Here is a 132,286-nt window from a genome sequence, read left to right on the forward strand (position 1 = left end):
GCCGCCTTCTGGGGGCTGGAGAGAGGGTTCGCTCCTCCCGGTTGCTCTTCACTTTTAGTCCTTGTTCATCTTCCTCCTGAGTGTGGACAGGTTTGTGAAACAGGCTTCATTTTGCTCGTGCCATTAAAAAAAAAATCTCTGGATTTGGGTACGATCCCCTGTGCATGAGTTAAAGAGGTGGGACTTTGAGAAAAGAGAGGGAGGGGGTTTGGCATCTCCAAGTGCCCGTTTGCCAAACACCGAGGGGCGACACCCGCCTGCCAGCTGCTGTGCTCTGTAGGAGAAAGGTTGCCCCGGCGGCCTCAGCACGCTGGGTGCTTCTGTGTTTTGGGATTCTCTCGGCCGTGGAAAGCATGAAGATAATGCTGGGAGAAGAAAACTCTCTTTAAGAAGGTTAAGCCCTGGCTGGCATAGCTCAGTGGATCGAGCACGGGCCTATGAACCAGGGGGTCACCGGTTCGATTCCCAGTCGGGGCACATGCCTAGGTTGCAGCCAGGTCCCCAGTAGGGGGCATGCGAGAGGCAACCACGCATTGATGTTTGTCTCCCACTCTTTCTTCTTCCAGTCTCCTCACTCTAAAAATAAATAAATAAAATATTTTTTTTAAAGGGAAGCACTGTCAGGGAAGGGGCAGGGGGCGGGAACATGGGGCCCGTGAGCAGGGCTGTGCTAATGGCGCCTCCTCTCCTGTCAGGGAGACTGAGCTGAGGGGTTGTTGACACCGGGCTCTTCCAGGTCGCAGGGCTGAGCCCCCACTTCCCAGTGGCAAGGCCCGAGTCCCGACCTGTCAGGGCAAGGGCACCAGGTCCCCAGGTCAGGGAGAGTCCTGTGAGCGCTTCTGGCCTGGTGACGCACCCGAGCTGCACACCCCACAAGGTTCTGAGGCCCACCTGTCTCTTGTCTCAAAGCGTGCCACCAGGAGAGTCCTTTGTCCTTTGGTTTTTTGTACCTGGGGAAGGAGTCCCTACTTGCGCACATCCCCCAACAGGGGCGTCCAAAGCAAACCTTCCAAACTACGTAGTTCCTTATTTTGGATTTTCACCCTGGAGACGGTTTTCTTGTTGATTTCGCGGAGCCTCTCCGAGGGATTACTCATCCCTACCAGCGGGAGGGACTGCCCCCCAAATACCTTTTGACTCACTTGGGGTTTCTATCGCCTTGCACAAACTTGGAATTACTGCTTTTGTCAAGCAGCTTATTATTAGGAAACACCTCTGCAAGCCGTCCGTACACGCCACCACGTCGAAGCAGCTGTGGTCCCAGGTGCGCGCCTGAAAGAGCGCGGTTTGGGCAGGTTCAGGGAGAAGGTGGCCCCTCTCGGGGCTCTCCCTCCAGCCTGGCCCGGCCACCTGGCCGCGCAGTTCCCAGGTGGGTCTGCTTGACACGCGGGCAAGTCAGGAAAATGGGCCAACTCTGCTGGGCCCTCGCTTTGGTGGGTGGGGGTGTTCGCTAACCCCACCCCCAACCTTCTTGCCTCCGCTGGAAGCTGCTGTTCACGCTTTGCTGAAAACTGTCCTCTAAGGATGGAATGAAGATACTTGCCCCAGACAGGAAAAACAAACCCAGCCAAATCAAACCCGACATACTCTTTCTAAAAATTATGAACAGCCCTTTTTTCCATAGCTAGTGTATTTGGTAGGATTTCTCAACCCATTAGGAATAGAATCGGGGGTATGGGTGGGAGGGGATGGGAATGGTAAAAGTTCTGATGCCAGGGCCCCACCCCTGACCCACAGAACCAGAATTTCTGGCCATTTTAATTTTTTTGCTTTTGCATCACCTTCCAGGTAAGTTTAAATGTGCATCTGGGAACCACCAATTTAAAGCAAGGAGGCTCTAAGGCAAGAAGAGAAAATTCAAAATTCAAAATGCCAAAAGGAACAAAGAGTCAGCAGGTATGTTTCTCAGAATTCCAAATCTCCCCCTAAATCCAGGGTGTCCCAGGCGGCCGAGAGCAGGAAGAGCCAGGTCCAAACCAGAGTGGGACCCAGTGCAGGGGATTTGGCGTTCGCGGGGCCCCCTCTGCTGGCCACGAGGACCAAGCCATGCTCTTCCATTAAAGACAGAGCAAAGGAACCCGTCTCCCTGGTGGAACCACACAGCAGGAGAGTTTCCAAGGCCAACACTGAAAATGTTGGGGGTGCAGCGGGGCGGGGCCCACCTTTCATTGTACCAATGCCCACTGTTTCAGGAAAGACCTGGCATTTCCCAGCGAAAGTGGGAACAGGAAGCAACAGCAGAAGAGAAGTATTTTGGCTTTAAGAATAACTGTAGCCTTCAGAAAAACCTTGCGGCATCGTCCCTAGTTTCTCCTGTTTTGCTTCAGGCCAGCAAGCCGTCTACTGGGACTTGAGCCTGAGGGGCACTGGCGGGAGTAGGAACTTTGAGTTCAGATATTACTCCTTCTGGTTGCTGCAAAGCGGGTATTGCAGTCTGAACTGGCTTCCGGGGCCCTGCGCTCAGAAGGACCCTGAACTTGGTGTCACACTCAGCTGTTGTCGTCCTGAGATTCTCGATGCTTTTTGAAAAGGGGCTTCTGCGTGTTCATCTTGCACGGGCCTTGCAAGTGAGGTAGCTGAGGCTGGTGTGAGCAGGTGAATCGGTGCGAAAACGTGGCTTTCGGTTATTCCGTAACTAATGTTGACCCTGTGGATAAAGACAAGCTGGGTGAGCAGAAAGATCAGAGCCTCCTGAATCCACCAGCCCCGCAGCTCCGCCTCCCCCTTGGGCTTCTTGTTAGTGGACTAGTAATTCTTGTATTATCGGAAATGACCCTTCTGTGACTTCCGGACAGCCAGGCCCCATGCCACAGGGGCCCTGAGGCCAGGTTTTGCCAAGAAATACACAGAACCCTTTGAGGCATCAAGGAGTCAGGCAGAGGGTATATAATTCAGAATAAATCCCTAGATGGCAGATACCTGGCTCTTCAGCCTCACACCCTGGGTGCACCCCGTGAGCTCTGTGGACGCCTGTCCTGCCACCTCTCCTGCCTCCCCGCTGCCCTCTGCTGAGAGTCAGCTGTCTGTGACCCCTCCCGTTTCTGCCTGTCTTGTGAACAGAGGCACTGACAGCTTTTCTCCCAGACGATCTTTTCAAGGATGTTTGCAGGTGGACCATCTCGGAAGGCAGAGCAACTGTCTCCCTCCAGGGCAGAGGGCAGGTTTGCACAAAGACCGACGTTGAGGGCTGGATTTCATAAGCTTGAGATTCCTTTGCAGTGACACACAGCCCTGCTCGTGCTGCATCCCCCTGGGCCACCCCGCCCTGCTTTGCCCCCATGGACCTTGGGGTCTCAGGGGCATGGAGGCAAACACAAAGTGCATGCCACCTGCTGTGCTGTAGCAAAGTCCTTTGTCTCTCTCTGACCCAGGAGTTCCCTGTCTTCTGCCAGCATCCATGGAACTGTGAGGGGCTCACTGGTTAGCTTGTATATAGGTAAGGGGTAAGTAAGAGGGGGAAGTTACGGTTATCGCTGGAATAACACAGTGTGTGGAGTTTGTATGCAGGCTAATGGAGAGGTACGTAAGTTCTGCACCACAGGGCTTGGCACAGAGGAGGCATTCAAGAGAGAGGAGTGATTTGTCTGTGGCACGTGTGGTAGTTGCAATGCTTCTTCCAGTTAAATAACAGAAGCAAAATCAAACTGGCTTAGCCAAAAATTATATTTACTGGTTCACCTAGTTGAAAAGCCCCCAGGGTGGACTTCAGGCACAGCTGAATCCAGGCGTTTGAACAATGCTGTCAGAAAAATGACTCACTCCATCCCTGCTTTTCTTTCTTTAGCTGAATTCATTTCCAGGCAACTTCCCACTGTTCCGGGCTTACCTCCCTCACCTACCCCAGTCTCTCAACCTCAGGGAAAGGAGAACAGCTCTTTTTCAGTATTTCTTCAAAGCCCCGGGGTAGGCAGAAATCTTCACCCTGGCTGGGGTAACATGCCCTTTTCTGAACCTCACCCAACCTCCACGGACTTGGGGAAAGGGGCAGAGGGTGGCACCTGTAACAAAAGGAAGGGACGAGGACGGCGAACACCCAGCATGCTCACCGTGGCCTGCCAAGTGAGACTTAGCACAGCTGAGGTCGGTGGGTGGGCGTGGTTACGGCAACCATGCCAAGGCCTGCCCTCCAATCAGCTTTTCCAAGATTGGCAAGCGTTTCTTCAGATGCTTGCACTGCCTGGGCACCCAGAGCTGGAGGCAAGGGTGGTGTCAGAAGCAGGGATACACAGCGGGGACCCCAGTGAAGTTCCATGCAGGCTGGGGGAAGGGGTGGCGGTGTGGCCAAAGAGAATTCCTTTTTTTTTTTTTTTTCAGCTGAGCTAACCTCTCCATCTCTCTCTCTCTCTCTTTAAAGATATTTATTTATTTATTTATTTTTAGAGAGAGGGGGAAAGAGAGGAAGAGAAACATCAATGTGTGGTTGCCTCTTGCATGTCCCCCCACTGGGGACCTGGCCTGCAACCCAGGCACGTGCCCTGACTGGGAATCAAATCAGAGACCCTTTGGTTCACAGGCTGGCACTCAGTCCACTGAGCCATACCAGCCAGGGGCCATCTCTCTTTTTTCAGCCCACAGCTGGAGGTGCTGATTGTCCTCTTAGGCAGACACAAAAGTCACAGGTCTAGAGACCTTGGAGGGCAGCAGCAACTGCCCAGGCCTCTCCTATCCCTCTGATTACGGAATCACAGCATCTAGCCAAGGACAGCACTTGGATGGACACCTGGAGGGTCTCATGCTCCCCCTGGGCCCTCCCCCCAGTACTTTGGAGTCCCCTGGGCAGCCTGCCTGCCTCGTCACAGAGCCCCTAGCACGCTTGTTCTCCCTGCTCAAGTTCAGCCCGTCCAGTACACAAGGCTAGTAAAGAACTGAGAAGCGCAACCAGGCACCTTCGGGCTTTGATGACCAAGCAGAGGAGGGCTGGGCACATTCCCCCCAGGTGTTTTGGGGAACCACTCCATCTCTTGGTGAGGAAACGCAAAGGCAGGTTGCTAAAGGCAAATGCACCTGCCGGTGACAGCCACTGCGGGGGTACGCCTTTATGTCTGACGTGACATCGCAGCTGCCAGCTGACACCCTGTCCCCACCTGGCGGAAGAGGCATTTGTCAGTCCAGTCCAGCCCTCTGTTTGACCCTGGCCCTCCAGGAGAGAGAGACCTGGCCTCTGCCCAGCCCTCAGGTGCGTGGCCATGGCCGTGGGTGCGGAACCAGGGAGGGTGGCCAGGCCGCCCCCAAGGGCCTTCAGGTTGTTTTGTGGGTTTATCTCCATCTTCGCGGGGTGCACATTGGGGCCCACGGGCCATCGATTCACATTTAGTGACCATAGATAGTTGTTTAGGGGTGTTGTCTATGAAAAGCTGGTCAAGCCTTTTCTCACTTGGGGCCAGTGTTTATTCAACACGTAGTCTTCCGTTTGGAAACATTTTTGTGGAATCTCCATTCGTTTCTCTGGTTTTGAAGGTTTTCTTTAAAAATAAGGAATTGCTGTTGAATTTATGAAATTCCTCTTTGGCATCCATCGAGGGGATGACACAGTTACTCCTTCGCCGCCCTGTGGGAATTGCATCGACATGTTTCTGGCTATTGAAGCGTTCTTGCGCTCCTGGAGTGAGTTCCCCCCCCCGCCCCCCCTGCATCCCCAACCCCCGCATTCTGCAGTGCTTTTTGCAATTCGGAGGCCCGTCCTCATTCTTCTCCAACTCATTAATGTTTTCTTGGGTTTATTGGCAGTGAAAAAATTGTGAAAAAGTCTACCCTTGTTCTTTATCTCTGTTAAATAATTCAAAACCATTGTTACACAGGAAGTAGGGCTGTTCCGGAACATGGTTCTATATTTATTGGATTTTTTTTCATTCGGTCCAAACACCGACATGTTCCCAGGCAGGACATAGTGCTTGACGTCACCCCGTTTCTCTGGTTGTTCTTTGGGGGGATCTTCCTCTTCCCTGCAGCCCCCTCAAGGCAGGCCTCCCCCAGCATCTGTCCTGGGACACCTCCTGTCATTGGGCCCAGCCCTCTCTGGCTTCCACTCTGAGCAACCTGTATACCCAGCCTCAGCTCCTCTCTGAGCTGCCGGGCCCTCCAGGGGGAGGCCGGTGACCCTGGTCCAAGGCCTCAGGCCAGGGTCACAGGCCAGGCCAGGTGGCCCAGTGAGCTGGCCCTTGGGAAGTGCGCTCCAAAGGTGCCTCTCCTGTGGTCCCCTGACCAGACGCCATCAGTTCACGGAGGACAGGTTTCGTTTAGCCTTTTCTGAGCTCAGCCTGCCTGGTGTCTGATAAACCCAAGAGCCAGCCCGGGGGGCTATGGCTCCTCTGGGCTCCAGGCAGCCCCTCCCAGCAGGTGGGGTCCTGACCCCCCCACTGCCTGTGGGAAGATGGGAGATTTCTTCCCAGCCCCCCCCCTCCTTGCTGCTACCTTTTCCATCAGACGAAGAGAAGCGTGGCCTCTGAGGGGTCTGTCCCTGCAACTCCAACTCTGGGCGGGGTGGGGAGCAGCTTCTCCAGTTTAAAGGACTGAATCTGCTCCAGGGCTGACCCCTTAGGAATTTGGGGTGACCTTTGACCTCTGGTTAGCCCAAGCCAGGGTTCCAATCAAGCCCCAGTTGGGGTTTTGTTGCCCCAGGGAGCCATTTGCAGCCAGAGAATTGGCAGTGGAGATAGTGGCTCACTTTAAGGTTAATGGAGAGCCTTGACTGGTGTGGCTCAGTGGATTGAGTACCAGCCTGGGAACCAAAGGTTTGCCAGTTCAATTCTCAGTCAGGACACATGCCTGGGTTGCGGGCCAGGGCCCCAGTAGGGGGCACACAAGAGGCAACCACACATTGATGTTTCTCCCTTCCTTCCTTCCCCTCTCTCTAAAAAGAAATAAATACTCTTTAAAAACAAAAAAGATAGATGGAGAGATTTTAGGGACCATCCCCCAGTGTGGCTCATCTGTGGCGCAGGCCTCGAGGCCCTGGGGTGCAGAGGTACCCCTGTTGGCCTCTGGGCATCCTGACAGGCAATCCACTCACTTGTGCCACCTCAGCAGGAACCGGAGCAAATGGACCACTTCCCCTTGGAGCCCCGCCCCCACCCTGCAAAGCAGGCTTCCAGGAGCCAAAGCACCAAGGGAAGGAGTCTGGGTGGTAGAGAGGACTCTAGCCAGCAGAACGCCCCAGGGTGACGGGCCACTGGCTGAACCCTTGTTCCCTAATGGCCTCTCTCAGCGCCGACAGGTCAGGGCACATGGCTCAGTGGAAAATGGTGCTTTTTTACATGAATTATTACACATGTAGAGAATGTTCCCAAAAAGCGCAGAGAAGGAAATGGCAATCACCCCAAGATCAGTCACGGAGACACAGCCCTGCTCTGAGACGGGGTGACTGTGTCCCTCCACGCTGGTCCAAGGGCGGGCCTGCAGCCCTGCAGGGGACCAACTTGGCCTTGAAGGACCTGGTTCATCCGCCCTGAGCGCTGCTCCAGGCCTTCACACCCAGCTCTCCACCCGGGTTGCAAATGCCACCTGAAGGGTCCAGGGTGTGGCTCCCCACATCAACCACTCCCCCGTGATGCTGGTGGATGTCGAAATGAATGAACAAACAAGTGAGAAAGCAGGTGAATTCATGAAGGAAGGGAGGGAGGACATCCAGTAATTTAAAAAAGGAGCAAATGAATAAAATATGAAAACATGCTCATAAAACAGCCCTTCTCTGCACTCGACACGCCCCCCACCGCCAGCACTCACTTGGTCCCCACAATGTGACCCCAATGTCCTGGTGTCCCTTGCTTGGTCCAGAAGTGAGCCCGGGAGCCAATCAGAGTCCTTCCCTGGGAAATGCTCCCTGGGTGTCTGAGAGGTAAGGCGTGAACCTTGGGGGTTGCCAGAGGCTGAGTTTCCATCCAAGTGGTCCCAGAAGCCCAGGAAGCCAATGCTTCTGAAAGAAAAGAAAGAGGCAGTGAGCAGCTCCGTGCCCCGCACGCAGCCTCCCACCCGCGGGCCTGGCGTCCGGAGCTGATTCGGGTTGGCAGTCTGTGTCCGCCCACGAGCTGGGTGTGCGGCAGCCCTGGGAGCTGGAGGCAGGGCCAGGCTGGCCCCGGGGACTTTGGGTTCCGCTGACGTGCTGACCCCCTGCCTCATGGCCCTGTGGTCTGGACTTGGGGTCCACGAAGCCCTTTCGGGCACATCATCCCCACTCCTCAGACAGCCCTGTGAGACGGGCTCACCGCCCCGTGGGATGGAGACCGGCTTCCAACAGCCCTCTCCTGATGCCTCCCTGTGCCGGATTCTGCGCCAGATTCCAGGATCAGACCAAGGCTCTACATGCTGATTCACCAACCGCCGGCTGGGCCCAGGTTGCCTCACAGGGAGCAGATGAGCCCGGCTTTGGGGACCCCTCCCAGACCCACCTCACTAATCAGCAGTGGGGGGCACGCCTTTCACCACACCCCAGGGATTACAGGGAGCTGTCCGTCTCGCCCCGGCTCCAGCTCCTCTGGGTTCCCACGACCCAGGCCCTAACCATGAACCCGGGGACCTGCATCTGGAAGCACGCTCCATGCGGCATACCTGCCCGGTGGTTAGTGTCCAGCGGCTGGTGTCTCTGAAATGCACGAGATGGTGCTTCTCCCTGGTCCGTGAAAGCAAAGGTGGCCCCAGGGGGCTGGCTGTGTGGGGGTTGTCTGCCCGGTGAGAACCCTGGGGTCAGCTAAGCATCGTGTCCATCTGCACTCACAGTTTCACCCCACTGGGCATCACCACCAAACTCTGATCCCGTGGAGCTTCCTGGCGCTGGGGGAAGCCACACACAGGACAACCATACACTTCAGTAAGGGCTCCGAAGACAGCAGAGCAAAGGAATTCAGGGAAGAATGGCTGGGGAGGAGGGGGGCAGTCAGGGAAGGCTTCCTGGAGGCAATCACTCAGCTTGTGAGATCCAAAGAGCAAGGAGACAGGCAGCCTGCATCTGAAAGAAAAGTGTTGCAGGCAGAGGGGGTACGAGGGCAACGGCCCTGTGAGGGGAGGGAGCTGGGGACCCAAGGCCTGGGCACGTCCGTGCGGCTGGGGTGGGGGACCCCGGGGACCAGCAGGTGCTACAGGGAGACAGTGACTGGGGGCTTGGAGGCCTGGGGAAGGAGTTGGGTTTTGTCCTAAGACAATGAGAGGCTATTGGAGGACTTTGGGCAGGGGGTGATCGTGGCCACCTGACCCCCGTGTGAAGACGAGAAAGGAAGGTCCACAGAGGGACTGCGTGAGGCAGCCATTGTCCGGCGCAGACATGCTGCTTCCGTAGAAATTCTTTTCCATCCCAGATCTGACCCAGGCTCAGGCGAGGCCTCCAGTTGTCCTGAGTCTGGGCCTCCTTTAACCCATCACTCTTCAGCCTTTGTCTTTGGTGGCACTGATGTTTTCAAAGAGGACAGGCAGGGGATTCAATGGCTGAGTGACATCCGGCTCCCACGTGCCTCAGTCATAATTATTCTGACGGTGCACCAGCCTCCGTCCAGGCAGTTCTGTCTGCATCTGTAAGGAGAGTGGATGGTGCCCCTCAAAGATACGTCCACGCCCTGACCCCTGGAGCCTGTGACCATGAACTTATGTGGGAAAAGTCTTCACAGATGTGATGAAGGGTCTGGAGATGAGATCATCCTGGGTTATGCAGGTGGACCCTCGACCCAATGGCAAGTGTCCTCATAGGTGACACACAGGAGGAGGAGGCCGTGGGAAGATGGAGGCAGAGATGGAGCGATGTGGTCACAAGCCCAGGAACACCTGGAACCACCAGCAGGTGGAGAAGCCTCAGGAAGGTTCTGCCCTGGAGCCTTGGGAGGAAGCCCAGCCCTTCCCCCTGCCCACTGCACCTCGGCTTAGGGCTTGACCTTGAGAACTGTGAGCGAACACGGCTGTGGTTTCAAGCCGCCCAGTTTGGGAATCGGCTACGCCAGCCCCAGGAGACCAGCGCACCGCCCCCTCTCCACCAGAAAATCAGTCTGTGGTCAGCCTCCCCATGAGGCCTTCCACATCCATGGAATGTTTGTTGATTGACAGGTACATGATACCCCCCCTCCCCACAGTCTGGGGACCATCCACTGGGAAGATGGGGATCTTTAAAGGGAAGGACGAGGTCCTCCTCATTCAGGGGCAGCAGCCCCAGCTCAGGAAGGCCTCTCAGAACACCCAGTGTTTCTGGCATTGGCCAAGGGGGACAAGAGAAGCCACTGGCATCTGGGTGGCCCTTGGTGGGGGGGGGAAGCTTCCCCACCACTAGGAACATGTGCTGGGTGTTAACCAGGCCCCCCAGGCCTCAGAACTGGGGGGAGGGCTAAACCACCCCAGGTCAGGCACATCCAGCCGCCACCCCCCAGACCACGAGGGGTCCCGCTTGCCAGGAGGCAATGACGGGGGACACATGCTGAGGCCTCGTGACAGGCTGGTCCGTTGCATCAGAAGGAAGCAGGTCGGGGTGGGAGGTTGGGGGTTGGCAGGCTGTGGGCCCTGGGGCGGCCCGCAGTGGCCCGGGAGGGGCGCTCCTGGACGCTTTCCTCACCCCACAAAGCCTGGATTCACTTTGCACCCCGGGCGCCCCCACCCAGGCACAAACCCTGCCTCCGGGGCCCTCAGCAGCTCCAGGGAGGGGCTCTTTCCTGTTTTTAGTCCTCTTTGATGTATTTTGTTTTTAATTTTAATAAAAAGGGGACATAAAAACCTTAATGAACTGTGGGAAGTGCTTCTTTTCTACCACGAGGAAGAACTGGCAATGTCCCTGGGGCAGCCTGGCGGGTCTGCCCCCCCCCCCCTTTCCGGGGGAGCCCTGAGGGGCACTGTTAGCACCCCTCCCCTGCCGGGCCTCTCCCCGGGGCTGTCCAGCTCCCAACCTCACCTCCAGCCCGAAGCCAGCAGAGGGCGCCAACAGGGCCCAGGCTGAGCAAGGCTGGTCTAGCTCAAGGGTTTGTGGTACAAGGTTGTGAACACAAATCTATGGATGTTTCTATGTGGGGGCACTTGTGGAGATTTTCAAGAATTGTGTTAACAGAATGCAAATCTGGGTGTCAGGACATAGTTTCCAGAAGAAGTCTCGGGCTGTCTCGGCTGCACATATGGCCTTTGCCCAAGCCACTCTCTCTATGTGCAAAGCCCTCTCCCCACTATTGCCTTCTAACAGCCTCTGCCTGGCAGGGCTTGACTGGGATGCCTCTTCCTCCAGGAAGGACGCCCTGACCTCCTAGGGCTGCCTGTACTTACACCCTGGTTCCGCATCTGCAGTGGAAGCGCGGAGCAGGGGACACCAGGCCCCAGCCTCACTGCTGGCCCCTTCCACAAACAGCCACAGGCGCGCCAGGCTGCCCTGTGAGGTCGCTGCCACCCACCTACTTGCCTGCCCGGTGATTTGGGAGGGCGGCCGGCCACTCCTCCCTGTAACCAGAAACACACCTGCCCTGTGAGACTCAGCTGCATCTGAACTGGCCTAATAAGGCCAAAATGGCCTCAAGGAACATTCCAACTGGGAAGCCATCCATTCCTGAGCACGTCAGCACCTATGGTTTGGTGCATACTGGGCCGGCTCCCAGGCTCGACTGACTTTTCTCTGGCATGAACAGACTGGCATTTTTTCTCCTCAGCGCCGTATAAAATAAACCCAGTGAAGCCAGGAAATCCACATTGGTAAGTAGGGAGAGAAGGAAGCTTGGACAACATATTCGTTAGGAGGCTTGTAGCTATAAAGCAACAGACGCCTGTCAGAGATGCTTTAAAACACATCTTTACAGCTTCACATCGCGAATCCCCTGGAGAGCTCGCAACGCCACATCGCTTGCTCACTCAGGGGCTCGTTAACTTCATCGAAGACCCAGGATTCTTCCACCCTCCATAGGTCAGCTTTGGGCCTCGGGTTCATCTCAAGGCACAAAAAGGCTGCACCTGTTCCAACCATCACCTTCTCACCAGCTGTATTCGAATGAAGAGAAGAAAACTTTCCATCCAGTGTCTCTTTTTCAGACTAAGGAAACCCTTTCCTGGAATCCCTTCAATGACATCCAATACTTGGCAAGGAGAATTTCATGCCCCGATTGGCTAAAACAAGGGATTAGCAAACTGTGGCCTGGAGGCCAAGTCCATTCATCACCCGCTTTTGTGAATAGCCACTTCAGTGTGGCTGGTGGTCCCTTTCACATTACTGGCACAGATCGTATGCCTAAAACCTACCCTAGGTGGTCCTTTGGAGAGGAAGTGTGCGCCCTCTGGTTCCAGTGCATAGAGGTTGATATCGGACAGAAGGGGCCACCCCTGAGCACGTAGGCTTGTCCAGGGAGGGAGAGGCGGAGAGGAGGGCGCGATGATTCGGGCAGGGTCTCCCGGTGGTGTCTGCTTCAAACCCAGTGCTGCCTCAGACCAGCTGTGGATCTTTGGGGAGCCCCTCTTTCAGAGGCTCAGCTCCCATCCATAACAAGGTGAAACCTTTCGCTGCTGTTGCTCGGATTAAATGAGGTGAGAGACCAAAAGCACCTGGAACAAAATAGGGCCTAAAGTGTTCCATTCCCTTCAAGAATTTCCTACTGAATTTTATGCCTTTAGACTCCCCCACCCCCAGAAGAGAGGCTGCCAACGGGATATGTGGTTTTTACTAACGAGAATCATAACATTGCTTCTGCTCTTTAAAAAGGCAAATGGCCCGAAGTAGAGGGATTTCAGGAGCTTTCCGAAAGTCAGAAAGAGCTGGCCGTAAAACTCCACGGGGGCGCTGTACAGCCTGGTGGTGCGGCGGGGTGGGCATCCCTGAGGGGCCTCTTTTCGGGGCTTCAGGGTCCAGGGGTGTCTCGCTGTCCTGGATCTTTGCTGTGGGTTGAAGTCGAGGCTGGACAAGATGGAAGGCCGAGAGTGCCCTCGGCGACAACCGTCAAAGGTGGGGGTCCCAAGTCTGTGCCCCCAAGAACCTTTGTCGCTATCGCAGCCATGTTTTGAAAGAAAAGGACCGCCAAACAAAATGTTTTCATTAACACATTTATTTCCTTTTTTTGTTGGAAAACAGTCAGGATCGCAGGCGCCGGCCAGTCTGGACTTCCGCCGGAACCAGAGACCCAGAGACGTGAAGCAGAAAGAACAGGCTGTGGGTTTAGACAGACCCCGACCTGCACCCTGGTTCTCCCCTTTGGCTGCGCCCACCTGGGGTGGGGCCCTAGCATCTCTGAGACTCAGTGTCTTCCTCTGTAAAATGGATGTCACAACAGTGGTTCCTGCTTCAGACTCTTGAGAAGACTCGGTAAGGCTGGTTAGGGTTTAATACGGTGATAAAGTGTCCAATCCAGGGTCTGGCATGTAGTATATGCTCAACAAAAGTTAAATGTTAGGTTGTGGTATTTAATATGCATGACCCCAGCTCTGCAAGAGCGATCGATCCCCTTTTTCAGAAGGGGAGACTGAGACTCAGAGAGGTTCAGCGATGTGTCCAAGGGCACACAGCCAGGAAGTGGCAGAGCCAGGGCTGGTGCATGGGCCTTGGTGGCGCTAGAATGCCAGCGAGGAAAGAGCAGGCTGACCCCAGGCTGGGGTCCCCTCCGGACAGGGACAGGGACCAGGACTCCACCAAGCAGAGATTGTTCTGGCCAAAGCGAGGAGCTACCGGGGTTTGCATCATCCTAGGGGCCGCCTCATCCTAGGAAACGGCCTTCTGTTCTTTACAATGCTGGCAGCAGCTTGTGCGGGCACATGCCTGAGCCCACCCCAAGGTGGGGGTACCCAGAGAGGGGGATCCCCTCAGCCAACCAGGAGAGCCTGGGAGAGGCAGCCTCCAGGGTACCCGGCAGACCTCCCTATGGCCACCAGAGGGCAGCAAATGCATCGGTAAGGGAGCAGTTGGGGAGCAGAGGGATCTCAGACACCTGGGTGGTGCCCGCCCCCACCTCACACACCTGTGCACACACACGGTGAGTGGTGAAGCAGGGACTTGAACCTGGGCCACTGGCTCTGCATCCTGTGGGGGCCTCTGCCCGGCTTGATAAAAGACTGGGCCCTGGTCAATCGCCCCTGGCCCTTGGCCAGGTGGGACAAAGGAAGTCACCAGTCTTGTCCTTATTGTCCCTTCCCTGTTGGTCAAAGTTCTTAACCCTTCCCTCAGCAGTTTCCTCCTCCCCACACCTAGGAAGCCTCCATTCACCCACACATTCTGCGCACCTACTACGTGCCAAGCAATACAGTAGTGAATGAGACAGGCTGGCGGGGGAGGGAGGCCTGGGCAGTTTGATGGGACAGCACAGGAGCCAGGGAGCTTCGAAAGCCTGGGACAGGAGGAACATCCAGGAGAGCTTCCTGGAGGAGGGGGAGTTTTACGGACTGGAGGTTCGGCAGCCAGTCAAAGGGGAACAGGGAGATTTTTTTTCTCAACCAGTCATTTAAGAACCACATATAAAGCAGCGGGATGGGAGCTGGGGGCAAAGTGATGCCCTGAGACTCACGGGCCAGCAGGGGAGGCAGGCAGGGTGTGAGCATGTGCAGTGGGCTTGGTCCACGCCCTGATGGTGGGACCCCAGGGGAGCAAAGGGCAGGGGACAGGGCCCAGAGGCTTACGGGGGGCACCTGCAGAGCAGCATGGCGAGAGCACAGGCTCAGGGGTAGCAGCCCGGGTGTGAGCCTAGCTCAGACGGACGCCCACCAGGGCAGCGGGGAGGAGCCAGGTTCCTCACCTGGAAAAGGTGAGTGGTCCTTGTTACCTTGCAGGTATTGTGGCGCCTACACAGTAGGTACTTGGGGCATAACTGCCGGGGGAGTGAGGGAGCAGTCTGCAGGCCTGCTCTGAGGGCCGTCTCCGAGCGGCTGTGGTCTCATCATCATTTTCTGTGCGCGGGAAATCCGGGGACGAGGTAAAACCAAAGACCAAGTGGGCGTTTCCTGGCATATTCCTGTCACTGGTGCAGGAGACTCTACCCGCCCACCAGGGGGCGCCTGTGCTTGCTGGGCTATCTCTCACATGCAGGCATGCCCACGCTCACACACACACACACACACACACACACTCACAGCCATGCACTCACACTTGCTCACACTCATGCACACATTCTCACACATTCGCTCTCACACAGTTCACACACAGTGCTTGCAGGCTCACACAGTCACACCGGTGCATTCATACAGTCACACAAAGCACTGTCACAACAACACAGCACAGCTCAGTCACATGCCACAATGGCTCCGAGTCACAGCAGCCACACAGGGTGGCGGGGGAGGGTCTGTTGTCCGTCTGGCCCCGGTGCTGAGGGAAGGGCCGGTGTCGTCACCCAGACACCTGTGTCCGTGGGAGCCGCTCCGCTGTTCGAATAAGTCCCCAGCCCCGGGCCTTCCAGCGGCGCACCCGGGGGGGCTGGCTGGGCCCCAGAGGCGCTGCCTCTCTGTGCCCTGCGCCCCTGCTTCTCGGCCTCACTCCCCGCCGTGTCCACCTCTCTCTCTGCTCTCCCTCCACCTCTGTTACCTTCATGTGTCCCGTCTCTGCCATCTGACCCTGTCTCTGTCCCCTGCACTGTCTCCCTGTGGGTACTTCTCTGCCCCTTCATCCCTCTCTCTTCCTCCGTGCGCGTGGCTGTGAGTCTGTGTGTCTTTATCGCTGAGTCTGTCTGTCTGTCTGCATCTCCCTGTGCAGGAGCAGGCAGAGTCTGGGGGACAGATTCTGAAGTCCCTACAGGAAAATTCAGTGTCCCTGGGCCTCTCAGGCTTCCGTTCAATGTGGACCGAGTCCAGGGTCTCAGCAGAGGACAAAGGGGGTCCAGGGGTGTCCCTGAGGACACTGCCTGGAGTCGCCTGACAAGATACTCCACTGTAGGGCTCAGACCTGATCTGGGAAGCAGCCCCCGCCCAGCTTCCCTGCCCCCGATGCTTCTCGAAGGCCACCCCAACCTGTGACATTGTGCCACTGCCCTCTGTGGAAGCCCATGTCCTCCCTTATGATTCTGAGTAGCGATTGTAAAATCGTGCCCTGGAATTTTCCTGAAACAGAAAGTCCCCCCTAAAAGTCCCCCGGTCCCTCATGTCTGATTTCATGAGCCAGTCGTCCGGTTGACGGCCGGGAGCAGCCCCCACGCCCCCGGGGAGCCGCATCCAAAGACCTCCACGCGGCCAACACACATGTGGAAAGATGCTCAACATCGATAGGGAGATGCAACTCAAGGCCACAAAATCCCCCCCGCTAGCGTGGCTATAATTTTTAAAAACGGAAAATAACAAGTGTTGACGGGGATGTGGAGAACTTAGAACATTTGTGCGTTGTTAGTGGGAACAGGAAATGGTGTGGCTGAAAGGCAGCCTGGCGGGGGGTCCTCCAAAAGTTAAACATAGAATTACCAGTGACCCAGCAGTTACCCATGTAACCCACCCAGTCCTCCCAAAGAACTGGAAACATGCACTCACGCAAATGCACATACATGCAAGTTCATAGCAGCTCTTTTCACAGCAGCCAAAAGTGGATGCAGCCAAATGTCTGTCAGCTGGTGAGTGGGCGAACAACTCCTGGTATGTAAACACAGTGGAATATTACTCAGTCATGAACAGGACTGTGGTAGCGACACCTGCTGCTACATGGATGAATCTCCAAAACATTCTGCTTCGTGCAAGAACCCTGACACAGAAGCCACATATTATATAATTCCAGTGACATGAAATGTCCAGAATAGGTAAATCCGTGGAGAGAGAAAGCAGATTGGTGGTTGCCTGGGGCTGGGGGGAGGGGGCGATTGGGGGGCACCTGCTTTCTGGGTATGGGGCTTCCTTTCGGGAAAATGAAAACGTTTGAGATGGAGGCAGCTGTTGCACAGCATGGTGGATACATGAGGTGTCACTGAAATGTTCACTTTACAATGGTTCATTTTATGTGATGTGAATTTCACCTCAATACAAAAATATTATGTGCATCTTGTGGCCTCGAGGAGGAGGCCAAGGGCGTCGCAGAGACATCGGCCTTGGTGTCTCTGTCTCTCGCGGGGCTGCTGACGCGATGGCCGCCGCCTCCCCTGAGCCTTCTTGTCCTGTGAGCAGAGGAAGCCGCCCTGAACTGGGGCCGCTGACCCTTGGCACCCACTGCGGGCGGCCCCGCAGGCGTGTAAGCTGCCCCTCAGCTCTCCCACCACTGTGATGACCAGTGTGCCCATCAGGGTCCTTCTGACTGCAAGGGATGGGGACCCAACTTCAGCAAGGAAGGAGGCTGGCCACCAGGAGTTAACAGTGACCTGAGGCTGGCAGTGGCAAGGAAGCGTGACTCGAGTCGCAGGGCCAGGGACAAACTCTGCCGCACCACACTGCTCAGAGGAGAACCACGAGCTCCAGTGGGGAGCACAGACCTCGGCCTTGGGCATAGGACATGGTCCCACTGGGCCTGAACTTCCGTCCTACGTAAGTGAGCAAGAACAGACAGGGCTTGTTTTAAGCCACAAAGTTTGTGGCAATTTGTTACGCAGCATTGCACACTAATATGAAAGGGGGTCCTTTGGGTAGCCATAGAGCTGGGAGGGAGCTCACTGAAAACCCAGAGCCCCCCACTTTCCCCAGAAATCCGCCCCTACCTCATATCCCCCACCCCTCCCTGCACACCGAGAAACCTCTCCCCCCACTGCCCTGCCTGGATTCCTGGCCGCTGCCCTGATTCCCCTGTTCTCCCTTCTGTACCTGCCCAACAAATGTGCCCTGTGACGGAGAGCTCCCCTTGCAAGAGGTGGAAAAACAACAACAAAAAATCACACCGAGGCTCTCGGATGAAGGCCCCGGTCAGGGCTGGGAACGGCGGGCCGGGCTGGCACGGGGAATGCCAACCCCTTGCCAGCGCCCTTGAATGAGGTTTTTTAGTCCGGAACAAAGCTCCCCCTTTGAGGATTAGCTGCCAACAGGGAGCTCTTTGTTTGGGGTAGAATTTAAGATGATTGCTGGGACAGGAGAGGGGAGAAAGGTGACACCATCGGGACCGCACTGTGTAAATCTGGGATCAGACGGAACATCGGTTTTTTACCTTGTTGGCAAATATGGACGGCGTATCGCGCTGACACCGAAACGCCCACCTGATTGGGGGCCCGTCCCCGGTCTCACGTTTCCCGGCAGGTGATCCCTCCACAGATATGCCCAGGCCTGGGTGGGTCCGGCCGGGGGAAAGGCCGGTTCTCGCTTGTCAGCGTTTCATGTGGCTGGAAGAAAGGAAAACAGATACTGCAGATACGGCCCCGGTTGTTTCCCAAGATCGAGAGCTGGGGGGCGGGAAGGAGGCGAAGGTGCCCCGCATGGGGCCGGGGCCTTGCCGAGAAACAAGCCAGCCTGGCACTCACGGTGGGACACCACGCATCTCTGTGCCGGTCGCTCTCAGAATGGGGGTGGGGAGCCCTGCCTCCCCATGCTGCCTCTTTCAGGCTCGGTCCTCCATCTAACCCTGAAAAAACTCCCATGTCCTACTCTTGGGCCAACGTCGTCCGTGCCGGCCTCCCTGCTGCGTCCCTGCCCCAGGGCCTTTGCATGGCCGTCCTCTCACCTGGGATTCTGTTCCCCCCAATATCCACCTGACCGACACTGCTTGTCCTTCTCACTTGTGCTCAAGAAGGTCACCTCCTCAGAGAGGTACCTCCTCTCTCTTTTCTCTTTACTGGCTTCGTTTCACAGATTTGGTCTTTGATTCTCCCTCTCCTCCCCGCGGGAGTCACGGCTCCGCACTTTGATTTCCATCAGCCCCGGCCTCATCAGCAGATTCAGACCAGCAGAGGGACATTTATAGCTCAGGGCAGCCACAGCCGTGGCCCCTGCCCTGCCGGGGCTCCTGCTCGGGGCACAGCCGGACACGGGGCTGTGAGACGGGCTGTGAGGGTCAGCAGGAGGGCCTGGGGAGCCGGCCACTCCCTGTCCACAGCCTGTGTTTGCCAGGTGGCCCCAGGTCACAGGGAGGCTGGTGGGGGTTGCTGGCAGGTGGCCCCGTGGCCGACCTCCCGGCAGTTAACGATTTCAGGGCTGCTCCATCTGTCAGCTCGGCGGTTCAAAGCTCTCGGGCGTGGGCTCCGAGCTGCGGCCCCTCCTCTGTGATCTCAGTGGGGGAAGGGAGTCCCGCCACAGATGACCCCAAACAGCTGAAACCCCGTGGGACTGCTGATAACCATGGTCAGTGTGGACTGTACTCGGTCCGACTGTACAGCTGGGGTGGAGCAGAGGACACCTGCTTTCTCTTCTTTTCTTTTCTCTCTCTTTCTTGTTTTTTGCCTTTTCCTCTTTTCTAAGCCCACATTTTCATTATAATGAGTCTCTAGTGCACACAAAGCTGTTCTTGACTTGCACGATCAGCCGGACTACCGCAGCAGCGGGGGTCTACACCGTGAGCAGGTTCTGTGAACTGGGCCGCCCGCCCGCCCGCCTGCAGCCGGGCCTCTGCCCTCACGGGTGGGAAGCGGAGTTCCACCCCAGACGCCCTTGGCCGTGCTCGGCCCCACTGAACTCTCACACCAGCCCTGGGAGGCCCCTGGGCTGTCAGCTCCTGCCAAGGGTCTGGTCCCCTTCCGAGCCCTGAGTCTTCTCCGCCCAGTACAGTGCCTGGCACATAGTAGCAGCCCAGCACCTGTTGGCTTTAGCGAATGACGTGGGGATTATTGTTGAGACCAGCGTACAAACAAGGGAGGCGGGCTTGGGGGGCACAGGCACCATGGCTGATGAAAAGCAGACCCGGGTCCGTTACTCACATCTGCAGTCTGGCCCCGGTCTGAGGCTCTCAGACCCAGGATTCCGGTACGCGGGCCCCCAAGGCCTGCTTGGGGCCTCAGGTCTCTGCATAGCCTCATGCAAATCTGGCCTAACACTTTGAAACCCTGACCTCTGTCTGCTACTGCTTCTTGGGTACATGGACGTTAGTGTAAAGGATGCTGGGGGGGTTGAACAAGGCCGACTGACCCTCCTCAGCCCAGGGTAAAGGACAGAGCCTGAGCTGGGGCTCTGCATCCCCAGGGCCCATCCAGACTTGGGCGCAATGCCCTCTGTGACCTCATGCAGGAGCTGTGGCCTCGCTGGGCTTTTGTTGCTCCAACTACAGGAGGGGCCCACCCCTGACGGGGTCAGAGAGTCCTTGTGGCGCTGCTATTATGGTTCCATATCAGGGAGGACCTTTTTGGCCACAAGTGACAGAAAACCCCTCTGACACTGGTTAGAGAAAGCCTAGGAAGGACTTTCCCAGCTGAAGGAGTTGAGAAGTTTACGGATTCAGGTAGGGCTCGATCCAGGGGCTCTGATAATGTCATCCTCTCTCTCTAGGGTTTTCCCTCCACCACTCAGTTTTGCTTTCCTGTGTGTCAGCTCCATCCTCAGGCAGACTCTCCCTTTGGGATGGTGGGGTGGCTGCCAGCAGTGCCAGGCTTCCTCCTGTGCCCCCCAGAGCCCTCAACTGTAACAGCAACTCCCCTGCACCCCAGAGCTAATGCAGAAGGCCCTTGTTGGCTCTGATTGTACAAACCTGGACCCCAGGCTCATCCCTGCACCAATCCCTGTATCTGAAGCAGTGGATGGAACTCACTGATGGGCTGAGCCTGTGTCATGGGACCACACTGGATGGGGGTGGGTAGGTGATGTGAGCCCACTGTATGTGGACTGAAGCTGGGGGAAGAGCGGCTTCCCAAAGAAAATTCTAGCTTTGTTCGCAGACTGAGGGAACAGGTGTTGGACAGGGAAACATTTTGAATCCGTTACAGAGTCTGAATTATACTTTGTGGAATCAGCCATCATGGGGGATTCCCTTCTATAAATGCATGTTTCTCTCCGAGCCCAGAGAAGCCCCCTGGGCAGCAGAGCCAGCAGGGATCGCCTGCAGGGACGACCCACATGCCTGGGTTTCTTTCCTCTCTCTACTGCAATATTTTCATCTCCAAAACCACCTTCCTGTACCGCCCCAGCCCCCAGGGAAGCATTCCTGTTCACTTCCTCAGACACAGGTGGTGTACGAGGCCTTCTACGTGGTCCTCAAAGGCTGTACTCACCCCCAGAAGAACGTGGGGGACACCTAAGTGACTTTGACCAAAGAGGATGGTCACAGGTTACAGGCCCTTCCTCTGGCTGCTGTAACAAATCACCGCAAACCTAGTGGCTTTGAAAAACACAACTCACCCTCTGTGGCTCTGAAGATCAGACCATGGGGTCTCTTCAGGTGAAATTCAAGGTCGTTTGCAGCCTATTTCTTTCTGGAGGCTTCTGAGAGCATCGGTTTCCTGCCTCTCCCAACCTCTCAGGGGTGGCCTGCACTCCTGGGCTCATGGCCACGAAGCATCTTCAAATTTCTACCCTGCCTCTGCCCCTCCCACCAGCCTCCCTGAAGGACCCCTGTGATCACCTGGAGCCCACCTGGATAATTCAGGACAGTCTTGCCCTCTCAAGATCCTTAGTGACGTCCACAAAGTCCACCACCGGTCCTCTCGCTCCCCAGCATTGGGCCTTCACCCTGGCTGTGCCAGCGAGGGTTTGCTGTGTATCACAGATGGGGGGGCTGCAGCATGTTGGAACATGCTAACACATGCACACGCATGCACACACACACACACACTCCTTGCCTTCTCTAGGTTGCCCGCAATATGTGGTACATGCATAACTTTGTTCATTCACTCGGTGAATGTTTATGAAGCCCCTACTATGTGCTAGCCACTGAACTAAACACAGAGGGTGTGATGGAGAGGAAGAAAGTCAGGGACCCTCTCATGGAGCTTACTCTCCAGCATGGGACATAAACAGCGAACCAAACAAGGGCTAACCAGTGCGTTAGTTAATCCGTTCAACCAGTACTTATTAAAGGCCCGGGGTACGCCAGCCCTGCGCTGAGCACCCGTGACCGGAACCGGCCAGACCCTGTCCCCGCGGAGGGTGGGCTCTAAGGTGGGAGACAGACGGTGAAACATGAGATGACAAGAGGAGTGGATGGGAAGAGGGACCGGCGCAGAATGGGGGTGGTGACCGAAGGACAAGGGGAGGTGGTATCTATCAGCCACCCACTGCGGCATAGCACAGCACCCCCAAACCCAGAGACTCCAGACAGCCTCCACTCACTATTCCTCAGGAGTGTGTGGGTCCCCCCAAAAGTTCTGTGACTTAGGATGGTCTCCACTGATCAAGGCTGAGCTTTGCCCTTGTGTCGGTGGTCAGCTGGAGAGTTAGCCAGTCTACAGGGACCTTGCTCACATGAAAGGCGTTGGCTGGGCCCCATGTCCCTCATCCTCCGGCCGGCCAGCAGTGGCTTGTTTGCCCAGCAGGGGTGGGGGCCCAAGAAGAGGGGTGCAAGGCCTCACACGGCCTCCGGTTGGAACTGGGACACCACCTCTTCTGCCTCACGCCATTGCCCCAGGCTGGCCCAGATTCTGGGAGGGCGGGACAGACGCCACCTGGTGTTGGAAGGTGTGACATGGTCACAGGGCAGGCAGAGGCTGGACGGAGGGCGGGGATAGTGGCCATTTACAGAATCTGCCACAGGGAGGGTACCCTGGAGACCCTGCCCAGGGCCCTGCAGTGTGCAGGAAGGCCTCCGGCGCCCCTCATCCGGGTCTGACCATGCAGGGACACTTGTCCTCTGGCAAGGCCTCCCTGCTACAGCATCTGGGTCACCCTCTCTCCTTCCAGCCCAGCTCACCTTTGCTGGGCCAACCTGCCTCCAGGAGCTGAGAGAGCCCTGTACCGCCCAGCTAGGGTCTTGTGCCCCCGGTGCTGGAGGGTTCTGGTTCCAGGGCCAGCTCACCGCCTGCTCAAGGGCACCCAGAGGATTCCTCGCCTCGGCTGCTAGTTTTCCACCTGCTGAGCCCTAAAGCTTCTGTGGGAATGGCCAGGAAAGCCCCCAGAGTCCCCTCCCAGGTCCGGGTTCTCAGTCGGCCTGACCAGTGAGGATTTTTCTAGATTTGCAGTAAAATCTGACCTCTGGTTCAACCCGGCTTAATGAGCACGTGAGCTGACAACGTCCCGGGGCTGCTTTGGGGCGAGGCCTCCCGCCGTGGGGCCAGCCCTTCCCCGTGATCTCAGTGTCCACTCCCAGCCCCCGCAGAGACACGGGGGCAGCCGGGGGGCAGCCGGGGGGCGTTCACTTGGGAAACGGACTGAAGCTCTCCTGGAAGGCAGAAGTGGAAATGCTGAGAGCTGGGAGCTGGGAGCAAACCCCTCCGGGCTGGGTGGGCCGTGGGGGGCCCACGGGTGCCGTGGAGGCTTGTGGGGCCATTTCAACGGGTGCCTCCCCTACTCCATGGCTCTTCAGTGTCAGACCTCCGGGGCTCCCCACCTGCCACTCCCCAGCTCTGGGATTTGAATGCCCATCGGTCATCTGCAAAGAGGGGTTAGGAGGAGGGAGGGGCCATACGGGAGGGCTGGATAAATATGCGCCCTGATTGGTGCTGCAGGTTCGGGGCACACCTCAGTGGCTGGGGAGAACCACGCCCACCCGAGGGGACAAAGCTTGTGTTCTAGTCCCAGTTCTGGTGTGAGAGACTCGGGGACACGCCCTGGGGAAAAGGACTTCTCCTCTGTCAACGGGAGACCAGCCCAGGCCACCCAGGATGGGGCAGTACTGAGCTTCACGGCCCGAACGGCGCCCCCTGAAGCCCACCAAGTTCGGGGCACAGGGCGGGGCTGGCCACCTGAGTCATCCTATTTTCTTGTCACCTCAGCCTCCATGTTCTGCAGATGAGGACACAAGGCGCGACCGCCTGCCTGGCCGCTGAGCCTTGGGCAAGGGTGCGACTGGGGAGTGGACTTTGAGGGTCGGGGATGCTTTGCACCCTCAAGCAGCCCCTCCCCTAGTCTAGGGAAAAACCTTCAGAAAATGGCAGCTTTAACTGAGGTGACTGGTGGGACCACGGCTGGTGCCAGAAAGAACAGAGTGGCTCCTGAACACAGCTTCCAAATGGCCACCATCCGGCGGGCCATCTGAGCGGGCCTCCCCCCCCCCCCCGCCACAGCGGGAAGAGCAGACAGTGGCTGTGGTCTGTTGAGATCCAGCCATTGTAGCTGCCGGGCTGTAAGTTTTCCAGCTGCCACCTCCCACGCTCCCTCCACTCGACCATGGCGGCGGAGCCCTGTGTTAACTCCCATTTTACAGGAGGGGAAACTGAGGCCAAGGGAGGCTCGGGTCCTTGGGGCAGCAGGCAGCGGAGCCTGACTGCAGCCCAGACCCACTCGCCCTGGGCCCCCTTCCCAGGCGCAGCCCCGCAGCTCCCCTGGGGCCCCGCACTCCGGAGCTGCAGGCGGGGCGTCTCGGGTGGGCTCCGAGGCAGGGTGGTGCAGGGGCCGGGGGCTCGGAGCCTGGAGCCTGGTGACTCAGGTCCCTCCCGTCAGTCCTTCCACTTGGAAACCACTTGAACCCGCAGTTTTCTGAAATACACCAGGGAGAGGACAGAGGCACGGTGAGGATTTGATGGGACAGCTGGGCTGCCTGCTGAACCAGCGACGGTTATCTGGTCTGGTCACTGCAGGGGGACAGTGTGTGGGGAACCCTGGAGGCCACACGGAACACAACCTCCTCCTGGAAGCGTGAGCCGCAGGGAGCAGGGGAAGGAGGGGAAGGCTGGACAGGGTGGGCCGGGCTACCCACACCCTGGGGCCACGTGGTGGTCGTTTGTCTCAGGGGCAAGGAGGAGCCCCTGCAGGGCATCTGCCCACCCGGAGAGGCTGGAGGCAGGGAGACCGGAGGGAGCCTGCTGGGGTCGCCCAGGACAGAGAGGATGGTGACCAGAAGCAACTTGGAGATGGGCGGCCAGGTCCAAGACGTCTCTCAGGCGGAGCCAGGAGCCCCAGCTGACCCCGGAGTGAAGAGGGAAACACGGGGTCAGACGGTTCAGAGTCTTTGGCCACAGGCACCGGGAGGGGCCCTGCAACCCTGCCTGCTCGTGCCGCCCACGACCGCCTCCACCAGTGTGTGGAGGGGAAGCCGGTCAGGGGGAAGCCACAGGTGTCTGGCCCACGGCCCCCCAGAGGAGAGCTCATCCATCAGGGTTCCTGCCGTGTTGCATGGGCTCTGCTTCCTGAAGAAAGGGAGGGGTGGGGGGGCGCCTCCCAGCTGCACCAGGGCCAGCAAAATGGGCTGGGGCAGGCCACCCATCCCTGTGGCGCTTCAGGGTCCTGTCTGCAACATGGGGAGGATTGAATGAGTTTGGATGAGAAGCACTTAGTATGTGGGACGCAGTAAGTGCCCTGTGCACTTGAACTCATGTCGTTGCTGTTGTTGGTGGTGGCAGTGGTGGTGGCTGTCCCACAACCCCCAAATTGTGGTTGAAAGCCACCACCTGACAACCTCTTCCCAGTCCCAAGTTCAAATTCTCAGGGAAGTGACTCTGATTGGCCCAGCTTGCGTCAGTGCCCATTCTTGACCAATCAGCAGTCGCCAGGGGTGGGAGGAAGTCTGTGGTGTGAGCACAGCTCCGGAGCCACCTGTGAGCACTGGGCAGTGGGGGGAGGGGACGCCCCACCCAGGCACAGGTGCACAGACACGTCTCTGCTACATCTTTGTTCTTACATACAAAGGGTTACGTTCTGATTGTAAGAGCTGCACATCTACACTGTAAAAAGAGGTAAATCCAACGCTGAAAGGTATAAAAGCAATTTTAAATAGCTTCTACTTGCCAACCAATTGGTATGGCTGCCTGCCCGCCTATCGTTTTTACGTTCTGTCCAGCAGGCACCCATGGGAGTGCATTTGTTGTACAGACCAAACCTGCGGTCACCAGCACATCCTGGGCCTCCGAGCAAGTACAAATCTGACACTGAACACGGTGACGTCACAAAAACAGCGTCACCCCATCCGGCCAGACTCATCACTAGATTTCAGTGACCGGCTGCTGTTCCAGGTCAGGACGGTGCCGCCTGCTCGAATGTCCCCTTCGCTGGACACCGGTGGTGTTTCCACTCTGGGTTTGCTCCGAGCCCCGTCACGGCGAGTGTCTTTCTTCCACTTTTGCGCGCAGGATGCATTGTTCCCGGAACTGTCGCCGCCTGCCTCTGCCGGGCCTGCTGAAGGCAGAGGCGGGCCGGGCCTGGGAACCGATTCCAGCCTTTGACAAGGCCGCCCGCTCCTGGCGACGGGAGAGTCCGGGGTTTCTGACCCCTTCCCTCCCAGCCAGGAACCCCACGCAGCCGGCGGCGGCTCACCTGAGTCACGCCTGCCTGACCTGGGAGCTCTGGGAAGCAGAATTTTCGTCCCTTCCCCAGGAAGGGGCCGTGGGAGGGAAAAGCAGGCGTTAGATCTGAGTTCCCAGGGTTTATGGCTTTATCTCAGACTTCCTCCCACCTCCGAGTGTAAACAGGCTCTCCCAGGCAGGACCTTGACCTTGTGGGGCCTCCGCTCCTACATGCCCCCTCCCTGCCTGGCTCCTCGGAACGCTCAGCACCTGCAAGGACAATGTAAGTGGGACCCGAAGTGCCTCCCTTCCAGCTGGGCTCCATCACCGCCTGGGGGACAGGTTCCCACGCCTGGGAGCGCACACCTTTCACCCTGACCTGTGGGGTGGCCAGGAAGGCCAGGGGGAAGGGAACTGAGTGGGGGGAGGGCAGGGCATGGGCCCAGTGGTGCGGGGGGGTGGGGGGCTGTGAAGCCAACTGCCACTGAGCCCCTGCCGTGGGCACCCTCGCCACCTCAGGTACAGTCTTTGTCATCCTGCTGGTTTCGGGGTTGGGGGGGGGCCCTGGTCAAATGGGGGGGCTGCGGGTTCTAGTGCTTTCGGAGCTTCGAGAAAGATGGCTAAAAAAAAAGGGCCTCGCAGAACTTGGGGAGAAGAATGCAGAGCTAGGAGTTGGGGGGCAGTCCCAGCAGAAGGGGTAGAGGCCAAGGTGGGCAGGGCGGGCAGGGTGAGGCAGGCTCTGACCCTCAAACCACGGCATCAATGCCTGTTCCATCCTCGTCCAAGGGCAGGCCCCCACCCTGGCATCACTGGACAACACCTGGCAGGAGGGGGCATCTGGGTGACCTAGAAGGGTCTTTAATTAGTGATATGTATATATGCTCAAAATGACGTTCTCACTTAAGACTCACACACACGCCTCTTAACAGTGCTGGACTGGCCCCAGGTGGATCAGTGACAACTGTCACTCCCTAGAAGGGAACCGGTGCTCATTTTCTGCGACCCCACCCAGGGCCTCCCAGAGCGCCACACGCCACCCAGGACAGGCCCTGCTGCCTTCCCTGGAGGCTCCCACAGAGGCCCGGGTGACGGCCTGACCTCCTCAGCCACCCAGGAGCCACCGTCTCCCAGGCCCCAGTTCCAGGGCGCCCCAAGTCTGCGCCCATCCCCGCGGCTGCCTGCACAGCGCCCACTGGGGACACAGAGGAAGACGGGCTTTCCTCTCCCTGCTCCCGGCTGGGGCCCCTTCCCCTGCGAGGCTGAGCTGGCCGCTTCTGGACTGTTCCGCGCGCCCTGGCACGGGGACTCGCCCAAGTTCCACCTGGAAAACGGGAATCGGGGCTCCTCTGCCCTTGAACCCTACCCACCCAACCCCAGGCCTGTGATTTTCTGTTTCTCCGGTGGGGGACTTCCATGGGGCTCGTCTGGGGAGGCGACACCCAGCCCCTCTGGGGACTTCCCACAGCCCCTGTCCCAGAATCGCTTTAACTGGGACTGTCCCAAACAAGGGACTATGTGGAGGGTGCAGTGGGAGTGGGGGTGGGGCAGGGCAGCTAGAAATCTGGAAGGAGGGAAGTGGGTGTCCTCAGGGCTGAGCGAACAGTAAGTGGGCTCTGTGGGTTTAAGAAATACAACTCAACACCACCCTGCAATGCCTCTGAGCGCCAGGACCCCAGGGCAATGGCCTTGGGAATGAGAAAGGGCTCCAAGAGAAATATCATTTGTATCCGTGGTTGTAAAAGTGAATGGCCCTCCCCCACCCCGAACCAGAGGAAGGGAAACTTGAAACCCGTCATTTGGAAGCTGGTCTCCAAGTGGGAGGGCCCGACTCCCGAAGACCCAGGCCGGGCCTTCTTCAGGCCGGTCTGGAAGCTGAGGCTCTCTCTCGGGGGTGGGACAAACGGGCTGCAGTCCCGCCACCCAGGGCCTTCTCCTGCAGGGATGACGCACCTCACGCAACGGTGGCCTCATCGAAGGCAAAAAATAACGGGTTAAATGAGATGATGTGCTCCAAAATAAAAAGGTTTTTCAGAATTTCTTAGCCTGAGAGCCTCCTCAGAGTGGCCCTGAGAAAGCCCAGAGACCTGGGTGCATCCCTCCAGGACCTGGATTCTGCAGCTGGGGTGTCACAGCTGCATTCAGGGGGAAGTGTTGGGGATGAAACACCTGCTCCCCCGAAAAGACCCAGCACCTGCCATGTAAGACACCGCGTCGCCACCCTGGGAGCATTTACATTGGCTGCTGTGATGGAGCCAGGCACGAACGTCCCAGAGCAAGGGACCCCATTCACGTGGAATGCCCAGGGTCGGCAGGTCCACAGGGACAGGGAAGAGGTCAGTGGTTTTTGGGGTGGCCAGGGCGGACAGAAGTGGGGGCTGGACTGCTTTGTGGGTGCAGGGCGTCCTTTTTGATGAAAATGTTTGGACCTTGATAGACGTGATGTTTGCACAACCTTGTTAATCTACTGAATGCCAGTGAATCACACACTTTAAAAGGGCTTGGTTACGAGAATTATACCTCCATGTTTAAAATGTATCTTATGTCCCAGAGCAGACACTTCAGGGCACAACCTGAGGCCAGCATGGCCCCCCCACCCTATCGCCCTGACAGGAAAGGGAGTGTCCCCGCTGCTCCGCCTTCCTGTGCTAACCTGAGGGTCACTGTTGGGTGCCAGTGCTCACCCCAGTCCCCTCCATCCCCCCAGCGGCTGCAGGAATGGGTGGCCTCAGCTCTGAGCACCGTCTTGGGTGAAGATGGCCACATCCCCAACATCCAGCCCCAGCCCAGGACGGCAGCCACGTGTCCACTGGACAGGTTAGTGGGGGCTTAGAGGCCAGGCCCCTGGCTCAAGGAAGGAAGGAAGGAAGAAAGGGAGGGTCGCCCTGCTGGGTGCTCATTGGCTTTTTGGTGATGAGAGTGTGGGTAGATGAACTTCCAGGGGGCTCAGGCCTTCCCCCTCTGGAGCTGACCTTCGGAACCGTGTGTTACTCAGCATTATTGCGTCAGTAGCTGACAGACATGACGATGAACCTGTGCGTGGTCTACACTCCCCATTTTCCCCGGGGCTCCGGAAGTCAGGTGGAGGGGGGTGATAGAGCCTCCTGCACTGGGGGGTCCGAGAGCACAGAGAGCTGTCACCAGCCATTTGTGGAAGAGGAGGCAGAGAGCTAGCCCCTGCCAGCACTCTCCCGGGACACAGAGACTGTCTGGCATGTCTGGGAGCTTCCCAGCGTTTGCTCAGTGCAGGGAACTTCCCGCAGGCCCTCGGGCTGCTCTGCCAGGTGCGGCGAGAGGCCCAGCGCCCAGGACAGGCCTTGCTCCCGGCACACAGAGGGCACAGGTGTGGCTGCTGAGAACCGAGGGCCAGGGCAGAGGGGAAGGAGCCTGGCTGGGCGCATGCCCAGGGACAGCCCAGCCGAGATACCACCAGCCCACTTGGGGCTCTATGGGTCCCCCTAAGAAACGCTCCAGGGGAAGAGCGAACCCAGGCCCCTTCAAGTAGGTTGCTGCCACGTGGCTCAGAGGGCATGAAAGAGAAGCTGACTTCAGTTAGGGGTGCAGGGCCCGGGACAGCAGACCAAACACAGTTCGTGCCCATGACAGGCAGGCGCTGTCCTCAGTCCCTGGGCGGGGCAGCCAGCTCGCTGCAGATTTCTGCGGCTCGGTTCCCAGGGTGCCGACCCAGGATTGGCACTCGCAGGCCCAGGGGCCCCGTCCGACCCACCGCCTGTTTGTGTAAATAAAGTTTTATTGAGACAGCAGTGCCTGTTGGTTCACATGTCATCCGTGGCTACAAAGGCAGGATGGAGTGGAGTCGGGGAGGTAGTCCAGCCCGAAAGGTGACAACATTTCTAACCTGGCCCTTTGTAGAAAAGGCTTAGTCCCCTGGACCACACCGTCCCTGACTTTCTTACAGGCTCCAGATCCTAACTCCCCACCTACCGGACTCGGCCGCCACTAGTGTAACCATGCACACCCATTACCAGGAATAAAACGGGCTTTACGGGAGGAAAGCAACCCCATGAGTGGGCCGGGGGGTGTCCCCCACTACCACACCATTCTTCAGACGTCCCCTCCAGTGAGTGAGCCCAGGGGCACTCCTGGCTCACACTCCCGTGCGCCCATTCATTCCTGCCCCAGATCAACAACTTCTCCTCTTCCTCCTGCAGGCCCTGCCTGAGCACTTCTTACAAGACCCCGCACCCCGGTGTCTTGCGGAGAGGCCGCCCTGAGAAGGGAAACGTCCAGCCTTAGGTTCTTCCACAAGGAAATCCGCCCCGGCCAGACCGCACCCAGCACCAAGGCCGCGGAGACGTTCGTCTCTATTAATCACAGGGGGAGGCTGCAACTTGAGCCCTGTGCACCAGAAATGAGTGGAAAAAGCGCAACCTGACCACAAAAGTATTATTTTATAAATAAAGCCCTTCAATAGTGGTTAATTGGATGCACATTTTGCAAGGTTTGGGGAACATTAAAACTGTCACACTCCAATCCACTGGCTGGCTCCGCGTCACCGCCCTGGCCATTTTCTGCGCAATGTCAAGCCCCAGGTTGCAAATTCAAGCGCGGAGACTTTATTTTTCCCCAAAGGATGTCACTTCTCCACCCCTACCCTTTAAAAAAAAGGGCAAGATTGATTTAGGGTATATTTAACAGCTTCATAAATCACTCAACATCCTTGAATCTCATCAAAATTCTGCCAGAAATGATTTCACTGAAGCAGATGGCCTGTTTGGGGAGCTAATTTGGCATGCTTTTATTTTCACCAAACTTCGATGAGCGCCTACTGTGTGTCAGCCTACACCTAGCCCTGGAAGGAACCGAGGGGAGCCGGGGCCAGGACGTGTCTCTGCTCCCCAGAGGAAGCCAAAATCGGAAGAGATGGAAGCAGAAGATGTTCAGAGACACAGGAGATGAGCCACGGAGATCGCAGGGCACAGGGTTCGCTCCTGGTTGTTCTGAGGCAGTTTAAATTCACAACTTTCTCAGGGAGACAGAAAACTGAACCCAGCACAAGCTCTCCTGTGCTAGTGTGGGACAGTATGCGGACAGTGAAGAAACCGAGTGGTCCCTTCAGGGGGAGGCCTGGAAGGAAGGGTGGCAGGTTGGGAGGGCCAGAAACCTCACCCTCATTATCTCGTTGGTTCTTCAAAATGACCCCACAAGGTAGGTGCAGTTGTTATACCCAATTCACAGATGAGAAAACCAAGTCTCTACCTTTTCTATCAAAAGGTTCCTGATCACAGAATAGGAGTATATGAACCAGGGACTTGAGGGAAGAGGGCTTCTCAATTCCACCTGCTGCAAAAGCAAAATGCCTTTGAAGTTCTGGGTTTTTTAAATGTTGATTTGGTTTTTATACTCTGCCCTCTGTCTCAGTTGGTATAAATATAAAAACAAGATTTTTAACAGTCTATCAGTAAAATCCCACAAACTCTCCCCCCCAAAAAAATCTTCTAATATAAGTATCATTCCTCAAGGATACACCTTGTTTCTTCTGGGGCTTTTTTGTCTCTTTCACCCACTAATTTGTTCTACAGGCTACACAGGCTCTGGTTTAGCGCTCAGCCAGAGAAGAGGGCTTGTAAACTGGGGGGTTTGGCCTTCTATTTCCACCCGGCCTGTGTAGTATTTCTAAGTTCTCTCTCTCCCTCTCACACACACACTCACACACACACACACACACACACACACACACACACACACACACACACACATTTCCAGGTTCTCTTGAACATGGTCCCCAAATACCTATTGTGTGGCTCTGAGTAGTGGCGGCCCCTGCAGGCCAGGCATGGGTTCTGCAGTTTGCCACAGTCCCCACCACTCCTTAGTGTCCTATACCTGAGCATGTCGCTGGCTTCTATTTTCATCTGGACCCTGGAAGCATTGAGAATGTGGTTCTTGCCATGGGACTACTGATATTTGGTCTATGAAGTGCTGAAAAGCCATGGGCTCCTCCCTGAGAAGACAGAGGGGGCAGGAGAGAGAGAGAAAGGAAAGAAGAAAGAAAGAGAGAAAGAAAGGCCCATTCATGGAACAGCGCCGCAGAGTCCTGGCAGCACAGAGGGTGGGGTGGGGGAGCTCAAGGATGCTCAGGGAAGCCTTTTCATTTTCCACTCCTCCTCTGATGCCGCCCAAAGTGATGGCTTAGAGAGGCTCATTTCCTTTGGTTGAGGGAAAAAAAAAAACCCACCAGAACGCAGAAGAAAAAGGCAGTGTTCCATGAAACGGATGACGCAGTGATCTTGGACCCCTCGGCGTGGGGCTGTTAATTGCTTCCTTTCCCGGGATGCTGGCTGGCCCCTCTCTCACGGACTTGGATGTGTTTGTCAAAAAAAGTAGCAACCGCCCATAAGTCTCCAGAATGGTACAATACATCACTTGAAAGCAAGCTAGGATCAACACGTTGTTAACTGTTTGATCTCACGAGTCAGAATTAATGATAGGCATTTTGCACAAAGAGAAAAAAATGAACGTTAAAAGCCTATTGACGTTAACGAAAGACATCCCCACGGCATCGGGGGGTGAGCCGGGGGCAATTTCCGGCGGCACAGCTGTTCCACGTTTGCTAGACTGTGGGTGGGTGGCAGCCACCCGTAATCACAGCCAGATTGAGGGTGCAGAGCCGAGCGGTGGGGGGACAGGAGCCTTCTGATAGAGCACCCCAATGACGCACTGGAGGAAGGGGCTCCAGGTTAGAGTTCGGAGTGAGCTCATTCAGAGCTCCAGGGAGAGTTGGGGACCAGTTTCTTTGTCTGAAAAGTGGACTTCATTCATTCTGAAAATACTTCATGAACCCGGGCCGGGCACAGGTGGTCCGGTCGGGGAGCAGACCAGGTCCCTACCCTTGAGGGTCTTACATCCTGAACAAAAGCACTTTAACTGATAAAGGAACAAATGGATTGACAAGCAGGAAAACCCAGGTCACAAGGATACTATAACGAGAGCAAGCAGGGTAGAATGTGTCCACAGGGACCGAGATGGGTGGTCAGGGAAGGGCTCTCTGAGGAAGTAGCATTGGATTAAGTGCTGAAGAAAGTGAGGCTGGAGTGAGCCAGGCAGTGCTCTGGGGCATAATGATTCTGCCGAGACCAAAGCTGGGCAAAGGCCCTGAGGCAGGAGTAGGCTTACGGGTGTTCAAGCTAGAGCAGTGGTCAGCATGGGAACCAAGGGAGGGAGCAGAGTGGATGGGGGCCGGCGGGGGGATGGGAGAAGACGCTGTAGAAATGGGGACGATGATATGTAACACTTTGGAAGCCCAGGGTCCCCCTCTCCCCAGCCCGCCCAGGCCGCCCGAGGTGGGAGTGAATGGAAGCTTTTAAGGCCATTGTAGTTATTTCTTTCCTGGGCACAGCAGAACCCTCTCACACCGAATCAGGTGGAGGCAAGATCTGGGATGGAAGCAAAGGCACCTGGGCAACTCTTTAGGTATTCAGATGCTCAGGCCACAGCCCAGAGCAATCAGCGAGGCACTCTGGCAGCGGGCCTGGGGCCCCACGCTAATTTGAACTCCCAGCCAGGTGGCGAACCCCGAGTCTGAGCTCCCAGGACTCGGTGAAGTTGCCTATGGGCCTCCACTCACCTGCTTCCAAAGATGCAGGGGCACTTCTGGGGTCCCAGGGCCTGCACAAGGCTCCAGGGCCACAACCGGGGGGAGACAGACACAGAGGGGCAGCCACCGGGGAGGTGGTCCCCCACGAGCTCCCTTCCCTGCCTCAGTTCAAAGTCCACGAGAGAGCAGGCGACTGGCCCAGCCTGGGTCACGTCTGCCCGATCCCATCAGCTAAAGCGGCCCAGGCAGGGTGTGCAGCCAAACGCAGTGGCCAAGGGGGCCACCCTCCTGGGGGGATGGTCCCTTGGGCTGGGGCAGAGGGCGGAGGGCGGAGGGCGTACTCCAAGTGTCTGTTTTCAGGGAAGTTGGAGGTCGGGGTTTGGAAAAGGGTAGGGGAGTGTAGAAAAAGCCCGTACCTGTGGGCAGGATGGGGAGGCTGGAGAGGCCCTGAGCAACCGGGAGCAACACGCCCCCTCGAGAGTCACCTTCCCAGACAACCAAGTCCTGTCCTCTGACCCTCTGACCACGAGGGGCGCTTGCTTGGAGCACCCTTGAATGTCTCAGATGCATCAAACTTGCTGCACCGGTCTACACAAAGGACAGGCTTTCTGGGGAGAATCAGGGACTGCCCCATGTGGGGGCAATTCTCGTCCACCAGAGAGCCCCTGGCGGCTAAGGCTGGGGCACATCACCAGTGTCCGAGGGCAAGACAGAAGCCACGTCCGGGAGGCAGCGATGCGGGTGTGAGGGACCATGGCTAAGCAGAACAGGAAGCAGCGGTCTTGCTTCAAAGGTTCCAGACCAACTCCGTCACGGTCTGAAGTCACCCAAGTCATATCTTGCACGTGTAACAAGATTTAAAAAAATATTGCAAAGGATTTTCACCTGTATGCGTTTATTTTGCTCTTTCATCCAGACTGTTCCGAACAGCCCCGGCGACAGGCAAGATGGATTTGGGTAGGACACGGACACCTTTTTTTATTTCATGTATTTACATCTGACAGCTTTAGGGAAAAAAACATAGCAAGCACACCCAACACACGACTGAGAAGTAACTGCCTGAGTTGAGGCTGACGTGGGCATTGAAGAGAGAAAAGGGAGGGAGAAGAGTTGATTTACACAAAATGTTGAATAATAACACAGCTATTTTATGGCTGCAGTTTGGGGAACGCTCACTCAGGCGATGGCCACGGGTTCTGGAGAAACCCTGTGATGTGCACGGTTGTCCCTGGGTGACAAGATGAAATGGGACACTGAGGAATATGTGTCTCAGGTCACGCACAGGGTGGCAAAGAGCCAGGTCCCAAACACAGGGTTTTCAGCTCTAGGTTCAGAAGTCTTGTCACCTCCACCAAGCTGAGAAGTCGTCCGTCATCCTGAAATGTGATTTTGGCAAACTCATCCAATATAGTGTTTCTCAAGACTTCTCTAGAAGCAGAGGAAAAAACAAAACGATAAAATGCGATGATTATCACTTTGTTCTCATTTTTCCTTCTGCAGCACTGGTCCTCAACCAGGGGGGCTTGTCTTCTTGAGGGACATTTGGCAAATGTCCGGGGACATTTTGGGTTGTGGTGAATGGGGGTGGCCATGGGGTGGGCAGCTGGTGGGTGCAGGCCAGCGATGCTGCTGACCATCCTGCAGTCCACGGGGCAGCCCCCCAACAGAGAAGGATCCTCCCCAAATGCCCACAGTGCCTCGGCTGGGAAACTCTGGTTTATTGAACTTGTGACCCATCTCACTTCCCAAAGCCAAATTTCAGACGGAAGGGTTAGAAAGACCTCTCTCCCTGTGCATCCCTGAGGTTTGCCCAGAAGCCGACATCCTGTTGGCTAAAGGTTAGGGCGGGTTTTCTGGTGAATGGTCGGCGTCATTTAAGGAGACCTAGCCAGCACTTGGCGTCCTGGCGCTGTGCCAGACTTGGCGTGGAACCCTCACAGCCTCCTCATCAGGGTGGTGCAGAAGAGGAAACTGAGGCCCAGGGAGGGGAAGCTGCTTGCCTGAGGCTGGGTTCCAAGCCCAAGGCTCTCCAACGGTTTGTCATCTACGTTGTAGGATTCTACGTTTTCTATGGGACGCACTTTCACGGTTTCATCATTAAATGGGGAAAACGCACCCCACGTGGCTTTTATTCCCCCTCCCCCCCCGTTGGTCTTCATGCAGAACATGGGCGCATGCGGCTGTTCCGGGCTGTCCCCCTGCATTGCAGGCGCTTCCCCTGCCCTTTTCCTGTTTGGCCGTCATTTGCTCTTAGTCCTTGTGTGCGTGTGAACCAGGCTGGGGGAGTTCACGCAGAGGGCTTGCGTCCAGCTTCGTGGCCCAGGACGCAGCACCGGCTGGCTTGCTCCCACCGGAAGCTCAGGCTCGGGGGCGGGCTGGCCGTTCTAGGAGCCTGCCAGCCTCGGAAGGTGCTTCCAGTTCTTGTTCCACGCCAGGCCCCGCTCCCTGGGGGTCGATATTGTTTGTGCTTTTTATTAAGATAAAATCCGTAAAACAAAACTCAGCACTTAAATCACTTTAATGTGTGCAACTCGATGGCTTTTAATGCATTCCCGATTTTGTGTAACTGTCACCTCTAATTCCAGAATATTTTTGTCCCTTAAAAAGAAAACACCTTACACCCATTACTAGTCACTCCCCACACCCCACACCCCTGCCCCTCAGCCTCTGGCCACCACAGATTTATTGTGTGTCTCTGGATTTGCCAGTTCTGGACATTTCCTACAAATGAAATCACGTGCTAGTTCTAGACTTCAGGGACTGGCTCCTTTCAAGGCTCAGCCACGTGGTAGCAAGTGTCAAACTGCATTTGTCTTTCTGGCTGAATAATATTCCATGCGTGGGTGGGGCACATCCGTTTACCTGTGTGTGTGGGGTTCAGGCTGCTTCCACTCTGTGGTTGTGAACACTCCTGTTACAAGTTTGTGTTTGAACGCCTTCCGTTCTCCCAGTATACAAGGGGGGGACCCCCAAAACTGGAATTTATTTATAAAAATGTGTATTCTCGCATGTTTAACCTTCAGTCACCTTCAACGTACTCTCCATTGGATGCGATACACCTGTCCAGGTGTTTTTTTCCACAGCTCACAACAGGGTTTGAATGTGTTGATGTTGATGCCTTTTAGTGCTTCTGCCATTTTTTTGTTCTACCTCTTCCACATCGGCAAAATGTTTCCCTTTAAGGACTTTTTTCATCCAGGGAAACAAAAAAAGTCGCTCAGGGTGAGATCGGGTGAGTAGGGAGGGTGGGACATGGGGGTCGTGCTCTTTTTGGTCAAAAACTGCTGAACACTCAGCGTGGTGTGGCAGGTGTGTTTGTAAATCACCCATCATTGAACGGGCAAACACACTGAAAGAGTCTTCAACAAATTTACTGAAGTCGAACACAGCCTCTCACAACAACGCCAGTTGGTACACTGTTACAACTGGGTCCCTAGAACACTCACCTAGTGGAGGAAGCCTGTGCTACAAGGGACCTGCCCTCCAGAAGATAATGTTGGTTTTTTGGGTCCCCCCCCACCACGTAATAGCCAGAAGGGCAATCTCCAGGTCACCGGGTAACTCCATCAGAGTTTCAAGCCCGCTTGACAGATGAGAGAAATGAGTTGCTGTATAAACTTGCCCACAATCACATTTCTTTTATACATATTTTTCTCGGCTTCGTTTGATTTCATTATGAAAGTAACGTGTGCTCATTGAAGCAGGCCAAAGAATTTTTTTAAACAAGTATAAATATTAAAAATAACAACCAAGGTTAATGGTTCACATGCTTTAAGTGGCTCTTACTTCCAGATCTGTTTTTATCATCAGTCTATGCTGTGGGGGTGCAACGCACCAACTGAGCCACACTTGGTTCTGCCGCCGTCACTGTGGGGAGGAGAGCCTGACCCTTGGCAGCCCAGGGCTCCCCGGTGCCCATGGACAGCGGCAATGGGGCCCCCAAAGCCCAGGCTGAGCCACCCTGGGCAGGTTCTGTGCCCTCTGCAGGTGCTGAGGCCACTTTGATGGTGATGGCGGCCCTGAGCCAGACACCAGCCCCCTGGCAAGGATGATGCCACCTGACCTAGGTTTAAGTCTCAGGAAAACCGCTTTCCTCTCCCATTCTTTACATGGGGAAACTGAGGCTCAGATGGGTGAACTGACTCGCCAATCAGTCAGGTTCTGGGCATCCACACCAGCCCTTTCTGACCTTGAGGCCAGAGAGGTTCATTCATCAAGTACTCTGTGCTTTTACATCCATATCGCAATGGACTCGCAACGGCCCTATGAGTAGAGACGTTCATGACCTGCGCTTTGCAGAAAGGGAAACTGAGGCTTGGAGACAGGGAGAGATTTCACTGAGATCGTTTGGCCACAGGTGGAGCCGGGCTGGAGCTCAGGTGCCAGGCCCGAGGCTCTCCTCACCACCAGGGAGCGTTCTCCACAACGTCAGGTGTCTTTGGAGTGCGTTTCTCTTTGGCATTTCGTCCCGATCCCCAAACTTCCGGGCTCCCACCTTGATTTGCAGGCTGGGCTTTGGTGCCATACAGACAGGCCTTGGCTTCAAATCCCAGCTCTGGGCAAGCTGCTTCATGAAAACTGAACTAAATAAATCACATATTTGCTCTACTGGGAAATAAAGAAAATACCCAACTCGTCCAAAGAGCGTACTTGGTGCCAGAAACTGGGCAAAGCACGTTCGGTGTATTAACTAATTTAATTTTCACAATGCCCCTTTAGCTATAGGTACTGTGTTTATTCCCATTTCACAGACCTGGCGACTGAGGCACAGAGAGGCTACCTCACTAGCCCGTGGACACACAGCTCCCAATGGCCAAGGCTGGAATTTGCAACCCAAGCCGCTTGGAAAACTTGACGAGTTCTGTTTAAAAAGGAGGCCCCTATGTTAAACATAGTTTAAATGAAACACTACGTTTTTTGAGTACCATGTCTAGATGTTAAGGCAGGCACTTGGAATACATGTTGAACTTAACCTTCAAGCAGTCCTGTGGGGCTGCCTCTGCCTTGAACGCAGTCAGAGGGAAGACTCAGTGGGTCGATCACATACCCTGAGAGTGGGGGCCGGATTCGAACCAGATGCTCAGGCATCCAGAAGGCACCCATGTGGAGCGCTCACTGACCAGCAGGCATCCGGCCCACTGGCGGAAGCTCAGCATCTCAGCCATCAACCCCATGAAAAGGTGAGAGGCCCGGGCTGGTGGCTGTAATCTCTGGGTGCCCAGCTGAGAGCCTGAGTTGTCCCTGGAGACTCACACCCGCCATCCTGCCCCCACAGGTGCAAGGTGCTTTCTGAAACATGTAACAACACACAGCTGGGGCAAGGTGCTGGCGGTCCCTGCTGTGTGACGCTGCCCTGTTAGAGGCTGGACTCAGGGGCAGTGAGGGAGCAGCTGGGGCACGGGGCGGGGCGCTCAGAGGGCTTGAAGCAACACCAGTTGCCCGCAGGCAGCGTTTTGCTGCACCACAGTGAGCGAGGTGTTCTTTCCCCTGCAGAGCATGTGGGGCGGGCCCTTCCCCAGGAGCTGCCTGAAGGCCCTGACTCCCAGCCCCTCTGAAGGCAGAGCCCGGAGCGGGGACACAGAGTCTGGAAGATGTTGGGATGGCAGCAGCCGTGGAGACTGGCAGAGGGGACCTGGGGCGGGGGGTGGGCAGGCTCAGATGCCCGTCCCTCTAACGTGCCGGCCAGATGCAGGACCAGAAGCAGGAACCACATCCAAGTGGCAGGAGCCCAGGCCGGAGCAGGAGGGACTGAGGACAGGCCCAGCACCGTGACAGAAACCCCGGCCCCACGGAGCCACCACCGTCTACAGGCACAGATCCTGGGCCAGGGAGGGGCAGCTGTGGTAGTGGCCCGAGCAGGCCCAGGTCCCGGATACATTATGGAGCAGAGACATGGGCCATTGGCCAGCGGGGCCACCGTGGAGCTGCGTCTCCAGTGCCAAGCCCTGCGGTGAGAAGCACAGGCTCTGGACCTGAGCCTGGGTTCAAATCCCAGCTCAACCAGTCACGAGGGTTATAACCTTACACAAGTTTTCTTTTTAATTTATTTTTTAAAGAGTGTATGTATTCATATTTTAGAGTGTGGGGAAAGGGAGGCAGAAAGAGAGGGAGAGAAACATCGGTCGTTTGCCTCTTGCACATGCCCCAGCGGAGGACCTGGCCTGCAACCCAGGCATGCGCCCTGGCTGGGAATGGAACTGGTGACCTCTCTGTGTTCGGCACGACGCCCAACCCACCGAGCCACACCAGCCAGGGCTATGCAAGTTCTTAAGCCTCTCCTGGCCTGTGTTCCCTCATCTGTAATTAGAGTGATGGCACCTGCCTTCAGGGCTGGGAGGGTCGGGTGTGTTCATCACCACGCAGGGCGCACACCGGGCGTTTGGGGAGTTGACGCCCGGGAAGCTCTCCCCTCTGGGAGGGGCGGAGTTGGTGGATAAACTTCCTTGCCTCTCCGAGTCCCAGCTCCACACTGTCCCCCAGGGTCCCCGCCGAGACTGAGGCACAGAGCTGTCCCTCTGTTGGCTGCCTCCCTTCCCTGCCCCCCACCCCCGCCCCATCCCAAGCTCTCCATTCAGGGTCCCTGTGTCTCCACTTCTGCCCTGTAAAGGACAGCGATGGCAGCCGCCCTCGAGTTAGTTGTCCATCTCGGTACATTCTGCAGGTGGAGGGTGCAGCGTGGGCCCTGCCCATGGGAACAGGGACCAGGTGTTAGCTACTGTCACCACAGCCAAAAGACTGGGGTAGCTTTCCGGTGACAGAGCTGTGCAGTCACCCAGGTTCCCTCCCCTGGTTTGTGCTCTGCTGTCTCTGCTTGACATCCTTTCTTTTTTATAAAGATTTTACTTATTTATTTTTAAACAGAAGGGAAGGGAAGGAGAAAGAGAGGGAAAGAAACATTAATGTGTGGCTTCCTCTCATGTGCCCCCTACTGGGGACCTGGCCCAAAACCCAGGCGTGTGCCCTGACTGGGAATTGAACCAGAGACCCTTTGGTTCTCAGGCTGGCACTCGCTCCACTGAGCTATGCCAGCCAGGGCTGTCTTGACATTCCTCATGCTTTTTGAACAAAGAGCCACGTGTCCATGGTGCACGGTGAGCTCCACCTGGGCCTCGCTGTCTGGTCTGGAGGATGGGCGCCGCCAGCCCGGGATGGCCCCACCTGGCTGCCTGCGGCAGTGATGCAAGGCAGCAGGACGTGAGCCCACAGAAATGCGGTACTAATGAAAACACAACAAACCCAAATGAAAACACAGGCAAAGGCTCTGAGGAGAGCTTTCCCCAAAAAGAGATGTACAAATGGCCAATAAGCACATGAAAAGGTGCTCAACATCCTTAGTCATCAGGCAAATGCAAAATCAAGACCACAGTCAGATTGCACCTCATACCCATGGTCAAGGCCAGGACTGAAAAGGCAGAGCATAACAGGTGTTGGCGAGGTTGTGGGGAAATCACACCCTGACAGGCCACTGGGCGGCATGTGAAATGTCGCCCCCACCCTGGAAAAGCCTGGCCAGTCCTTGAGCGTGAAAGTGTGGAATTGTTATTGGACCCAGGAAAGCATTCAGGGAAACAGAAAGGTGTGTTCACACAGAACCTTCCCACGAATATTTAGAGAGGCATTATGCACAGTAGCCTGAAATGGGAGTAACTGGAATGCCCATCTACGGTTAATGGGCAAAAAAACATGGCCTATCTGCACAGGGGAATATTACTCAGCCGTGAAAAGGAAGGAAGTTCTAACTCACGCCACCACCTGGGTTAACCTGCAACACCCTGTGCTGAGTGGAAGGACCCAGACATGGAGCTCAGACAGTCGGGTTCTGCTTAGGTAGAGGGTCCGGAACGGGCAAGTCCATGGACACAGAGTGTAGACCGGAAGTCGCCAGCAGCAGCAGGTGGTGGGGCAGTGGCTGCTGATGAGTGTGGGGTTTCTCTAGGGAGGGTTGGACAGGTCCTCAAAGCGACTGTGGTGACAGTTGCACAGCTCTGGGGACACACCCAAAACACTGGATTGTGTCCTTCAAGTGGGTGAGTTGTGTGGATGTTGTGTTTTTGAAAAGGTGCTTTGCGAGTTCCAAAGTGCTGTGGGGATTGATGACCACGGCCCGGCCCGGCACCCCTGGCACACACGTGGGTGTGCACACTCACATGCACACTCACACTCTAGTGCTCACACACAGAGACAGGCACACCCATGCACACAGACACACTCACGTGAGTACATTCATGCACACACTGGCACGTGCACTTTCACCGACACACATGTGCATGCTCACAGGCACATTCATGCACACACACTCACAGGCACATGCACCCTCATGGGCACACCCATGCACACCCAGCCCTGGCTGCCGTGTGCAAGACCTGCACATCTGCCCTGCTGGGTTCTTCCTATTTGTTCTCCATCTGTGGAAAAACGGGCTCTGCCGAGACCTCTGGGGAGGGGCCGTCCTTCCTGCTGCTCGCTCTGTCTGCATTTCAAACAGAAACGGAGGTCAGAGATGGACCCTCCCTAGGGCAGGGACGGCTTTCTGACCTGCCCAGGCGGCACCAAGAGCCTCTTCTCCTTGGTTCAGGCACCAATGGCAGAGGGCCCAGGACAGTGGTGCCCAGGGGGGAGCTTCCCGGAGCAGCCAACCTCCAGATAAAGTTGTGAGACACCCCTCTTCTCCTCATCCTTCCCTTACCTCTCCCTCCTCCTCCATATTGTGTGCTGACCCTCTCCCACCCTCCGGTTCTCTCTCCATCTCTCCCCGGTCCTCCTCATTCTCATGGTTATCACTGCGTGGCTGCAGGATGGCGGCTGCCCCTCCAGACACCGCGCCCACATTCCAGACACGAAGACAAGGCAGGAGGAACTCATCGATGCCTCAAAGCATTTCCCCAGGTACTTGTGACGAGACACAAACTGATGTTTGTCTGAACGCTCCTCCTTTTACCTAAGGACCCCAGAACCAATGCCAGTGAAGAGATCCCTGTGCTCTGAAACCGCCAGGCTGTTCCTGGGATTTGGTGAAAGAGAAGAGGGAGGATAATCAGGGAAGCAGAGGGGTCAGTGAGCGGGAGAGGCAGGGGGAAGAGGGAGGGAGGGACCGGCAGCCCTGTGCGCGTCCGCTAAAGCTGGGTGTACACTGCTGCAGTGGCGTTTCCTTCGCTGGGCTGGTCACTCACTCTTCTGCTCCCCGTGGACCCCCGTCCTCATTTCAGTGAGAACTAAAGGGCTCATCAGACTGCGGTGTGACTGTCTCGGACTTGTCAGCCCCCATGAGGCTGTGAGCTAGCTCCTGGGGTCCCTTTGAAGACCAGGGTCCTGCAGGGGTCGCATGGCCATGCGTCCTGGAGAAGAGCCGCTGCCTAGAAGAGGTCAGCTGACCCGAGTCTCTGGGCTGGAGGAGACGGAGATAAGGAGCAATCTGGGTGGCCTTGCCCATGACCCCTTGATGTTGAACCCCTGCCGTGGTCCCCTGGTCAGGCTCCCCTCCACGGCCAAAACCTGTGGTACCTGTGTTCTTACAGTGCTTGGGAGTGTCACCTTGAGTGACAGGGGCAGTCCGGGAAGCTGCTGGGGGGCTGGCCACCCTGCCTCCCTGGGGCCTGCTGGGCAAGTCCTCGTTTGGTCCCCGCTCGTGGGTGTGAAGGCGTCAGACCCAGAAAAGCAGAATAGGGTTGCATGGGCAGCAGGGTAGCTCGGTTCCAACAAACCGCGGCCTCCCTTCACTGATGGTTGGCCACACGCCCGCTCCTTCCGGTGCTGCCAGTGCCACCCGACTTGGGAGGCGGCCACCTGCACAGGCAGGTGGGGATCATTGCCACCGTCAGTCAGGTGGTTCCCTTGAAAAATGGCAAAACAAGCCCGATGATTCTAATAACAGTGATCATAACAAGTCCTCGTGTACTTTTGTTCCTTATTATCATAATGAGCTACACACGTGATATTCCTTTTTACTCTTCACAACAGCCCCATGAGGTAGGGGTGGTAATTATATCCATTGCGCTGATAAGGAGACAGGTTCAGGGAGGCCAAAGGTTGCGGCCAGTGAGTGGAGCCGGGACTCGGCCCGAGGGGGCAGCGTCCAGCCCACACATCTGTCCCTCGGCCAACACGCTCCCACCTGCCTCCGGCGACTGTCCTGGGTTTCTCTCCCTCTGGGTGTAAATTTATTCTAACATGGGAGTGACCACTGAGCTCAGGTCGTCCTAAAAATATTTACCTTTTTTTAAAAGTGCTAGTTCATCCACACACACAGACTTCATTGGTGGGGGCACAGAGAGATGTCGACCAAATCAGGGGGCCTCCCTCATGCCCATCCCCGTGGGGTGCTGAGGGGGACCCGCTGACTTCCCTTCCGTCTACAAACCCCTGTTGCAATGGAGACGGTGAGAGTATCCGCCGCAGCCCGGCTCTTGGACGTGAGTAAGTCCTTCCGGGCTCTTCCACGGTGGCTGTTCATCCCCAGCTCCAACAACCGGCCTGCCCCCTGCACGTCTGGGCCTTGTTTGGGCTGGAAGCATTTAAAACACTTTCTTATAATTACAGAGGCGGCGCAGGCGGAGGCGGGGGCCCCCGGCGGGAGGCCACTGGACACGCACGTCTCTGCGGCAGCCAGCAATTTCAGTAATGATAGCCATGCATGCCATTTATCTTTGGGGTTTCCAGAAATACAGGGACTTTTCCAGACACTGTGAGTGTCCGTGAGGGGAGTCGGGCTGCGTCATTTGCCGAGGCTACGAGGACTCGCTCCTGGGACCAGGTGGGTCCTGACAGCGGATGCGGCAAAGGAGACTCAGAAGTGACAGCTGGAGGAAGAGGGTCACCAGGATGGAGGGGTTTCCTGGGATGTAGCGCTTCCGGTTTCAGAACCAAGAGAGTCCTGGACAAGCCAGGGCATGTGGGTCACCCTACTCCCAGTGAAGGTGTTTGGAAGGCGTGCCTTTTTTTTTTTGCTCCATCCCGAGACCCTTGGAAAAAGGGGACAAAGAAACTTGTCAATAAGGAAATAAACCCAAAGAGCAAGAGGAATAGAAAAGGGACACCAGCAAGTGACGAGACCCACGGACGGGGGAAGGAAATGAACTGGATTCAGACAATCCCCGGACCCCAGCAGAAAGAGGGCCTGTAAGGAGCACGGGGCGGGGGAGGTAGGGGGCACAGGCTCCCAAACTCCATCGCCTCCCGGGCTGGAACGTGGGAGGTCAGAGAGATGAAACCCAAGCCACTCCAGAGGCAGGGATGGCAGCAGACAGGGACAGACAGACGAACAGTCGGGGCAACCCCATTGTAGAAACTGGACTTGCGCGTCCAGGTCAGTAAGGGCGGTGGGGAGGCCTCACCCTTGGGCCATCGCAAGGACCCACCCCCACGGCCAGGCCAGGAGCAGAAATGCCAGGCCAGGAGCAGAAATGCCAGGCCGAAAACCACAGGACCAGGGAAACAAAGACAGAGCAGGGAGGAACACACACCAGAGCAAAAGACAAAAGCACAGTTAGCAGCCTCACAGAGACAGAAGATTGAATTTGCGAAACAAAAAGAAAATGCTATCTTAAAAAAAAAAAAGAGGAACCTTCAAGAAGCAAGAACAAACTCTTATAAAACAGCAACGAGTCAGTAGAATAATCGAGATAAAGGTGAAGAGAGGCCCCCACACTTGTCATAAAAACCCAGAGATGGAAAAACAGGAAGAGGTACCTCCTGAAGTCCTCGTTCCAGCCACACCCCAGGGTCGGCCTCCAGAGAGGAAGGCTCAGGCTGCAGGAACTGGGACCCCTCCCAGTAGGGAGGTGGGGGCCGCTTCCAGGGGGGTGCGAGGGGGCTGCCCACGTGCAGCCGGCCTGGAAGCCACTGAGAAGGGACCAGGAGCAGTAACTGCAACCCCAAACCGAAACCGCACCAAAGCGTCACCCGCTAGATGGCCCACTGTGTTTGTGCTGTAGGACTTTCTGGGAGAATCAGACAAAGACAGCGATGGATGCGGAGAAAACCAAGCAGGTTATTTTCCAAAAGCAATCATGAACTTAGCGGGGGCGGGGGTTACAAGAAAGGAAACAAGGCCATAGTTGACGGTGCAGGACGGAGAGGTAGCCGGTATTTCCGTGGCCACTATTACGTAAACACCGAATAACACCTTCACCAATAATTCGGGTCAGCAGTAGATCGAGAGGTCGCGGTGGAGGGGGCAGAAGGGTTTCGGCCCCCATTTTCCGTAGGAGAGGCTGATGCGTAGTGAGGGCCTAAAAGGAAATCGAGAAAGAACAATGTGAGCACATCATTTAGAAGTAGAAGAAAGGGCTCAAAGGCTAAGACGGAAACGTGGTTTCTTCTAGAAGGCACTCATGTCCAGATTTAACGGCCGGGGACAATGAGTTTAAGGATGACGGCAGCCCTGTGGCACCCCGACCAGGAGTAGGAGCTCGAGCTTGACCGGGGGGCCCAGCATGGCTGCTTTATGTTATATGGCCTGCATCACAGTTTCGCTGTGCAAATAGAATTAAATGTAAAAGGTAAGAAAAGGACCGTTTCCATGGAGAAACAGAAAGGAGCAAGAGGGATTCGGTGGCTCACGTGTCTGCGATGCCACAGGGTGGCCTGACCTCAGACACAGCGGCTTTCAGCGGCCCGAGGGCCTCGCCAAGGGTGGGAGTGGCCGCCTCGCCCCATGCGGCCGGGGGCTTTCTCACTGGTAGTGCAGCAGTGTCCACACTCCAAGGAGCCCAGTCGGTCAGTCCCGGGCGAACCCGGTCACCCTAGCAAGGGGCCAGCTTTGCTGTCTCGCTGGCCTCCTCCCGCGGGGTCGGCCCCTGGAGCCGTGTGTTCGTCCCAGCCCAGGCACCTGGCACTGACTTCCCTGATCCCCTTTGCTTTTGATTTAGTTATTTTTAGAGAGAGGGGAAGGGAGAGAGAAAGAGAGGGAGAGAAACATTGATGTGTGGTTGCTTCTCATGTACGCCCCCACTGGGGACCTGGCCCGCAACCCAGGCATGTGCCCTGACTGGGAATCAAACCTCGGTCATTTGGTTTGCAGGCCCGCACTCAATCCACTGAGCTACACCAGCCGGGGTCCTGATTCCTTTTGAAAAGCTCTCACTCCAATTTTATTTGTGAGCTTTCTGTTTTTCATGTGTTTGAAGGGAGTTTTCTGTGAAGCCCCCCACAGAACATTTTGTGGTGCAAGCCATCCATCTATAAATCCTAAATAAATGCACCGCTGTCCTCCCCACAGCGGTCCTGGCATTGGCGGCCAGCCCACCCCCACCCCCCACTCCCGAGGAGTCGGGATAGTGGGGCAAAGGGACTTCTTTAGCCTGAACAGTGGGGCTCGGGCTTGCTCGTCCAGAAGTGCCTGTGGGCAGAGCCATTGCTGGTCCTCTCCCAGGCTGTGTTCGGTGGGCAAGCAATGAGCTCACTTGTTTTTGTTTTCCTTCATCCACATACAGGTTTGGGCAAGAAGCCGTTTGCCTGGGTGCCAGTTTGAGTTCGCAGATGATGGGCACCCACGATGGTGAGATTCAAGGTCTGGGGCAGAGGCCAAGGAACAAGAGGTAACTGTTGGTCTGTGGCAGTAGAGTCAGCTTGATCTCCCTGAACCTGGGCAGCGGGGGGCACCCTCATGGGCAAAATAGCGCCAGGAATAGAAGAAAAGTGGGTGTGGGAGGGGCCCTGGGTTCAAATCCTTGCTCCTTGCAAGTTGCTCTTTCTGGGCCTCCGTGTGAGTGGGGAAGAGGTGGCCTTCTGGGTACACGGGGCTCTCTTAGAGCTTGGGTGACAACCACAGCACCCATTACAGATAAACCGGGTCATTAATGGAAATGCCCAGACCAGCACCCCGGCGCACGGGGGGATTGCTGTGCACGGACCAGCAACGTGGGGAGAGCTCTCCTCTGTTCTGTCTCTGGCCCTGACCTTGTCCCAAAGTCCCGTTGTGTGGTGGTAGATCCGCCTCAGTAAAATGACATTAAATTACAGAATTCAAACTTTAGCTGAGTAACTCGCCAGAGCATGGGGAAGCAAAGAGACAGACAGTACCAAGTTCCGGCGAGGAGGAGGGGCCGGTGGGGCCCCCGTACGGTGAGGGTCTGGGGTCCAGCCACCTCGAAAGCCAGTTTGGCAGCGTTGACTTGAGAGGACAGCTCACAGGTCCCATGAGGTGGCCATGCCGTTCCGTCCCCAGGAAGGGACCCCACGGAGGCGCCCCCGTGTATTCACCAGGACACGTGCAAAAGTGTGCACAACACGAGCCCCCGTGAGACAGGAACCGGAAACTACCAAACGCCCATCAGTGGAGCGCAGGGCAGCCTGTGTGTGATGTCTGCTGAACAGAATGATCTACGGCAGCCGAAACAAGCGGGGTGCAGCCGAAACCCACACGACGGTGAGATCTCACAAACGTAGCTTGAGGAAAGGGGGCCAGATGCCCACGAGCATGAATCTCCCTGCTTGGCAGCGCAGCTTCTGAAACAGGAAAAGCCACCCACTGGGGGGCAGCTGGGAGGGGGCACAGGGGTCCTCCGGGGGCTGCGATGCTGCTTCTCCATTTATTCCGGGTGCAGAGACCGTTGCTCCAGATTTACTCAGCGAACGTTCACTCTTACAAATTCGTGCCTGTTCTGCACGGGTATTGTTGCTCGGTAGAAAACTAAAAGTAGCCCTGGCTGGTGTGGCTCGGTGGATAGAGCGCTGGCCTGCAAACCAAAGGGTCGCCGGTTCGATTCCTAGTCAGGGCACATGCCCTGGTTGCAGGCCAGGTCCCCAGGTGGGGGCACCCAAGAGATAACCACACACTGATGTTTCTCTTCCTCTCTTTCTCCCTCCCTTTCCCTCTCTCTAAAAATAAATAAAATCATTAAAAAAAAAGTAAATGGTCACACAGTCTTGACCAGAGGAGCTGCCCGTGGGAACCCGTCCTGAAGCAGCCATGGGCACTGCCACTCCTTCGGTGACTCTGCTGTCCCTGTCACCTGCTGTCTTCTGTCTCTCCCGACTGCCATTCTCCCCACCTGACGGGTGTCGCGTGCTCGCTGGGTTCCTTTGGTTGACTGTGTCTCTCTGCGAGGGTGTGGGAGAGCCGTCAGTCTCTCTCCCTGCTGCGCACCCTGTTTCTGGAACAGGCTGGGTGCCGTCAGAGCTGAAGTCCGTGAGCACTGAAAGGCCTGGTCGTGTGCGTGGCATTTGCCACCCGGTGAGGGAACGAGGTTGAATTCTGGGGAGCGCTTTACCTACCCCCGTGTGCTGTCCCCATTTCTAAATCTGGGCTCAGGAGTAATCGGTGCTCGTCAGGGGAGCGTTCGGATGACAAGCCAGACGAGCGCTGGGGACTTGACAGTGAAGGTGCACCCCATAGCCGATGGCAGGCGCAAGAGGTCACAGCTGGGCAAAGCCCAAAGAGGAATGTTGAGGCCAGTCCACCGGCCTCCCTGCTGCTCACAAGGCCCCTCTGGCTGAGGACAGGCGGCAGAAGCGGTGGCAGGTCCCTGCGCCACGAGAGTGTCTTCCGGCGGTGCAGGACAAGGCCTGCTCGGCCCCATCACCAATGTCACACCTGCACACTCAGGCTTCGAGCCCGGGGACCACTTAAGCCCCCGGAACGTCACCGGGCCCCTTGCACGGGGCAAGCGCCCGGCCGCCTGTCTCTGCAGGGCTTCGGCGGGGCCCTGCTCAGTGTCATCAGCGGGCCGACCCCGAAGATAAGGAGTCTCCGCTTGGCCCCACTAATGGTGTTATTTTAGGGACCACTCAGAAGGACCGGCGCGGACGGGGGTTCGGGGCACCTGTCACCCTTCCCTTCATCAGCACACTCAGTGAGGGCCGAACAAAGACCCTCGTTCGGAAGGCCGGGGGGGCCCTGTCCAGCCAGAAGGCCATTCTCCCGGACAGTGGCTGGGGGGTTATGTGCTCAGAGCGACTGTCCCCCACCCCGAGGCCCCCCCACCTCAGCTGACCTACCACCCACAGGCCGAGGTGTGGGGTCAGGTGAAGGGTCAGAGCCGTTGCTGTCCAGCTCTGCCCTCAGCGAGGGGGTAAGACGAGGTCTGCTAAAACCTCCTAAAATAGAGAGACCCTGGGTCTGGATTCACTTACAAAGGGTCAGAGCTCAAATATGTCATTTCTCTGCTGGCACTAGCGACTGCAACCATTTTTATTCGGCATTTCTATAACTTAATTAAGTTGGATATGCACCATCGAGGGTCAAGTACAAGGGCGTAGGCCCCTGAGCAAAGGGTGGCCCAGGTCTGCAGCCCCCGCCCCCTGCCACTGCCACCCGCCACTCGTCCCTCACTGCTCACACCAACACACACGAGCTTTCTTTGTGGCATTAAGTAAGGACACGTGTCGGGGAGGACATGGATCAATGTCAGCCTCATTGCCCCCAGTGTCCCCCAGCTGCATCCCTTCCTGGATCAGGAAATGAAATGTGGAGGAGACAGCCACCGGTCCAGGGCGGAGTCAGCAGTCAGCACCCTGCTGCGTTCTCCACTGGGAAGACATGTCCCTGGGGACCTGGAGGGAGCCAGCCGAGAGCCCCTGGCTTGCCTGTGACATGGGAGGGGGAGCAAAGGCCCCTCCAAGGACGGTCAGCCCCGCAGGCAGGGCCCAAGTCTCCCGATTCTGGGCCTGTTAGTAACAGGAAAACACCCAGCAGACTCGTCTCAGGGGCACTGCTGTGGGCCGAGCCCTGGGGCAGCACAGTGACCAAAACAGACGAGGGCTCTTGTTCCCTGGAGGGTCAGACAGGCACCAGCCATAGAAATTGGGAAAATGTTCTGTTTTGGGGGGTGGCGGTGAGCACAGTGGAGAGAAAACAAGGGGGACAAGGGCAAGGGCAGCCCAGCAGTGATGCTGCCATCAGCAGGGACCAGAGGACGTGCGCACAGGGCCTGACATTGCTTATGGAATGGTCTGCGGCCGTCTGGAGGCACAGCGCTCCTGGTGAGGGGCAGAGCATGTGCAAAGGCCCTGTGGCAGGAGGGCCCCTGGGCCAATGGCGTGGAGGGGGTGCTGCTGGAGCCGAGTGTGTGGGAGAGGAGAGGGGCCTCGTTGAATTGAGTTCGGTCTCAATTGCTGGTTCTCAACTGAGAGCAATTGTGCCCCCCCCAGGGGACAGGTGGCAATGTGTGGGGACATGAGTGGCTGTCACAATAGAGGGGTGCTAGCTACTGGCATTTAGTGGGGAGAGGCCAGGAAGGCTGTACACCCTAGAACGCGTAGGGCACCCCTTGTGATGGAGATTAACCTGGCCCCAAATGTCTGAGTGTCATACCTGAGAACCCCTCTCGCTGACCACCCTTTGCCAGTGACAGGCCCCCTGCTGGCCTTGACGCTGTCCCTGGGCGGCTGTCCCCAGCCCTGCAGGCCTGGCTGTGACACAGGGGACTTCTGAACACTCTGTCCTGCTCCTGCCCAACACCCTCCTCGACCGGCCCTGACTTGGGTGCCTCCTGTCTCCTCCGGGCCCTGGGCCAACCCCCTCCCCAGCTCCACAGGGTCTCCCCTCTCCGGAATGGCTTGCGGGCTTGCCCACTCTGCCTGGGGTTGGACATGCATCCGAGACAGTGGGGCCTCCCCTGTCCCTTGGTCACAGTGTGTCTTCTGTGCCCAGAACACAGTTTGCAGTGTGTAGGTGCCCCAATGACCAGAGTGACGTCAGGCCACGTGGTCGGAGCAGTGGCCCCGGGAGCAGGTCCTCCGGGAGCAGCGTGGGGAGAGGCGGCAATGAAACAGGTGCTGTAGTGGGATGAGCAAGAAGGGAAGCAGCAGGGGGAGGGGCGGAGGGCAGATGGGGCCGCCTGTAGTGCTGCAGCCAGTCACACCAGCCCACGGGAGCCTGGCTGGGCGTTAAAGGGGGAAGGAAGCCAGGGGTGCACGGGCCAGGTTTGTTGTCGCCTCTTCTCCCTGCACGTGTGGGCCTCTCAGTCCAGCTTTTACTCTCCTACTCTTAAGAGGAACAAGTAAATAGATATCGACAATTTTTAACATAGCAACTGACATTTGCACCTTTGTGAGAGGCAATAGGGAGTAGTGGAGACTGCGGCAAGAACTGTTCTCTGGCTTCAGCCCAGAGCTTCCATGCAGGAAGGGGGCCTAGTGTGGCCAGATGTGCCAATGTCTCAAGAGGAGCCGGAATTTGGAATTTTTCCCTCACCCCAATCTTCTTATTTTCTAAAGCATGCTGGCAATGAACTCGCTTTTTTTAAAAGATGTGTAAACACCAGGCAGGGCCCCATCTGGCCCTCTGGTGTGCATTCTGGGCTTGAGCCTGGAAACAGGACAAAAGCAAATTGTGTGTCAGGATGATTACGGGCGGGTTTGGAAATCCCAGGCACTAGGACTTGTTTAGAGCCACCGCTGGTTTGAGGCACCAGGGAAGAGAGAGCGGCCTGGCCAGGGAACAGCCGATATCCTAACATCCATCAGGTGACCTTAGTGTACACTTCACAGCGAGAAGGACCCCGTGTGGCCGCTCTGCACAGGCAGGGCCGTCCTCAGCTGGGGCCTAGAACACGCGGCCCCCACCCACCGCAATGCTCCGCACTGGACAGTGTCCACTCTGGGGCCTGTGTTGCTTTAAAGTTTTGGGTGTACCCTCCCCTCCCACCTTTTTTTCTTTCCTTCTTGTGCCTCTATTTTATTGGGATGACTAAACCTTTCAACTATGTTCGCAGTAAACAGAGCTAATTTACCCCCCGCCTCTCTGAAACAGCTGCTGGCAGCTGCACTCTGGGTAACCCAGGCAGGGACCTTTGTAGTCGAGCCTACGAGACCATGTTGGTTGTTGGGCCCCATCTCTCCTGCCCCGAGCCCCACACAGCTGCACCGCATCCTCACGCGTGCCCACCGCCCCAGGGCCCGGAGGGTAAACAGCATGTGAACAGTGGGGGCCCGGCAGAGGGTTCTCACAGCCAAGAGAACACCAGTGTCCGGGGTTGAGAAAAACAACAGAGACACGTACACAGGCCCAAGAAGCAGAACCGAATGCCTCCTTTAATTGCAAAGTCAAAACCCTTTTTATTTCGTCTATTTATACAGAATTCTCGCCAAGGACTGCTCTGTGCAACAGCTGGAGATACACGGGTCCGATCGTTAATAAATAGTCTTAAATAAGAAAATAAGCAGGTTGGGGGTGGCGAACTCATCGTCCCAAACAAGCAACTGATGGAGGGTCTAGAAAGAGCTTCTGATGGACATAAATAATTTCTTTTGTAACAACTATTTACACATTTCAATGTACAAACGAGGCTAACCAGAGGCTGTTTGGCATAACAGGGGAGAAAACTTGCACCAAGAGGGCGTCACAGGAAAATCCTCAGATCTGCCAACAGATGAAACAAAATGTAACAAAAACCACAAAAACCGCAACTCTGCCCTGTTGACCAAGCAGAGCGAAGGCTGCAGCCCAAGCTACTGAAGAAGAAAAAACAAAAGGAAGTAAAAAACAAAGTTTCCCCAAAGTTTCCAGTGACCCACTGAATCATGGAGGAAAAACAGCTCCTCCCCCCAGAGCAGGCTTTAGGGACCTACTGGGGAACCCTGGTCTTTGTTCACAGACAGCTCCATGCATTGCAAGCCCTGTGCTGGAGCTGGGGGCAGGGTGGGGTGCACACGATTTAGGGGGGCCCACTGGACACAGTGAGGAAGGCTTTGGCCAAGAGCCATATCAGAAACAGCACCTTTAAGTCAGGACACTAGATTAGAACACCATTGTCAAAACGCTTCTAGGTCCTTCCATTTGAGATTCACGCCCAGCACACCCGACACCCAGCATCCCCCCCACTAGCCTTCAAGGAGCCGACTGCTTGCAGAACCCCCAGTAGGGGTCTGCCAATGAAAAGAGGGGGGCCTCCTTAGGCCCAGTCTGAACCCAGACTTCAGAACACGGCCAGCAATGAACAACAGACGATCCTCCTTGGGGCATAGATGGCAGCCCTAGTGAGAGCTAGGTTTCCTTGGCGCTTCTTTAAACAGGGCCACATGGGCCAGCGGTCAGGGTCAAGTTGCAGGTTCTGGCCGAATGCTGCCATCCTCCAGGCTGCCCTTCACGCTGCCGTCCTGGCATGGAGGGTGCGGGAGAACCACTCGCAAACATCTGCCAGGGCTTCAGTGACTACTTTTAATTTCTGCCACCCCACCCGGCGCTGAACTACCAAACGGGCTTCCTTCAAGGTCAACATGCCCCTTCCTCTGAGCAGAAATTTGCCCCTTCCCTCCCTGGCTGAATCTTGGATTTGGGCAAGTCCATGTGAACCCCAGGTCTCTGGAAACCTCAGGCAAAACCCAAATGGACTAAAGGGAGGGGGCCTCTCCCCCGCGCTCCGCCGGCCACAGCTTCTGTTTATGAAATCAGAGTAAACCAAGAAATGGGAATCAACTGTTTAGGAAAATATATCGGTAACATCCTAACCATTTTCATTCATTCGTTTTATTGGGACATTTATTACAGGAACTTCCGCGTCACTCTTCCTCGGGCACAGACGCCCACGTGCCCACCCCTCGCCATGTCCTTTTCTGCCGCTGCTGGGCGGTCTGGCCAAAGGGCGCCCCTAGTCACCCCGGGGGCCGGTCAGCACCTGGCTGAGACGTCGCAGCCCGTGACCGTGGGGGGCAGTTTCTCTTTATACGTTTTTCTTCCTGTTAGGTTTTGCCTACAGCAGCAGGTTGGGTTTGGTCCGTAGGGTGACGATAAAAAACTGACTGAAAGCCACTTGCCGCTCAAAGTCCCTGATGCTCCTGCACCGTCCAGGTTGGCGCGGGCGACTGGAAGGTGCGGCAGAGGGCGGTCGGTCTGCTGGCTCCTTGCTGCGGTGGGCGGTGGGGCCGTGGGGTGGGGAGATGTAGGACCCCAGAAAACGCGGCCCCCCAGGGCCTCACTTCCAGGGGGGCTAGTGGCAGCCACAGGCCCGCACGACCATGTTTCTGTATTTCTTCAGGATGACATTGGAGCTGTCATCGAAGTAGAGGACAGAGATGGCGTTGAGCTGAGTCGGGGCGCAGCAGGGCTTGGGCACCGTGTCCGGGTTGATGAAGTGCACCTGGAACACACACACCAACATGTTGGCCACAGTGAGACACAGCCCGTGTCTCTCGGGCTTCCTTACATCTACAGGCACAGGTACTGCTTGGGCGAATGACCTCGGCGACACTCACTGAGCATGCCCAGAGCCAGAGCTGTCTACGGGAAGAGAGGGGCGCTGCCCTGGGCACTGTAGGGTGTTAACAGCACCCCTGGGCTCCAGGGTCTGAAGCACGCCACCCCAGCCCCCATTCATGACGTCTGAAAAGGGCGGCTAGACGTCGAATATCCCCGAGGGACAAAATTGCCCTCTCGTGGGGAACCACTGGGCTGGACCAGGGTCAGCCTTCGGGCCCAACCCAGCCCCACTCCCCAGTTTTGTGAATAAAGCTTTATTGGCACCCGGCCAGGCCCAGTCCCAGGGCCACATCTGGGTTCGAGGGCCGAGCTGAGCGGCGGTGACTTTCAACTCTCGAAGTCAAAGTGTTTACTCTCTGGCCCTTTTCAGAGACGGGTGGCTCTCTTGTTCAGGGAAAGCGTGATGCAAAAATGTGATCCCACAGGTAACTCTCAAAGTTCCCACAGCCACGATTAAAAACTCAGGGAAGAAACAGATGAGATTAATTTAAATATTGCACAGGCCGAGTGCCTGGTCACTGAATTGGATGGCGCTGGGCTAGACCCCACTGGGCTGCTTTGCCTCTGGAACAGCAACAATAAGAGGAAAGGCAGGTGGGCCAACACTTGGGAGACATCAACAAGAAAGGGGCAGGTCCCGATCCAGGAATGAAGAAAGAAGCCGGCCAGTTGCTCAGGTTTGCTGCTCTGTCTCACTCCGGGGTTCTGTGAGCCTCACAGAGGATGAGGGGCAGGAGCCAACAAACTCGATGCCTACAGGGACCACAGGGCGGTTGCTAAGGAGTGAATGAGGCTGGGAGTGAGACGACAGGGAAGAGTGAGGACTGGGGCAAACTAAAGGTCTCTCTTCTTCAGTCACAGGCTGACCCAGACTGACCTCAGCAACCAAAGCCCATGCGATCAGACAGGCTGGCTAATCCACACAGGCCAGGGGTGCGGCTGTTTTGTTTCTAGGGCAAAGGTCTGGGTTTCCAAAACACGCCATGAGCTCCTAGTGAGAGCACTCAGCTCATTGGCCTCGGCCTGGGGCCTCCGACTCAGACCTGCACCCCTTTTCTGAACGTTTTGCTGTGGACAGTTTCAAAGCCTAACGTCGAAACTGCCCCCCAGCTTTTCCGCCCAGAATAACTTTGAAGCAAACCCCAGATGTCAGCTCGTTTTGTTTGCATCTTGCTAGGACTCCCTGGAAGATAAGGAGTTGCCCCCTTTGAAAACAGGACCCCCATTTCAGAATAATCGAAGGATTCAGTCTGACTCTAGGGGTCTCTGGTGGAACACAGATTGAGCGGGTGGTCACAAGCCCACGAAGGTGGGGTCAGAGCGTAGAGGGCTGCCTGTCCTGGGCTGCCTGTCCTTGGCCACCTGGCAGACACTCCCGTCACCTCCCAGGGTCCTCAGAGCAGGGCCTGAGGGGGGACAGGGGAGTAGATCCAGGCTGCAGAGCAGGCTGGGCAACTGTTCATTTCTGGTGCAGGGGCTTTCCTCCCTGAATAAGCTTCGGAGTTTGCTGCTGGGGGAGGGAGGGAGAGGCTGGAAGAGCAACGTGTGGAAGAGGGACTTTCCCTCTAAGGGTGAGGCTGGTCCAAATGCAAGGACCAGAGGGGCTTTTCCTCCGAGACAGGACACGGGGGCAGGGACCAGGGGAGAGGGAGGCAGATGACCACACAAATGCAGTACGGAGCTCCACGACACGCAGGACCGTGGGACAGAGGGGTGGCCCTGGGCAGTGAGCTGCCTGTCCGCTGGAGCATTCAAGCCAGTGAGGATCACCAGTAGTCAGGAAAGGTCTAATGTGCACAGCAGGAAGCCAGGTAACCAAGAACCTTGAACCCCAGATTCGAGGCTAGAGGACAAAGCCCCGAGCTCTGACCGCAGCTGTCGCCGGTAGGGCAGGAAGAGCAGGACCTGTTTGTGTCCTCGCGCTGGGCGCCCTGCAAAGAGCTGTGACCTCGTCACCGCACCGACCCCTCCCATGACCCCGCGAAGCCCAACGGGAGCAGCCAGGTGGGGGCTCCCCAGCCCTTCTCTTTAACATCCTGATGCCCTCTTGGCATCTTCCGGTCACTCCCCACCTCTCTGGTTTCCTCATCTGTTCACTGATCGTTTCCCCCCTCCGATAACGAGGCCCCGAGGCAGGGACCGCAGCGGTCCACCTGTTTCTGAGCTGTCCCCTGCTCCCTGGTTGTCCCTACAGGTGGGAGACCCTCAACTAGCACAGTGAACACCCCTGCAGGACTGAAGTTCAACGTGCGAGGCTAGGAGGGGGACGCCAAAGTCGTGGCGGGATCAGGTGGGGGGACAAGCTCTCGAGCCCCCCACCCAGGGGCAGACCAGGCACCATGGGTCAGGGATAGGCCTACTGACACGGAGCAGACAGACTGACAGCCCAGCACAGTGGCCCCCAGACAGGCAGGGCCAGGGCCACTGCTCCATCGGGCCCATTGACAGTTGCCCACCAAACTGTTCCAATTTCTTTTAAAATTAGAAGAAATAGATAAAATCTAGGGACCTTGGGGTCAAACATCAAACACATCTTTACGTCAACCCAGTAGCAAAAGATAACTGTCGACCTTTTTTTAACAGAGGAAGGGGCCCTCGAGATCTCTGGGCCCAGCCCGAAGAAGGGCAGAAGGACTCGGCGGCCGCACTCACCAGTGTCTGCACGATGGCGTGGTTGGTGGCGTTCATGTAGGAGTTCAGGGGGAAGGCGCACTCCCCCTCGCAGTAGTAGGCAGCGTAGCCCTCAGGTGCGATGATCCAGTCCTGTAGGGAGGGGAGCGAGCGGGGGCGGGGGGGGGGGGGGAGGGCCGGGGATCGGTACCCTAAATCCCCCCACCCTGGTTAGGACCCTTGACAGCGGAGTCCTAACTGACCTGGATGGAGGGGAAATGCGACTTCCTGCACATAGACAGGGGCACAGCCCACAGCCTTGCGGGAGCGGGGGTGGGGGACCGGCACCACGTACCTGCCAGCCCAGGTCTCGGAAACTGACGTACAGCTCGTGCTTCTTGCAGGCCTGCCTCTGGTCAGCGCTACTGTTCTCTGCTCGGCGGGGCAGATGGCGGAGAAGAGCACAAAACGCACGGGCGTCAGTCTCCTTGCAGCCGAACACCCATGGCTACGGGGCAGCTTTTCAGCCATAAAGGCCTTCAAATGCATCCCCCTGACCAACGGCCCCCCAAGGAAGGTGCCAAGGCCCCCCTCCCTCCCACCACACAGCCTCCGCTCACAGAGCCTCCTGGATCCTTCTGAGGACACTGGTTTCTTTTATACACAAATGTGGTTTAGATGCTGACATCCGCCTGGATTCCGCAAGGGAGTCAAAGCCCATCCACATCCCACACCGGCTGCCCAGAGGGGCCAACCCAGTGGGGGTTTGGCCAGCCTCACTATGGGAGGTCAGCCCACCCCACAATGACCGGAGAGGGTACCGACAGGGCCTGGGACAAAGCCCCCGTCACTACTACCACCGAGAGTAAACAAAGAGCACAAAGTCGGATTCCACGAGCTTCCAGAAAAACCCACTGCTGAGGTCTCGGGGGCATGAAAATGAGGCCCTGGGACTTTCCAGAAGTGTGTGCAGTTCGCAGACTTGGGGGTTGGGGACTGAGGGACTAAACATGTCGAAATTTCTATCTCTGTCTCTTGGACAACACCTCTCCCCCCCTTCCTGCCCTGCCACACACAGCTACCTTTGGCCTTTGGGCCTTGAGTTTCAACATGAAGCCAAATATCACTGCTTCGCTTTAAGACAGGGCTGGAGAGTGGCACTCAGGTTGCTGCCTGCCCCTCCTCTGCTCCCAGCAGACATCGCTAATCAATTGCGGCACATTCTGCTCACTGAGCTCTCATACAGCTCTGTATCGTTCTTTACATGGTGCCAGCACCAGGCAGCTGGTGCTGTTGGTGCAGAAAGGGAAGGAAAGGGGCGCTTGAGAAGTAGGTCCCAGGGCCACTGCCCCTCCTGTCCTGCCCCTCCTGTCCCTCCTGCCCCAACAGCCAGGTGGCCAGCAAGCAAGGGGAGGCAACACTGCTGCTTCCTCCGCCCCGGAGCCCGGGCCCCAGCAGCCGACAAGTTCCAGCTGGTGCTGGGGCTCAGCCCCTGCCCTAGGGTCACCTGGTGAAAAGGGCCAATTACCAGGGAGCTGGGGCCAAACGTGGGCGGGGAGGGGGGCAGCAACCCAGTCTCTCAGTCCCGAACCACAGCCCGAGTGGAGCCCTGGATGGCCTCGGGGTGGGGCAGCCCTCGGGACAGAGCACCCGGGTGGGCAGCAGGCGGCAGCTTGTCTCCTTCCGGCGCACAAAGGGCTGCCGGGAGAGCGGGGCTGACGTGCGTGGCCGGCAGCAGGGCCCCAGCTCTTCACTCAGGTAAAGTCCTTCACACGGGCATGTGCACGCACGCGTGTGCAAACACACGCAGGGTCTGCCTTACTGAGCCCGTGGTGGGGCCCAGGCCTCCGTATTCCTTTTCCTATCAAACTTCCAGGCAGGGTCTCCATGAACGTCAGACGGGGCCAGGAAGCAGAAATCCACAGGAAGGAGGCAGATGCCAGGCAAGGAAGAACAGCTGCCCTGTGAGGTAGTGAGAGACCCGTCCTGGGGGTGATGTAAATGGAGACTTGCCAGGGGGTTCATGAGGACGTGGCGGGGAAGTTGGGTCTTGAATCCTAAGTCTTTGAGGAAGCCCTGATGGAACTCCAGGACCCAGAGTCTTTGCTGGGATGGAATTTGCCAGCACTTCCTGCCTGGCTGATAGGGAAAGCCCCTCCTGGCCTTCCCCCCCCTCCCCCCAGATCAGCAGAAGGAGCAAAGGACGGTCTGACCACCCATACCCCACACCGTAGCTTGAAACTTGGCAAAGGCTTCCAAATTTGCTTTGGATGAAGTTCAAACTCAAGATGTGGATCCCAAGACACTTCCATTTGTTCATCTCAGCATCCCTCCCCTCCCCTCGTCCCAGCCACCACGTCCGTCCTTCTCCTCTCCCCTCACAGACGCCATGTGACCTCCCACCGCAGGTCTCCGCACCTGCAGTGGAGCCGACCCAGCCTGGCCTCCTGGGAACCTGCCCGCCCCCGAGCTCTGAGCTGGGAAGTCTTCTCTGAGCCCCCAAACTGTGAGTTCCTAGTCACCATGTCCTGACACTCAGGCCCCTTACAGTGTGGCCATCATGACGGCCACCTCCCGTGGTCCACTGTCCCCAGGGCACCACGGCTGGCTGACAATGTTGAAGCCCAGCCCCCAAGAGCCTGGCACGGAGGTTTCCAACAGATCAGGGGTTCAGTTTGTTTTCAATGTTGGGGGCCACAGACCCCTCTGAGAAAAGGATGACGCACCCGCCATAGAAGAATCCCTGCAGAGCCCCGAGCACAAACTCTGAGCCCCCACACCCACCGAGGTCCACTCATCTGGGGCCCCTGGGGGCCAGGGAGCCCACTCCTAAAAACTTCCCCACCCACAGCAGCCAACTTTTCTCTCCCTCGAAGAAGAAAATGAGCAGGAAGTTCAAAATCAGCTAGCTGAGATGAAAGACGCTGACAACCCGCGGCAGATTTGGGGGAGCGGCTGCTTTGCATAATCTAAATACGCCCACGTCCCCCTTCTGTGCTCCCCGGGACCAACCCCAGCCCCGGGAGCCAGGAGAGCAGACAAGCTCGGCTATGATCTCCCAGCACCCGGAGACGGACTCCGGCTAGAAAAAGCCATAATTAACAAGTGTTCCAGTTTGCCAGGAGTTTCCAATCTTTAAGAAATAAAGTTAAAGATACAGCAAAGGCCCCCACTCCTCCGCCTCCCCGGGGAGTTGGTGTGGCATCTTCCCACTCATCCTCCAGTCCTCCTCTTTTCTGCAGGCCCTGGCTCGTCTCTTTAGAAGCGCGGTTGGCGCCCGGTTATGCTCACGTTTTGGTACTTGCAATTCTGAATGAATTTATGACTTGTGCACAGTTAAGCGGGTGAGCTCTGGGCAGCAGCAGGGATGTGTGGATTTTGCCTCCTGCTGCATTGTTCCAGAACCATCTGTGGAGCGTGTGATTTTGAGTGGCTCCTCACCGGGCTCCCGCTGGGTCCCCGGAGTCTGCGTTTGAAGCCTCCCGCCCCGGGCGTACCTGCCAGGTTGGCCATCCGCAGGGCTTCCTGGTTCTTGGGCGTCTTGGAGCGGTTCTGGCCGCGCTGCCTGCCCCCTGTGGAGCGGGTGCTGCGCAGGTGGACCTCGGTGGCCTTGAAGAAGGCCACCATGAAGGGCTGCTTGTTCTGGGGCCCATGCCGCCCGATCAGGCCCGCCAACTTGAGGTTGATGCTCTGCCCTAGATCGGAAGCAGCCAGATGCGTAGAAGATGTGGTTAGCGGGGGTCTGGTGTGCGCCTCACGCTTCACTCACACACTCTTGTCCACTCACCCAGGCCCGGCTCTACACCCAGTCGTGTTAGGAGCCTAGGACACAATGGGGGACCACACCGAGAAAACTCCCTGGCCCTGGGGCAGGCTGGCAGGAAACTCCAACCACCAGGATCCCATGGTGAAAATTTGAAGCAGGGGAGGGTGAGGAGCCGGGCCGAGGTCTGCAGAGGGTCTCGGGTTAGAGGAGGTTCCACTCACATCTCTGTGGGCAAGGCAAGTCACATGATCCACCTGATCCCTAGAGGCGGGGGCGTCCTAGGCCAGACCAGGGAGGATGGGGGCAGTCACAAGCAGCCTGCATGTCTGCCACCCTCTCTGCACCAAAGGGCCACCTGAGCAGAGAACTGGGTAACCGAGGAGAGAAGTCTCATGGCCATTAGGGGAGAAGCCATTCCAGGCAGGGCACACTGGGAAGGCGAATGCCCAGAGCTGGGAGCCGGGGGGGTGGTGTTCAATGAGACTGGCCCCCAGTTGGAACAGAGATGGGGGTGGGAGGGCACAAAGGGAAGGTCATTTACTTGGTTGAATAGTGTGTCCTCCAGAACCTCAGGGTGTGACCTTGTTTGGAAAGAGTATCTATGCAGATGAAGTCAGTCGAGATTAGTTCACACTGGATTAGGAACGGCCCTAATGCAATGACTGTTGTCCTTAGAAGAAGGCCATGTGAAGACAGACAGACACACACACACACACACGAAAGATGGCCAAGCAACACTAAAGAACTCCAGGAGCCACCGGGAGCCAAGACAGGCAAGGCAGGACCCTTCCCTGGAGCCTTGGAAGGAGCACAGTCTGGGGACACCTTGACTTTGGACTTCCAGCTTCCAGCCAGTGAGGGACTAGAGCTCTATTGTTCTAAGCCCCCCAGTGTATGGTGTTTTGTTACTGCAGCTGCCGGGTACTCATACATCTGCAGGAAGTGGAAACCAAGGGTGTGCGAGAGCTGGGGCTGGGTGGACAGAGGAGTGGGCAGCTGGAGCTGTTGGCCGAAGACCACCTGGGGCTGCCCCGGGAGCTGCGCTGTGGGGTCAAGAACCAAAGCCGGAGGGAGACCAGAGTGAGGCGTCCTGGACGGGGCAGGCAGGGAGCCAGAAAGGGTCAGATCTTCTGTAATTTGTTTTTAACGCCATCTTTAGAATGCATTTTTAATGTCTCGTTTTGAAAGAATTAGTAACTCACAGGAAGTTGTAAAAAAAAAAATCCTTCCGGGAGGTCCCATGTACCTTTTACCCAGTTTCACCCAATCGTCATATCACTGGAGTCCAATGCCCCCACCTGGAAAACGACCAATCTCGGGTCTATTTTGAGAGGAAAATGGAGGGAACTTTCAAACGTCAAAGGTGAGAAAGGGAGATGTCACACCTGACTTCTGAGCTCGGGGCCTGGGCCCCTGGAAGAAGGGCGGGGCTGTTTACTAAGAGGGGAAACTGAGGCAGGGGAGGCAGGGGCGGAGGGAGCGCAGAACCTGCCTGGAGGGGAGGGTGGGAGGTGGCAGGAGGACACTGCCGCTGCGTTTGGTGAGGGGGGGCGACACTGACTGGGAGTCAGGACCCGCTCTGGCCCAGTACCAGCCTTCCTGGGTTCACATCCTGTCCCCACTGGTGTGATAAGGTTCCAAAGAAAGATGAAGCAAGAGACAGGACAAAGAAAGCCTGTCCTCGGGGAGACAGGAGAACCTGCGCAAGGACACCTGGCTTGGAAGCGAGGGGCATCCCCTGAACCAGGTGCGGCCACCCAACCGCCACAGATGCAGTGCCTCCCCCCTGGGCGGCCAGGGTCAAGGGCGGCAGAATCAGTGCTCCAGGAGCCCTGGGCCCGTCCGCATCTGGAATGAACTGCACCCGGAGCCTCCCGGACGGGCAAAAGTCAGGGAACCTGCCCTCCCAAGGACCGGGCCAGCTCCAGGGGTCCGCTTTGGTTTTTTAACAAGGAGCGTTTCAAAGACCAACCCCCCTCTGCACCCCCCCACCACTGTTTTCCCCTAAATTAACCCCTTTAACGTTCGCTCTCCTGCATTCTTGAGCGGGGTTTCCCTGAGTTCACCCATCGATAATTGGAGCGGTTCTGTAAAAAGAACCATTAAAGCTGAGCCCCTAGGATTTGCGTTCCCCCCTGGAAGGCTTTTAAGGGCAAAATAAAAATGCCTCGTCTGAGAGCACAATGCTGCTCTGGATACAGTAACTCTTGCAGTGGTGGCTGGGGGCGGGCCTGCTCCCGAGGCTGTCACAATGGCCAGGGCCCAGGGGCCCACTGCCTCAGCAGGAAAGTGGGTGACAGAGCAGAATGAAGAGGGTCTCCAGGTCTCTGCACCCGCCCCCACCACTGCCCAGCCCGTGCAGGCCAGAGACGGGTGAAGGTGCGCACTGGGCTCAGAGATGGGCGTGCGGAGTTCGGGCTCTTTGGGGGACCACGGGGGTATTGTACGGTGTGCAGCAGCATCCCTGGGTAGTCCCAGAAATGTATCCAAGTGTCCCCTGGGGGGCAAAACGTCCCAGGTGGAGAGCCAGGGCTTTCCTATACCCTCCCCAAGGTAAGCCAGGCCACAGGGCCAGGCACGGGCGAGTCATGCCGCCTGGTCTCTCCCTGCAAAGCCCGAGAGACGATGCGGGATGTTATTAACAGGAGATGATTCGGTTTGGGGGCACGGCTACCCAGGCACCTGAGCAGTGCGTGCATCTCTCTGGGTGCATCCCTCACCCAGTGTTGGGCCAGCGCTGCCCCGCGCCCTGAGGGCCCAGCGGGCCCGGGCTCTTGGGGGCCCACAGAAGGAGGGGCCCCTCAGATCCGCCCCAGAGGGAGAGGCCAAACATGATACAGTGCGATTTACAAGTGGGAGGAAAGAAATGTAAAGCTCCTATGAACATATGTGGGTTTGTTCGTATGTAAGTTCATTTTTATTTTAATATCCCCGAAAAGGGCCGGGAAAGCTTATCCTGGGGGAGAGGACATGTGGGTTGGCTGGGAGAAGAATTCCTTTTCATTTTATGATATTACATACATAGGTTTTACTTTGCGTGTGCAAACGTTCATTTGGATTGTTTGTATTTAAATGTCCAGGGCAGCCCTGACTGGTGCGGCTCAGTGGGTTGGGTGTCATCTTGCAAAGCCAAAGGTTGCCGGTTCGATCCCCAGTCAGGGCACACGCCCGGGTTGCAGATTCGGTCCCATTGTCGGGGCAGGTATGAGAGGCAACCAGTCAATGTTTCTCTCTTACATCGATGTTTCTCTACCTCTTTTTCTCCCTCCTTCCCCTCTCTCTCTCAAAAAAACCAAAATATTTGAAAATAAATGCAAGGGCAAGTCACACTGAACAGGGAGCCAGGACAAATGTATTAGGCAGACAGACTGAGGTGACTGAATTAATTGGAAAAAAGAAACAAACGCATACTATTTTAACAAAGGTCTGTGTCTGTAGCAAAGTTGAAAAGGATTTATATTACAGTTAAGGGTTAATAGATTTTTTTTTTTAAAAAAAACCTGAAGATTTTTCCAAGAATAGGGTTGTCAGATTTTGCAAATAAAAATACAGGACACCCAGTTAAATTTGAATCTCAGATAAAAGAATAATGTTTGCAATATGTGGGACGTACTTTTATTAAGCAATTACCTGTGGTTCAGCTGAAATTCGAGTTTAACTGGGCGTCCCACAGTTAGGCGAGGACGGAGAGGTTTACCAGGTGGACGATTCCGGCCAACGCGCTGCAGGCCGCAGCCCAGGGTGGGGGTCAGTGGGCACTGGATCTGCTGGTTTCTTCTTCAGTAGAGCTCACGGCTTGCCTCTCTCTCCGGTGTGTTTTGCTTCTTTTGAATTTTGCCTTTTTTTAATTTTACTTTTTAAATGAACATACAGTGAAGTTGACTTTTTTGTACACAGACCTGTAGATTTTATTTAACACGTGTGTGGGTCCATACAGTCTCCTACTAGGACACAGCGCAGCCCCAGCACCTCCCCCAAAGAACTCCCCTCTGCTGCCTTTTCTCTAAGTGCGTCCAGCCCAGGGTTGCCCTGCTCCCCAGGGGACCGGTGGCAGTGTCTGGGGACATTTTTGTTGTCACAACCTGGGAAAGGTGCTCCTGGTGTTGAGTGGGTGGAAGCTGGGGATTTCACACACAGGTCAGGCACCAATGCAGAGAGAGCTCCAGTCCAAGACATCAGCAGGGCCAAGGGGCACAACCTCTGCTAGCCACGCCCTCCCCCCAGCCTCCGCCAGCCTGTCCGGTAACTGCTGACTTGGTCTCATCTCTCTAGCTCTGCATCTTCCCAGCATCTCATATGCAGGGACTCCCAGGTTTTTGCACTGGCTCATTTTAATCTGCAAGCCTTTGCAATTCACCTGTGGGGTTGCAGATCTCAGCTTTTGTCCCTGTCATTTGCAGGCTGTTGATCTGTCCCTCCCTACCCACCAGGTGAAGGACCTCAGAGAGGAGCTTACAGGAATATTATGAGAAACGCCCAGGATGGGGTTTTGTGAGGCCTGCATTTTCATTTCCGTGACCAAAGCAGAGTGAAGTCCATCGTGGGGCCGATCTCCCGCCCCGTCCCTGCACACTCAGGTGTCCGCCTGCCCGGGAACCAGCGCTCCTGCTCCCTGCAGGGGCCAGGCAGCCACTCTGGAGCCCAGTGGGCAGGGCCCGCCCTCGGAGCTTTCGGCGAGGCAGCGGCCGGGCAGGCCCACCGCCATGCGCAGAGCCCTTGTCCCTGGTCCTCCACCCGAGGAGGCAGCCACTCAGACCCTTCCCAGCCTCACGTGCAGCTCCTTCCAGGATGGCTGCAGCAGGCGCCTCGGAAATGCCTTCCTCCCCAAAAAGGCAGGCACGAGAAGAGACCATCCTTCATCCAGCCCTACTGCTTCCTTCCTCCATCCTCAAGGACACCATCCCGTCGACGGTGCCGTGATAAGCCTCAGGCCACGACGCCAGCACACGCCACGTGCAGGGCCAAGAGGAGAAGTCCACACTGTGCCGACCCTCTAACCCAGGGGGGTCTGCAAACTGTAGCCCCCCCTGCAAACCCAGCCCGCCAGCTGTCTCTATAAACAGTCTTATGGGAACACCGCCACATGCGGTCACTCACACGGTCCGTGTGCGCTCACACGTAACCGCAGACGGCAGGACTGGGGCAGACGATGTTGGACCCGCAAAGCCCGAAACACTCGCTAGCTGGTTCCGGACCCAGAGAGTTTGCCGGCCTCTGCTCTCGCCAGCCCTCGTCCTTCCAGGCTCGCACAGAAAACCATACACGTCCCCAGAAGGTAAGACACCCTGTTGTCCATCACTTGCCGAGGAAAGTGCTCCTGACAGAGCTAGCTCTCTCCTTATGGGCTCTCAACCGGGATGAGAAACAACCATTCTGGAGCCAGGCACCGTGCTGAACCCATTCCAGGGACAGGACTCCTCATCCCGCATTTACAGAGCAAGAAGGTGAGGTCACGGGCATGAAGCCACCTACCTGGGACCCACTGCCAGGGAGGGCAGAGACGGAGTCACACCACGGTCCAGCTGACTCGCGCCTGAGCACTTTGCCACTGAGCCACGGCCGATCCCCGGTGGATGCCAAGGCAAACGCAGAAAGGGGAGTTAGCCGGGCGTGGCTGTGGGCTGCCCGCGAGGCCTGCGAGGGCAGGAAGGGCTCCCTGGGGCACAGGGAGGAAGGTCTTCCATGAGGCGACCCAGGTGGGTGGTGGTGTGGAGGCAGGACTCTGGGAAGGACACATCACTCCAAGGTGACGACAGGGACTGGCTGGGGACAGGGAGCAGAATAGCAGGCCCAGCCCAGAGGAAGAGCCCAGGGACAGCACAGAGCACAACCGGGGGCCTCTCAGGAAGTGAGGGGCACAACCCACCCAAGGGCAGGATGGCATCTCGGTTTTCTTGTGGCATCTTTGTTTTCCAGGCCCAAGGACATGGGCTGCCCCTGGGAGGCCCACAGCATGAGAATGTTCCTTATTGATTGTGCAAAACATTAATTCCAGCCACTCGTCTTGATGGACCAAGGCCCAAGTGACAAGCAGGACCACAGTTAACACTGGTGACATCTGCTTGGCCCCATCCTGCTGTCCCCACCACAACGGCCCGCCCAGCTCTGGGAGGGCCCACCCACCCCAGCCTCTGGGTCATCAGGCCTCTTCTCCTTCCCACTCCAGCTTCTGCACAAACAGGATGTGAAGCAATCACGAGGGTGCAGACACCTCGGGGGCAGCCGCTTGGGGGCAGGTTGCTCACCAGCCTCGCCTGTGCCGGGCTTTGCCTCTGCAGCCGTGGGCGAACGGCTCACCTCCCAGGCCGTTCCCAGCTGTTTGCGGCTTGACACTGCCCCTCAGCTGCACAGGCCCTCGTTTCCTTAAGGGCCCTGTAGTCCCATCCAGTGCCATCTGGGATGATTAAAACGAGGGACCCGGGCCCCCGCACCCGAGGAGAGCAGCCGAGGCCCGAGGCCCACAGACATCCAGAATGTATCCAACTCCAGGAGGCAGAGACAGGCTGGTGGGAGGGACGAGGCCCTCCTGGTGTCGGAGCGCAGGGCATGGCGGGCAGCGGCTGGAGGTCCGTCAGGAGGAAGTGTGAGACAGGGATACGAGGCCTCCAGTTGGTGTTCTGGGGTCCGAGAGGCAGGGCTGATCCAACACTGCCCTCCTGGGCCTCCGAGTTATTTCTTCTGTGGTCAAGGGAGGGGGTGGACCCCGTGAACTCGAAAAGACGCCAAGTCCTCATCTTGGGAACAAACGGCCAGATGCTTCTGCGTCCAAGAGGAGGAAAAAGTCCCCAGCCCAGAGCGGCCTTCATCCGCCCGCGGCTTTGGCATGGAAGGCGGCGCGGAGAACGTCGAGCGTGTGCACCCGGAGGGCTGCCAGGAGCCCTCCTGCGCTGCCCTCCGACCTCAGAGCTTCACTTCACAGGCTCGTCCTGACCTCCGGCACTTGGTCCCCTCACCCTTGGCTTCTCCCTGGCAGAATCAGAGCGACAGGATGGCAGAGCCTCGTGCTGTCTGGGCCGCAGCCCAGGGCCTGTGGCAGTCCCTGGCTCACTCAGGTACAAGCCAGTGTTGGCTGAGTGGATAAATGTGCTTCCTCGGCAGGTGAGGATGCTGCTGACTGCAGGAAGCCGGTTTTACCAGCCAGGGGCCGGGGCAGGGAGAGGCCAGCATCACTGCCTGGCCTGGGGTGCAGGGCTCAGGGCCAGCTGGTCCTCCGGGCACCGTGCCCAGGCCCACAACTCTTGGAGGGGCCTGTGAAAATGTTTTAATGCCTCCTAAAATCAGAGGACAAAATACGAACTGTTTAGGGTCAGAGAAAATGTTTTGATTTTTAATCCAGCCAGGATTACACTTGTCTTTATGTCAACATGGTCATGAAACATAATTTTCAGTAATTTTTTTTTTATGGAAAGGGGAGCCCTTGAACGTCAGACGCTGCCCAGCCACCTCTGTGTCGTGACTCCTTCCATTAGTCCTGCTGGAAGCCCACTGGCTCCTTTTCCAAACTCTGTCCTTCCCAGGAAAGGGGATGCGGCAAGAACAGCCAGGCAGGGATCAGGGTGCCCAGCTGTGCACTCTGCGACTCATCACACCTGGTCTGGTCCCTGGTGACCACATTCCTTGGAAGGCGTTCTAGCAAAGAGTGAGTCAGAATCCATAGTGACATCTGGGGGCACCAAGACCTAAGGGACTTTGATCAAGTTGCTTGGCCTTGTCACTTCTGTTTCTGATCTGTAAGAGGTGGCAATGACAACGGTGCCCCCTGGGCAGGGTGACTGTGAGAATTTAACCTCCCATAACAATAAAACAATGTCTAACACTCGGGAGCACAGACAGGCTGCAGGGCCCAGGGCTCAGCATTCTGCATGAATTCACTCTTGTCTTCTTCCCAACCATTATGATGAAGCCCGGGGAATAGACGAAGGGACCAGGCACCTGGGGAATAGACGAAGGGACCAGGCACCTGGAGGCTGGACCAGCATCCCAAGCCCCCACAGGGCTGCCTGCAGAGGCACCAGCATCTGTCCCACTTCCTGCCCTGGGCAGGAGTCCAGCCGGGGGTCTGGCCTGCGGTGAGGGCTAGGCTCTCCGCAGCACCTCCTGGACAGCCCTCCCCTCAGGGGCACGCTGCCCACTCCAGTGGGGCCCTCATGTGCCGGGGCCCCTCGCTCGGGGTGCGAGTGCAGCCTGTGTGCTCGGGAGGGGCTGCCTCCCCTTCTCTCTTCAGTACAAAGGGACAGACGAGCAGATGGCAGCCTTCCTTCCGGCCGTGTCCTGTCCTGGAGATGCGAAGACACTCCCAGTTGGCTCCCGATGAGCCACAGGTGCCCGGGAGTTTACAGACTCCGCCCCTCTCCACGCCGGCAAGCCCCCGGAGCGGAGGCCCAGCTGTGCCGCTGCTGCCAGCGGGGACTGACCACAGCCAGAGGAAGAGGGGCCGGCACGCACTGCCTGGGTGGTCTCCAGCGACATTTGGGGAGCAGGTGGGCAGCGGCTCACCGCACGCCAACAGAAAGCTTCTAAGAAGAGGTTTGTGCGTCCTTAGACAGGAAGGGAGCCCACCCGTGTCACTGTCGCCGACAGCCACCGTATGGGTAGGAAATGGAGGCCCCACCAGGTGACAGGGTTGCCTAGTGGCTGCCAGATGCCATCCAGGTCTAGACCAGGATTAGATGCTCTACCCCCGAGTCGGTGGCCTGCCTGCTCCCCCACTTGGTGGGCACAGGAACTGGGCGTGGCACTACCACCCAGGAACTCAGCTTTCCCGGGCGCTGCCCGAGGCAGCGGTGCCCACGGAGTTCCTGTTCATGCTGGTGGGCGGTCCCGGGGCAGGGCCTGGGCCATCTCTGCCGATAGCGCGGGCTGGCTCACAGCCGGCGGGCACCAGGCTGCCCAGCACATAAACCCTCGAATCCACGGGCTGCAGAGCAGGCCCTGCTGAGCTTTCAGAAGAACAGACGTCTAACAGGGAAAGGCTGAGACCCAGAACCGGGAGGAAGCCGGTCAGCCCATCTTATTAATGAGAGTGCCCCGGAACCCAGGGCACAACTTTGCCTGAGCGTCATCTCTGACCCAGGCCCCAGGTCACCCGAGGAGCTTCTGGAAAAGGCAGATTCCCGGGCCCACCCTCAGGGGCACGGCATCCACTGGGCTGGGGTGGAGCCCAGGAATCTGTATATCCACCGTGCCGCCCCAGGAATTCTGGTGGGCACCGTGCTGGATGAGCTCCGCGGCAGGGACAGGAAGACTTTCACAGCTGTGAGCCTGTGGTCTGGGAGATGCTGGGCTCGCTTACTTCTTATCTTGTTCTCAAAAGGTCCCGAAACTCACATGCCTCATTGGTCAGACCGGCCAGTTGGTAAACTCTGCCCTTTCCCTGACCTAGGCAGCCACACCAAACAGCATGCCCAGCACCTAGACAGGCAAATCCCAGGGAGGGGCGCAGGGTCAGGGGTGCAGCGCCCAAGCCTTGCCCTGGCTCTGGGCAGCGTCTTGTGAGCACCAGGCTACACTCCTCATGGCCTCTGATAGGAAAGAAACCAGGCAAAGTCCAGGAGCGATAAACGAAAAGGTTATATAATTCAGCAACACTGTCTAAATCCACTTGGCAAAACCCAGCATTAACCCCAATAAAAAGAAACACTGACAAGCTGGGAAACTATTTGCAGCTTAAGTCTCAAAGGGCCAGATGACTCTAGAATATAAGACAAAGACCAGCCCTGGATGCGAGCAGTGCGCAGAGGACGCCAGCAGGTAGTACACAGGGTGCACCTGAGGAAGGGCTCGGCCTCACACAAGACAGAGAGAAGCAAAGTGAACCCGCAAGGTCCTGTCTGTCATCGGCTGGATTAGCAAGCGCGGAGGAGGGGGAGAACCCGGGCTGACAGAGACGGGAAGCAGGGGCCCTGGTGGGCTGCTGGTGGGGCGCCTACGGAACGACCCCGACGCAGGGCAAATGGACAGTATCTATCAAATCCACCAACAGGGCCACCTGCAGGCATCTGTCCTAGTGCCACTCACTGGAGGGGCAATGACGTGTGCACTGAGGTTTTCTACTGCAGCCCTGCCTGTACGAGCGAGCGAAAGACCAGAAAACAGACAGTCATCCATCCCAGGGGGCCGGGTAAGTCACTCTCGGTAGCAATAGCAACAACAACAATAATAATAGCTCTCATCCAGGGTGAAGATCGGGAGTCCGGTCCTGTTCCCAGCCCCAGATAATTAAAAGCCCCGCCCAGGGACCAGCAGCCTCTCCATTGCCTGGGGGCCGGTTGGAAATGCAGACTCCCGGGCCCCGCCCAGACCTGCTGAATCAGAGTCTGCATTTTAACCAGATGCCCCGTGGCGGCCCCGGTGGTGGCAGGGGGTTCCCCATACGTGTTAAGGCACTGTTTTTAAACCCTTCCTGCACTAACTCCTTTAATCTCAGAACAAGCCAAGGGCCCAGGCCCCCACTGCCTGCCTGCTGGAGTAAGTCACACAGCCAGTGAGAGGCAGAGACACGCTCCACACACGTGCAAACACGCACCAGCCTTTAGCGAGCAGGGAAGCTCTTGAATCGCTAAAAAGGACTAACCTTCAAGGTTAAGTTGCCAGATGAAAAATAAAAAAGCAAGGTGAGGACACTATATACACTCTGCCACTACTTGTGGGAGAAAAACAAAAAAGGAAAGCAGAATTTATAGGTAATTGCTGAAATACCCAGAGAACATCTCTGAAGAGATACCCAAACGCGTGAAATCAGCAGTTGCTTCTGGGAGGTGGAACTCGGCAGCTGGGGGAAGGCAGCCTGGGGACGCTATTCACTGAGGCACACATCTGCAACCACTGGGAGCTGTGGGCATGCATTAACCTACTTCACAGTAAGTGTTGTTGTTTTGTTTTGTTTTCCCCCTTAAAACTGGTGCAGGAAGAAGCTACACACCCCACACCAGCCCCACTTAATAAGAAATACACTTTGGGGACGAAATCGGCACAGCCAGGCCCACCCCAGCTCCCACTCACTCGCCCATCTGCCCTTCTTGGAGAAGACGAATGTCCTCTTGGGAAGTGAATGGAGCTGGGGGCTGGGGGGGAGGCAAACAGTGAATTCTCCAAGTATTTGTGACTCAACCACATTTTCGGTTTCTTGGAAGGGGTTTAATGCCCTGCACCAACCAGTGCAGTGGTCCTTAACCAGGGGCAATCGTGAAATGTCTAGAGACATTTTTGGATGTTACAACTGGGAGCGGCTGTTGGCATGGGGTGGGTAGAGGCTAGGGATGCTGTTAAGCATCCTGCAATGCACGGGACAGCCCAGGATGTCCTGTGTCCTGAGGTACAGGAGGCGCATCAGTGTGTCGCAAGCTGTTGTATGCTGGGTGATCACCAGGGGCTCTCGTCAAGTGCAGTTTCTAATGCTGCAGCCCTGGGGTGGGCAAGAGTTGGCACATCGATCACTGCTGCTGTGGGACCACAGAGCCAAGAGGCCTGACTCCACATAGCAGGTGCCTCCCATATAATCACCTCGTGCAGGGGAGCTAGCGGCTGCTCTCAGCTGGGACCAAAAGGCTGGACATTGAGGACCAGCTGGGGAGGGCCAGGGGCAGCCACCCTTGATGGGAACGAGCACAAGCATTGTGGAGACCCTGCATCGGTCCAGGCTGCATCAGAACCAGCAGGGGAGGTGGCTGGGGACTCACCATCCAGGGTCTCCACGGAGAGCTGCAGGCCCAGGTTGTGCCGGGGGTTGACCACCCAGTGGTTGCTGGTGGCCGTGATGTCGAACACCAGCCAGCCCTCCTCCGAGGCCCAGAGGGTGCGGCTGTCCAGCAGGAACAGGTCTGAGTCCCTACAAGAGAGGAGGAGACACAGGCTCTGGGTCCGCAGGTCGTGGCTGCTGGTGATCCAGCCAGATATTGGTGGAGACGAGGACCGTGCAGGGTGGGGAGGCAGGAGGAGGGCTGCTGGTCCCCAGAGTTGGGTGCATCAGACCAAAACCCAGGCATGGAGACCCTCAGTAGCTGTGGTGGGGAAAGGAACTGAGGGAGAGGTGCAAAGAGACACGCATAGGGCACAGAACACGGCTACAAGGCAAGCTTGCCGTTGAAATCTGTGAGCAGGGTGCCAGGAAGACAGAGTCCAGAAAGGCAGGAGTTAGATGACCTCTGTGCTGGATGGCTCAGGGACAGTACTTCACACTTGCTGAGTTACTCGCTGTTTGCCAGGTGACAACTGTCCCAAGTGTCTACACACATTCTCACATTCATTTCTCTCAGTCCCATGTGGGAGGGACACGATCATCTCTGGAGGTCATCAACCCAACACGATCAACCCATGTTGGAGGTTCCAGCACAGACACCCTTCCAGGCTACATAGCCTCTTCCGGAGCCTACCTGGTGTCAGGAGGTGGACCCCTGGACTGATGTCACCGACAGGCAGCCCTGGAATTCTCTCTTCCCCACACGCTGCAGTGGCAAGATGGGTCAGACCCAACTGAGCTTGTAGGGACGGAGGATGGGTAAACAGTTGGATGATAGATGGGCAAGTGGATGGGTGGGTGGATTTGACATTTCTAGATAGAATTCTAGTATATAAAGTGTCATAACATCTCTTTTGTACTTTAAATGATAAGGATTCCAAGTTTCAATATGTTGAGTCTCTTGCTAGTCGATGAAAATAGTTGAGCCCCTACCCTGTGCCAGGCACTGGGGTACGCTGAGGGGCAACTCCGGACCGGTTCCTGCCATCGGCCATCTCTAGCTTACCTGGAGTGACCTAACTTTCCTGGAAATGAGGGCGAATGTTCTCTGCTCACAGGTGAAGCCATCGCGTGTGACAACTTCCACTGAGCACTCACCACGCGCCAGGCCCTGGGTGGAAGTGCCCGGCCAGCCTCGTGTCCTCGAGTCCTTACAGCAGCCACGTAAGGCGGATGTGCTACCTGGGCCTTTGTGTAGACCTCAAAATGGGCCCAGAAAGCAGAGCTGCTGTCCTGGTTCCACTGCTAGGAAGTCGAGGCAGGACTGGAACCCGTCCAGGTCACGTGTAAGCCCAAGTTCAAGACCACACAGGAAGACAGCTCTTCTAGACACGCCCTTTGCTCTGGGGTAGTTGTGACCCACTCAGCCCTCAGCTGGAGCTGAGAAGCAGGTGCTTCTTCAGATGAGACTCATGTCTCCCACTGTCCTTGTCCCCTGCTCTTTCTTCTGAAATGATGGCCAAACATCCCTGCTCACCCACCCCGTGCAGCCTGGAGACCTGCGGGTGTGTGGGGTTGGCCGCATAGCGAGTGTGCCAAGTGCCAAACACACCGGGCCTTTGCCAGGTGCGTCAACGCGCACTCGACTCACGGGAAGCCACCCAGACACTGAATCTGCGGTGTTTGCCTGTGTCTCAAACTCACTTCAATTCAGACCCGCTAAAGTGTAGCAGGACAGGAAGAGGTCACTCGGAGAAGCCAACTCAGGGTGGAGGACCCGGCTCGGAAACAGACAGCAGTCGAGGCCCGTGTGAGGGCGCAGGCTGGCTCATCGCGGTGGTCAGAGGCATGAACTGGAGCAGCATCTCACCCTGTGCATCTCTCCACCCAAAAGTCTGGAGGCGGAGAGTCTACTTGGCCTAGTCAAGTCCGTGCCCAGCCCTTGGCCGCGGAAGGGCAGGACACTCCACAGTGACGGACAGCATCACCAAAGGCACAGGACAGGAACAGGGGGTTATCCCTACCACAGGCTCCCCAAAATCCCCCTCTTTGAGTGATGCTCACCAACTACCATAACCCAATTCAGAAAAAGCTGACTTACACAATGCATTAGATATGGAATGGAATAAAATGAATGAATAGGCCTTCTGATCCTGGACCGGGGAAACGCAGCCACAGTATATAAGACAGTGATTACGTGGTCTCCTAGCCAGCCCGACTGCAGTCCTCTCTTTAATGCAGAAACATGATAAAAGCAAAGGAGTGTTTTCAGAGACACAAGGGATTCTGAAGACCCTAAGTTTGACTTGCGTGTCCAAACTGAGTAACAACAAGGAGATGATCTCCTGTGACCCCCCCCCCTTCCCAGCGGCCTTCCAGAGGCGGCGGCAGCGCTGGATGGAGGGATGGCCTCACAGACTGGCAGTGGACGGGAACTTCCTGCTGGCTTCATCGCCAGTCTGCCGTGATGACTTTCCTGGCCGCAGAGGGCCCCCAAGGTTGTCAAGGAGCCGGTCAGTTGTCCTCAACAATTCGATGAGAGAAGAAACACCACTCCGAACCAAAACAATTTCCCTTCCTGAGTCAGGCTCCGGGGCCCCTGTACAAACACCCACACCACCTGGGTGGTGACTTTGCTGGGAAATTGTTCTTTGTAGGAAAATGTGACCAGCTCTCTGGACAGGCCCTTCTGGGCAGCAGAACAATAAATAGTAACTTACAGAACAGAATTAGGCCTTTGATGAGCAGGGGCCCTGCCAAGCGATACTAAGCGTTCCCTTATTACAGGCCATGACTCCGAGGGCCAGCTGTTTCAGGCCGGTGTTGACTCACCCGCGTGAATCAGCGTGGATGCACCGGCTCGCCTCCTCCGAGCCACAGTCCGCACTTTGTTCCAGCCGGGCTGGGAAGAGCCAAACCTTCCTCTGAAGGCACCGGGACAGGGGAGACTTGTTGAGGTGGGAAGAGCGAGGGGCCAACACAGGCTTTCCTTTTCTATGGAAGCCCCAGGCGAGAGGTGGGCCCACGTGGATGGGACCATGGAGAAGTTGCTCAGCAGCCAAGTCCAGACAGATATAGGTGGGAACGTGGGACTTCCTGGCTGCCGCCCGGAGCATCTTATTGGAACACAGTATTTCTTAGGTCCAGGAACTGAACGAGCCCTTTGTGACATGTGTATTTACCTTGAACACACTGGCCTCCCCGACCCAGCCCAGGGGAGGGCAGAAGAGGTGGGTAAGGCTCAGCTGGGCCCGCTGCTGAAATCCTAGGGGCTTTCCTGGCTCCGGTTCCCTGAAACTCCCCAACAGTGAGAGCACCGCCCCCATTTCACAAATGAGCAGAGTGAAGTTCCCAGGTGAGGCCGTTCGTCCACATTGATAGACCCTATACATGAGCATTTCACTTGAGCACCGAAACCCACCACCTCCTCAGCTCACCCTCTGCCCAAGGGTCGAGAGACACAGGAAGTTGTTGAATCCTGCATGTTCTTATCACGACATTGCATGAGGCAGAGGAAATTCTAGAGGGGATGAGCTCTAGGTGGTGGGGAACAGAGGAGGCGGGTAGGTCAATCCAGCTGCACGCTGAGCCTCAGTTTCCTCCTCTGTGAGGTGAGGATAATGCCACCTTCTCCAGCAACCTGTGTGAGCCAAGTGAGGACCAGCCGGGGACAGACTGTCAGGGCTCCCTGGGGCTTCTCCGCAGCTCCGACCCGTCACGCAGGGGTCGGCGTGTGTTCCCGGAGAGACTGCAGGAAAGTCTGGGGACACCCCACTCATTACGTGACTTCCAAAGGCCCACAAGTCAACAGACTGTGTACCCATTCGAAGGATGGTCATGTGACCCCAAAACTCACCAGAGGAGTGTAGCCACACGTTCACAGTGGCAGCTTTTCTGCAACTCCGACCGCTGACGATTCCCGCTGCCGGACCCATATGCAGCTCTACCATAAATCGGCCCAGTCTGCGCCACCTCTGAAGTCTGGGCTGACCGTTCCACTTGCTATGACCGGTCGAGCCCGTGGAGGGGGGGGCCCGCCACGTCCAAGGCTAGAAAAGGAAGAGGCTCGGCACTTCTCTCTGGGAAGCTGGCCACTGGGTGAAGAGATCTGACCACTGCTGCAGGAAGGGCAAGGGAGCTGAAGCCGTGCAGGTGGCAGGTCTGCGAGAGACACCGAGCCAGCCCTGGCATCAGTGAGGGACCACCTGGGGCGCTCCAGGCCCCCGCCCCCACTGAGCACCCAACTTCATTGGGGACGCAGCAGCCACTGCAGAGTAGAACCACCCAGAAGGAAGACTCAGAAGGTTCACTTCCTCCTTCCCAAAAGTGGGTTCCCCCAAGGCTCTGCTCTCTGTGAGGCACCAGAGACCCCAAGGCCATGGTGCTGGGGGGTGTTAATATCTAACCACACACCCGAGGACAGGCTCCTCCTCGCAGGGACACCATGAGGACCGGTGAGGCCTCCCCCACAGGGAGGAGGAGGACCACACACGCCACCGGGGCCGGCGTCCACCCCGTGTCTCTCAGCCCGCCTTCCCCTGGAAAGTGCTACCACTATGGAAAAGTGGGTATTTTAAAATCTCCAACATGGAAAGGTGAAAAGTCGTTTTTCTTCCCCCTCTGGCTCTTTAGAGACTATTTAGAGACCATGGTCTCAGGGGCATGATCCACTCCAGGGGCAGTAAGACCCCTGTGTGGGATGCAGGGTGGGTGTCACCCTCTGGACTGGGGCCTTGGAGAAATGACCGCTCTGCACACACACACACACACACACACACACACACGGCCCCAGGGGATCCAGCCCTGAAACAGTAAAGTGGGGCTGAGAGGGACGTCTGGGGTGCTGCTCTGGACCCAGGGGCCCTCCAGGCAGGAGCCGGAGCCAGGGCACCCATGGGCTCCAGCTGGGCCACCCAGTGTTCCTGCCTCAGCACCAGGTGCTGCCCCCCGCCCCACCTCATCGGAGAGAACTTCAGACGCTGTGGTGGGCAGAATAACGACCCCTGCCCCGAGATTCCGCATCCTAATCCCAGAGCTTGTGACCCTCGTGCTTTCAGTGGCAAAAGGACTTAGCAGATGTAGGATTTCTGAGACGGGAGATGGCCCGGGACAACCCACATGGGCCCCAAGTCATCGCACGGGTCCTTATACGCGAAACAGGGGGACAGGAGGGTCAGAGAAGGGCCTGTGAGGACAGAAGCAGCGGTCAGAGTGACGACTCTGCTGCAGGGGTGGGGGCGGGGGGCAGTAGCCAAGGCAGCTGTGGCAGATGGAAGGGCGGAGGGGACAGACCCCCCCCCAGGGGGCTGTAGGGAGAACGCAGTCCTGGGACACCCTGACCCTGGTCCGAGAAGATCCATCAGGACTTCTGACCTCCAGAATTGTAAGACAGTCCCCTCGGGTTCCCTGAAACTGCTGAGTGTCTGGTCATTTGTCCCAGCAGTGAGAGGGGATGAATGGAGTTGAATTCCTGAAATCCCTGGAGGGCCTCTTGTGTCTTGGGCTTTCTGCTGGAGCCGGGGACTGTGGCCACCAGAGACGGAGCCCTGGTCCAGTGGCTGTGGGTGCATCACGCAGTGAGGTTCGCTGAGGCCTGATTAGGGGCAGGATGGAGAGGGATGAGTGCCCCGGGCCAGCAGAGGGAGGAAAGGACTGGACGTCGGGGGTGAGGGTGTTCAGGGAGAACATGCCTCGGGAGGGGGTCTCCTGAGGGAGGGCACCGGGATGAGCAGGGCTGGGGCAGCCAGGAGGGCAGGAAGGGCGTTCCGGCAGAGCGGACGGGCTGTGCGGCGTGATGGGCGCGGCCGACGGGGAATGTGGGGGGTGGGGGCTTGGTGGCTGGAGCCTGCAAGGCCTCGGTAAGGTTCTGTCCCTAAGAGAACTGGGGGGCTGGGGAGAGCACTGGGCAGCGGTTAGGACCTTCCCCTTCCCCCAGGGGACTGGCCACCACTCAGGGTCAGGAGCTGACTCTCCCTCACCCTGCTCTGCCCACCACCCTCACCCTGCGGCTCTCTGGAGAAACCTCACGGCTGGATGTTTTCAAGCAGCTCTGCTGTCAGCCTGCAACACGCTGGTCAGAAGGCAGAGAGCGGGGACAGAGCGGCGGAGAAGCCAGAGCTTCCCCGGCTACCATGATGTCATGGAGGAGGGCAGGCTTGTTGCTGCTACGGGTGAGTCAGGCCGGGGAGCCAGCTCCGCGCACCTGGAGCCAGACCAGCCTGCGAACACCAGCCCTGCAGGGAAGCCAGGCTGGGAAGGAGATCAAAGGAGCCTGGGAGGAAGTCGGGCGTGGCAGCCGCGAGGCCCCGGGTCCAGGCAGTGCCCCTCCTGAACCCCAGGCTGGGGAGGACCTGGCCGTGGCCCCAGCACCCCACCTCGGGCTGCAGGGAGTGCCCTGGCCTTGTTAGTACCCCGTCACCACACGGTCCCTGGCGTCCCCAGGGCGGGAAGATGAAGTCAGGGAGGTCCAAAGCTTTTTTTAAACGCACTTTAAGACTGCATATCCAGGAAGACTAAAATTAAGTCGTTGGGGAGAAAGGTGGAAAAATACACAAAGACGCATGGAATCGTCCTCCCACGAGTCGGCAGCCACGGCTTCCCTGCCCGGTGACCCTCTGTCTGCCTGTCTCTCTCCCTCCTTTCTCCCACCCCCGCACCTGGGCATTCGCAGAAGGTCAAGTACACTCCTGTCCTGACTCCGGGAAGCCCATGCGGTCAAGGTCAGAAAGCGAGTCAGCAGCCATCCAGGTCCGGGTTTCAGTTTCCCGTCTGCAAGGGAGGATGTGACATTTTATCAAGGTCTTGAAAAGCACCTCTTCTTCAAAGGACAAACAGGAGAAGAAACTGACACCATCAAAAATCCAAAACGCTCTGTGTTTCGCCCTGGCTGGTGTGGCTCAGTGGGATGAGCTCCAGCCTGCAAACCAAAAAGTCACCGGTTCGATTTCCAGTCAAGGCATGTGCCTGGGTTGCAGGCCAGGTCCCCCTTTGAGAGGCAACCGATTAATGTTTCTCTCCCTCCCTTCCCCTCTCTCTAAAAAATCTTTGTAAAAAAGATCTCTGCATTTAAGTAGGGCTGGGAAGCACCACATGATCTCTGCTCCGGAGAAATTCCACAGCGCACGCTCGCTCCTTGAAGGCTCTGAGAAGTCCTGTGGCAAAGAAATGTCCACTCAAGCCACGGCGTGTGAAGAGGGTCTTGAACTCGTGCGTCCACAGGGAGAGGGAGGCGAAGCGCAGCCGGAGGTGGACGGTGCTCCCCCATCGGGGTGTCCCGACCCGCAGGAGAACACAGCCCGGGGGTGTGAGCGGAGCACAAGAGCCTCTCTGTGAGGAGGTCCCCAGGGTGGTCCTCGGTCCCACTTCGGGTGGTTGGGAATGGAGGCGTTAGAACGAGGCTCTGAGGCCCCCAGGAGTCACAGTGCAACCCCAGGGGAGTGACCCTGGGCCAGCCCACCTCCGTCCTCAAGGTCCTTTTCTTTGTCTAGTGGACGGGATGCTGCAGAGCACAGGGCCCGGCCTGGGGCTCTGGGAAGGAGCGAACCCCAAGCGTCAGCCTGGACCTTCTCCCACTGAACTGAAGCCGCCCGGGCCCTAAGGAGCTCACAACCGGGCCAGGCGACCCTCCTTCAGGACACGCCTGGCTCCGTGCCACGGAGAGAGAGCTCGAGGAAGCCCAGGGCACCCAGGAGGGGCTGTTTCTGCTCCGCTCCGTCCAGGGGAGAGCGAGGTTCCTGCAGGTGCTCCTGGGGTGGAGGGGGAGCAGCCTCCTCCCGCTCCATGTGCCCCGCCCCCAGCAGCCGGCTCAGGCTTTCGGACCTTCACATCTGAACAGGTAACTGCCCTGCTTTAACCCTCAATGAGCTCTTAGGATAAAAAGCCCCAGTGCCCTACAGTCTTCCATAACACGTAACTGAAGGTCTGAAGTGGGGAACTTTCGGGAGAGGAAGGAGGCGCTACTTTAACTCCAGGGGGGCACCCTCCCTCCAAGGCCCTGGGGAGCCCATCCCCCCGACACCCTCCCACCCGCCCTCCTCCCACTGCAGCTTCCTTTCGGACCCTCCGCTGCCCAGACTCCAGGCGACCACGGGCCTTTGCACACGCTGGTCCCGCTACCTGGAACACTGTTCCTCACCCTTTTCCCTCCGTCACACTGTACGTCCCTCAGCTCCCCAGGGACGCTCCCACCGATGCCCTGATGGGCGAATCCTCGTTGGCCGCTTTCTGAGACCCTCCCTTCTAGCATTCAGGCTGGTGTTTGAATGGACTTCCACGGTTCTCCTGGGTGTCCTCTTTTCCCACGAGACTTTAAGCCCCTCCTGGGCAGGAACCAGTCCTACTTTGCTCGTAGCCCAATGCCTAGCAAACAGCAAGCGCAGTGGGTCTCAAGTTTATGGTGAGGGACGCGCTGGTGTCCTCAGAGCATTCTGACCGGCCGAGGGGGTTTCCTGGCGTCACTATTTGTAGTTTGTCTTAGCGAAAGAGGAAGAATGAATGTTTTTCCAGTGCCCGCAGGTGGCTCCAATTCCCTGGAACCTCAGCCGGCTGCCCCACTCTGTGCCCACGGGTCACAGACACCGGTCAGCATGCGCCCCACCTTCCACTGGCCTGCTTGTGTAATCAGGGGTTTGCCACACTACCCCCGGTTCACGTTGGTTATTCTCGTGCCGCCCCAGCCTCAGGGTCAGCTCCTCAGCCGTCGGTGTCAGGAGGAGCCCAGAGGATGCTGACAGCAGGGAGCCACGGCTGGGAACGAAGCCAAGGGAACGAAGCCAACCTCAGATTTCCTTTTGAACGTGACTCTTGCCCCCTGCTTCCTTACAAGTCCCAGGGTTGGGTCCCAGAGCTTCTCTCTTCCTATTCCAACCTCGTGAGCGATGAGCAGTGAATCACCCTGGGGGTGGCAGTGCTCAGAGACAGGTCTGCGGTGACATGTAAAGACCCCCGGGGCCCCCCTGGGAAAACCGGGCCTTGTGGGGAGCGCCACGGAGCTGCTGAGGCGGCTCTGGAAACCCCACGCTGCCGGGCAGCTGCGTGCGGCTGGCACAGCGGAGGTGGGCGGGCGAGGCGCCAGGGACCCAGACGCATCTCGGAGACTTCCCCTGGTCGCCCCACTTCCTCCTGCCTCCAGCTCCGGCCCAAAATAGAACGAGGTAAATGCAGCCTCTTCACGCACATTCAAGAACAAACAAACCAACACAAACACAGTTATCAGGCCTGGGTCATTTTTCCTACCATTTTTTTTTTAAAGAACCACAGGCTGTTTTAAGATCCCCAAACCAGAGGCAGAAAAGGGAAGGGCAGACGGCAGACGAGGGAGAAAGAAAATGAACTTAACAGGGGCATTTGCAGACAGAAGCATGTGTCTCGATGACCAGATTCAAGGTTTCCGAAAGCCAAGGACAGTTCAGAAGGACTGGATTCGGACGCAGAGGGGTGTCTGACTCATCCTGACCGTGGCTCCACAGACAGAAGAGTGGCGGAGAGGGACAGGAGAGGCGGGGGCCACGGCCCCTCGGTCAGCGTGCCAGGTGCCACGCTTCCTCCCACCACTGACCGGCCTCGGTCCTTCCAGGTGGACACTCATTTTCCATCGTCCTCTGGGGACGCCCCCCAGGCACAGATTCTGAGTCTAGGGCTTGAATTTGAGCAGTTTGTCTGAGAGGTGACCCCGAGAGATGCCAGGAGGAAGGCCAGGATGGAAAAAAGACAGGAGGGGACACTGTGGGCATTGAGACTCAGCCCAATGCAGGGATTCCTGGGCCACAGGCCTCACCTGTCGAGTCCTCCCCTAGGGACTCAAGGCCCATGAACACATAATAAACAGCCCAGGAGGGTCCCCATTTCCTCTCTTGCAATGACGATGGGTTTCTCAAGGGACTCCTCTAACTCAGTCTCACGTGCCAAACGGACTCTCAAACCACCAGGTGTCCCTCTCACCCCCCTGAACTGTGGGCCCAACCCCAGGAACGAAGGGTGAGCCCAAATCCGCCACCCGCGGCGTCGAGGGAAGAAAGAAGCCTTCTGCAGACACAAGTGAGAGTCCCTGAGGAAGAGCTAGTTCTCACTCTGCAAGCCCTACCGTACCAGCCCGTGGGGCCTAGGGAAGCCTGGGAACAGTGAGGGGCTGGTGCGGAGCGGTGTTTTAGGGGGTGCAGAGCAGCGAGCCACACGGGCAGGAAGAGGCCAGGGCGATGAAGCTGGGGCAGGGTGCGCAGCCTCCCCTGGGGCTTGTCCAGAAGCGCAGCACCCCAGCTCCTTCTACCTGGCTCTCAGGTGCCGGCCCCCACATCACCGGTGGGCATCCGGGGATGGACACCTGTCCCTCCACCCCAGCGGGGCAGGTTGTGTCTCCCAGGGCGCACCTGGCAGCGTCTGGAGACACCCCTGGTCTTCGAAACTGCCCACGTCGTCTTGTGCGTGGAGGCTGGGGATGTGCTCAACCCCCTGCCCTGCTCCCCCAGGATGACCCACGACAGAGAGTAACCCGCCCCAAATGTCAGCAGTGCTGAAGCTGAGAGGCACCTCGGGAGGAGGGAGCCTAAGTCACCCTCCAGGGTCTCCGCGTGGCCTGGCCCCGTCACCTGGCTACCCGCCTTTCCGGACACACTTCCCTGCGCTCTGCCCTTATCAGGAAACATTTCCTAACCATTCACTTTCAGACACAACCCTCCTCTCAGGGTCCACTCCAGGGAGAGCTGACCCGAGGCCAGTGGCCAGCAGGGCAACTGCACTCGGGGAGCAGCGTCTGCCTCCCGCAGTGGTGCAGCTGCAGCTGCGTCCAGGTTTGGCAGAGAGGAGTGCTGCAATCCATTAGCAATGCCTGCCTCGGGTCCCAGATGGGGTGTGATAGCGTGTGCGCTGGAATGCAGGCCAGGTGTCGGCTTTCCTCCCAGCACTCTTGGATGGGCAGAAGGCAGAGCCATGGGTGTTGTGGGGGGGGGGGGGGAAGAAAATAGCTCTGGCAGAGGCTGGCGGTGGGAAGACAAAGGGAGAGCGGGTGTTGGGAAGAACCGTGAGCGGTTACCCAGAGGCCTGCTCCTGCCCTGAACTTGAGATGACCAAGCACTTCCTTCCCTGGGGTGGACTCCTGTAAAGCATTATCTTCTGGGGAGCCTGCATTCCCCATCCTCACTGAGTTCATATTTGAGCAGGCACTTTCCTTCCCAGCCACAGATGACCGCCCATGACCAAATTGAAAAATATTAATTCTCTTTGTCTCCTGCCAAAAAGGCTAAAGCAATTACAGGCCCTGATATGAAACACAGATGTTAATACATTTGGAAAAATAGGCTCCTATAGGCAAGCAGAGGTCCAAGTATGAAGTGCTTTTGGAATTAAAGCCCCAGATCAAGTTATACAGCCAGCCCCCAATACTGACGCCCGTTCTCCCCAAATTCATCCCAGCGCAGGGGACCCAGGGCCTCGGCCCGGGCAACATTCCCCCGGTTTGCAGACGAGAACCGATCCACCCTTGGGTGCCCACTGGCACACAAGCTCTAAATAATATAATTATAATCATCACAGGGAAACAGCCCTAAGATCGAAAAGTATTATAATTACAGGCAATTTTCACTTTTTGGAAATTGGGCTCAGATGCTGGAGAAAGACAGCAAACAAGGCCTTCTCGGGTTTCAGTTCTGGAGGAGAGGACAGCGGGACGGACCGGCCCATGGCGGGAGGTGCTGGGCGGGCGGGAGGCAGGGACCTGCGCTCCTTGGCCGGCAGTGACTCGGCGGACAGGTATCTGCGGCACACGAGCCTATGCCATGCACCAGAAGGTGCTGGGCGCTGGAAGAGCCTTGGTCCTTCTTCCATCCATTCATGCACATGTGTTTTGCAGAGTGCCTACTATGTGCCAGGCTCCAGGGACAAAAGATGCGTCAGCACCGCTGGGACAAGATGAGCAGGTCTTTTGTCTTCTCCGCCCCAGTTTCCATGGGGGGGATAATGCATTTCCCCACTGTTGCCGATTCCCAGGACGCATTAACGGGAGTGAAGACATGTGTCCACCAGCCGAGGGAGGCAAACAAACGGGACTGGAGAAGGTGTAAGCTTCCTCCTCTTGGCCCCTACCATCGTCATCGTCTTGTGCCTCGGTTTCCTTGTCTAAAACGAGGTGGGTGAAGGCGCCCCCTCGGAGGCTGTGCTGGAAGGATTAAAGAGTGTCTGCCACATACTGAGTGCTCACTATCAACGCCTCTGTCATTGTCACTGCTCATGGAGGCAGCCATCTCTTCTCCCAGATCCAGGGAGGTGGAGCCAAAATGAGGGGGCGAAGATCACACAGCGAGTTTAGGAGACAACAGCCAAATCAATTGAGACGTAAAAGGAGCAGCCCTTTCCCACAAGGCAGGCCTGCAAGGGGACCACTTCGTGGGGACACGGGCTCACCGTGAGCTTCGCAGTCGAGTGTTTGGTCCACGAGGAGGGATGGGAGCAGAGCAGACACGGAGGAAGCAGGCCCAGTAAATGTGCTCGGTGCTGCCTCTCCCAGAAAGACATCCGGGCTCCCATCCGCGCGCCATGGGGAGTCCTGGCCCCTCACCAGTGCTGCCTGAGCACTCCTGTGGGGGGAGCAGGGGAGGCATCTCCCACCATTAAAGGGGTGAAGGGACTCATCCAAGGTCCCCCAGATCCTGAAAGGAAGAGAATAGAGCAGCAAGCAAGTCCCCTCTGGGAGCTTTGAAAGTCCTCAGTGCCAAGGTGATTCCAGGACCAATGCATCTGAATTCTAAAGGTGGGGCCCCTACACCCGAAGTTCTACTTATTAACTGGTTTTGAACTTGACCTCCAGTGCGTGGCCTCGGGAGGATCACCTGACCGCTCTGTGCCCCAGTGACCTCATCCACAAAAACAGGGGAAAACAGACTTCTCGAGCCTGTTGGGAGGAATAAGACGGGTGCGTGCCCCTTGCTAAGCACCGGCCTGCTCTGTTGCAAGCTCTCAACAAATCAGATCTGTCACCACTGACTCCCCCCGCACCCCCCATTCTCCCTGCGCAGCCAAGCTTGGGATGGCTTATGAAAGGAAATAAACGGCACAAAGATCAAAAGCCATCAAGCCCCCCCCCCCCGTTGGCCTCAGCCCACAGGACAGGAAGCCAAGGGGCCATTGGCCCCAGATGCCAAGCAGGGCAGGCAGACTGCGCTGTGACCAGAGCTAACTGGACCGGACAGTGTTGCCACTGCTGCCCAAGACCGGTCCCAGGATGCAGGGTTTTCCCAGAGTGGCCCCCAGGACTTGTGACAGGACCCCACTGGGGACCAAGAGACATCCACAGCCCCCAGCCCCTGCTCAAGCTGCTCCAAGCAGGGTCTGGAGTGGGGCCCGAGGACAGGCAGCAGGGAGGCGGGCCTGGGGGCCCCTGACCTGGAGGCTGCTCTCTGGCCCACTCTCCTCTGAACTTCCGGGCCGTTCCAGCGGGGCCCTGCCAGCGGCCGCCCCCTCCTCGCCCGTGAAAAGGCGGCTGGGGAGAAGACCGGGAAACTCCCGAGGAAGCGGCTCCAAACCAGAGCTCACACCCTCACACTGAGGTGTGCTGGCGAGAGACGGAGGCCAGGAGACATGGCACCAGGCACGTAGGCTTTCAGGGGCAGCAAGAAGGCTCCAGAAGCTTCCAGAAGCCTCCAGAACCAAAGCCCGAAGGGCCCTGCACCCTCAGCCAGCCACCTCCCCGTGCTGTTCAGACGGTCAGTCGGGCCTGGACCACACTGGGGCTCAGTCCTCCGTGGGAGAAAAACAGTCATCTTTGGGAGACCAGGCCGAAGGGCACCTGGGGCCCTGTTACGAGCAGGAATCTCTCCCCTTCCATCCCGTGGGCCCAAGACGGCTCACAGAGGAGGGGGAAGAGGGGTCCCAGCCACCTGCCCATGGCCCTGGCCACACAGGAAATCACCTGGGAGCTTTCAAACACACCGGCGCCCAGCCCCACCCCCAGCCTGCGCCAGGCAGGGTGCGGAGAGAGGTCCAGGGGAGGAAACCCGTACAAGAGGGAGGTGCTGGTGCCGAGAACGTGAGCCCAGAATCTGAGACCCGAGCTCCAGTCCCGACTCTGCCCCTGGCTCGCTGTGTGATCTCAGCTGAGTCACTTCCCCTCTCTGAGCAGCGGCTACACCTGTCAGTGGGAGGACAGGTCTCCATAGGGTCACCGACAAGGTGCACAGCCAAGGTGCAGTGTCCAGCACGACAGGTGAGGACGAGCCTGGAGGGGGCAGGCGGTGGGGGGTGCTCTGGAGGGTGACCATGTCCCTCCGCCCAGACATGCCCCCAGGGGTGGGGGTCAGAAAAATTCAGAGTCTTGCTCCCAAGCCCTTCGCTCTGCTTAGCTTGACAGACACAGGCAGGGGTGTGAGGACCTGCCACCCTGGGGCAGCCCTGGGGGACGCTGCAGGGTTGGCAACGCCCTCCCAGTGACACGTCCGGTGTCCCTGAACTTCTCCCCTGTTCCCTTGGACTTAACCCTGAGGCCATGCCCTGGGGGGCACAGAAAGGCCGAAGCTCAGGCACCACCCCAGCCAGCTGAGCCCAAACTGCATTTCGCCCTAATCCCCTGGAGCCACGTGGCTGAGCTGAGTTGGTAAGTGGCAAGGATGTCACCAGAATGGGCTCCCTGGAGGGGACACTACTGAGGAGCTACCTTGGGGGCTGCAGGGAGCTGCCAAGCCAGCTCCTGCCCCTCCCCAGCCCACTGCAGGGACAGCTCCCTCATCCTCACAGTGACTCAGGCTGCCACTGTCCAACCTTGGCCCCGGAGACCACTCTGAGGTCACCCTCCTGGCAGCCAAAGTCCCTGGGACGGACCAAGGGACATTTCTCATCCAGCTGCCCACATTCTCTAGACCTGGGCAGTGACCACCGCCCTGTGAGCGGGCCCTGCTGCCCTGAAGGCCTGTGCCCCCGACCCAGGGGGGGGTCTCATGGAGCACCCACAGCGCCCCCTACAGATGGGGCAGGACAGAGAGGGGGGATGGGAAGTGCAAAGTCTAGTTTCCACAAATGAAACCAGTTGCTAACGAGTGCAACCCCCCACCCCCAAACACCCTCACCTTCAGCTGAAACTCAAGTTTAAGCCAATGGGGACAGACAGACCTATGAGCCCAGCTCCAAGAAGCTGGGCCCCAGCTGGCCAGGTCCTGGGAAAGGAGGGCAAAACTTGGAAGCCTGGCCCCTGGTGCCCCCCGGCGAGGCCACTGGAGCCAAGGGCACAGACCTCAGACCTGCCTCTCAGCCCGCCTTGGCCCGCAGCCCGCCAAGGGCGGTCCCAGCACGCCTTTCCAGCTGTCCGGGGCCATGTTGCAAGCCAGGCCCGAGGGCTGTGGAAGGCCTCCAGCTCGGCTCATTATTGGAATTTAATCTGGATTCCGAGAGATCAAGAGGCCTTGGTGGAAAGTGGCTGTCACAAGGGGAGAGACGCTGAGGCCAACCCCAGCCAGCTGATCCCCGGCACCCCAGGGCTTTCCTGGAGCTCAGGCAGAGGCTCACCAGAGAGCCAGCTGTTGCCGATCTGCACAGCTGGGCGGCCGCAGCAGGCAGGCCACACTGCAGGGCGGCGGGGCAGGGTCCAGGCTCCTCCCTGGGAATCCCATCGGCCAGAGGCCCTTCCACTTAAAGGGCTGAGGAAATGCAGGCAAGGGCACCACCTCCACACAAACCCAGGCTTTCGTCCCCCTGAAGGTTTAGCAGAGACGGGGAAAGCCAGGCCACAGCTCTCCAGGTGCCTAAGAAGGTCTCTGCACTGCTGGGATGGTGGCGGTGATGATGATGGTGGTGATGATGGTGATGGTGGTGATGATGGTGGTGACGACGCCAATGGCAATGACCCTAATATTAGTGTAACTTTACCGAGCAGTTATTATGTTATAAGTATGCTGACCTGCTTTGTCCTCACCACAGCCTTGGGGGGAAGATGCAGTCATGACCCCCGCTGTACAGGGGAGGAAGGTGGGGCTCCAAGAGGTCACTGCGCCCCAAGACTGCACTGGTGCAGAGTGTTGGGACTCCAACCCACACTCTTACTAGCTGCGTTGTCCCACCTGGGGAACTACATGGTAGGATGGTCTTACTTCTGGAATAAAAAACAACACAACCCACTAAGAAAGAAACAATAATAGTTGTTTTTTTTTAATGCAACATTTTAACTGCTGGAGAATGAGGGCCCTGCTTCCTTCCTTCATGACAGAAGGAAAGTTAGAAATCTGCAGGGAGCAGCCCCTTCCTCCCCCTGCAGTGCCTCTCACTCCACCCCTGCTTCATACTCTGCACCTGTCATGTCACTCCCTGGCCTTGGACCTGAGCTCCTGGAGGCCGGGGCTGATTTCCACAGTGCACGGTATGCAGCAGGCGCTCAAACATTTGCCGACAAAGGACTTGGCCTCCCAGCAGGCACGGAGAGCTCAGTGGCGGCTGAATAAACAAGACACAGGTCTCCGTGCTTCTCTCTCCAAGGGCAGTGGCCTCTGCCCTCCGTCAGGGCCGTCTCGCCCGCCTCCGGGGCTCTGGCACCCTTCCCAGTGCGTGGAGCAGAGTGAGTGTGCACAGGGGCCGTGGGCCCAGTGGGCTTGGCGCCCACCCCCCCCATCCAGAGCAGTGCTGAGGACGCAGGCAGTCCTGAAGCAGGCCCCCACTCACGGCACAAGGGGCCGGCGCCAGCAGCACCCAGACCGACCCCGGTGCCCCATCGACCAGTGTCCGCTGTCCGGGAAGGGGAACCCGTGGCTGCCCGGAGAGCTTGCAGGAGGAGCGGCACAGGTGACACCAGCCCACCCCTCCGGGTCTGTTCGGCCGGCCCCAGTCCAGGCAGCTACATTCCTGAGGGCGGTTTTGGAGGCAGGTGGGGGAGCCTGCCAGGGGCCCGAGGGTGACCCGGGCTCCCGGTTTGCACAAGTGCTACGGGCAAACAGCTTTGGGCACTGGGTATGCCCCCCATTAATCCGCCCTCATGAGAAAGGTCAAACACAGGTTCTGGTCCAAGAGGCCCTGGAGATTCGTCAGCACACAGAGCAAACATATGGCCCCCTCCCCCCAGCAGAAGGGACTCAAGGTTTCTTCTGTAACTGGGCCTGGGGCCAAGGCACAGCCCACCGGGGGTTAGTGGGGCACCTGAGTACCTTTAGTAAAATTCGGGGAGACTGTCTGCTGCCTCCCCTGCCCCACACCCAGGCTCCAGTACCAGGGGCCCTAAAATGCAAGGTCGATCCAGTGAGGTTCCATCTGTCACCCGTCAGACTGACGGAGATCAGGACGGTTTGAGGTGAGCCCCTGTTGGCGAGCACAGGGCGGAGCAAGCCTTCTCCGCTGCGACTGCTGGGACCAAACCTCGACATCGCCCCCTTTCAGTGTCCCCTCTGCGGGGTCCGCCTTGGAGGGCTGCATGGACGTGAAGTGAGCTAACAAATGCAAGACATTGGAAACATCCGAGACAGCTTTGGTTTTGTCGGTATTTAAGACGACCCCCCAAATGGCGGCAGCTGGCAAACAAGGTGATAATGGTCCCCACCGCCCTGCTGTGGTGACGGGTCCCCCTTCTAACTGAACATGCCAGAGCCCCCCATCAGGAGATGCCCACCCCTCCCTCTTCCAGTAATCACCGGGGAACAGGGTACCAAGGAGAGGGGTGAAAGTCTGAACCCTGGGATACCCAGAAACCCAGCCGATGGCTGGGACGACCTTGGCCTTGTCCACCTTGGAACTGTGGAAGGTACTGGTTTCGTGGTCCGGCCCATGCTCTTAGCCTTCTTACCTCACGGAAGACCAGGAAACCAAAGAGGCTCAAGAAATGAACGTGTCTCGACACCAGCTTTTGGTTCCTGGCCTGGTTGGCAGGAGGCTGAGAGTTCTGTGTTTCTTTTTGGTTTGGGGCTTCCATCCCTCCACACCATTACACACGGCCACTCCGATTGGTTGCCTGACATCACGTGCTGGGGCGCAGGGTGACGAATGGCAGAGAAGCAGACCTTCAAAAACGTTTCTGCTTCTTCCTCACCCGCCCCTTCCAGGGCCCTAAACACGGGCCATTCCCAGGCCACCCAGGAACACCCCCGTGGGGCTACACCACCTTAGGCTCAGCCTGGCCATTCCTGTTCCCAACCGGACTCACGGGTGGGGATGGTTTTGAGTGACGGTGGCATACACCACATGCCGTCTTTAAAAACGCTATTCAGTACAGGGCCTGGCCCACGGCGGGTGCTTCTGGGTGAGCGCAGCCGCAGCTTTCCCGGCCCAACCTCGGCCGCCAAGACCTTCCTCCTGTGCGGGTGGGGGAGGCTCAGCACGCACCTGCCCGAGTGCTCCTGCAGCACCTGGTACACGCTGATCCGAAAGGTCTCGTTGTCGAAGCGTTCCCGGACGTAGTCCTTGTAGATCCGGAACTCGGCCGCGGTCACGGCTTCCCCTTCGGGGATCTTGGACAGATCGAACCGGAACTCCCGGTGGTGGTAGCGCGGGTGGAAGAACTCTTTGTCATGTTCCACTGGAAAGGGGAGAAAACACACACCGGCCCCGGAAGCTCGTTAGTCACTGGGTGTCACTCTCCCGGCTCGGAGCCCAAGCGCGTGGACGAGGCCGCCCTAGGACGCGCCTGCTGCCGGCCACCCCTGGTGCTAACTGCCCATTCCATGCTGACCTGTGGCGGACGGAAGCACCACAGGCTCAGACCCCGTGGTCATCTTGGAAAACAAGGGCAATGACTCTGCACCCACCCTGCCGGGAACAGGGGGGCCCTGGCCACAGCTGTCCCAGAGGCCCTGGACAGACTCGGGTCCCAGGAGGTCAGGCCCTGGTTTGAATCCAGGCCTGGCCACTAACCAGCTGAATGGCCAGGACTAGGAACCAAGTAATCTCCATGTCCCCGTCTGAAAAATGGGGGCAACAACCCTCCTTTTGTTTGCTGTCGTCAGAGGTAAGTGATGTGATTCACATAAGCAGCTTAACCTCGGGGAGGGCTGGCTGACTGTGAGCTGTTAGGAGTGAACATCAGCCTGGCCCCGCCTCTCGGCTCCTGCCTGTGAAAATCTCCCCAGCAGCCCCGGAAAAGCTCTGGTGCCCTGGGCCCGGGGGACTGGCAAGCACTTCCTGACTGGCCCTCCGGGCCTCTGTCTGCAGTGTTTGCTGATTTCCACCGGGGCAGATCTCAACGTCCCTAAGCAGGCGTGGGCGGATGGGCACCCAGGGCGCTGGCAGCCCGTGGTCCTCACCCCACTCTGCACCAGCTGCATCGGCATCACTGGGGAGGGGCCTCAGACACCTGTATTTTCTAAAGCACCCAAATGTTTCTCATAGCAGCCAGGGTTTACAACCACCATCTTGGACTAAAAGCAGAAGAGGTAGGAGAGTCTCAGGGCGGCGAAGAGCTTCGGAAGGTGACTTCAAGACGAACTAAAGCGCAGGACCTGGGCAAGTCTCCCTGATGTGGGCAGTGAGCCTAGACTGAGATGCCGTGACCGGTTCTCAGATGGTAATCACTGAGACGAGCACTCGCCCAAGAGCAGGTTTCTGGGAGTGGGCCTGGGGTTCCGGAGGATCCTGCATCCTCTGGACCAAAACAGCGCAGGGATGGAGCTGGGACTCATTAAGTGTGGGAAAGATGTGGCATCTGCAGCTCCGTCCACCTCCTGGGAGACACAGCCCCATCTGCACTTTCTGCCTGGGGTGGGGAACTAGCTTGGCCAGAGGAGAGGAGCAGCAGGACCTGCGGGCACCTAACCCAGCGCTCAGGCTGAGCTGGGGCTGCCACAGTGCAGGCAGGACGAGAATGCTTTAGAGGGAGGAGGGACCTGGCACCAGGGGTCCCGGGGGGCCCTTCCCACAGGTCTCCACAGGGAAGATATTGGGGTGAGGGCAGGGGGCGCTGGAGAATGATCCGCTCATCAGGCTGTTCCCTCCTAGGCAGAGGGGGCAGGGGGCATCCTCAGGGCCGGGGCACCTGGCTGGGCACAGGCGTGCCCCTGCCTCTGGACCAGCTTCTGGAACCCTGGGCCCCATGGCAGAGCTGGCTGGAGGAAAGGACCTTCAGAAGCCAGACCGCAGCTGTGCTCACACACTCACACTCACACCCATACACACCCCTTTATACCCACAAGGAACACTTCCCTTCTGACCCCGTCTAAGAAAAAGGCCAGGCTGAACCCGATGGCAGAAAAGGGCCATGGGGACCCTGATTTATGAAGGCGGACAAGGAGGGAGGGGCCCCTGTAACAGCTTCCAGGGAGTGAACACAATGGAGAGATCAGGTGAGCCTCAGGAGGGGACCCCGGGGTGGGGGGGAGCAGCCTGGACTCTGTCACTGCAGAACATCCCGAGCCAGTCCTCTGTCCACCCGAGAGCTCATTCAACCTGCACATTGGGAGGGGACGCACCTGAGACCCAGGAGGAGTGGCGTGGCCTGTCCAGAGTCAGAGAGCTGGGACTCCCACCCCGGTGCCGCCCCGACTAGGGGAGGCCTCAGGGCGCTGACGGATGGGCCGCTGAGTCCCGTTGCTGCTGTCAGTTTTTGCACAGTGTTCCAGCACATGCACCACATGCACGCAATCCAGATGTGTACCATGCAGTGGATCTTCGCAAAGTGACCCTCCCCCATGAAGAAGCAGAATGTGGCCGTGCTCTCCCCCCCCACCTCCCCGTGAGTGCCCCCAGCCCCAGCTCAGTGGTACTCGCTGTTGAGCGCTCTAAACAGGGGTGAGTGCGGGACCTTCTCCTGTGCCCCTCCGCAGGGTTAGTGGGACCCACCCACTCATGCTCACCACTGTGGATGAGGCCGGTGTGGTTGTACCACGGCTGTGTCCCTTCCCCTGCTGGTAGGCGTCTCTCTGGGTGGTCTGCAGTCTGGGGCTGTTACGGCGGGGCTGCCATGAGCATCCGAGCCCCTGTATTTCAGCGAGACTCCTGGACACGCATCCCGAGAAGCTGGCCTGTGTGGGCTCAGCCCTGGTCATACTGCCAGGCTGCTCTCACGGACAGTGTGCCAGAGAGACTCCTAGGGGCGTGCCAGGAGGAGATGACAAGTCTGTCTGGGGCGGGACGGGCATCCTCTGGGCAGGATGTGTGCTCCCACCCACCTGCTTTTCTGCAGACAGGCCAGGAGGGGGGCGGCAAGGCAACAAACAACTCTTGGAGAGTATCCTGGACCCCCAGTGAGCGGCCAAGTGCACCCAGGCAGCCCCCACCCCTTCGCTGTGACCTCTCAGGTGCCCCCACCCACCCCTCCCCTCTGGCTACTCCTTGAAACGTGCCCAAGATACTCCCCTAGGAAGATAACACGGAGCTGCGGGACACCAGGAGACTGTTCCCCAGGCCAGTCTCTGGCTCCACACCGACAGAGCACACAGACAGTCTCTGCTTCCAGTCCTCTTCCCTCCCCTCGCCCAGCAGAGCCCACCCCTTGAAGTCCAGAAAGGTCCTCGATGCTCCCCCACTCGGCAGAGGGGAGCCCCAGCTTGATGCCGAAACACAGCAGGGCTCCAACACGCTTCAGAGTCCCCGCTCCCAGGGCCAGGGTCGACCCCACCTGGAGAGGCAAACTCAGCAACCCACCAAGCAGGAAATGGGGGCTATGACCCTGGTCAGTTTATAGGGAAGATGGATGAAGAGCCCAGAAGAGCAAAAAAAAGAACGCCTGTTTATGAATGCTTGCTCTGCGGTGGGTCGCAAGGTGAGGACTCTGCGCCAATCTGATGGACCCCAGTGAGGCAGGACCGATCTCCACTTTACAGATGGGGAAACTGAGGCTCAGGCAGTCAGGTGACTTGGCCAAGGTAACAGTTAGGTGAGTGGCAGAACTCCAAAACCCCCACACCCTTGACTTCTACACTATCTGGAGCCAGGTGGCTTGAGTTCCAGTCTCAGCTGGGCCACCTACCAGCTGCGTGGCCTTGGCTAGCTTCACCTCTGTGTGCGTCCCCTTCCTCCAGGACACTAACAATGGCCCTCTCTCAGGGAGTCGTTGAGAGGCCCATAGGAGCCATCACTTGCAACAGTGCCGGGCCAGTGGAAAGCAATCCCTGTTGGCCATGGTTACAGGGTCTCTAGAACAATGAGCCAGGAGAATGGCCACCAGCGCAGAAGCAGCAGTTGGTGTGCGGTGTTTGCATAGTTCCAAGATAACTGCACCTGGGGGAGAAGTGCCATGGAGCCAACGACACGGAAACATTTGGATGAGCTTGACCTCAACCCAGGCACCCTCGCTACAGCCGCGCACCTGATGGAGAACGACACATCATCACAGATACAAAGTTTATTGTAGCAGGTGCATGTAACCGTTTTAATATAGAAGATTAAATGTATCTTAACTGTGAAGACACTTTAGATATCAGACAATTAAGAGAGCAGGGTTATAAAGTGTCTCTTTTAAAAAGGGTAAATGAACAAAGTGTCCAGCTGAGCTTCTGGCAGGCTCTCCAGGAATGGCTTGCCGAGGAGTTTCCTTTAATTATTTTAAGACACGAGGCCTGAACCACGTGCTAGTCTGTTCTCCCTGAAACCCTATCACCACACATTCTGAAAATAATTCCGTGATTTATCAAAGAAAGAATGGTCATTTTTAAAACAGAGCAGTGCCTAATTCGAAGTCCCGTCCCAATTCCAAGTCTCATCCTCCCGAGGTTTCCACTTCAGGCAGGAGCCGCTCCCCAGCAAGGAATCCACACCATTCCCTCGGGGGCCAGGACTGTGTAATGGGCACCACCGAAGTAGAGATGGAGGCAGGCATGCACTCTCTTAGGGAGGAAATGCATCTTTACACCATCCTCCTAAATGACCACGGTGGATCACCCAAGGCTCGGACTTCAAAACAAATGTCTAGCGTTGCTATCTCCCTGGGTCCAGAGAGGAAACTTTATGTAAATATAATCGGGCTTTCTAAGAAAAGCCAGAGCCCAGAAAATCCAGCTCTTTCGCTCTTTCTCTGCTGCCCTTTGCATTCCACACCCCACTGGACACAAGAGCTCACAGGCATCACTGAAGACTTTCATCCCCAAAAGATTAAAACGGCCCAAATCCCTGAGACCAAACGGTAAGTCCAAAGAAAGTGGATTCCAGAAGCCACCCTCCAGGCAGCAGCCGGCCCCTTCACTGTCCCCAAAGCCGATCCTGGACTCTTTCTGGATAATAACCCGAAGGCGGGCCCGGGGAGGGGAAATTCTGGGCCGAAGGGTGTGGATAAAGGGTGGGGGTGAGGGGACAGGAAGTCACTCGCTGGGAGTTGGTTCTCACCACCCTCTAACATTCAGGGGTGACCTCTGCTCCACATGCAGCCCAGCCTGCTCCCCAGTTCTCACACTCTGGGAGTTGTGCGGACACCCTTCGAAAAGTCCCCTTTAAGCCAGAGTCAGGTCGCTAGCTCTGGCACTAAGGCTGCCCTGAGCACAGCAATCAAGGCCGGTCATACAGACACCTGGCAGTGCGCGGGCAGGACACACGCCCAGGTGACAGCGGTCATCTCCGGGTGAGCGTGTGCCGTGAAACTGCTGCATGGAGCAGGGCTCCATAAATCTAGCGGACTGAATACATTACTCTTTGCCTAATTCCCGTCTCGGCGTTAGTTAAGTAAGCTACACAGGCTCACTTTGCCTGCGCGGCGCTTCACCTTCTGTGTCTGCTGCCTCCGCTTACCTGCGCCCACGCCCCACCCCACACCCCTGGGGTGGCTGCTTGTAGTGGTAGCTCATTCATTTCACAGCTGCACGGGGCCCCACTGTATTGTATGAACAGGCCTCGGCTTGTCTTTGGATGGGCATTTGGGTTGTTTCCAGCTTGGGACCACTACAAATGGTGCCGTGATGGACAGCTGCACACATGCCTACCGGGGGGGCACCACAAGGCGGGATGGCAGGGTCAGAGGGCTGGGGGCTCACCTGTGGCAGGTGCACCTCCCTGTCTCTTATGTCAAGGATTTGGGGGGAACAGGGTATGGAGCCAAGTGAGACATCATCCCCACAGCAAGAGTTCATTCTAGTTTATTTTCATGAGTCCCGGGGCCTTTGTTTAGGTAGGAGGGAGGAAGGTGGGAGTTCCTCACAGGAAAGGTGTTGAATGGAAGAATGTTCAGGAAGTTACGGAAGAACCGAGGTTGACCTCGGAGGACAGGAGAGGGTGTGGCAGGCAGAGAGAGACCACCTGTTGGTGAAAGGCTGTCGGGAATAACAAGGAAGAGGCAAGTTAATTCCTCACTGGTGAGGTTCTTGGGTGCCATGCTAAGGGGTCAACCACTGACCCCATCGACCATGACTGGTTCAGTCCAGCTAACATTATGCTAGACAGAGCCTTGATCAAATTTGTTTTCGCTAAGGACTGGCGACGGGGTAGGAAGTGGATGACGGGGTGCAAACAGAGACAGGGAGCTTCTTCCTTCCTGCACCCAAGGCAGGCATCACTAAACAATCACAACACCCCTCGCTTCAACCTGGCACTCAGGCACCCACTACCAACCCTGGCTGCCTGAGAAAGTGACTATATTTTTCGCCCCAGGTTTGGACTAAGGGAGAGGGGGAATGGACAGGAAATGAAGCTGGGGGAGGGGGCAGAAGCCAACATGGACCAGATGCCAGCCAGTGAAGGGTGAGGACTTGAGAAGGGATGTCCCCTGGTAGCCAGGAATGCCTAGCGGACCCTGGTGCCGCCGGTAGCTGTAAATGCTGCAGGAGCAGCCGTGCAGGTGAAGTGGAGGGAGGGAAACGCAGGTGGCTGTGGACCGGTTACACCTGGGGCGAACTGTGAGCAGCCGGAATGAAAAACTGGATCGGACCGCTGACCAGAGAGAGGTCCGACACCCTGGCAAGAAACCAAGTGTGGGGCTGCTGGGCTGGGCCGATGGCCGAGTTTTATGGGGAAAATGCACATGTAACGAGAAAGACCAGCCCAGCCTCGGGCAGACAGCAGGGGCTGCAGGGAGGTGGAGAACGTGGCCCCGGGGGAAGGAGCAGGACCAAGGACGGGCAAGATAAGATGACAGGGTGGTGGCCAGATTCAGACATGAAAGGACGAGGAGGCCATTCACAGGATTTGGTCACCCTCGGCTTCACAGACCTCAGGGAGTAACTCTCATGGGGACATCGGGGCAGAAGAGACACCTGTAGAGCAAGACGGTGGCCACTTGCCCACAAGACCTCTGCGGTGGGGGGACGGTGAGCGGGGGGAGGGGGGGTAGCTGTCAGCCACACAAAGCTGCCTTCACTCCTCCCCCAAGCGCTCTCCAGGGCCGGGCGAGGTGAGTCAGTAAATGGGTGGTGACCGACGTCCCCGCCCAGCAGCTCCTTCCAAAACTGTGTGGTTTTCAGAAAAAGGCTGGTTAACCTTCGGACCATGCGGTCTGCCCCCAAAGATGCCGCTAAGCCATGAGATGGGACCAAATATTTTATGGGCCAAGGCACACTTCCCAGGGAAAACCTGCAAGCCCAGCCGTGGAACGCTGTTCCTGGCTCAGAAACTGGTTTCCCGGAGCGCAGACTGGGCGGAGGAGCTCCGGTTGTGGCTGGGACGGACCCCCCAACCCCTTCAGTGAGAATAAAGCTCTGGGGACCCACAGCACCTAACGAGGTCTGCCGTGTAACCAGAAGCTCAAGATGGGTTTCTAAGGACCCCTGCCTGCTGAGCATCCCCCACCCCCGTTTAACTCTGCAAACTGCAGCCAGACCCCTCCCCTTCCTGCAGGAACACCTTCACCCATAAGGTGCTGGTACACACCAGCCTTCACCGGGGCTGATGTTACCGAGGCTGCTGTCAGGAGGGATGCACAGCCCCACAGCGCTGGGACGTGAGACCCAAGGATGTCCACAGCGAGACGAAGGAGCCTGAAAGGCCAACAGAGATCTGCCATAAACTGGGGGTTCTCGAGGGCGGAGCAGACACACCCAGCGACTCTAACAGGGACACGCTCTCTTCACGATGGGAGCGCCGATACACAGCACTGCACACCGGCTCTTGCAGCAGAAGGGAGGAGATGGTCCTGAACCCAGAGGCAAGGAACACAGCAGCCAAGTCTAAAACAACAGCCGCCGTCAAGCGACCACCTCGTGTCTCCTTGCACCCCAGCATCCTCACCAACAAGCACTGATAATCCCGGAGCGCCCCACGCGGGTGTGTGAGGGCCCCCAGCTATCCGCCAGAGGACAGCCCTGATATAAAGCCCAGTTCCATTGCCACTGCCACACACCTGACCCCAAAACCACCAGGTAGCAGCCACCGTTTTTAAATTTTTATTTTTAACTGTGGTAAAATACACATAAGATCGATGATCTGAACTACCCTGAAGCACACAGTTTATTCACGAGGCTGTGCAACCAATATCCAGAGCTCGTTTAATCCGTCAAAACTGGAAGTCTGTCCCCATTACACGAGTGCCCACTCCCCAGTCACCCCGGGCCCCTGGCGCCCAGCATCCTCCTCTCTGTCCTCGTGAAGTGGGTGACCCTGGGTGCCCCATGTCGGCGGGCGAGTACAGCCTTTGCTCCCTGGTGGCCGACTTACTCCACTCCACGCTATGTCTCTAGGGTCTGCCCCCGCCGTAGCGCTGCGGTTTCTTTCCAAGGCTGCATAGTGCTCCTCGGAACGGATTTTGTTCGCCCAGTCGCCCGTCCATGGACGCTGGGGCCGAGTCCCCTCTTGGCAGCTGCAAAGGACGCCGCTGTTTACACCGGCATGCAAGTATCTCTTTGAAGCCTGGCTTTTAGTTCTTTTGGACAGAGACCCAGAGGCGGGACGGCTGGATTGCGTGGTGGTTCTGTTTGCAATTTCTTGGGGAACTGTTTCCCTCGGAGGCTGCAGCGTGTTATCGTCCCACCCACAGCGCACGAGGCTTCCAGTTGGTCCACATCCTGGCCGCCACACGCTCTTTTCCGAGGCTTCGTTTTGATAGTGGCTACCCTCCTGGGGGGGGTGGACCGCCACCATGACCGAAGCCTGCCCCCCGGCCTGGATGCCCTATCCCTGGTGTCGCACACACGGTCTCACTGAATCCCTGCACACGGGGAGCACACACGCCGTTCCCATTTTACAGACGAGGACGTCAAGGCTCAGAGAGGCCAAGTCACTCCCCCACGGCTGCACAGCTGGTCTGAATCCCCGTGTGGCCTTCAACACTGGGCTGCACTCTCTCCCTCAAACTGGGAACCCCCTGACCATGATGCTGTGAAGATGATCACATACAGACAGCTCCAAAGTAGGCTAAGCTCCTGGCCCACGTGACATGGTCACAACACCCGTCTCTGTAAAAATGGAACTCAGAGACCAAAGACTCTGCAGCCCGCTCAGGTCTCTCTTTGGCTTGTCGATTGTGCTCTGGCCTAATGCCAGAGTCACCCTTGAGCGAGGCTGACAGCTGGAAGATTCTGTAGCATTAACCCATCTCCCCACCATCCCCCCAGCCCCCCAAATTGGGGGCCAGGGGCCTACCTGGGGGAGGACACACAAGAGGCATTGTCTCCCCAACCCCCAAACTGCTGCTGCTTCAACGCTGCAACCTCCCACCCATCCCTCCGCCAGCAAGACCACCTGGGGTCCTGGTGCCGGGCGCTCTGAGAGGGTCTTCAGAGACACTGCCTCCTTGTTAGATGCCGGGGGCTGTGTCCTCAGACGCAGGTGCGTAGGCGAGAGCTCTGGCAGCCTGGCTTTGTGTCCTCGGCACTGCAGGCCGCCCAGATGTGGGGGAGGGGGGGCCAAGAGAATTACTGCACCGCAAGATTAAACACTTCGGTGTCAACATGTGCGCGGTATTGCTCGAACAATGTTATCATTGTGAATTGAATGGACCAAAGGGTTTAGGGGATGGGGCGGGGAGAGGGGAAAAAAGATGGGTTTAATTATCTCCAGGGCCGAAGCCAGTCATTCGCCTAAAGAGACCCAGACGCTCTCAGGGAAGAAAAACGGGCTGTAGGAGCCTGTCAGTGTTTCCGACATAAACCGAGGCCGCGGGCCCTCACCCACGGGCGCCCCACCTCCTCAGGGCAGGAACTCGGCCCCTGGGGGTCTCTGGGGCCCAACCCCATCCTCGGCCAACTGAAAATCAAGGGGAAAAATGGAAACTGGTTACAATTTTCAGCTCAACTAGCCACTGTCAACCAGGGGCAACGATGGCCTTGCCCTCCCCCATCAAGGGACACTGGGCACTGCCTGGATTCCTGTCCTGGATTTGTGCTACTGGCATCTGGTGGCCAGGGACATGACTAAACATCCTGTGCTGCCTGGGACAGCCTCACAACAGAGGGTGGCCCAGCCCACTGTCCACCAGGCCAAGATGAGGATCCCTGAGCTCACGAGCAAACCTCGGGAGAGTCAGAAAACCTGGGTTTCGGTCCCACCTGGGCTCTCGGCTTGTGGCAGGGGACGGACCCCAGGTTCCCCCAGGTCTCCGCTTTTCCCCCTGTAACACAGGATGGATTTCATCGGTCTGAAGTCTCCCTTCTCCTCCAATAGGTTATCCCTGGTAAAGTGGCCAAGATTCTACCAATTTCGCCCTTTATACGGGCCGGGCTGGTACTTCCGAGTTTGAGTTCTACCTCTGTGCTGGCCACCGGGGCCACCCCGAACCAGGTGTGTCCACCGAGCCCTGGAAGTGGGCCCGGCGTGGCCGGGAACTCAACATCCATGTTCATTTCCTCGTGTGCAGTGAGATCTGCACAGCCACACGGGGCCGGTGGCTCCTGTCCTGGACGGCACGGACGCAGAAGCTTTGCCGCGTCACCAAAAGTCCAGTCTCACAGTACCGCTCTGCAGAGCCGGCGAGCTGGAAAAGGGGGCACAGAGCGACGCAATGACACAAAGACCTTCTTGCCAACCAGCACCTGAGCGTATGTTCTCAGAGACGGACGGTTCTCCTTGAAAAGAGACACTAAATGGAAGGAGGGAGAAGTCGATTCCAGACGGTGAGCCAGGCCTGGGCTGGGCACGGCGGGTCCGTGGCCCTCGGTTCTGCCTGAGAAACAGGCACGATGACCCAGGCCTGTCACTTGGGGAAGGACATTACACTGGACTATCATCGGACCCACCCAGTTCAGGGACACAGAGGCAGGGGCTCGGCTCTAGGACGCGGGTCCCATGGCCCCTGGCGCTCAGTGGAGCTGGGCTCAGCTTGGTGGTCACAGCCCCCGGCCACCCGCCCCTCCCAGCCCCTTTCCTTTCCTTCCTGGAACTTACACCCACTCTCATTATTTCGTTGACGGGCCTGTATGAACTGTCTTCTAGGTTTTACCTCTGACGGTAAGACCTGAGCGGGGAGGGCACACATGTGACCATCCACCATGGGGCTGGGGTGTGGGTCCCCACCTTCCCACCCTCCCGCCCACCTGGCGCTTAGCAAATCACTCCTCGTCTGTAAAAACACGAGGGTGATGAGAGCCATACGGGCTTCGGTGGGTCGCCTTCCAGCGTTTTTAACGCCGGAGGTCTGGGATGTTGCGTGTCTCACATGTGCACAGAAGACACCCATGCTGGGGGTCGGGGCCCCACTCTGAGGACTGCTGGCAAGGAGGACGCCTGTGCAGCGCCGGTGCACAGGGAGGTCCAGGACGGTGGTGGCTGTCACTACTGTGCCTTTCTGCACTGCACCACCTACCGCACTCACGGGCCAGGTGTGGGCGGGGCCCCAAGGATCTCAGTGAAGAGGTTTGAAAATGTGCCCTGCGGGGCAGAGATGGGCAGGGGGGGGGGGGGCCCCTACAGCCGGAGTTTGAGCACAGGCTTGCCAATCGCCACCAGTGATTGGGACAAGGCAAGCCACCCTGGGGGGCTCAGCTCCCCCCACTCCAAAAGATGGGGGCATTCACAGGCCTAGGTAAGGGGGCTATTATGAGAATTCAAGGAGACAGCGGCTGGCCACCATGGGGCCCTGGGAGCAGCCAGAGTGGGCAGAGGGGCTGCTGCGGCGACCCCCTTTCCCAGGATGGGAGGGTGCCTGCCCGGCCCCTCCCCCACGGCAGCCAGAGTCCTGGGTCAGCTGGGCAGGCACAGCTGGTTTCAGGTACTTTAGAAGCAAATCAAATCAAATGAGAATTTATAATCCTTCCTGAGGTCTGGGTTCCATCAACCTAAACTCATTAGGCCCCGGCGGTGCAGGTGCAGCAAAGGAAAAGGTTGTTCTTCGTTTCCTTCCAGCCGGGCTCCCATCTCCCTTTCAAAATAAGAGTCTTCAAGAGCCTTGTTTGTGCTGTGGTCACAGTTTTAACAACCTACACTTGAACTCCACAGCTGAACAATCAAAACGCCCTTAAAACTGCGTTGTTGTCCTTCAAACCTATTTCTGGTAGAGGAAGGGGAATCTGAGAGCAAACCAAAGATTGGTTTTGAAATGACACGTGGGGTCCTCGGCTGAATGTCCCCAGCAGAGTGGCCAGCAGACCTCCTGTCCCGGCTGAGGTCATCTCTCCAAATCATTGGAAGTGATCAGCAGTGATTTCAGAGAATTCCTGTGCAGGGAAACCTACATGAAGTTTTAAAGCAGGCGGGACCCATGGATTTGGGAGACAGGACGGCGATCGCCCTTGGGTGAGGGTGGGAGGGGCTTCTGGGAGGTCGGTTCCCTGATGGGACACCAGTTGCCCAGATGTGTTCACTCTGCAGAAACCCCTAGCTGTTCTTGCCTTGTGCACGACTCTGCACGCACATTACACTTCAATCGACAGTCTGATTAATTGTAAATGAAGGCTGGCTTTCCCCGTGTCCAGTTCTACCCCAGAAGTCCCTGTTTCCATGTTTCCTCTACAGGACGAGGTGCAGTCCATTTAGCGAGCACTCTGTGGGGGGAGATGCCTCCACCTTTACCAGTTTGACATCTTGTTTCAGAACCACAGACAATCCAGGAAATGGGATATTATGCCTAAAGCGCATCGCTGTGAAATCTTTGTGTGACTCCCTCCTGCCCTCGCGTGGGACCCTCCCTTTAGAAGCCTGTTTTCTAACCTGCTCCAAACCCTTTCTTCTCCGAGGAGCAGTTCAGGATCAAGTCCAAGAGGGAGGGACCAGTAATGACACCTCTGAATTCAAATACACCCCCTGGCCAGCCTGGGCCGGCTTCCCTGTGCTCCTTGTTTTCTGATCTATAAGATCGGTGGGGTAATACTGGCCCCCACTTTTGAAGGGTTGAGATGGAAATTATTAATTAGTTATCATGATAATGGCTAGCTATTATAATGGCATAACTATAATTGGAGAGTTGGCATACCCCCCAACCCCCAACCCCGGCTACAGGGGCCCAGAGGCTGACCCCCAGCAACTCTGTCCGTGTAGCATGCATGATCTGTCTCCTGGACCCCACTGACTCATGAGGGAGCACGTGCTTCAGGCTGCCTGTGAGTCTCTCCCCAGGAATTTTAGTTGGGTGCGGTAGCTCAACCGTGTCATCAAGAACTCCAGTGTCTTCTGCGTTTTGGTTCTGCTATTGTCCACACATTGATGTTCAGTCCTTGGACTTGTTGCCTCGTGGTCACAAAATGCCTGCCACGGCTCCAGCCATCACAGAACCACATTCAAGGCAGAAGCAAGGGGGAAAGGGGAGACAGTTATGTTTGTTTGGTTTTCACGCATCAGGAAGCAAAATGTTCAGAACCACGTCCCACCCCGTTCTACCCCTAGCAGCCCCCCTCGTGTGTCTCACTGGCTAAAACAGCACCCGTGGCCACTCTAACCTGCTAGGGAAGCGGGGAAGAGAGCTGGCAGCTAGCCAGATTACCAGTGGGTCTGGACGGCCGACTCTCTCCCAGGAGGCAGGGTGGCAGAGTCCCCAGGGCGTCAGAGAGGTGGGAGGGACGCTGTTTGGCACAGAGGTGAGGGGTGTGGACAGACTCTGGACTCTCTTTCTAAGGACCTTCTAGTTGCTGGTGAGTTCTTTCTCAAGGCTTGGGGCTGCATTGGTTTCCTCTTATTTTTCCTTCTTAAACTAGTTTGAACGTATTTCTTTTGCTTACAACTATTGAATTCTGTGCACATGCTTTGGTTCACACAAACAAGCCCTGAGAATAGCTTCTACCCCTCCCCCCGGACCATCTCTTCCAACCAGTGTGCCTAGGGACACAGCGGGCACTCTCTCGACAGTGCTGCTTGCAAACAAGCCTAAGTAACCCAGGGGCCCAGGCCCCAGGACGGAAAGGTCCTTTCAGGCTGTCACTGGGCCCCTGAGGTTCCACCAGGGCCTTTCTCCTCCGAGCAGCTCTCCACCCTCAGTGAGCAAACAATGACGCAGATTCTTAAAATGCCTGGAGTGCCTTGGTCTGTTCATCCTCTACCCAATGGGAAGCAGGAGCCAGCTGTCCCTCAAGCAGAACTCAGACCACGCCCCGCCCTGGCCTCTGCTTCTGCCCAGGGGACAGTGATGCCCGACCCAAGAGGGTCATTTCCAAGAACTTCTGCCCCTCATTTAAGGCGATCAGGAGGGGTCCATGAACACAACAAGCAACCGGCTACTGGCCGGAGTCCCATGCGCGCTGTGAAGTTAGGGTTGAAGTTGCACCTACTCGCAGATTTGAGTTTAAAGAGAAACTAAAGTCTCTCCAGAGGCTGCAGAGGGCCCGGCTGCACTAAGGTCGACGTGCCACTGTTCTGCGCGGATTCTCACCGGCGCAGTTGTTTGGGCACTTTGGAAACTAGAACAGGGCCTCTGTTTATCTGGGCACAGAGTCGAGCCAAAATACATGTGCAAATAACTTCTAGAAACCCAGCCACAGACACCACAGACAACAACGAGGAGGAGGGAGAGGAACAATACACCATTTGAATGTGGCTACCTAGCAACCACTCCTAACACGCTTTCCCCATCCACCTCCCACTGTGGTGGCTACAAGTCAGTCTTACACCTTCCCATCCTTCCTTGCAGCAGGACCTGGCCTTATGAACCAGTCCGGCCCATGAGACTTAAGAAGTCTCCTAAGGAACGTCTAGAAAACCAAGAGATAGATAAGCAAGGAGAGGACTTCCCTTTGTCCTGACTTAACTGTGAGGCTGTAGGAGGAAGTGACGTGTGGGGCTGTGGCAGCCATCTCGCAACCACGAGGTAACAGGCACGAGGAATTTCAGGATCATGAAGGGAAGCTGTAAGGATCATGGTTAACCGGATGACATCACTGGGCTGCTATCCCAAACTTGGAAGCACCTCCCTGAAGGCTTGCCATCATGGGGGTAATGACATGTTTTCGGTGCTTTGGCAGGTGCTCTGTGACTGAGAACAAGTCCTCAAGGAGACGCAGTTCCTCTCCACAGAAGCGGGGAGCAGGCTCCAGGAGCTATTTGTCTCGCAGCATCTCTGTCCCTGAGGGTGGTGCTAGTGTCTAAAGACGAGCATTTTGGTACAGTGAAGGCCCCACACTTGGGCCCGTTATTTCGTCTCGCGTCTCATGTGCCGAGGGAAGAAAACCGGCAGCAGGGACTAACCAGAGACAGAGCATCTCTGTCCAACAGGGCAGCTCCCAAAGGCGGTTTCCTCTGCGTCCAGCCTCTGTCCTTGCCCCTGCCCTCCGCCCAGCCCCCATGGAGGACGGCTACACATCACACGCTGTTCTCAAGTACCCAGGCCTGTTGTCAGACTCTGTCGTGAGAGTTGAGTGACATAAACATAATATTTAATGTGAAGCAACTTAGGGAAATGCTGAGTCTTGAATACGAGGGCCCAAGATGGACTCGGAGAGGAACTTCCTCGCAGCCCCAATGACTTGCCTCGGGCGGACTAATCAGGACACCAGGCAAGAGTCCATTGTCATGACCACAGAAGGTACTAGAAGGCAGCCAGAGGGGGGACCCTGGGTGCGGCCTCCACTTACAAGAGCTTCCTGCCATTATCTCATTGACCCCGGCCACCCTGGGCCCTGAGCGACCCCACATTGGAGGGGAAGTGGAACGGACTGAAGTATGTCCCCCAAAATCCGTGTGCTGAAGCTCTACACCCCGCCCCCCGCAACATCGATGGCATTTGGAGATGAGGCCTTTGGCAGATACTAGGTTGAGATGAGGTCATCAGGGCAGAGTCTCCACCAGGAAGAGATGAGAGACCACCCACCCCACCCCCCGCCCTCCCCCTCCCACCATCGCTCCCCTCCGGCCCCTGCCCCCCAGCAAGGATACAGCAAGGATGTGTCTGGTCTGCAACCAGGCAGAGAAACAGAACTGGCTGTGCTGGGACTCCCATCTTGGATTCCCAGCCTCCAGAAGGTGAGGAATGAACGTCCGTGGTTCAGCCCACCCAGGTTGGGGGATTCTGCCACGGTGGCCGCCTGAGCTGTCCAGCACTGAGGCCACTGAGGCCCAGAGTGCTTCGGAACCGGCAGTGACCTGCCCGAGGTCACACACCAGTGCCCTAAGACTCAAGGCCAGACCTGATGTCCGCAAAGCTGGGCAAGAGCCTCAGTTTTCCCACATGTAAAAAAAACAAAGGCAGGAATCACGCTATTTGATGAATGGCTGGCACAAGGGGGTCGTCACTTAAGATGGAAAGACATCAGTTGTCGGTACCAAACAGACAGGGTGGGCAGGGTGGGCAGGGTGGTGGGAATGCTGCCATAATGAATCTACCAAACAGCGTTTAGGAGACACAGAGAACAATTTCACCGTGATCAATTGATTGGTTGCTTTTAAGAGTGGGCCAGCTCAGAGTCAAGGGTCTGAATCTGAGGGGGGGCGGTCTGTGCCCTGAGCTGGCAGGAACACCTAGGTCTCGGTGGCTCAGCATTTCCTTAAAACCCCGCCCAGATGAACACAGCTGTGAATCGGCAAGAGGCGGCTTTCTAGAACAGCAGGGTTGGTAACAAGAAAACCAGCTTCCTGGCGTGTCTTGCACTCGATCACCACAGCCGGGCCCCTCCATTTCAGCAGTGGTACCAGCCTGACCCACACTTGCTCTGGGCCCAGAATCAGCGGGCACGGCACGCGGGACACACCCGGGCAGGGCGGCTCCAGAGCAGCCCGAGTGTGGCAGAGTGTGCCACACAGCCTCTGCTCCGGCCTCTGCACTGGGGTCCTCCCAGAAGCCCAGGCAACAGGCACCAAAATTAACCCGGAAGAGGAAATGGCATCAATCATCTGCCCAAGGTCGCAAAGCTAACCAGAAGCCACGCCGGGATTTAGACTCACATGGTCTGACCCCAGAGCCAGCCTTAACTGCCACCTGATGTACGTCGGGAGAATTTTTTGCCAACAGAACACTGGGTGGGGGCTGCTGGGACGAAGGGAGCGGAGGAAGAGGCGTGAGGAGTTCTCCAAGGCCTCCACGGGCTGCTCGGTGCAGGTCCCACGCTAAAGACGCTAAGTCTGCAGAAAGATCTCTGTTCAAACCAGAGCTTCCTCAACTCGAAGAAGTGCCTCTGGGCATCTGGGAGGGGAGAGGGTGTCTGTGTGTCCCTGGGTGTCTCAGAGGGACAAAGGGGCAGATAAAACGCAGGCTTTTAAAAAATGTTTTTTACCCTTTCCCAGATCAAGGGTACAGGCCGCCTAGAGCCGGGGGCAGCAAACTTCTAGAACGGGCCATAGAGGATACACATATTCTGGGCCCTGGAGAACATACGGTCTCCGTGGCGACGCCGCCCCATCCCTGAAGTGTGAAGGCGCCCAGGCGCTGCGCCCACAGCGAGCATGTTCCGACAAAGCTCTACAGACGCCTGGCCTGGAATCTCGTCTCATTTATACCGCATGAAACACTGTTTTCCTTTTGATTAGGTATCACCTTTCGAAAAACGGAAAAGGGCTTCTTGCTGGCAAACACAGACAGCAGGCAGGGACCCTGCTCGGGCGGCTTCTGCACTACAGGGGGATCAGAAAAGGGAGCTTCTCGTTCACCCCCCACTGTCCCGCCGAGGTACCAGCAGGAGAAGGACGCAGGTAAGAGGGGGTTTGCCCTGTTTCCTCCTGGGGAAGGTTGGGGGTGGGAGAGGGCCGGTGCTAAGGGTGTGCTCAGCGATCTTTCGGTATCATCGGGCAAAAGGCACTGTAAAAACATTCGGGTTCCCGGAGAGGATGTGGCCCTTCAGGGCTCTGCTCCCCACGTTCGTCCCCCCAGGGCGTGGGCGGTACAAGCGGTGAGTGGTGTTCCCAGGGAAGGGCTCGCGGTGTGACAGCCATCGATCTGGGCTCCTTTCAACTGGAAAACAACCCATGCATCTGGCAACGCTGCTTTCTCCGCTCGCTGCCATGGGCCAGTGGGTTGGAAGCAAAGGCATTCAAATCCGTCTCCAAGTTCGAGGAAAGTGACCTTAAACCAGGCGCTCTCATGGGGGGCAATGGGGCCCCCCAGGGGACGTTCCGCAATGTCTGGTGATGTTGTTGGCTGCCACGGCTTTAGAAAGGGGTGCCCCTGGCATCTGGTGGGCACAGAGGCCAAGGAACTGACATCCTGAAGGGCTGAAGGCCCCACACCAGAGAACTGCCAGGCTAAAAGTGCCAGCAGAGCAGAGGGAGGGAAACCCTGTCCTAACCCTGCCTAAAAGGGGCACTTCCAAACTGCTAGGGTATTTGGGCCACGAGATCCCTCGAGATTTCCAGATCCCCTTTACCCCCTCCCTGCCCACCCCCCACCCCGAGCTGATTAAGACAATGAGGCGCTCAGGGTCTGGGGAGGTATAAGCAAGTAGCTTCATTTATTGTTTCCTCCTAAAGGAAATGACCAACCAGTGCCTCCACCCTATAAACATTTACTAGCCCTGGAAGGTTCTGAGGCCCCACTGCCATGTTTAAGGGCTTCTCTCTCAACTAGTGTTGGGTCAAGTCAGTCAGCAATGGAACCTGAGAAGGGGGAAGACGGTGGGGGGCATTTTTACGAAGTTCAGGACCAAGAGGAAAACCGAAAGCCCTAAAACGACCCCCGCACTCCTCTCTTTCTTGCTCATAAACCAATGACTGCTTTATACGGGGCTTCTTATGAACAGAGACGGAGTTTTAAAGGTCTCAGGGCACTGCCGAGCAGGGTTTGCTGGCTGAGGCCCCATCGCGTTCGTGGGTCTGTGGATTGACACGTTCCTGGCCTTTGGGGTGTGGCGCCCTGAACGCACTTGAAGGCTGGCTCTCCGGGATCTGGGGACACCCCCCAGAGCCAGCGTCTCTCCTCACCTCCAGCAGGAGGGCTTTCTGGGCTGTCGGGGTGTAGAAAAACGCAATCACAAAGAACGCAGACAAAAATGTAACCAACATCCAACTACCCACACTAACAATTAACAAGACTTAATATAGTGGTTGCTTTTTTTTTCCCCTAAGTAAGCCTTTTATTTTAGAATAACTTCCAATTCACAGTAAAATTACAAAGATAGTACAGAATTGCCATGTACCCTGACCCAGCTTCCCCCAACATTAACCACCCCCAGGAGAGACTTGTCCAAACTAAGAAACTAACATCCGTGTGCCACTTATTAACCAAACTCTAGAAGTTTTTGGGTTGCCCCAGTTTTGCCACTGATGCTGTTGTTCTGGTCCAAGATCCAGTCCAGAATCCGACATGGCACTTCCTAGTGGTTCCCTACGGTTCAAAGGAAGACAACTGGACAGGAACAGTGGGAGGGTGCTCCAAAGACGTGCCTGTCCCCACCCCTCTCCTGCCTCCCCAGGGCCAGCTGCTGCGGGTCCCGCCGCCCGTGTTTCCACGGGCTCGCTCGTGTGTGCGAACCCGCCAACCACGTCCAGTATTATCTGGTGCCCTTGTGAGCGTGTTGACCCAGTGACAAATGGTTACACCCTAAACCTCCTTCTGCAACTGGCTTTCTGTTGTTCTGAGTCTGTGTCGATCGTGAAAAGGAGCTGCTGGTGTTCCCTTCTGGCCGTTACTGGTGGCTACCGTACATCTCGCACATACTTACTTCTCCAGCCCCCTGCTCTCGGACGTTTAGGCTGTGGCTGACTTTGTGCTGTAACAGACAGTGCGCAATACTGACTCCCATGTCTGTGGCACAAACCATCCCCACGGTCTTTTCTAGACAGTGTCTGGAGGTATTGCTATTAAAACATCCACCTCTAGCCCCGGCTGGTGTGGCTCAGTGGATCGAGTGCAGGCTGCGAACCAAACAGTCGCCAGTTCAATTCCCGGTCAGGGCACATGCCTGGGATATGGACCTGGTCCACAGTCAGGGGGAGCACATGAGAGGCAACCACACATTGATATTTCTCTCCCTCTCTTTCTCCTTCCTTACCCCTTTCTCTAAATATGAACAAATGAAATGTTTTTAAAATTTTAAAAACAAACAAAAAGAAAGCCACCTCTGGGAAAAAAACACCTACCTCTGGCTGCCTCCAGAATTTCCCCGCCCCACGTGTGGGAGCACACGGGAGCCCCAGCACACGGGCCCACAGGGCCCTCTGCCCTGACAGTTGTGTCCCACCACAGAGACCGAGGAGGGGGGCTCGTCACCATAAGCAGGTGGATAACGAAAGGGGAAGGTCTGAGCTGCTTATCTGGGTCTAATGCTTCGGGGCATCAACCCACAAAGTCAAGACCAAGGGCTCAACGTCTGTTTCGGTGACCCCCTGCCCCACTCACATACCCCCATGGGGCCAGGAGGAAAGAGAGGATGGCTTTACATGCCGCGAGGGCTGGATTCCAGTGCCCACCCACTGCTTCCTGGCCCTGTGGGGCCCCGACAGTCTCCTCCTCCCCCAAATGGGATACGGCTTGCTCCACAGAGCGGGGGTGAGGGGGAGATGAGGCGCCAGACAAAGAAAGTGCTGAGAGTCCATTCCTGCTACAGAGGGGTCTCAACTCTCCCCTCCCACCAGGTCATGGGATGTAGTCCAGCGAAGCATTTAGATAATGAAGGAGGCTCTGAATTTGGTGTCTAGATTCAGCCACACAAGGTCCTGCCTGGACGAGACAGTGCCCCAAGGCCCGGGAGGAGAGAGCCGCAGCCCCATCCAGGACACGGGTTCATGGATCCGGCCACACTCTGCTCATCCGGACCGTGTCAGCCAGGACAAGCGCCTGGAGCGAGACAGAGTCAGGCCCCTTAGTTCTCTGGGTCGTGGAGCGGCAAACTAAAGCTAAAGCTTGCTTTTGCTGAAAGACAAGCCCTGAAGAGGCTGCCCATTTTACAAGTAGGGCTGGAGAGAAGTGGTTATTCTTGCTGAATCACAGGAATAGCTCAGCGATGCGGAGGCTTCTGGAGACACTGGTCTCCAAAATGGGGTGCAAGCACTAGGGAGGGGCAAGAGGGATCCATTGGAACAAAGGGGGGGAAATATCATAACTGAGTGAATTTCAAGGACTGCTGGACATCAGGGAAGACAGAAATGGACTAGCTGAGCTTCGGGTGACAATCTCTGCATTACTGGGGATTTAAGAGCAAGGGTCTCGTTTCGGTCACGACACCAACAGCTCACTGGTTCCATTTCCACCTCTTGACCTGGTGAGACGGCCTTCACCTGCGGGTAGGGGGGTGCGAGAGTTGCTAGCGCCACTTCCCAGGCCAAGGGGTGGAATTGTAACCCCCTCGCCACTGTGGGTCGGGTTGGGCCACGTGACTAGCTCTGCCCAACGAAAAGTGAGAAGGGCTGGGTCACTTCCAGGTGAAAATGTTAGAAGCCCCTGCACAACTCACATGGTCTGCTCCCTCTGGCGTAATAATCGGTGACCTTCCGAAGGGATCTGAGCGCCTTCCCAACCCACGACGGAGCCATAACTTGACACACGAGAGCAGCAAACCTACTGAGATTGTGGAGTTCGCTGTCATCACATAATAAATCCATTTATGTTGACGAGACAAAGGAAGAACCGAAAGGATCAGACTTTCAGACCAGACCTCCGGCTCACTGACCTTGAGCTGCCGAACCACGACTTTGAAAGTTCCCACGACAATTTCCTGATGGGGGAATGAGCTAAATATCTCCTTGATCACAATGAAAAGCTTTGCGTTCATGAATGATCAACTAGTTAAAATGCGTATTAGGCAGCATGAGAATGTTGGATTGTTTTTATGAGTGCCTCCTAGTTAGATTTTCTGTCTGGTCTTTGTGTTATTTAAAACAAGCTATCGTAAAAACTATACTTTCGGGGATCATTTCTACAGTTCGTTACTAGAACAAGCTATCGTAGAGCAAGAGTGGCACAAGGTATTCCTGTTTAGAGTGTGTACTCAAAACTTTATAGCGGGGAGGCCAGGTGGAACACTATCTAGCAACAGTGTCAGAGAACGTCTCCGTGCCCACGCACAGCCGCAGTCTGGACACCTCCCATGCCGTGAGAATTCTGCGAGGCAGAGCCGGCGCAGGAGAGTACGCATGTCTGAAAACACAGTCAGGGGAAAAAAAAGTCCTTTATCAAAGGCCAAAACACAAGTCATGGAAACCACAGAATAATTCGCCTGCCTTTGTGCGTATTGTTAAATTGCCGGGCAGATGGGCACATTGGAGGCTGCCTGTCATGCTAAGTACTTAGATTTTTTTTTCTTTTTCTTCTTCTTCTTCTTCAAACTACATGAAAGCAAGACAGAGGCTGACGTTACAAGACAGCACAGGCCTAACTCCAGTGCTTAAAAACAGGCAAGTCCTCGATTTGGGAAACAGCGCCAGTTTTTATTCACAGCCAAATTTAATTAAGCCAGACAACAAAAGATGGAAACTTGAAAGCTACTCTGGGGAGATAAAGATGTGAAAGAAAAACACGTGACCGCTAAGATGCAGGGAAACTTAATACTTGCTAAGTCAGATTTCTCAAACAGTACAGAGAGAGCCGGGGGGGCGGGGAGAGGGGAGGGTGGGAAGCTTGGAGTGAGAAAGCCCACCAGTCGGCTCAGGCCCTGGAGACGGGTTCTCCACCCTCTGGTCTCCAGAGGTTTCTAAAGGCCTGGAGCCCGTTTGACGGGCTTGGTCACAGCCTACCCGAAGCCGGGGGAGGGAGGCAGCCCAGCACCTGCTCCCATAAAAAGTGGGGAAGTTGTGTGCGTTCTGTTAATGAATGCTTTGGGCTCGTCACTCCCTGGAAGGAAAAGACAATTTGTGCTTTGACCATCTTCCAGCAAAGGGGCGGGAAGAAATACTTCAGCAACGCGGCTTTTTGAAAGTAAAGCTTCTTTTCACTTTGGAATAACTTTTGGTTTAGAGAAAAGTTGCAAGACCGCACCGAGTCCCTGGGTAGCCCTCACTCCACTCTCTGTTTCCCAAGTCGTAAAGTTTTTTTCAACAGCCATCGATGCTCCAAGGACGAGAAAGAGTTAGCACTGCGCACTCCTTACCCTCTTGTGAGCCTGGTGCTCACGTGTGTTTCACCGATCCCTGAGTGAGGAGGGGAACATGCGTGCACACACATCTTTGGGGCCATTTTCTTGACATCTTTAAGAGAAACGCGGGTGGCTTAGTCTCAGTATTCTAAGATTCAGTCCTTAAAAACTAAAATTTGGACTAATATACCAAAGTAAATAGTGATCTGGCCAACCACAGTAAACACAAGAACGACCATTTATCGTGCGCCTACTATGTGCCAGACTCTACACGGACGTGATGTGATGTTTGTCTTTGTGAGGGTCTCTGGAGGAGGGGACTGTTACCCAGCTTTAGAAAACGGGGAAACCAACTCAGAGATGTTAAGTGACTTGCTCAAGGCCACACAGCTGAGACGCAGCCCCAGCGGAAACAGACATGTGGGATTAAGCTGTGTCGAAAGAGAATCTCCGTGGATGCCATGCCACTCTCCCCGGCCAAGTCACACCCTCTGCTGTCACCGAGAACTTCCGTTACACGGCAGGAAAGCCCCCCAACCCCCCACTCCATATATCATCCAGAATTAGCTGCAAAGTGTTAGGGAACTTGGCCAGGCAGCCCCAAGCATGGCGAGGGCTGGAAGCCTTCACCACGGAGCCCTTTATAGAAAGCCGCAGCTGGCAGCCCCCGCTCCTGCATGGGAACAAATTAACATTGGCATTCCAAACACAGGAAAGGAAGGAAATTGGAAACACAGTTTATGCTTGGCCAGCCCTTTGAAATACTGTACCATGCTACCGACATCAATTAATGAAAAGCAAGGCTGTGCTGAGAGGCTCTGGTTTGGAAATGCATTAACACACGTTAAACATGTTTGTACAGGAACCGGATTATAAGCGCCCTGGCTCCAAAACAATAAAGCAATTACCCTAAAGCTGGTGCTCTGGAGTTGTCGCTAATTCAATCCACTCCACGCGGATCAGCAAAGGCTTTGCGCGGCTCCCAACAATGCCTCCCAACACAAACGTTGAAAGGACGGCATCGCACGTGCTCCTCGGGGGTTGCCCATAAGTAAGTGTCAAACTCCATACGCTCCTAATGTCCCCCAAATCATAAACACTCCACCCCGGGGCGGGGAGAACTGCACCACCGCGGCGCTGGTATTCGTCCGCGCGGCCATCTCACATCGGGTTTGCGTCATTTTTCACCGGAGAAGGTTCCCTATGAAATATCTGTTCCATATTAAGAAATACCAAGTCCCATTTTTGTCAAATGTTATTTGTCAAATGCCATTTGCTGCAAAGCCCAGAATTCAACGGCAGCGGAACACACAGCTCACAGTGGACGGCTCGCGTAATCGCCGCGCCCGCACGCGGCTCGGTCTGCAGGGCGCGCACCCTCCCCGCCTAAACTGTTTCAGCAACTGGAAAAATACGCCTCTGAGGCTCTGGAATAAATAAAGCGCTGTGCCTTGCACTGCCCGCGCAGAGGACCCTGCACGCTGGGAGAACAGATCAAAACCCCCAGAGAAGCGACTGCCGGCTTGCCAGCTGTGAAAGAAGGCTCGAGAAAAGATTTTGAATGTGATGTGAGTGGATCTCAACGTTTCTGGCTGGCAATGAAAGAACCGGCGAGTTTCTTGAAAGACTAGCGTCCTCGGGCCCTCCATCCGCAGCTCTCCTCACCTGCATCGGGCACCCAGGGGTCTAAGCGACAAACGTCACCGATGTCACCCATCACCCACCCCAACTCCTTGTGGATCTGGGATCCATCAAGTCGGGGCAATTTGGGTGTGTAAAGCTAAATGTGTTATCATTTTCACCACAAATTAACAGTTTCTGTGTAAATATTGGTATTTCCTCACCCCATGAAGGCGAGAGGAGGCGAATGGCACCGGCGCATTTGATTTAAACTAATTAAAAGCAGAGGGTCATGCAATTCAATATATTGATTTTACCAGTGGGACTTAAATCTTTTATAATAAGTGTACACAGCTGCAGGCCTCTCCCACCACCGCACTTTAAAGGCTGACCCTCGCATTCCTTCCGACAATACATGACAGGTCCCACACATCCCTGCCTGTGCTCTAGCCCCCGGTGACATGGCCGCAGTGCATTAAGGTGAAACGGTTGCAGCAACTTGCAAAAACAAAAAAACCCCCAAAAAACCCACCAGAGTGTGTCAATAGCCTCCAGCTAGGTCTGAGGAGTGATTGCAAAAAAATTAATGTGGAGCCGTTTGGTGCAAAGGACTCTCCAGGCAAAGGGCTCAGCTGGTTGATCGGATGGTCAGGGTGGGGCAGGGTGGGGCCTGGGGGGAGGATCAGGACACTCGAGTCTTGCGCTGGGCCAAACATGACCTTACCGAATGGGGGGGGGGTATTAAAGTGATAGGAGTGATCAATCAACTTAGATGGGACTCTCCCTGGGATGAAGTCATCACTTGTCTCTGAGTTCAGCAGCCATGTGACATGCACTCACGTCGCAGGCATTCGGGTGGCCGGGGACCGCGCTCCAGCTGTGTTTCTCTCTGCAGAGGCCCGAGAGCCGCTACCGGGCTCAGGGCCCCGGGGCCCCGGGGCCGGAGCGCGACAGAGCGGCGTCCCGGAGGCGGCAGCTTCTCTGCCTGTGTCCACAGCATCGTCCCGCTGTTGCCCCTGAAATCGATTAGTATCTGGGCCACCGCCCTCACCCTTTCGATGGGCCACTCCCCAACCAAATGACAAGCCTGGAATAAAAACTAAAAATAGCCACCCGAGCTGGCATCCAGGGCTCAGCCTTAACCTGCTTTAGTTCCAGAAGAGAAATTCAAAGAAGATCCAAAAAGTTCAAATCCAGGTCACATAATATCCTTGAGAGAGGGCGGTGATGGGTGGTGGTGGTGGGGCAGATCTTTGATTTACAGAAGCAGGAAAATGAGGGTTAAAAGAAGCGATGGGGAAAGGGTTACTGAAAACACCGCTGCTGGCGCACTCCGGTAGGGACCGCGCTCTGCAGAGAGAGAGAGAGAGAGAGAGAGAGAGAGAGAGAGAGAAGGGACGGCCTGTGTGACATCTACATTAACCTCTGGCTGCTTACCAGTGAAGGCCGAGCTCCGAGCCCTGGAATGTGGAACAGCCCTTCCAAATCTTAACACAAGCCAGGTTACAGCTGCAGATGCCTGCGGCCCGTGCTCCCTTCCCGAAGCACTCCCTGAAGGAAATTTTTAAACTGTAACAGAATCTTTTTCTAATACTCTACAGTGGTAGGGCCTGCTCTTTAAGGGGCAAAAGGAGAGATCTTAATGCCAAACACTTGTCAACAAAAAGGGTCGCCAGATGGTACAAAGGAACAGTCAAGCGGCACGGGGCCCGGCCCCCCCTCCGCTGCATCCACAAAAGCCACTTTTATGTGCGGAGCCCGATAATGATAGGTTTCCAACTTTCTCTCTCTCTCTTTTTTTAATTTAGCCTCGAAGATTAAACAAAGTTCGTTCCTCCAGAGCCTGAACCAGAGATAAACATGCACTGCACACCCCTCATGCCAGTCGGCTTCTCTAGAAGGTCCCCAAAAGAAGCTGCTGGATTTCTCCAAAGAAAGAATGGCGGGGGGGCGGGAGGGAGAGTATTTCTGGGTTCCGGCGGCAGAATTCACGTTGCTTGGGGACTATTTGAGAGGAGGTAGCCTGTTTTAAATTCCAAAAATTAAGTCTCCACAGAGGAGTCGGGGCGGGGGGGGCCATGTTAATCCAAACCAGTTTACACATCTCGCCTTTGAACTCAAAGGGCTCAGGTTGGGACGATGGGACAATGTCAGTCCCAGAATCTCAAGCATCATCCGACCAACTGGGCTTTACTGTGCAGGCTGGTCTTTGTCATAAGGTGCGGTCTGCAGTCCTCTGTCTCGGCACCTGGTTTTGTCATGAATTCTCCTCTGGTTCCCTCTCCAGTGTAGATCCCACTCAGCCTGGCAAAAAGCTTGAATTCCAAGGACTTATAGGAACAAAACCCAGTTTGGCTGCAGACAGGAGGAAGAACAAACGCACCAGGTCTGCAAAAGCCTTCAGAACCCAGGCTGGGTCTCCCAAGCCCTGCAGGACAGCAGGGCCATGGAGAAAGCCAGCCCCCCCCCCCACCCAACCCCCAGCCACAGGATCTCCATCAACAGCCCCCAAAGTCCCCCCCAGGTCTCCCCGCATGATAACAAGTAATGGTTTGATAGGGACAAGTGACATTTTCTCACTCTTAGGTACAGTGTGAGACTAATCACACCTTTAGAAAACTTTCTATGTTACAGATCCATGATTTGCAATCCAAGGAAATATCAAGTGTTTTCTCAGCAAACTCAACTTCCAGGCAAGTTTTCCACACGAGCCCCGCCCCCCCCTTCACTGCCCGCACCTCACCTCCCCCAGCCCCTCCCGCGGGAGAAATTCCAGGACCACTACAGATTGGAAGGGACAGGCAGTTTATCCCCCTTCCTCAGCAGAAACAGGTCAAGCCTAGAAACAGCTACAGAAGCGTCCCGCCAAACTGCACTCCAGGTTTTTACCCCACTAATCACCTCGAGTTTTAGGGGCAGAGAAAGAAAGAAAACAAGGTCGGCGCGCTCTGTTAAAAAGCCACTCTGCCTTCTAATTTGGAATGATGTTCCAGAAAGCAAGACCTGAGAAAGTCGGGACTGTCCCACAAAGCCTAAAGCCAGCCCCACTCATTAAGAGGCTCAGACAAGCCCGTCTTTGTCCTTTCAAGATTAAAGCAATGGAACTAACGGGGTTGAAAGGTGTGCCTACGGCCGGAGGAGGAAAGCCACCCGGCTGCGGCCTTCCCAGACAAGTCCTAGCTTGCTCCCACCATCAAGGGGAACAAACAGCCCCAACATCCCCAGGGGCACCCGCTTGGCAACCTAGTCCTTCTCCAGGGAGGGGGTGGGGCAGCCAGGTCTGGCCCTGGCTACTGGTCCATAAGCAGCAGTGTACTTTGTGCACGGAATTTGCAAAGCCAGGGCTTACAAATACCTTTTTAATGACCCCAGCCAGGCTCTGAAGGCAGCCACTGCGACCTGCTTGCGTCCGCTGGGAGCCATGGGTACCCAACCCAACTGTGTTGCCATAAACCCTGGCCAGAGGAAAGGCCCTGGTTCACCCCCAGCTTCAGAACAGAAACAGAGATCTGCTTTAATTTACTTATTTCTAGGCACTTGGGATTTTTTTCTTTAGTTCCTGGTATAGATCGTAAATACACATTGCGAGAGAAAAAACCACACAGACGAAAGTGCAGACAGTGAAAGATCAGACCCCTAGCTCCCATTCCCTAACTCCCCACCCCTCCACCCCCACCCCCGCCCCAGTTCTGCCCCTCCCCGCAGGAAAATCTGTTTCCAGTTCCTGGGGTCTCTCCCAGTGGGAAGGGACGGTACACCAGCCTGAAGAACCTCACGAATGTGCACCTTGCTTTTTTTCCACTGCACACATCTTGGAGATGGCCCAAAATCAGGACATGAGGCTGCCTCGTTCTAACAGGCTGCTTAGTATAATTTCACCTTTCTTGAAGTTACTTTGGCATCTAAGCCCCCCATCCCTTGCTCGCTGAAGCTCATTTCATTATCGGATTGTTTGGCTATTATTAAGGACAGACAGTGGCATCTCGGGGACTGCAGGGACCTTATCTGGAGCGGGAAGCATTGGGGTCGACCCCGGCTTCCCCACCCGCCCCGACCCCCGCAGTGCTCGGTGGGGGGGCTTGGGTATCATTGTTTCCATGTTAACACAGCGCCCGTGGGCGTTGAGTTTGCTGTCTTGATTGCGTTCGGATTTTCGCAGCAAGTTACACGTGTAGCCGGAAAGCGGCTCGGGAAACTTCGCTATCGGGGCGTGTTATCTGAGAAACCAAATATTTGGTCATCAGCCCTTACGCGGCGCTGCCGGGGGTGAGTTTGAACGAGTCTGGTGAGTGTACGTGCAGGGATGGAGGCGGCGGCGCCCCCTCCGCCGCCCCAGCCTCGGATCTCCGGGGCCGTCGCAGCTCTAGTCCGGAGCCGGTCCCCCAGCCGCCCCCGGCGGCGTCTGCTCGCAGATCCCGCGCCACCCAAACACCAAAAGCCGCGGTTTGCACGCCACATGTGATAAACGCTGAAAATGGATTCTGCCCGCCCGGGACCTATCATTAAATATTTAAAATAGAAAGCTCGCAATGGCAACGTTTCTTCCCCAAGCTCCAGCCAGGAGAGCTCAGAGCGAGGGGGCGCCGGGCGGCCAGGAGAGGGGCCCCAGGGCGCTCCGGGCACGCAGCAAGCTAGGGCGGGCGCACGGACAGCCGACGGGTAGAGCTCACCAAGGCGGGGAATGGGGAGCGACTCCCGCAATGCCAGGGCCAGGCGGGGCTGAGAGGGGCCCAGAAAGGGCGGGAAGGCAGCTTCACCGAGCAGGGCCCTTTAAATCCAGGTAGAGCGGACGCCCGGGCCGGGCACCGCTCACATGACCAAGCTCTGCGCTTTGAACTGAGCCGCGGCCCGCCTGGCGTCTCGAGCTCCAGAGGTGCGGCCGCCAACTTAACCCGGAGGGGCCTTCGGACCAGCCCTTCCCTCCCCAAAACTCCCACAGGCAGATGAGCCTGGCTCGCCCTACCTGGGGCGCGCACAACGTGGGGTCTGCTAGGACCCTGGCGTAGGGGAGCCTCGGCCAGGCACTACTGACAGCAAACGGCCAGAGTGGGCTGGATGTAGGAGCCGGCCCCCTCCTCCCCGTCCCAAAGCGCCTCCTGAGCGAGACGGTCACCCCCTCCCTCCTGCCCTCACTCACCGAGGTTGACGAAGCTCATGACCATGTCGGCGTCGGTGAGGAAGTGGCTATCTTGCAGGCTGGCCAGAGGGGGGCCCTGGGTGCTAAAGACCGCCTTGTAGGGGTAGGAGAAGCCCTGGCCGCCGGGTCCGCCGCCCTCCTCCACCGCCATGGCGTTGTACAGATCCAGCATGAACATGGGCGCCGAGTTGTGCTTGCCCGGGAGGTGGGGGCGCGGGCGATGGGGCAAGCCCAAGATGGAGAGGATCTCGCGCTGCATCTCCCGCCGCTCCTGGCTGCGGAGGCTCCGGTGGATGAAGCTCGAGTGCACCTCGTTGTCCAGGCTGAAGTCGGCCAGGGCGGAGCGCAGCAGGAACAGGGGCGCCCAGAGCGCCACGAAGCTGTGGGGCGCTGCGGCGAGCAGGGAGCGCACGTGCATCGCGCCGGCTCTACGCGCGACCCGGGCTCTGGGCACCCGGGACCGGGGCCCGCGCCGCCCCAGGTGGTGAGGGGGGTCAGTCAGCGGTCCACGCCGCTAGGTCACTTGCAGCAGATGGGCCCCGCGGCGCCCGCGCCGGACATGGCCCCTCCTGGGCCCGCTGCTGTCTGCCCCGACCGTCCCCCCGCCCCGTCCGGCTCGGTTCTGGCCAGGGGGCTCCTCGCCCCACACTGGCCCGGGCGCACAGCTAGGTTTGGAAACCCGTTCGAAAGAGCGAGCGAGTGAGCAAGAAGGCGGACGCGGGTGGGAGGAGCAGCCAGCAAACCTAGGAGCCGGGAGAGCGAGCGCCGGGGAGGCAGCGAGGCGGCGGGCGGGCGAGCGCTCCTTCTACTTGCTCCCCTCGCGCTCTGGCCCTCGGGCGGCGGCGAACCACCCTCTTCCGAACTCCCGAGCGGAGAGCAGGGGCCCCGGGTCGCTCTCCAGGGCCTGCGCGACCTCGATCGCACGAGAGGCCGCCACGGGAGCCCCAGAGTGGTGCGCGCTGGGGCCTGGGAGGAGGAGGAAGAGGAGGAGGAGGACGGACTTCCAGGGGCCCCTCCCGCGCCCGCGGCCTCCCACCTGCCCTCGGCCCCGCCCTCCCCCTAGCTGCGCCCAATGGGTTCATTCATTCCTTATAGTGAGCTCTGCAAATATTTGCCGAGTGCCCACGGGGTGCCCAGCGCCTGGCGGGCCGCCGCGGGGGTGTGGTGGGAGGAATCCGTGGAGGCTCTCCCCTCCCCGGACTGGCAGTGCGGACCGGGAAGGAGGCCAGAGCCGGACCCTTGAGGTTCGGCCGCGGTGGAGGAAGCTGGGGGAGTGTATAAGGTACGTGGGAATCTAAGGCTTCCCAAAGGAGGTGACCCCCAGCCCCTCCTGACGCTCTGCCCGCCTTTACCTCAGCCGCTCTGACCCCTCTGCGTCTTTCCAACTCGTCAGCCGCTTGTCTTTTTGCACGTGCCATTCTCTCTGCCTAGAACCCTCCTCCCTCCCTTGACCCCTCCCCCACCCCCTCCATCAGTGCTTAGGCTGACCAACCCTCCCCCAGCCCGAGGTGCTACTCAGGTGCCCCCTCCTCCCAGCGACCTTCCCAGAGCAGCATCGCTGAAGTCACTTCCCTGCCTCGTTCCCACACACACTTGTTTTATTTTCTTTAACTCCTCTCACTGTCTGCAGTTGCTGCCTGCGCTTGTCTTGCCTTCCTTGTCTTGTCTCCCTCGCTGGAAAGAAACCTACCCTGGCGGGGCGGGGGCGAGGCCGGGGGTGGGGGGTGGGGGGGAGCCATGCCAGTGATTTTCTTGGTTGCCCTGGACCTGCAGTAACTTGAACCTAGAGCCTGGCAGTGCCTGCGGCTGCACAGTCGCTTGTTTAATGTATAAAGGAAAGTGGGCGAGCTGGAGAACTCCTCCCCACATCCTCCCACTGTGGGCTCTGTTTATTTCCAGCCACACCTCAGCCTGAGACCAGAGACCCGCGCCCACTCTCTGACCTTCCCCACCAGCCCCTGCCTGGCACCCAGTTTGCATCCAGTTCACCTCGGAAGGTCTGTGTCCGGGACCTCACTGGACAGACCGCCACTCCCGGCCTCCCCTCTTCCCTCCGCGCTCGTTTGTTCATCCCACAAACAACGGTGAACCACCCACCCGGACAGAGCCCAGTGCACACTGGGTCTGGGCACAGGCCCCCCGGAGAGCTCGGAGCCTGAGGGGCACCTTAAGTGAGTTGCTGCTGTTCCGAGCCTTGGCCTCTGTATCTACATACATGTGATCCATGCAGCTCCTCGCCCAGAGTGGCCGTGAGGAAGGTGGAGTGGAAGTCCAGCTGTGCCTCCACACTTCGCAGGCCCCCCCCCAGGAAGCAAGCCCACAGCCAGAGGTTCCCACGGGAGGGGCGAGGCAGAGTGCCAGCTCGGGGCACTCGGGGTGAAAGGCCAAGGGCTGGATGTGGGGCTGGATGTGGGGCTGGCTAAGCCTCACCTGCAAAGGAGCCCGGTCTTCTAGCTCTCCTGGAGCAGAGGTGGTTCTGCCAGGCATCCGTTGGGGGCTTTTGGAAAGGGTGGCAGCCTGAGGGCCCACAGGGGAGCCCAAAAGCCAGGCAAGGAGAAAAGAATGCACGGCCGCAGGTCCTCGCCATTCCGATCCCATAGGCAGGCCCGGCATCCAGCGCCTGGGATGGGCTTCTGCCCACCTGTCACTCAAGGCTCTGTGAAAGCCCCTCCACCTGCCCTTCACTCACTAACTCCTTCCCTCAGCAAAAGATCACTGAGCACTCGCTGGGCATCGGGGAGAGCAGGCATCAGGAGTGTGCCACCAATGTGGGTGGCCAGGCCCCCTCACTCATAAGGGCCCTGCACGTGGCTTAATGCTCCGCCGTTGCCACGTTACATTCCTTAATAATCTGTGGAGAAAGGGCCCGCATTCTCATTTCGTGTTGCACCCTGAGAATCGTGTGGCGCATCCGGGGGCTGGGCACAGTGCTGGGCTGGAGGGCAGAGCAGTGGGTAAGCCACACGGTGGCTGCCCACATGGAGCTGGCTTTCAGGCCGGGGGACACAGCCAGAACCTTACGTACAGTTTGGGATGGAGGGGAGGCCATGGTTCTGTGTGGATTCTCTCAGGCAAGGCCATGGTGTGCTCGACTGCCAGGTGAGCAGGGCATTCAGGAGGGGGGGACGACCAGGGACAGGCGCAGTGGGTCACGGGAAACTGACAAGGGCTGCCGAGGCCAGCAGAGGAGTGCTGACCGGCGTCAGTGTCCGCTGGAGAGTGTGCAGCCCAGGCCGGTTCAGCCTGTGACAAGGGACAGGACAAGATAAACCAGGAGACGTGATGGAGGTGGGAATGGGATCTCCTGGTAGAGATGCCATTGACCTGAGTCCTGGGCAGAGGGCCAAGAGAAGGCCTTCCCGGGAAGGGTCACAGGCAGGAAGTGCCCTGCAGGGCGAGCAGCAGGAACCCAGCTGCCCAGAGCCACCGTGCCTCCCAGAGCTGGCCTTGCTGCCAGGAGCGAAGCCTCTGCATGGCCCTACGCCTCCAGCGCCAGCTGGGATGAAGCCGCGGGCTCCTTCCAAAGTCTAAAATGCTACTCCTGTGCGTTCTAACCCACTCCCAACCTTTTGGGGAGATTTTAACCAGCAAGTAAGGCTGGGGTGAGGGCCACAGGCAGTGGTCCTATTAACTTGCATATGACAACTGATTGGTCAGCCTCTGTCCTGCCCCGGCCTTCCAGCCATGGGAAGGCCCTGAAAGAAGGCTTACAGGCTACCTCTCCGTGTACCTCACCTGAGCTCACCTCAGCCTGGCATACAGCTGGTGCTCAGTAAGTACCTGCTGGATGAATAGTAAGGAGCACAGCTAATCTTAGGAGCCTGGTGGACTGCCTCCAGGCCAAGGCGCCTCCCAGACCCCTCGCCCCGCCACCTGTCCTCTCAGAGGCCGTCTTTTCTCCTGCGAGATGGAAAGTGGACAGGCTCTCCATATCCCAGACCTGGAGGAGATAAGGGTCCCTCTGAACTCCCACAGTCCCCCGTTTAACCTTATCTTTCCTGTGATGCATGCTGGGGAGGGGTGCGCTCTTTATTTTCCCTGCTCTCTCCCCCAAAGGAGGCCCTCAGTGGATGCTTGCTTGCTGAGTGAATGAATGAATTAATGAATGAATGCAAACAACCAGGCAGGAAGTATCTGGCTGGGATTTCATCAGGTGCTGTCTGAGAGCGGAGGCCACCACCGGGATTGTTTGGAGAAAGTCCTGGGTGGGAGGCAGCAGCCCGCCCCGCACACGCCAGCCTCAGTGCTTGTGATTGTGCACCAGGGATTTAACCTCTCGGTGCCTCAGCTCCCCCATCTGTATCTCGGGGGCCTAAGCCTGTCTCCTCAAGGATTCACGTGAAGGACTTTGCAAGGTGTCTGGGGCACAGAGAAAGCGCTTGATAAACTGCCAGTTACCATCTGGATGAAAAGAAAGACGTGTTCGCAGGAAAGCCTCCTGAGTTCACACTTAACAACAGGAGTCTGAGGACAGTCTGTCTGCTTTTTGGCCAAACAGACAAGCCAATTTATCCTGACTCAGAGATGCAGCCCAGGAACGGGCAGGAGGGAGCCAGCAAGCTAACAGAGTAGGAGAGTGGTATGGGGTGAAAAGCAAATCCTTGCATTCTGTCCTCTCGTTGTTGTCCACCCCCAGCCTGTTCCCCCGAGCTCTGCAGGGCCCAGGAACGCCCTGGGGCCTATCCCATTTCCCCCAGCAGCCAGCCTCCCACCCGCCCACCCCTAGTCGGGTTCCCCAGGCTCAGGCAGGCACCCATCGCTGGATGCCCAGGCCGTAACCCGATCTGGCCCAGTCTGCTCCACACCTGAGGCCTGCTCCCCTGGATGAAAGATGGCCTGGAAATATGAGGGTGTTATTGTGTCTGGCCTGCCCAGCTGAGGACCCTCACCCCTCGCTCGCTAGCCTCCCCGCTCTGGGCGAGGAGTTTTCATTTCATCTACCATCAGTCATGTCTTGCTGCGGCGATTTTGACCAAGTCAGCAGATGTCTCCAAGGCAATAAGAAGAGAAGAGAACTGTGCTCACACACACATTCAGCGGGAGGTAGGGACCTCATCTTCACTGGCAGAGGCCCTCTACCATCTGCCCGGAGGAAGCTCGGTCGGCCTGGGGCTCCCCGGGGGCACACTGCCAAGGCCTGATGACCTGGGCCCCAGCAGGAAAGAGGAGGCCCAGGGCTTCCTCGTGCACAGACTTCAAAATCCTCGTCTGCAAAGATCCACCCTGGAGAGGAAGTCGTAGCACACCTGTGATGAACCGCCACTCTCCCAGCTCCCCCATTCTGGGGGCAGGCTCGCTGCTTGCTCACTCTGAGGCTGTCTTCACGCAGTTTAGAAACAGAGGAGTAAGATACTGAATGGCTTCTATCTGTCTTCAATGCACGGGGCAGTGGCCACAGCTGGAAATGGAGAACACAGACAGACACACACACTCCACAGCAAGCCAATGGCCAAGGCAGGGTTTCCAGGGTCTCCCAGACAGCTCAGGGGAAGCTGCGGTTTTGTTTATTACTGTTATTTCTTCCTTGGCTGGAGGAAATCTGGTTTGATTTTGAGCGTTACTACTCCGGCTCCAGCTTCGGTGGGAGCCCCTTCCGTCCTCCCAGACGTGAACAGGGCAGTCGACAAGTCCGAAGCCTTTTCCTCCCACCAGCGACGAACCCTAGCCTGCCCGGACCACAGAGAAGGAGACTGAAGTCACACAGCTCGTGTGTGATGACTCCATGATCCAAAGTCACGTCTGTCCCCACCGCCCAGGCTCTTCACCACCGGTGGTTTAGGGTCTGGGAGAAGACTTCACCCCTCAGCTTGACCCTAAGGCAGTGCTTTCCCAGCTGACTATGCAGGTGAATTCCCCGGGAGCTGCCAAAATGCAGCCCCCCTCCCGCCCCCACAGCAGGCTGAGGGGGCTCTGCGACCGTGCACTTTGACCCAGGTCCAGGGGCGTGGACGCTGCTTGTGCGGGAATCAGCTGCGGAACAGCTAGTCTCTACATTCCTGAAGGGACAGCTGATTGTTCGAGGCTCCAAGTGAAAACTTAAATATCCGCCAGCTGCAATGCCAAGCGACAGCCCTAGAAGGTATCCATTATTATTATCCCCATTTTATAGACGAGGAAATGGAGACTCACATGCCTGAGGAACCCGCTCACGGCCACACAGCTGGGGACGGAGTGGGGAAATCAGAATTCAAACGCAGGCTGTCTGGTCGAAGGGCCTGAGCCCTTGACCCCTGGGCCTGGCCGAGGGAGAGTCTCTCGCAGACCAGTCTATTTCCCAGGGTCGGCAGAGACCTGGCCTGCACTGGATGGCTAGTGGGTGCTGACAAATGCCCAGAGTTCCTCTGAGCCTCTCTTCAGTTGCTTCCTTCTGCACTTAAAGTGCCCACAGGTACCAGCCAGGGAACGTAAATTCACAGGTGTGGGGCCTGTGGTGAGAGGCCCGAGGAGCACTTACCTTCTACCTAATTCCACTAATGGGGACCGTGAGTGCTGAACAGTGACGGGTGGACACGGGGCCCAGACACAGCAGGGAGAGGTAGGGACCAGGGTGGACCGGGCGATGCTCTCTGGGAATTGCACAGCAGTGTTACCAGGTAGTTCTAACTTCCAAGAGAAGCTGGAAATTTGGGTTTATATGTGACAGCTTTCGATGTGCGTTTGTTGCCAGATAATTCAGTTGGTTTTTTAACCATGAGACCAGAGAAAACCTGTCTGCCAGTCAGATTCTATGAGACCAGCTCGCCCCTGCGTTACAGAGACCTGTGCTGGGTTTGGGGACACGCCGGCCGCTCCGACCCAAATCGGAGGACTGTCGAGGTTGGTGCACCATCCAATTCACTATGTGAGGAACACTCATGAGGGGTCGGAAGGACTCACCCCACCCTGGCAAAATCAGACCCCGACTCTTCTCCCTTACTGCATTAATGTTTTTTGTAGAAAAAATGATTTCTTGTTCTACTTTGGGTTTGATCCTTCTGTCCTCTGCCTTCGAAACCCCACACTGAGTGAGACAAATAGATCTGAGCCCACTTTGCACTCACTGCGAAGACAAGTAAGGGCATCCCTGGTACAGCCACCTGAGGGAAGCACCTTGCAGGTTTTCTTGAATGGTCAAGCAGCCCTAAAATTAGAGGCCGTGTCTCCCATTTCACAGAGGAAGATACAGAGGCACATAGATTGAGGAACCTGGCCAAGCTCTGGCCGGTGTGGCTCAGCTGGTTGAACGATCATCCCATAATCCAAAAGGTCACGGGTTCGATTCCCAGTCAGGGCACATGCCTGTGTTGCGGTTTTGGTCCCCAGCGGTTGGGGCGTGTGGAAGAGGCAACCGATCCATGCTTCTTCCTCACATCGATGTTTCTCTCTCTCTCTCTCCCTCCCTCTCTCCTTCTTTTCCCCTCTCTCCAAAACTCAACAAGCTCATCCTCAGGTAAGGGTTAAAAAAAAAGAATTTAGCCAAGACTACACAGCCAAGGGAAGGAAAAGCCGGTATTCAGATCCCGGGCAGCCGGATTCTGGCTCCCTTATTTCTTCCAGCCACACCACCCCCCCCTCGCAAAGCCGGCCCACCACTTTCATTTCCACAGCTCACATGATGACTGGCCACTGAGTAAGGTTACCAGAGTTAGCAAATAAAAACACAGGACACACAGTTAAATTAGAATTTCCAATAAACAATGACTAATTTTTAGTATAAGTATGTCCTGTTGCAGTGTAAGACACATATATTTAAAAATTAGTCATTGTTTACCTGAAATTATAATTTAGCCGGGCGTCTTGTATTTTATATCCATGAGCAAGTCTACACTCAGGGGCGCTTCTGGTGGCAGCAAGAAGCATCGCTCTGTTCCAGGTTCTGCGCGGCAGTTAAATGCCTGTCCTCCTGCCACGTCCCCTCTTTGTCTGTGACACGCAGCATTGTTTGTTGTCTCTGACCCCCACTGCCACACGGGCGTGGATTTGGTCACTACCGTAAACAGCGCCCAGAGTAGTGTCCAGCACGTAGTAGACAACAAATACTCGCCAAGTGAACTCCCTAGCAGTGCGTCTTGGTTTCTGTCTGACTCAGAATCAGGAGCTGGGATTGTCACTGGCACCCTGTCACCGAGGCGCTGAGGGATGGCTCATCATCCTGCCCGGCCTCAGCAGGGAGATCAAGTGATGATACGGCCTTGACAGTTGGATCCAGACAGGAACAGCCACACGTTCAAGTATTCAAGAGTGGCTTCCTTTTCTCCCTCAAGGACTCAGGTCCCCAGAGGACGAGTCCCAGGGACAGGAACCCCCAAAGCCAGCCATTCCCAATTCTGCCCACCGCTCAGTGTGAGTGCCCTCCCCGACCCCCATGCCAGCCAGGCTGGGAGCGGAAGCCCTTGTGTGAAGGCAAACATGCTCACAGGCGTTATTATCAATGAAACCAACGGTCCAGGTCTTCACACACGTTGTCTGCATCATCCGTACGACCCCATTCCACCCTCACAACCCTTTCAACGTCATTGTTTTTATGCCCATTTTACAGATGAAGAACCCGAGGTTCAGAGCAATGGCGCTGTTTTCCTAGGGTTATACTACAGCAAAGTGACAGAGTCAAGTCCAAGTGCAGACGGCCCCGTGTCAGTCTCCGGGCCCATTCTCTCACCTGTCAGCCAGGTGTACAAGCAGCACGGCCTTGCTGGGATGTGGCGTGAAGTGCCCGCCTGGGCTTGGGTAAGGGCAGATGCCCCCACTGGCAACCCAGTCCCCTCTGGGACAGAGACGATTATGTTAGAAAAGGTCACCTGATGGCCACCATTTCAAACTGGCCAGAGTGACTGACACCATGGCTTAGAGCAAAACAACTAGCCAGACCTCTCGGATTCGTTCCCTTGGGTACCTGAAGTAGAAAGTTCTGGGGAAATGGGGCCCATCACGAGGCAGTGGGGGGTGGGCTGGGCCAGAGGCAGAAAGTGACCAATTATGAGCAAGCCGGCATTGCAGAGATGCCCAGGCCACCGTGTGCAGCCGTGCGGGTGGTGAACTATGCAGCCCCGATCACCACCCCCACCCTGGTGCTTGAGGGCCTCAATCTCCAGAACCTGGCAGAGCGCACCCGGAGGGCTGCCCCTGGCAACGCTGGACTCAGCCACATGTATATATTCGGTTTCCACCCTGTGACAGCCCATCAGCCTTGAGGCAGCAGTGGGGGAAGATACTCCGAGTCCCTCATGTACTGGTGGTGGGGGGGGGGGGGTAGATGAGAAACAAGAATGAGCAGCAAATGCCACAGAGGAAAAGGAAGCCAAGAGTGGCTGAGAGTGACAGGTCAGGGAGGTGCTCCTGAAAAGATGACATCTGCAAAGGAGCGGGGTGCGTGACGCACCGAGAAAGCGTGTCCCCGTGAGGGCGTCAGCTCGTGCCCAGACCCTGAGGCAAACCCCAAGGGCCTGTGGGCTGTTTGGCCTCCTAATGCCAGCTTTTCCCGCGGCCCGATGGGTCTCTGTGCCCAGATCCCTGGACACAGATGTCTTGATGACACCACCGCCTCTCTCAGGGTGGCTTGACTGGGTCCCTAATTCTTACAGCCAGAGGAACTCAGCCCAAACTTCCAGCAGGGGCCCCTGTCCGCCAACAGAGCCCTCGGGTGAATGTTGCTAGGCGCTGGGCCCCTTCTCCTGAAGCTCAGTCCTCAGCAGCCAGACCCTGGGCCAGCCACCTCTTGAGCGTTGTGCTCCCAGTAAATTATCTGCAGTTGCAACACCGGGAAGCACAGTGTCCCGGACATCAAAGAAGCTGCCATGACTGCGGTCACCTTAGACCCAGGCCTCAGCTGCTGCTTAGATCCCAAGTCCGAGGCTTTATGTCCAAGGCTTTATCCCCGAGGCCTTCTGTGAAGGGCAAAAAGCTCCTGACGCCTCCAACCACGCTCCCCCCGCCCCCACCCCAGTGCTGTCCTCTGTGGCTCCCCTGTCCCTGCATATCTCTGGCACCAGGGCCCTGGTTTTGTTTTTATGGGGTAAAATTCTTTGATTCCCAAATGCCTGGTGGGAATGTGCTGGTGGTGGGAGGTGGGAACCAGAAAAACGGAAGGATAATTTACAGGAGTTCGAAAGCCTCTTTGTGATCAGAAAATTTAATTTACAGACATTTGGTTCTTTTATTTCCATTTTTGAAGGAGAAAAAAAAAACCATTGAGCGTGGCCGCACTGAGCCCCCCCTGCTCAGAGGTTAGCCCACAGCATCTGGGGCTTTAGGAAGTCTTCTCGGCATTAAGCAGTTACCAGGCCAAGCAGATAAAAACATCCTGGGTTTAAAAGGCAGGTGTGTCTCCGAGGCAGAATTTTTAGAGAGAAAACGCCAGAACGTGACGCGGAGAAGTCCTGTGTGAAGAGGGCACCGCGTGGACACGGATCCCTCCTGGAGCAGGGCCCCGAACACGCGGGGAGGTTCATGGGGCCTGGATCTAACAGCCTCCCCCCCGGAAGCCCCATTTTCTAGATGAGCTTGGTAGGGACGTACCTCCACGCCTCTGCTGAGCCGTCGCCTGGAATGCCCTGTCTCTTTCTCCCCAGTCATTAAAACTCTAAAAAGGACTTCCCGGGAAGAAGGACTCCTGGTCACGTAGGTTTAAGGAACGATGAGCTCCAGAAAGAGAAACAGGTTTCATTGCTGCAGGTCTTCTCTGTCCCTAATTAGAGGGCAGTGTTCCCCTCAGCTGTCACTTTGAGTCAGCAGTCTGCCAAGTGCCTCTGATACAAGCCCGGGTCAGCGGGGAGGGAGGTGCTGTCGGGGCAGGGCCAGGCCCCGGGGCTCCCACGGGACCTCCTCCCCCGTCCCTGATGTGCCCTGGCTCCGGCTCTGGCTCTGGCTCTATCTCTCGGTGCGGCATCTGCTTGAGTGTCGGCTTCGTTATTTCCTCCCACAGATAGGCTTCCTCTGTGGGGTAAGAGGACCTGGCAGCTGACTGCTCCAGACACACAACGTCACTGGGGGACCCTAGGGGAGATGGGGCGCTTCTCGCTTTCTCTTACTTGCAGGAGAGGACGTTCTGGTCTTGGCTCACTTCTTGGACCAGGGGACGAAACACCGGCATTTCCTGGCTAGGTCACCTGCCCACCCCTGAGTCAAGGTGAGGGTCAGGACACTGGGTCAGCCTCACCTGAGACCCATGCCATGGGGCAGGAGCACTTCCGGCCAGCCAAGGGGCTGCTGTCACCAGAAAAAGAGGGGAAGGACATACAGGGTGGCCAAATCAGCAGATGCCAGCACCAGGTCTCTGATCAAAGCAGCCCCTATCTGGCAAGCATCCAGATGCCCTGGGAACTAGCAGTTATCACGGCCGAGTGGCCTCTCCATCCTCCAAAGCAGTCCTTGACTGGCCACCTCTGGACGCCAGGTACTCATTGGTTGGAGAGGGCTCAGAGGGGTGCTCTGTGCCGTTGTTTGGGGTTTGTGTTGGGGCTTTGTATAGCCAGTGTCCGATATGTCCCCCTGGACAGAGGAGTCGCAGAGCCCTGCACTCACTTCGGCACAGTTCCTCATTTCCACCGCAGCTCCGGCACTCAAGGCAGAGTCGCACCTGCCTGGTGCACCCAGGACAGCAGCCGGCATGTACCTTCCTCCCCTAAGCTTCCTACTCTGCTGTCCTTGGCCCCTGGTTTGCTTCCTTGTGGTTCCAGCG

At 57.0% G+C, this 132,286-nt stretch overlaps 1 protein-coding gene across 1 annotated transcript; it reads right to left on the reverse strand.

The window, feature by feature from the left end:
- Positions 1–52,590: 52,590 nt before the first annotated feature.
- Positions 52,591–121,584, reverse strand: BMP7 (bone morphogenetic protein 7). The gene is made up of 7 exons (XM_037133672.2): positions 120,631–121,584; positions 91,057–91,249; positions 72,782–72,930; positions 60,835–61,032; positions 57,693–57,769; positions 57,380–57,490; positions 52,591–54,608 (listed from the first exon to the last, which is right to left on the reverse strand). The coding sequence occupies exons 1-7, from the start codon at positions 121,046–121,048 to the stop codon at positions 54,459–54,461; spliced, it is 1,296 nt and encodes a 431-aa protein (XP_036989567.2). The 5' UTR covers positions 121,049–121,584; the 3' UTR covers positions 52,591–54,458.
- Positions 121,585–132,286: the final 10,702 nt, after the last annotated feature.

The sequence above is a fragment of the Artibeus jamaicensis genome, unplaced genomic scaffold, assembly GCF_021234435.1.
Source record: "Artibeus jamaicensis isolate MK-2021 breed Jamaican fruit bat unplaced genomic scaffold, CSHL_Jam_final contig_685, whole genome shotgun sequence".
In the NCBI taxonomy this organism is placed as follows: domain Eukaryota; kingdom Metazoa; phylum Chordata; class Mammalia; order Chiroptera; family Phyllostomidae; genus Artibeus; species Artibeus jamaicensis.

Bases quoted from the DNA above. Each gene is read 5' to 3' on its own strand.
- BMP7 (XM_037133672.2), bottom strand. From the start codon at position 121,048: ATGCACGTGCGCTCCCTGCTCGCCGCAGCGCCCCACAGCTTCGTGGCG. The intron at 72,931-91,056 runs GTGCGTGCTGAG...CCTCTCTTGTAG, and splicing joins CTGCAGGAGCACTCGGGCAG to GGACTCAGACCTGTTCCTGC. The intron at 61,033-72,781 runs GTGAGTCCCCAG...CTTCCGATCTAG, and splicing joins CTCCGTGGAGACCCTGGATG to GGCAGAGCATCAACCTCAAG.